General features: G+C 35.4%; 2 protein-coding genes across 5 annotated transcripts; one reads left to right on the top strand and one right to left on the bottom strand.

The window, feature by feature from the left end:
• The first annotated feature begins 19,630 nt into the window (after positions 1-19,630).
• On the top strand, positions 19,631-68,806 carry LOC123537789 (uncharacterized). Of its 3 annotated transcripts, XM_045321593.2 has the most exons (4): positions 19,631-20,056; positions 33,403-33,483; positions 47,565-47,645; positions 59,854-68,806. In XM_045321593.2, exon 4 carries the CDS (start codon positions 59,882-59,884, stop codon positions 63,173-63,175), a length of 3,294 nt encoding a protein of 1,097 aa, XP_045177528.1. In that variant the 5' UTR covers positions 19,631-20,056; positions 33,403-33,483; positions 47,565-47,645; positions 59,854-59,881; the 3' UTR covers positions 63,176-68,806. The 3 variants fall into 3 exon arrangements, with proteins under 3 accessions (XP_045177528.1, XP_045177529.1, XP_045177530.1); XM_045321594.2 differs by lacking the exons at positions 19,631-20,056; positions 33,403-33,483 and adding an exon at positions 39,683-39,972; XM_045321595.2 differs by lacking the exons at positions 19,631-20,056; positions 33,403-33,483 and adding an exon at positions 40,050-41,666.
• A 58,514-nt stretch (positions 68,807-127,320) lies between these two features.
• LOC128550714 (uncharacterized) lies at positions 127,321-131,473 on the bottom strand. 2 transcript variants are annotated; one of them, XR_008368387.1, is made up of 2 exons: positions 131,094-131,473; positions 127,321-128,239 (listed from the first exon to the last, which is right to left on the bottom strand). XR_008368387.1 is itself a non-coding variant. In XM_053530311.1 (2 exons), exons 1-2 carry the CDS (start codon positions 131,352-131,354, stop codon positions 127,478-127,480), a joined length of 966 nt encoding a protein of 321 aa, XP_053386286.1. In that variant the 5' UTR covers positions 131,355-131,473; the 3' UTR covers positions 127,400-127,477. The 2 variants fall into 2 exon arrangements, 1 of the variants encoding a protein (XP_053386286.1); XM_053530311.1 differs by having other exon boundaries at positions 127,400-128,239; positions 131,151-131,473.
• Positions 131,474-132,127: the final 654 nt, after the last annotated feature.

Here is a 132,127-nt window from a genome sequence, read left to right as displayed (position 1 = left end):
TTTCCAGTTTTGATGTTGGAGGAACTCCGTGCATTACTTGATCACGGACAGGCAGACGGGTAGAACCATCGATATTCTTGTAAGCAAGCTGGATGACTCCCTCACGTGAAGAATTCTACATGCCAGGCGAGGTGTCTTACCCATCTAGGCCACTGATGTCCGCCAGTAAGCTCGAAATTTTGCCCACCTGAAATAAAAGGTAAAGGTCTTGTTTATTATAGTGTTATCCCTACTGAAAGGGCCAGCCAATTTGGCTTATGAGACACCTTTATTGTGCATACCAATAACCTCCCAACTCCTACTACTATGCCAGGCGCCAGGCGGATAGAAGTCGGTAACCATTCATTTAACTAGCTCGCGGCTCAAAGTAGGTTTATGGTAAGAATTGAATACTCTTCAAAAGGAGGTATACTATTAGGTGTCTAATACCTTAACATTGGGCTGACCAGGGGCCCGTTTCACAAATGTTAAGTTCTCTCGTTAGGATGAACTATTTTACACATTTATTTTATAGGATATAACTCGTATCTTTATTCATTTTAGGAAAAAAATCTATTTAATTTTCGTTTGTCTCAGAGTCTATGAATAGCCGAATAGTTATGATGAATCTGTTTAAAATGATGTATGTGGAACTCCTTACTTCTAAGTTGTATCAGGCCCCGTGAAATGGGCTGCTGTCCTTGAACTATCCTATGATCCTCTTGGTATTGAGCGCAAAGCGAGGAAACTGTGGTTGACATTCTTTACGTCTTTGGTATGACACTGTCAGAGTGCGAATTCACAATCTCCCCAAACTCGAAGCGGACGCCCTATCACTAGACTACCGAAGTAGTTTCTTTATGCTCAACCATTCGTATATTTACGACCGAGGAATGCGAAAATAACACACAGAAATGGGAAATCACACGAAAATATACGTCTACTACTAGTACCTTGAAGAATGCGAAAATAACAGACAGAAATGGGAAGTCACACGAAAATTTACGTCTACTACCTTGAAGAATGCGAAAATAACAGACAGAAATGGGAAGTCAAACGAAAATGTATGTCTACTACCTTGAAGAAATTACAGACAGAAATGGGAAATCACACGAAAGTTTCTGTCTACTACCTTGAAGAATGCGAAAATAACAGACAGAAATGGGAAGTCACTCTTAGTTGTAACAACTATACAGGACTAAGATCTTGAGTGAGTTTAGGTCTTAAAAGAGTGTTAGTTTTGAAACGTACTCTAGAAATCAAACACGCTTAAGTACTCAATACTTAATTGCAGTTTAGATATTTGAAAATCGTGATGCTGTTTATCCGACAACTATTCCATCATAAACGATCATGCCTAAAATAAAGGAAAAATATAAAAATGTGTTCCAATACCGTCATTATCGTATTATCGTTCTGTCGTCCCTGGGGAGGTGAGGGCGATATCACGATAACACGATGCGGCAGCACGATAATTCGATGCGATGGAACGACAACTTGATGCGACAACACGACAATACAATGCGATCACGCAGTACAAATGTATATTTTAGTACCGTGCTATCTCATCGTATTATTGTGATATCGCATCCAGTTTTTCTAACGTGCGACAGAACGATGGCCCTATCAGAACAGCGTAGAAAAATGAGTCACTTAATTTTCCATTTTTTTTTACCTTTGACGTCAATGACCGAACTTTTGAACAAACTGACGACACATCGGAGTCATAGTGCTAAGTGACTTGTTACTAAATATATATATGCTACCGTACCATTACATAAATAATTCTAGTAGTACTATAGAGCGGACAGCACGGATTATTTTATTGATGCCCACAATAAATAAGTTGAAAAATGGGGTCTATATTCTACATAGCTAAATGCTATACAATATTGTGCCCGAAAGGGCGGATGGACCCTTGGTAAGTTCGAAGAAGCTTGTGTGAAGCAGCAACAGTAACTAAGAGAGGGGAAGGGGGTGGGGGAGGTGGAGGGGGGATTTATTGATTGATTTACAGATCCCTGCATTAATAACTATGATAACCAATAAAATGTATGTAAATGATGTGTAACCAATCAATTTACTTAAATTAATAGATATTGGAATCATAGAACTTTATTGAACATTGACTCATATACGACGCCACATAATCACTTTATCACTTTGTTAATACTTCAAAAAGATACATATTATATTCTATAATAATAATAATACTGATAATAATAATAATAATTATAATAATAATAATATTTTGTTTGGAAATAAGAAAGTTATCGCCGTTTCTTTTTAATATTACTGCTATCGGTTCAGGCATTGACACAACGCGGAAATACACGCAATGAAAATGATAAACAAGGGGTTTATTGATGTGTAACCGGAATCATAGCAGATTGTACTTCAAAAACGTATTGCCGAAGAATTGGTCACAATGTTCATATAATAAAATATTTTGACAGAGACTCTTTGGTAGTGTGGTTAAGGTAATTAGCATCGGATCACTTCCCCGCACTTCTGTGAAATCGAGCCCTGCTCGAGTCGTTCTTTGTGGGAAATTATCCAGTTGGCTAGCGGAAGGCCAGTGGTTCTACCCAGGTACTTGCCCGCCAATGGACCCTAATGGGCATCTGGTATCTTCATTCGCCAATAGACCCTAATGGGCACCTAGTGTCTTCATCCGCCAACGGACCCTAGTGGGCATCTGGTATCTTCATCCGCCAATAGACCCTAATCGGCACCTGGTGGCTTCATCCCCCATTAGAATCTGGAAAGTACATTACCTAAATTGTTTCGTTGTGGCTTAAAGACCCATCACAGAATAACTGTATACGTTTTTGTTTCAATGACGGTAATTATACTTAACATGCATGAACAAGTATCTAGTTGCAGATTACCAGTGGCATATATTAGGCCAAGACACTGTGTTTAATGTCTAAACATGTAGCAGTATGCACAGTACTTGATGTTTTAGTTAAGTCTAGGCCACACTTTGTTACAATGTAAGACAGTAATTCATTTATGTTTCAAAACTATACCGAAAATAATTTAACTGAATATGTAAGTGGAAGAAATTGTCAAAGATTGTTGTAAAGGGCGTATCTTAAGATTTGCCAGATAACAAGCATGTAATAGGATGGATACGAAATGCCAAGTTTAGCCTTTCTGTTAATTTCGCTCTTGTTAAATACCATCCTCCGAGAATATCTTAAGTATTGTTATTTTAAGAAGCGGAACACATTTGTTAAAATTAGTATCGTTCATTTTCAATATTTGCGCAATGGCTATATTTATAAGAACTGAGGCGATCCCCAAGTATAGAAGTTTTAAGTAGGTCTATATTCTATTGTAGATTTAATGCCTTTTTGTAACAATGCTATACGTTGTCATAGGTATGTAAATTTGGCTCTTGGTAATTAATAACTATGATAATCAATAAAATGTATGTATAGGTTAAAAAACACTTGAGGAGACCTGAACCGGGTGTGTAGAGTCTGGGGCGTAGCTGGGCGTTAAAAATAAGTTTAAAACACACGTGCGGAAAGACTTAGGGATGCTGGATGGGAAAGCGGTCGTGGGTATAAACAATTCTGAACTTTTGTAGTATGTCTTTGATTCATATACGTTGCCACGGTACCACTTTGTCAATACTTCAAAAATATACTTATAATATTCTCTGTTTTTAATAATAATAATAATAATAATAATAATAATAATAATATTTTGTTCGGCAATAAGAAAGTTATCGCCTTTCCTTTTTAATATTACTACTATCAGTTCAGGCATTGACACAGTGATGAAATACACGCGCTGAAAATGATAAACGAGGGGTTTATTGATGTGTAATCAATCAATTTGCTTGAATTAGTAGATATTGAAATCATAGCTCATTGAACTTCAAACACGAATTGCCGAAGAATTGGTCACAATGCACATGTTCATATAATATGATATCTTGACGGGGCCTCGATCCTTGGTCGTGTGGTTAGGGTCATTAACATCGGACCACTTACTCCAGATCTTTGCGAATTCGAGCTCTGCTCGGGTCGTTTTTCGTGGAAAGTTATCCAGTTGGCTAGCGGAAGGCCAGTGGTTCTACCCATGTGCTCGCCCGCCAAAAGACCCAAATGGACACCTGGTGTCTTTATCCGCCATTAGAACCGAAAGTATGTTACCTGATTTTTTTCGTTGTGACTTAACGACTCATCACAGAATAACTGTATATGTTTGTATTTCAACGACGGTAATTATACATAACTTGCATGAATCTAGTTACAGCTTGCCAGTGGCATATATTAGGCCAAGACACTGTGTTTAATGTCTAAACATGTAGCAGTATGCACAATACTTGATGTTTGAGTTACGTCTAGACCACACTTTGTTTCTACATTGCAAAATAGTTATTCATTTATGTTTCAAGACTATAATAAAAAGAGATTTACAGAATAAGTTAGCAGATGAAATTGTGAAAGATTGTAGTGGGACTTTAACCCCTACACATAGTGTAATTTAAGGTTTGCCAGATAACAAGCATATAATTGGACGGATACGATATGCCAAGTTTAGCCTTTCTGTTAATTTCGACCTCCTTAATTACCATCCTCCAAGAATATCTAAGTATTGTTATTTTAAGAAGCGGAACACATTTGTTAAAATTAGCGTGGTTCATTGTCAATATTTACGCAATGGCTATATTTATAAGACCTGAGGCGATCCCCAAGTATAGAAGTTTTAGGTAGGTCTATATTCTATTGTACATGTACATGTAATGCCTTTCTGTAATAATGTTGTACGTTGTCGTACGTATGTATATTTGGGTCTTGGTAATTAAAATCTATCATAACCAATAAAATGTAAATATAGGTTAAAAACACTTGAGGAGACCTGAACCGAATGTGTAGAGTCTAGGGCGTAACTGAGCGTTAAAAATAAGTTTAATACACACGAACGGAAAGACTTATGGCTGTCGGATGACAAAGCGGTCGTGGGGTATTAACAATTCTGAACTTTTGTAGTACGTCTTTGATTCATATACGGTGTTACATCATCATTTTGTTTTTGCCACTGACCGTTCCAAGGCGGTGCCCCACTGTGTTCCTTTGTTTGTTCGTTTTGTCCTAATGTGTTGGCTTTGTGTGTGCGCGTGTATGTGTGTGTGTGTTTGTGGTGTATCGGCTTTGTGTATGCGCGCGTGTATGTGTGTGTGTGCGGGTGGTGTGCACGTCTTCGTGCTGTAGGTTTCGTTTTGGGGAGGCTGCGTTTTTGGTGCGTGGCATTCCCTGTTTGATATTTGTCTTTGTTTGTTAATACTTTAAAAATCTGCTTATTTTATACTCTATTCTTAATAAATATTATAATAATAATGATAATACTAATGATGATGATGATGATGATGATGATAATAATAAGAATAATAATGATAATTTTCTTAATAAATATTATAATTATAATGATAATACTAATGATGATGATGATGATGATGATGATAATATTTTGTTCGGCAATAAGAGAGTTATCGCCGTTTCTTTTTAATATTAAAAGAACTGCTATCGGTTCAGGCATTCATTGACACAACGCTGAAATACACGCACTGAAAATGATCAACGAGGGGTTTATTGATGTGTAACCAATCAATTTACTTGAATAAGTAGATATTGGAATCATAGCACATTGAACTTCGAAAACGTATTGCTGAAGAATTGGTCACAATATTCATATCTTATAATGCCTTGACGGGGACTCCGTGGTCGTGTGGTTAAGGTCATTAACATCGGATCACTTGCCCCGCACCTCTCTGAAATCGAGCTCTACTCTGGTCGTTCTTTGTAGAAAGTTATCTAGCTGGCTAGCGGAAGGCCAGTGGTTCTACCCAGGTGCCCGCCCACCAATAGACCGTAATGGGCACCTGGTGTCTTCATCCGCCAATAGACCCTAATGGGCATCTGGTGTCTTCATCCGCCATTAGAATCTACCTGAATTTTGCCGTTTTGACTTAAGGACCCACAACAGAATAACTGTATACTTTTGTGTTTCAGTGACGGTAATTATACTTAAGGTATTAGAAGCGTAATAGAGTACCTCCTTTTTGAAGAGTATTCAATTCCTACCATAAACCTACTTTTACTGCAATTCTCAGGGTGGTGGGGGAGGGTGGTCTTGGGGCATAGGTTCAAGCCCTACTGGAACTATTTTTTCCCCTTGTTTTCCTTTTTCTAGTACGTTTTTACTTCTTTCAAGACTTATAATTGATTTATTGTACAAAAATGGAAAAAAAAAATCGTAAGCGATTTCTTGCTGTTCAAAGTGAATTTACTGCTTGAACAGAAGGGGTAGAGTTAAACATCTTTAAAAATATTGAGTTACTTGCGGTAAAAGTTCTCTATTTTGCTTTCACTCTTTACATTACATATCAAGGAAGAAGTTTAGGTAGGTTTTACATCTGCCCCAAGGTTATTTTTGAATGAAGTAAGCAAAATTCAAAACAGAAACACAGGATTCGACCTTATTTTTTCAATGTTGAAGGTAAAATTTTGTATCATTAAATCCGTTTACTTGAGGAACCCTAGATAAAATGATATTGACATTTTCATTTTGTGTTTTATAATTGTTTAACAATAGTTTGATGTTTCTTTTATTAAAATTAATGGTAACATGAGTTCTCTGCAAACGTTTTGGATAGTGGTCATCACTTTGAAATTTGTCTCTTCTTGAGCTTGAGGAGATACCATAAGTTATACAAAATTTATAAAAAACGGCACGGTAAAAGTTGTTTAGAAATTGCAAAACAGTGCGAAACACAGTCACCTTTAAGAATATACCAAGCAAATGCCATTTTGTAAACATTGCTATTAGGCATCTAATACCTTAACATGCATGTTACAGATTGTCTGTGGCATATATTAGGCCAAGACACTGTGTTTGCACAGTACTTGTTGTTTTTAGTTAAGTGTAGACCACACAGTGTAACAATTTATGTTTCGAGAGATTTAACTGAATAAGTAAGTGGAAGAAATTGTGAAGGATTGTTATGGGTCTGTAACCCCTACACATTACACTATGAGATTGTAAGGGCGTAACTTAAGATTTGCCGGATAACAAGCATATAATAGTACGGATACTAAATGCCAAGTTTAGCCTTTCTCTGTTAATTTCGCCCTCCTTAATTACCATCCTCCAAGAATATCAAAGTATTGTTATTTTAAGCAGCGGAACACATTTGTTAAAATTAGTATGGTTTATTGTCAATATTTACGCAATTGCTATATTTATAAGACCTGAGGCGGTCTCCTTCATTCAAGTTTGTAGAATGAGAGTTTTAAGCTCGACTATTCAAAGAACAGGTAGAGCTATTGGACTCGCCCGTGCGTCGGCGTCGGCGTCCCGATTTGGTTAAGTTTTTGTATGTAAACTGGTATCTCAGTGACCTCTTGTGGGAATGGATTGAAACTTCACACACTTATTTACTGTGATAAGCTGACTTACACTGCACAGGTTCCATAACTCTGTTTTGCTTTTTTACAAAATTATGCCCCTTTTTCAACTTAGAAATTTTTGGGTAAAGTTTTTTATGTAATCTGGTATCTCAGTACCCACTAATGGGAATGGATTGAAATTTCACACACTTGTTCACCGTCACAAGAGTCATCATGAAAGCAGGAGGTAGCATTAGCTGCCCCACTCCCTATCTCCTCTTCACCGCTCCCACAGTTTTTTGTGGATGGTTGTCCAGTTGGCTAGCGGAAAGCCAGTGGTTCTACCCAGGTTTTCGCCCGCCAATAGACCCAAATTGGCACCTAGTGTCTTCATCCGCCAATAGACCATAATGTGCACCTGGTGTCTTCATACGCCAATAGACCCTAATGTGCATCAGGTGTCTTCATCCGCCAATAGACCCTAATGTAATGTACACCAATGGTCTTCATCCGCCAATAGACCCTAATGTGCATCAGGTGTCTTCATCCGCCAATAGACCCTAATGTGCACCTGGTGTCTTCATCCGCCAATAGACCCTAATGTGCACCAGGTGTCTTCATCCGCCAATAGACCCTAATGTACACCGGGTGTCTTCATCCGCCAGTAGACCCTAATGTGCACCGGGTGTCTTCATCCGTCAATAGGCCCTAATGTGCACCGGGTGTCTCCATCCGCCAATAGACCCTAATGTGCACATGGTGTCTTTATCCGCCAGTAGACCCTAATGTGCACCGGGTGTCTTCATCCGCCAGTAGACCCTAATGTGCACCGGGTGTCTTCATCCGCCAATAGACCCTAATGTGCACCGGGTGTCTTCATCCGCCAAAAGACCCTAATGTGCACCGGGTGTCTTCATCCGCCAATAGACCCTAATGTGCACCGGGTGTCTTCATCCGCCAATAGACCCTAATGTGCACCGGGTGTCTCCATCCGCCAATAGACCCTAATGTGCACCGGGTGTCTTTATCCGCCAATAGACCCTAATGTGCACCGGGTGTCTTCATCCGCCAATAGACCCTAATTGGCACCTTTTGTCTTCATCCGCGCCGTTAGAATCTACCTCAAGTTTTGCCGTTGCGACTTAAAGACCCACCGCAGAATAACTGTATGCTTTTGTGTTTTAATGACGGTAATTAAACTTAACATGCATTAACAATTTAGGAAATACTAGTACATACATCTAGTTACAGATTGACAATGGCATATATTAGGCCAAGACATTGTGTCTAAACATTTTATTGAATTAATGTAGTAGTATGCACGGTACTAGATGTTTTGAGTTAAGTCTAGACCACACTTTGTTTCTACATTACAAAATAGTTATTCATATATGTTTCAAGACTATAATAAAAACAGATTTACAGAGTAATTTTGCATATGAAATTGTGAACGATTGTTGTGGGTATTTAACCCCTACAGATAGGTTATTTAAGATTTTGCATAGCAAGCATAATTGTAATAGGATGGATACTAAATGCCAAGATTAGCCTTTCTGTTAATTTCGCCCTCCTTAATTACCATCCTCCAAGAATATCTAAGTATTGTTATTTTAAGAAACGGAACACATTTGTTAAAATTAGCATGGTTTATTGTCAATATTTACGCAATGGCTATATTATATTTATAAGAATTGAGGCGATCCCCAAGTATAGAAGTTTTAAGTAGGTCTATATTTTATTGTAGATGCAATGTTTTTCTGCAACAATGCTATACGTTGTCATAGGTATGTATATTTGGCTTTTTGGTAACTGCCATTAATACTATGATATAATAAATGCAAATAAATGCATTTTATCTGTTTGTTTTCTCTCTTTTGATTTTTATTACTTTTCTTTGTTTACAAAATGAAGATATATTTACTTATATAAATGGTAAAGTTGACATATCACAGGCTTTCTTTTCCTTGTTTCCAGACAATGTTAATAGGTTTCGGCAAGATCTTTGTCCCTCTTGGTTTGTGCCGTTGCTGTGATAGAAAACAAAATTAATAACACTACCAGTTGTTCAAATTTTGGAAGTTGGCACGCATAAATTAGCACTGAAATATACACCAAGCATGGACATGCTTATTTTTAAGACAACTGTGCAGTCCTATGCACAAGGTACAATGTTCCTGAAAATATCTCTTTCCAAGCATTAAATCAGGATTTCAAGGTACTGAGAAGATTATGATAAATCTAATTAATAAGAGACATCCGTTTATTGGTACCACATGATCCATACAGTAGATTATAGACATCAGTTTGCTGACACATCTCATTTCATATCTATATAACATATTGCCGTGCAGTATTGATACTGGAGAAATAGTACATCTGTGGGACATCTTAGAAAATTATTTACATTATATAAGTACACTTGCTATTTTTTAGGCAGTGTACCTTGTGCAAAGGGATATGCGTGGTATTTTACAAATAAAGATTATAATATAATGGGAATAATTAACTTAATTGATTTGATATCACAGCGGTGATCGATAGGTCTGCAATCAGTTGCAACAGCAGCGCGAGCGCAAAACATACTTGTAAAATAAGAACAGTAGAGATTACGCAACGTTAATAAAAAGCTATTGAACCAATTAATAAATTTCTTTATCTGTTGAAAATGTTATCTTGATTTAAGAAATCACTTGTAACACCATATGCGACTGCACATGGTGTTTGATATTTTTATCGCATAAGCCTAGCGTGGAAATACAGTCTCTACGACAGAGGTAGACTTAATTTCACTACCGTCCATGAACAAGCTCAATCAAACCGAGCCTGCAACATTTTCGTATTTGTCGTGTTGAGCGACCTGTGAAGTTTCCACTTTTTCTATTTTAATATTTTAATCAAATAATTTATTCAATAATCTAAGACGTAATTTCTTTTCAAATGTTGCTTAAAAGATAACTAAGATTATAATTATACATACAAAACCATGCATCTGCGTAAGAACACAATAATTTTCCTGCCGGCAACATCTGAGAACGCCAGCATTTGGCGCTAACTTTTACTGTGGTTTCTTCTAAGTCAACCTTAATGTCGTCATGTACATAACCTTTAGTTAAACAATTAAGCCTCTTTGACAGCTAACTTGGTGCATTTTTTTCTTCACGATTTGGTAAGTTTTACACAGAAAAATCATCTGGATTCATTTCTAGCGAGTCCATCGCAAATGTACATTAATACGCCATTTTGAAAGAAACTTGTGTGAAGCAGCTACAGTAACTAAGGGGGTGGGGGGAGGAGTGGATTTATTGATCGGTTTACGGATCCCTGCATTTATAACTATGATAACCAATAAAATGTATGTAAATGGTGTGTAACCAATCAATTTACTTAAATTAGTAGATATTGGAATCATAGAACTTTATTGAACATTGACTCATATACGACGCCACATAATCACTTTATCACTTTGGTAATACATCAAAAATATACATATTATATTCTATAATAATAATAATAATAATAATAATAATAATATTTTGTTTGGAAATAAGAAAGTTATCGCCGTTTCTTTTTAATATTACTGCTATCGGTTCAGGCATTGACATAACGCGGAAATACACGCAATGAAAATGATAAACGAGGGGTTTATTGATGTGTAACCGGAATCATAGCAGATTGTACTTCAAAAACGTATTGCCGAAGAATTGGTCACAATGTTCATCTAATAAAATATTTTGACAGAGACTCTTTAGTTGTGTGGTTAAGGTCATTAACATCGGATCACTTCCCCGCACCTCTGTGAAATCGAGCCCTGCTCGGGCCGTTCTTTGTGGGAAATTATCCAGTTGGCTAGCGGAAGGCCAGTGGTTCTACCCAGGTACTTGCCCGCCAATGGACCATAATGGGCATCTGATATCTTCATTCGCCAATAGACCCTTATGGGCACCTAGTGTCTTCATCCGCCAATGGACCCTAGTGGGCATCTGGTATCTTCATCCGCCAATAGACCCTAATGGGCACCTGGTGGCTTCATCCCCCATTAGAATCTGGAAAGTACATTACCTAAATTGTTTCGTTGTGGCTTAAAGACCCATCACAGAATAACTGTATACTTTTTTGTTTCAATGACGGTAATTATACTTATTAACATGCATGAACAAGTATCTAGTTGCAGATTGCCAGTGGCATATATTAGGCCAAGACACTGTGTTTAATGTCTAAACTTGTAGCAGTATGCACAGTACTTGATGTTTTAGTTAAGTCTAGGCCACACTTTGTTACAATGTAAGACAGTAATTCATTTATGTTTCAAAACTATACCGAAAAGAATTTAACTGAATATGTAAGTGGAAAAAATTGTGAAAGATTGTTGTAAAGGGCGTATCTTAAGATTTGCCAGATAACAAGCATGTAATAGGATGGATACGAAATGCCAAGTTTAGCCTTTCTGTTAATTTCGCTCTCCTTAAATACCATTCTCCGAGAATATCTTAAGTATTATTATTTTAAGAAGCGGAACACATTTGTTAAAATTAGTATCGTTCATTTTCAATATTTGCGCAATGGCTATATTTGTAAGAACTGAGGCGATCCCCAAGTATAGAAGTTTTAAGTAGGTCTATATTCTATTGTAGATTTAATGCCTTTTTGTAACAATGCTATACGTTGTCATAGGTATGTAAATTTGGCTCTTGGTAATTAATAACTATGATAATCAATAAAATGTATGTATAGGTTAAAAAACACTTGAGGAGACCTGAACCGGGTGTGTAGAGTCTGGGGCGTAGCTGGGCGTTAAAAATAAGTTTAAAACACACGTGCGGAAAGACTTAGGGATGCTGGATGGGAAAGCGGTCGTGGGCTATAAACAATTCTGAACTTTTGTAGTATGTCTTTGATTCATATACGGTGCCACATAATCACCTTGTCAATACTTCAAAAATATACTTATAATATTCTCTGTTTTTAATAATAATAATAATAATAATAATAATATTTTGTTCGGCAATAAGAAAGTTATCGCCGTTCCTTTTTAATATAACTACTATCAGTTCAGGCATTGACACAGTGGTGAAATACACGCGCTGAAACAGATAAACGAGGGGTTTATTGATGTGTAACCAATCAATTTGCTTGAATTAGTAGATATTGGAATCATAGCTCATTGAACTTCAAACACGAATTGCCGAAGAATTGGTCACAATGCACATGTTCATGTAATATGATATCTTGACGGGGCCTCGATCCTTGGTCGTGTGGTTAGGGTCATTAACATCGGATCACTTACTCCACATCTTTGCGAATTCGAGCTCTGCTCGGGTCGTTTTTTGTGGAAAGTTATCCAGTTGGCTAGCGGAAGGCCAGTGGTTCTACCCATGTGCTCTCCCGCCAAAAGACCCCAATGGACACCAGGTGTCTTTATCCGCCATTAGAATCGAAAGTATGTTACCTGAATTTTTTCGTTGTGACTTAATGACCCATCACAGAATAACTGTATACGTTTGTATTTCAACGACGGTAATTATACATAACTTGCATGAATCTAGTTACAGCTTGCCAATGGCATATATTAGGCCAAGACACTGTGTTTAATGTCTAAACATGTAGCAGTATGCCCAGTACTTGATGTTTGAGTTACGTCTAGACCACACTTTGTTTCTACATTGCAAAATAGTTATTCATTTATGTTTCAAGACTATAATAAAAAGAGATTCACAGAATAAGTTAGCAGATGAAATTGTGAAAGATTGTAGTGGGACTTTAACCCCTACACATAGTGTAATTTAAGGTTTGCCAGATAACAAGCATATAATTGAACGGATACGATATGCCAAGTTTAGCCTTTCTGTTAATTTCGACCTCCTTAATTACCATCCTCCAAGAATATCTAAGTATTGTTATTTTAAGAAGCGGAACACATTTGTTAAAATTAGCATGGTTCATTGTCAATATTTAGGCAATGGCTATATTTATAAGACCTGAGGCGATCCCCAAGTATAGAAGTTTTAGGTAGGTCTATATTCTATTGTACATGTACATGTAATGCCTTTCTGTAATAATGTTATACGTTGTCGTACGTATGTATATTTGGGTCTTTGTAATTAAAATCTATCATAACCAATAAAATGTAAATATAGGTGAAAACACTTGAGGAGACCTGAACCGAGTGTGTAGAGTCTAGGGCGTAACAGAGCGTTAAAAATAAGTTTAATACACACGAACGGAAAGACTTATGGCTGTCGGATGACAAAGCGGTCGTGGGGTATTAACAATTCTGAACTTTTGTAGTACGTCTTTGATTCATATACGGTGTTACATCATCATTTTGTTTTTGCCACTGACCGTTCCAAGGCGGTGCCCCACTGTGTTCCTTTGTTTGTTCGTTCGTTTTGTCCTAATGTGTTGGCTTTGTGTGTGCGCGTGTATGTGTATGTGTGTGTGTGTTTGTGGTGTATTGGCTTTGTGTATGTGCGCGTGTATGTGTGTGTGTGCGGGTGGTACGTGTGCACGTCTGCGTGCTGTAGGTTTCGTTTTGGGGAGGCTGCGTTTTTGGTGCGTGGCATTCCCTGTTTGATATTTGTCTTTGTTAATACTTTAAAAATCTGCTTATTTTATACTCTATTCCAAATAAATATTATAATAATAATGATAATACTAATGATGATGATGATGATGATAATAATAAGAATAATAATGATAATTTTCTTAATAAATATTATAATTATAATGATAATACTAATGATGATGATGATGATGATGATAATATTTTGTTCGGCAATAAGAGAGTTATCGCCGTTTCTTTTTAATATTACTGCTATCGGTTCAGGCATTCATTGACACAACGCTGAAATACACGCACTGAAAATGATCAACGAGGGGTTTATTGATGTGTAACCAATCAATTTACTTGAATAAGTAGATATTGGAATCATAGCACATTGAACTTCGAAAACGTATTGCTGAAGAATTGGTCACAATATTCATATCTTATAATGCCTTGACGGGGACTCGTGGTCGTGTGGTTAAGGTCATTAACATCGGATCACTTGCCCCGCACCTCTCTGAAATCGAGCTCTACTCTGGTCGTTCTTTGTAGAAAGTTATCTAGCTAGCTAGCGGAAGGCCAGTGGTTCTACCCAGGTGCCCGCCCACCAATAGACCGTAATGGGCACCTGGTGTCTTCATCCGCCAATAGACCCTAATGGGCATCTGGTGTCTTCATCCGCCATTAGAATCTACCTGAATTTTGCCGTTTTGACTTAAGGACCCACCACAGAATAACTGTATACTTTTGTGTTTCAGTGACGGTAATTATACTTAAGGTATTAGAAGCGTAATAGAGTACCTCCTTTTTGAAGAGTATTCAATTCCTACTATAAACCTACTTTTACTGCAATTCTCAGGGTGGTGGGCGAGGGTGGTCTGGGAGCATAGGTTCAAGCACTACTGGAACTATTTTTTTCCCTTGTTTTCCTTTTTCTAGTACGTTTTTACTTCTTTCAAGACTTATAATTGATTTATTGTACAAAAATGGAAAAAAAATCGTAAGCGATTTCTTGCTGTTCAAAGTGATTTACTACTTGAACAGAAGGGGTAGAGTTAAACATCTTTAAAAATATTGAGTTACATGCGGTAAAAGGTCTCTATTTTGCTTTCACTCTTTAGATTACATATCAAGGAAGAAGTTTAGGTAGGTTTTACGTCTGCCCCAAGGTTATTTTTGAATGAAGTAAGCAAAATTCAAAACAGAAACACAGGATTCGACCTTATTTTTTCAATGTTGAAGGTAAAATTTTGTATCATTAAATCCGTTTACTTGAGGAACCCTAGATAAAATGATATTGACATTTTCATTTTGTGTTTTATAATTGTTTAACAATAGTTTGATGTTTAATGGTAACATGAGTTCTCTGCAAACGTTTTGGATAGTGGTCATCACTTTGAAATTTATCTCTTCTTGAGCTTGAGGAGATACCATAAGTTATACAAAATTTATAAAAAACGGCACGGTAAAAGTTGTTTAGAAATTGCAAAACAGTGCGAAACACAGTCACCTTTAAGAATATACCAAGCAAATGCCATTTTGTAAACATTGCTATTAGGCATCTAATACCTTAACATGCATGTTACAGATTGCCTGTGGCATATATTAGGCCAAGACACTGTGTTTGCACAGTACTTGTTGTTTTTAGTGAAGTCTAGACCACACAGTGGAACAATTTATGTTTCGAGAGATTTAACTGAATAAGTAAGTGGAAGAAATTGTGAAAGATTGTTATGGGTCTGTAACCCCTACACATTACACTATGAGATTGTAAGGGTGTAACTTAAGATTTGCCGGATAACAAGCATATAATAGGATGGATACTAAATGCCAAGTTTAGCCTTTCTCTGTTAATTTCGCCCTCCTTAATTACCATCCTCCAAGAATATCAAAGTATTGTTATTTTAAGCAGCGGAACACATTTGTTAAAATTAGCATGGTTTATTGTCAATATTTACGCAATTGCTGTATTTATAAAAACTGAGGCGGTCTCCTTCATTCAAGTTTGTAGAATGAGAGTTTTAAGCTCGACTATTCAAAAAACAGGTAGAGCTATTGGACTCGCCCGTGCGTCGGCGTCGGCGTCCCGATTTGGTTAAGTTTTTGTATGTAAACTGGTATCTCAGTGACCTCTTGTGGGAATGGATTGAAACTTCACACACTTATTTACTGTGATAAGCTGACTTACACTGCACAGGTTCCATAACTCTATTTTGCTTTTTTACAAAATTATGCCCCTTTTTCAACTTAGAAATTTTTGGGTAAAGTTTTTTATGTAATCTGGTATCTCAGTACCCACTAATGGGAATGGATTGAAATTTCACACACTTGTTCACCGTCATGATCTGACATGCAATACGCAGGTCCCATAACTCTATTTTGCATTTTTTTCACAATTATGTCCCTTTTTCCACTTAGCAGTTTTAGGTTCAGTTTTTTTTGTATGTAAGCTTGTATCTCAGTATCCGCTAATTGGAATGGATTGAAAATTAACACACTCATTCACTGTCATGACATGACATGCAGTGCGCAGATCCCATAACTCTATTTTGTATTTTTACAAATTTATTCCCTTTTTTCAAATTAACAGTTTTTGGTTCAGTTTTTGTGTTTAAGCTAGTATCTCAGTATCCACTAATGGTAATGGATTGAAACGTCACACACCGTATCCACTAATGGAAGTGGATTGAAACGTCACACACTTGTCCACTGTCATGAGCTGATAAGCACTGTGCAGGTTCCATAACCCTGTTTTGCATTTTTACAAAATTATGCCCCCTTTTCGACTTCTGCATTCATTCAATTGACAAGGCTGTTGAATAGTCGAGCGTTGCTGTCCTCCGACAGTTCTTGTTTTTAAATCTAGTACATGTACGGAACATATGCGTTAACATTAGCATCATAGTATGGTTTATTGTCAATATTTACGCTAAATATATTGCATCGTCGGATACCCGCGGTTGCTGATTACGCTGATTACATAATGGAGGTAACGGAATGGATCACCCGTGGGTTTCCGACGATGTACGTTGTCGTACGTATTTATATTTGGGTCTTGGTAATTAAAAAACTATCATAACCAATAAAATATAAATATAGGTTAAAAACACTTGAGGAGACCCGAACAGAGTGTGTAGAGTCTGGGGCGTAGCTGGGCGTTAAAAATAAGTTAAAACACACGGACGGAAAGACTTACGGCTGTCGGATGGCAAAGCGGTCGGGGGCTATAAACAATTCTGAACTTTTGTATTACGTCCGCACACTTCAACTGATTTACTTGCACACACTTGAAAGCTCGACTTCTAGAATAAACATTCCAAAAAACAGCTACATGATAACCATACATACACGTTTATGCGATACCCTTCCATTTTATAATAAATACACAAGCTCCGTGGGGACGAAACTTTTGATAGATACGTCCATACAAGTAATATGCCTATATTTTTACTCCATCCACGCCCACACCCCTCCCACTCCGATTATTATTGCATTTTTTGATGTTTAAGTGTTCTTTCTAGTCCTTTTTTTATTATACGCACGTGCGTTCATCTGTACGACTGGCTACGCCGAAGTGTAATACTTCAGGGAACGGTGACCTATTTTACTGAATGGGGCTATTCGCTTTCTACAGATTCGGCAAAATAACAGAAGTATATATCGATCGTTAGCCATAACGTAACACTTTATACTAAAGACAAAATAGATGGATTGCATGCTAAGGGTTCAGGTTGGAGTAGCCCAGTACGTCAGGTCGTTTGTACAGTATTATCTGATTTTATGGTGGAAAGCGTTGTGGACTGGATCGCTACGCTGTATTATTGGCGCAAAAAATTACAGCTATAGATATGCGATCTCCCCTGAAGTATGTAGATACAGTAATATTAAAAAGAAAAGAAAGGTTTTAGTCAAACCGAATTCGAAAAAGATTTAAATAATTTTAAAACATGGCAGTTTTACGGCTGTAACATACAGCTGTACATCTGTTACAGCTGTATTTTGAGACCCGGATGTTTTATTCCCTGTAAATTATGTAATTTTACTTTTCAATTACTAGTCTTATACAGCTGTAAGTGTAATATACAGACGCTCACAGCTTACAGGCACTTGCAGCTTACATGCGCTTACAGACTTTCACAGCTTACAGGCGCTTACACGCGCTCACAGCTTACAGCTTACAGGCGCTTTTACATATTAAAACAGGTCTATTTTCATACAGGTGGTGATTAATTACAGTAAAAATATTCAATATTTCAAAAGTACTGTTTGTCTCAAAAGTACTTTCAAGCTTTCAAACGTAAAGAAAGATCCATGATGCCCCCTTTTGGGCTTTATTCAGATATAAGCGGGTACCTGCACAAAACCATTTCCCACAAGCCATCGCATTAAAAATCTTCATCTCGTGCGGTGTTTCGAACATACAAAGGCAAGTGTTTCAAGTCATTTGAAATCAGCGACCTTCGCCGGTCGCTCAAAATCAAAATCTACTGTAACAGGTAATTTTCAGTGTTGCTGGACTAAAGTTAAATATATGTCAAAATAAAACCGGCGCAACACCTTTACTGCAAGTGTAGATCTATCTGACAGATAACTACCTGAAAAAAAATGTCGTTTTGAGTCTAATTTTTTTTTTCGTTTATATCGATCTACTTTCAATAATGATAAAAACACCTGCTCAGCGTGGTACAATTAATACGCGCGTTTTTTACTTCCTCTTTCTCCTTGGAGAGCAGAGACTATCATGCTCCGATTCTACTGATATGTTGCTTCGTCTGCATTCTGTGTTTACAAAGGACCTTAATATAGACATTTAAGTATATAAAACCTCATCCAGGCGGGTGATAACTCCATCCTAAGTTTTACTTGAAGGACCTTCATGTAGTAGGTTAATGTATATGAGCGTCCTTAATAAGAATACGTATCATTAAATGCAAGATAACATAAAAAGGAAATATTGAAATTACCGGCAATTTGATTGGCTGAATGGAAACATGTCGTAACACACTGAAGTGAATTAAATGAACAAGTTAAAACCGCGATATATGGATCCGTAGAAGTTTTTACCTTCAGTTAACGACCTTTCAGTTGCCTAAATACAAGTCATGATAGGCCTTAATTTTATATAGGGTCTACAGGAATTTGCTTTAAAGAACGTGAGATACAAGTTTGGGAAATTAACACTGGCTCATGAGCTATTTTCTTATGTATAATCATACAAAACAGTGATTAACTAATTAATTAAAACAGCTAATAGGGACTTTTTAAGCATGTCTGGAACAGACAGATCTACTGATATCTATATATGGCAATTAGCCTACAAATAAAATAACATAAAATGCGATCTTCATGAAAACATAACAAACAAGTCTAGATTATCTAATAGATCTACTAAAAATTATATCAATTATCACAAAAAAGACACGAATTTAAGATCTAGATTTACTGCTATTTAACACATGCTAAGAATATGCCCGAAACACAATCGTTTTTAGACATATTTCTTATTCTTATCTAGATCTAATAACTTTTTCGAACTTCCCTTAACTGTCACCTTTGTATAATTGACCGACATGACATTTTGTAGAACAAACGCCTTCGATTTTCTCCTTAGTATATAAAAGAATGACGTCACACTATTGCGTAAATTGGTATTGCCTAGTAACCGAGTAAAAACCCGATCGATGACAATTTCCGAAACGTAGTAAACACCGAAACTTAAGATGTCTGTGCACTTTCATTTGTTTTGCAGGGAAGAAAATTATTTCAATGTTTTAAAATCGTGAAATGATAGATGTATACATGTACACAATGTGATAAATTTAGAACAAAAAATTCGACATTGTGAAATGCACCAATCAAACGCGCACCTGTTTTGAGAATCAAAATGGCCGATCATCTATGCGTGGGAGTGGGATACACAAACATTTTAACAGTTTAATCGACTGATAATATTCCTGTTAATGCTTGAATGATTGGTCTAATTAAAGCAGCGTAGGATTGGTTATCACGTACAGCTCTCATAGACTCTTCTATGAGTTCCAGTCATTCACCAGAAGGATAGATAAAATTTGTTTTTGATTAAAATTGTAAACAGTGCTTAAATTTCCCAGTGCAGGAATATTACAAAAAGGTAAGATTACAGCGATAATTATCCGAAGGAATTTACTTTCTGCAACTACACATGGGTAAAAAATTAATATCGGCGACATCAAAAGACGGATCAAAGGTACCGCTGACTTGCCGCCCCCGATTAAGGTCACGTCAACCGTCAACTCCACCTACAATTTTTCAGATTTCGTGACCTGTTAAGGATAATATCTAGGTCATTGTTAGTGTTATAACTTGTTCTCTGAGGGTTAAGCCAGAAAGAAACACCATAAGTGTTATATTTAGTATTAAATGAAATATGATGCCTGATGGGTTTCAGATTTTTTTTGTAAATGGGCTAATATATCTGAATAATTTTCCCCCTTTTTTGTCCAAGGGTGGAATAGGGCATTTCCCGACAGTTGTCCAGGAAGGGAGGGGTCTGGAACAGTTTGTCCAAGGGGTCTTTTCGGGAAAAGATACTTCCATAGTCTTTTTAGGGGGTGTCTGTCTGAGGGGGTTCTGAGAAATATTTATCCAAGGGAGACTTTTGGGCTAAAAATAAAATGCATTCCATAGTCTTGTCTAGGGGGTCTGTCCGACTCCGAGGAGGTTCTAAGACCAGTTTGTCCAGGGGGATGTTTTCCCTACTTGTATGCTTGTCCCAGGGTAATGTTTTAGGGGTGTGTCCAAGGGGTGTATACTTGGGGGTGAAATGCAATGCCTTCCGTGGGGGTGGGGTGGGGGGTAGAGGGGCTTCAGATATTTTTCTGGAATAGCCAAATAATTTGTACTGTTTCGTTTTAAAAAAAATGTAGCCGTAGAAATGTGCAAGTGCATTTAAATAATAATGCCTATGTATGCAAGTACATAATGCATGGTTTGCACTATTCGATATTCAGTCAGTTAATAATTCAACTTAATTTTCAGAGAACACCCCTTTGAATAATAAGTGGTACTGGCCAAATTGAATGATGGTCTAGTGAATAGATGTCGGCTGCTCAATCCAGGGTTTTTGGGTAAGAGCCCTAATGGGGTCACAACCATGACTTTCCATATAACACCAGTACTGGATCTTCCAGAAAGCGGACTAGAGAGTGGTTAAAAGAAGCTTGAAGCTTTAATGATGAAATTAATCACAATTAAACTAAAACAAATTAGTATAAACTAATTAATTTATTTCTATCTTCGTTGCACAACCAAGATAGGTTACGCAACCAAGATAGACAAAGGGAGGTAATAATAAATATAGAAACTTATATTTCTAATGTATTTTGGTTAAGTGTATAATAGTCATTGCAAATATTTAACAAATTTAATACAACAGTTCTTATAATATTATCATTCTTTAAAGGTAAAGTATAGTTATCAAATTTATACTTGGGCAAAATTAACTCTATTTTGGCTTGGCAATCAGGATACGAAAATCGAATTCCAGAAATACCTCCAGTGAAATCAGCTAGGTAATAAGCACTCAGGGAACATAAATGAGCTGCACCATGAGAAAACCAACATAGTGTATTTGCGACCAGCATGGATCCAGACCAGCTTGCACATCCGCGCAGTCTGGTTCGGATCCATGCTCTTCACTGACGGTTTCTCTAATTGCAGTAGTTTGAAAGTGAAAGTAGAGATTCTGGCCAGACTGCGCGGATGTGCAGGCTGGTCTGGATCCATGCTGGTCGCAAATGCACTATGTTGGTTTTCTCATAATGGACTGGTTCATCTTTCAATCTGGGCAGTACCACTTATTATTCAAAGGGGTGTTCACTGAAAATGTATTGACTAAAGTAAATAGCAAACAGTGCAGACCCTGATTAGGCTGCACTGATGTGCAGACAGATCTTGGTCTGCACTGGTTGCAAAGGCAATATCACTTTCTGCCAGCATGCTAAAGGTTATGTTTCTCAGGGATGTAAACTAGCTATTTTTATTTAGAGGCCCATACTGTCAAAATTAAATGTTAAAAGTTAAACATTAGGTATATGGGCATTTTCTCCAAAAATTCAGGGGCCCACCCAAAATCTAGGGTCCATGGGCTACTGGGCACCTGCTTATTTATATCCCTGTTTCTAACAATTGATCAATATCTGATTAATTAATTACACCATGTGCACGGTGAGAATCAAGGACTTTAAAGTACATCCTTGATGGCATTCATTAAATATTTGCCCGTTTTCAATTGGTTTCTATTCCAGCGTGCCGCTATACCGTTTGACGCTATGACGTAATAATTGTGACGTCAGAACAGTGAATTGCTGTATAATAATTCACTGTTTTTAGCCTTCTTTGTTTAATAGGAAAATGAATCGGATTGTGTTAGAATCAAGAATATTGAATAATCTGAGTTACAGTATAACTAACTACCTTAAAAGCAGGCCCGGTTCCAGGGCTGCTCCCCCCCCCCCCCCCCCCCCCCCCCTCCCCCAAGTTGGCTGAGAAGCGACCTATACTTACCAAAGATGCACTACAACTATTTCGGCAAAGGAATAATATTCTCTAAAAATTTAGACCCAGAAACGCACCAGGGGCTACCACTTCATACCTATATTTCAAAATTTTCCAGGGGGAGAGCCCCCATCCCCCCTCCCACCACCAAGCGGGGTGTAACCCATCCATTACCTACAAATAGTTTAGACTTAAAAATGCACCAGAGGGAGAGCCCCCTAACCCCGCTAAAATGAGCAGAGTACCCAGTAAAATGCCCCAGAGGCCACCATTCCTGTATTTCAAAACTTTCCAGGGTAAGACCTCCCTGACCCCCCTAACATGGACAGAAGTTCTCCTGCCCCGCTCCTGTACCTACCTGCTCTCGATGCTATATATGTATGCGCCTTGGCGGTGACAGCTTCGTTCTAGACAGGTGCCCCCCCCCCACCCCCCCAGTTCAATATTTCTGGATCCGGGCCTGAAAAGTTATGAAGTAACAGAATCGTTTCAATTTTTTCCACTGCCATGAAATTGTAGTACTCAGTATTTGCTTGGCTGGAAAACAACTGACTCTGTGTTAAACAAGTGGCAATGTACTTAGCTGGCTGAGTGGAATTTTACCAAAGTTGCCTGACTACCTATCCTGTAATCGTATGTGAACAAACAGTTTACTTGTTTGGCTACAGTATCATAATTTTCTAGTATAGGATGAAGGGACTGGTTGTTGTTCAACATTGGTAACTTATAGCACCAAACCTATGTGTGAGAATTGGTTATACAGGCGGTAAGTTAGTGAAGAAATTGAATGAGTCTTTCCATCCTTTTAAGAGGGTTTTTCAATAAATGAGCTGCACCATGAGAACACCAACATAGTGCATTTGCGACCAGCATGGATCCAGACCAGCCTGCACATCCACGCAGTCTGGTCAGGATCCGTGCTCAGCGTTCGACACTAACTTTTCTGCCAGGTATCCCGAAGGAATACCTGCTGGGAAATTTAGGAATCCCTGCTGAAAATTAGGAGTCCCAGATAACAAAATGTGGTAAGAACATGAAAAAACTAAAATCTAACAAACACAACTGTTTACAGTACTACATGTATTTTATTTCCACTTTGTTTCCATTTTACATCAATGACAACAATAGCTTGTATGACTTTTGCTGTAAAAGAATAATGACATTTCTTTCCAAGTCCTCTATCGTCATCACATTTTAGCCAACTATACTCAGACTTCCATGAATCTTGAAAATTCTGTTTTCTTTTCGTTTTTTCATAAAGGCGTTGAGTTTCCAACTGTTCGTGCTTAGTTTTTTGGCTTTTTAGCGACTGGTTCGCTCACACCATCCAAAAACCTCCACATAATTAGTTTGAAATGAATTAACCTCGGAATAACGATAGACAAGGCAAAAAACAGTTTGTTTACAAATCGCGAAATTTATGGTGAAAAACTTACCTTAACACCATCCAGATTCTTCATTTGGATACATCGGCTTTATTCGCTTTGGTATTGGCCAAGATATTGCGTTTAACGGTATACTTTGAACACTCGATACACCTCGGTATTTACGCTTATATAGCATATAATAAACAACATAAAATTGCGGTCTCTGTTTACCATTAGCAAAAGACCAATGTTTGAGCAAACTGGACTGGGGAATTCCATTTTTTTTTAGAATCATATTTTATCTGAAAATCAAGAGTCCCGACAGAACACCGAAATTGTGAACTTTCGGATCCCTTGCGGATTTTTGGTGTCCTTGGGATCCTGGGACACCGTTAGTGTCGAACGCTGGTGCTGTTCGCTTTCAAAGCCTATTGCAGTTAGAGAAACCGTTAGCAAACAGCATGGATCCTGACCAGACTGCGCCAATGCGCAGGCTGGTCTGGATCCATGCTGGTCACAAAGCCACTATGTTGGTTTTCTCATGGCATGGCTCAAATGCTAGATATATCTTTTAACTGATGAAAATGTTTGTGGTATGATAGTACTAATTGTGAGGCAGGACTTTTGATGAAGGAAATTGGGAAAAGGCCCTGGCCTTTCAAATTCTGAAGTTTATGCACGATAATTGTCCATTTTGGGAATAAAAGCCTTTTTGTTGAAAGATTGGCAATAGTGTATAAATTTGAATAATGATAAGTATTTTTAACTTAAATTTAATTTTTACAACATTTTATTTGTAAGACTTATTATTACTGGTACCCTCAATTTTACGTTTTTTTACCCCACAGTCAAACAATGACCTCTAATTTTCTTTTCAGTACTGTCATGCTTTTGATAGATTTACTGTAGTATTTCCCATTATGTGACATTTTGGAAAAAAAATCAACCGGAAATAAACACGATGAATTAAACCTATTTTCCCCTGAAACACAGTTACACTGACTAAAATCCAGGCCACGGAACATAACAGATTAGACTGGTAATACGTAACACGCGGTACTAATAGACATTTACGGATTAAGTCTACGTGGACTGTGGAACCTAAGGCAATAGATTTTTCAAGGGGACTGTCTCAACATGGATGGATTTTCAAATAACTTGGCATGAATGTGTACCACAGTAAGACGACGTGCAGTGCGCAAGACAGGTCGTAGCTCAAGGTCAAGGTCAACTTAGGTTAAAGGATAGTGCATTGATGGGCGTGTCGGTCATTTCTTTGTCATCGATGGTGGATTTTAAATAATTGCTTGAATGGTACCACAGTAGATGACGTGCAGTGGCAAGACAGTCCGTAGCTCAAGGTCAAGGTACACTTAGACGTTAAAGGATAGTGCATGTGGGCATGTCCGGTCCATTCTTTGTCATTCATGCATGGATTTTAAATAACTATGCTGATGTGTGACACAATAAGCGACTGTCACACGCAAGACCAGGTCGTAGCTCAAGGTCAAGGTACATTAGACGTTAAGATCATTTTCTGATAGTGCATGATGGGCATGTCCGGTCCATATCTTTGTCATTCATGCATGGATTTTAAAAAACTATGCATGAATGTGTGACACAGTAAGACGAGTGTCATGGCAAGACCGGTCCTAGGTCAAAGTCCTAAACTCTAACATCGCAAATATTCATTCAAAGTGCCATCGGGCATGTGTCATCTACGGGCAGCTTTGTTGGTTATAGTTTTTGATAAAGTCAAATATCTCTGTTACTATCAAAGCTATTGACTTTGAACTTATAATAGTTATTTACTATCGAAGTCTACACCAGGAAAAATAATCCCCATAACTCTGATTGAATATTGATAGAATTATGCCCCTTTTAACTTAGAATTTATGGTTAAAGTTTTTGATAAAGTCAAATATCTCTGTTACTATTAAAGTTATTGACTTGAAACTTAAAACAGTTATTTACTATCGAAGTCTACATCAGGAAAAACAATGTGCGTTACTCTGATTTGAATTTTGATAGAATTATGCCCCTTTTTAACTTAGAATTTTTGGTTAAAATTTTTGATAAAGTCAAATATCTCTGTTACTATCAAAGCTATTGTCTTGAAACTTAAAATACTTATTTACTATAAACGTCTACACCAAGAGAAATAATCCCTATAACTCTGATTTGAATTTTGACAGAATTATGCCCCTTTTTAACTTAGAATTTTTGGTTAAAGTTCTTGATAAAGTCAAATATATCTGTTACTATCAAAGTTATTGACCTGAAACTTAAAATACTTATTTACTATCAAAGTCTACACCGGGAGAAACAATCCCTATAACTCTGATTTAAATTTTGACAGAGTTATGCCCCCTTTTAAATTAGAATTTTGGTTAAAGTTTTTGATAAAGTCAAATGTCTCTGTTACTATCAAAGCTATTGACTTTAAACTTAAAATAGTTATTTACTATCGAAGTCTACACCAGGAAAACAATCCTCATAACTGTGATTTGAATTTTGACAGAGTTATGTACCTTTTTAACTTAGAATTTTTTGTAAAAAGTTTTTGATACTTTTTTTTTATTTAACGACGCACCGAGACATGATAGGTCATATGGCAACTTTCCAGCTTTAATGGTAGAGGAAGACCCCAGGTGCCCCTGCGTGCATTATTTCATCACGAGCGGGCACCTGGGTAGAACCACCGACCTTCCGTAAGCCAGCTGGATGGCTTCCTCACATGAAGAGTTCAATGCCCCGAGTGAGGCTCGAACCTACATCCATGAGGGGCAAGTGATTTGAAGTCAGCAACCTTAACCGCTCGGCCACGGAGGCCCCCAAAGGTTTTGATAAAGTCAAATATCAGAGGATGGGAGCAAAATTTAAAGGAACTTTACTGTTGAAAGTCCTCAGGAAAATGCACACACAAAGGGAAGAATATCCCGAAAGCACTTAGTCCACTAATATTATTAACAGGTACAGATGTGTCAAAATACACTTAACTTTGCAGGTACCATCCATGTTGTACCAAGAAAAGTGTCTCGGTTTTTACCTAGACTAATAATAAAAAAGTTACAAAATACACTATTTCTAGTAACATTAAAAGGGAAAGTAATTCAATAAAAAATATTGTAAGTGAACAAAAAAAGTGAATCTGCCAAAATAAAACAAGAGCACCGCAATGCAAAGCAACATAAACACAAAACAAAGTCATGTGACCTTTAACTCTAAGTGTGACCTTTACCTTGAAGCAAGCTATGTGCTTGCACGTCATCTCAATGTGGTGACACTTGTGCAGTTTTTTTTTTAAATCCTTCAATGCAGTTTAAGAGTTTACAATCGCACTCGAAACAAGTATATGACCTTTGACCCCTAGACGTAACCACAGACAGACCGGTCAGACGAAAACCAAAATTGTTCCTTCGGGCGGGTAAATATACAACAAGGAATGGAGACGCAATGATATTTCGTTTTCTACAGTTTTCACAATGTTTTACTGCTGACTACATTTTGATCCTTAAACCCAGTTATTTAATTTATTTTCATTTCGGACGACGACGAGTGGAATACGGATACATCGCGAACTGATAAGTCACCTTTTCACTTTGTCGCAGATGCGGAATGTTTTCTACACACATAAATTAAATTTCATGTTGAGACGGTCCATGAAAAATCGATGTCTTAGTGTTCATAGTCAACTTAGACTTAATTCGTAAATGTCTATTTGCAGCTAGGCTATAGTGCGACTAAAAATTGATACCAGACAATCCCTTCTCAGGAGTACTTACTGTAACAAGTCCTTAACATCTGTGAGTGATTTTGGGAAAATTTATATTGGGATTTTGGGAGTGTCTCTGCCACAGTTGGGAAAAAATACTATATTTTGGATTGAGAAGTGGCGGTGTATTGGCCTGTGCTATATATGGATGAAAAGCCCTTTGAGGTATGATGGTACTAATAGACGTTAGTTTGCATCTGCCCATATGCCAAAAAATATTTTGTTTTGGAATAAATTTTTGATAAAATGGCGTAAGGAAATACTATATTAGAATGTTGCACTGATACTGTTATAGGTCATACAGTGACTTTTTCAGCTTTGATGGTTGAGGAAGACCTCAGGTGCCCCTTCGTGCATTATTTCATCACGGGCGGGCACCTGGTTAGAACCACCACCCTTCCTGCAAGCCAGCTGGATGGCTTCCTCACATGAACAATTCAATACTCCAAATTGGGCTCAAATCCGTATCGGTGAGGGTCAAATTATTCGAAGTCAGAGACCATAACAGCCCCATCTGAATATTACGAGCTGCTGAGAATTTGCATGCACTTTGCTGTAATTTGTTTTTGTCTTTAATACAGCATTACTCTTAATTTGTCAATTTTAAGTTCAGTGAAAATTGGTATATTCTGCTAGGCCTTATCATAGAATCTTGTACTGTCCGGCAATTAGTAGCCTAGGCAATCGTAATGGAGTATCGTAATAGAACAACATGAAATTTTTGAGTTGTGAACAATAGATCGACTTTAGTTTTTGATACCTGAAATGCTTTAGCTTGGACTTTTCTGCCATTTCTTTCCATAGAATTTTTTTCATTGTTGGTAGAAATCATGTGACCTATAAGACGAGTACTACAGCAGGTCTGACTAGCCCAGAGCCATTATGTACTTGAATGTATTAAATTTTATGAGTGGATTGGGATGTCGAGGCCTGCTCGGGTACCCCAAAGGTCTATGTCATTGGGATAGATGTTACCATTGACGAATAAAGTTTGTTGAAACATTATGTCCATATCTTCTTACACTTACAACTTACATCTTATTTAGTTTCCCCGCCCCCATGGTAAAAAAAAATCAGAATTGTCAAAAAACATGTTTGCAGGCATCTTGATAATGTTGACGATGGATATATATAAGAATCTTTTGAACAACCCTTGATTATCATATGTGATCAAAACAAGAGGAATGACATTTAAAAGTTGCTAATTTAGCTGCTGAAACTGAACCAAGGAGGTATTTAACACTATTTGTGTAAATATATTAAATAAACAATTATCTCTATATACCTGTACAGTGTGAGCTCTGTGAAAGGAGTGAATACTCCAGAAGGCTTCATTTCAAAGGTAATATTACTATAGAATTAATACAAACATTTTTAATTTTAGGTTTAATTGTCTGAATCTTCATGATATGTGTTTATATTATTATATCTGAAACAGGATTACTCTTAATATGTCTGAAACAGTCTCAGTAAGGTATTGTTTTCACTTGGTTTATCATTATTTTACTCAGACTTTATCATAAACTCTTACTTAAACCCTTAGGCTGCAAAAATTCTACAATGAACTTGTCCATATTCTAATTTGGACAATATCATTTACTGATAAAAATGGGTGCTTACCAAAAAAATACTGGCTGAATAGCGAACAGTTCAGATCATGATCAGACTGCACAGATGTGCGGGCTGATCATGATCTACTCTGGTCGCAAAGGCAAAACCAATCATGTCCAGCATGGTAAGGGTTAAAATTCTCAATCAGTATAATTGAGCCGTGCCATGAGAAAACCAACATAGTGGGTTTGCGACCAGCATGGATCCAGACTAGCCTGCGCATCTGCGCAGTCTGGTCAGGATCCATGCTGTTTGCTAACGGTTTCTCTAATTGTTATAGGCTTTGAAAGCGAACAGCATGTATCCTGACCAGACTGTGGGGATGCGCAGGCTGGTCTGGATCCATGCTGGTCGCAAACCCACTATGTTGGTTTTCTCATGGCGCAGCTCATATTGAATCTGTTTAATATTTAAACAAAACTTTGAAGTGTTGTAGTTTGTAGTGTTTTCTAGTACATGACTGTGAGATTAAAAAAATTTGATGTCTTAATCTGTATTATATTTACTTTTTAAGTCACTATATGTACATTGTAAACCGAAGTGGACAAAATTCACGCATACCAAAAGTCTACCATGGTTCCATGGTTAAACCTCTGGCACATTTCGCAGATATTTTTTGTTTTGTTTCAACCAATCAATGATGTGTCGCGACAAATCTTCGCTAACAAATCAAAATCGGCAATGAAAAGTTTGACCGCGTCCTTAAATATGTTATCAACACCAAATTATGAGGGATATATTATATTTCTTGAACATCCGAGTAGAGGGATAATTTGTATTCATTGTTAGCTGCATGTTGATGCACTAATTGCCTAGATGTTGTTGCGAAGTTTCAAGTTGGCATGTCAAATAATGGTGAACATTGATTGGCTGAAACCACTGACTTCTATAGTAGTATAGTAACTAACCTTTAGCCTGCTGACGGCAAGTGATTCTGCCTTTGCGACTGGTGCACGTCTTGTTTTTCTGTTGAAATATGGCATTACACCCCCCACCCACTTCTCCCCCCAAAAAATACAACCCCAAAACATATTTTAGCATTACTTCCGGTATGTCTTTTTTTATGCTATGTACATTTTAAAATACAGAGAAATATTTGTGAATTTATATAATTATATATAGATCCATTAGTTGATAATTTGTTAATACAGGTACACACACTTAAAATTTAAATTGAGAGCAATTTATAGAATCCACAATCATGACAATACAAATTAAGTTTGAATAATATTAACTTCCTAAGGTTTCACAAAATTTCAAAACTGTACACCACCTGTTCACCTTAGTCTTTCAATCACACATTTAAAAATTCCTTCTGGGGAAGATCAGAGATCAGTTGATCTGATTGGCTGAACTTGATCCAAGAGACAAAAATTCCACTTGTACGTTCGTATTGACGTTTTGACGAGTAGAAATGGCTGGAAGTTGAGTGAAATTTTCGGTTAAACTGTCCGGCAGGATGAGTTCTGTTTTACCAGTAGAAATTAGTAATGCAATGAATACATACATGTACAAATTAATCAGTCACCATTCTGGCGAAATAATCGCACAATGCTGCCATAAGTTAATGTCATAGTTTATCAGTTGTTCATTACTGATACCGTGTGTATCACACATTGGAAGCAATTCAGTACCTGCAGGTTCCTGTGTGTTGCTCATGACATCAAACATCGGATTCACCTCTGTCATATGCAAAAATATTTTGGGCATCCAGAAATTTTAGGACTTTTGAGCTTTGTTGCTGGACAAGTAAGAATTGTAAGTCACTATATATATATATATATATATATATATATATATATATATATATATGTGCAGGACGAGTTATCTCCTGAAAAAAAAAATGTCCCCTGTGATCACACGCATTTCCAGTGTCTTAGGGCTAATTGTTTTCTGTTTGTTCAATCCCTCAGAAAATGGCAGAGTTCATTTTAGTATTTTCTAGAGTTACAAATCCAGAAAGTTTTTCTGCAGTGTCAGTGAACAGTAATTATGATAGATAGATTCTCCATACTTTTCTATGGAAAATATCTCTTTTTTTTCCTTCAAGAGCTAAAAACAAGAGAAACCTTCAAACAACTTCCCATGACTATAGCTGCTTGAATGATCCTCATTTAAATTGGTCTTACTGAAGTCCTCCCTCTAATTTGTTCAAAATGGGGGCACTAAATGGCCCCTTTGATGGCTACCAGAGCTAAAAATAGAAAGATCCTACAAACAACTTTGAATAGCCCTTTGGATCTGCATGCAATCTGACTAAAGTACATCTCCTATTACGCTACGCATAGGATCTGAGAACGACCTATTCATAGCTTCGTTCTGACGAACCTTTCCCTAGCCAATCAGAGCTTAACTTACAATATTTTGCAAATTTACCTGTATCCTTGACTTTTGATATTTACAATTCTTATGTCAAAATGTATCCGATAGCCGGTTAGCTTAGTCGGTAGGCTACTTGCTTTGTAAGCGAGGGGTCCCGGGTTCGAGCCCTGGAATGACTGCACATTTTTCTTACTCTTTGAAATTGGAACAAGTCGTCTGATTGGTTAAAATAAAAATAGCAATACTGGAAATCCAAAATATACGGAAGGCGTATGTGAATGGGTCGTTCTCAGATCTTCGTTTAGAAGATCAAGTACTTAAGTCAGATTGGATCTGCATGAAACTTGGTCTGTAGCATCACTTTAGTGTTGTCTCCCAATGTTGTTAAAAGGGGGCACTTTGCCCCTTTTTAAGTCTCTACCATGCTGGACATGATTTATTCTGCCTTTGCGACCAGTGTAGATCATGATCAGCCTGCACATCTGTGCAGTCTGATCATGATCTGCACTGTTTGCTATTCCTTAAGTATCTTTTTGGTAAGCACCCCTTTTGATAGTTAATGATACTGTCCAAATTGGAAAATGGACAAGTCCATTATAGAAATTCAGCAGGGTAAGGGTTAAGAGGCAGCTAGAACTAAAGACAGAAAAAACCCCACTTTTATAGGACTTCTTTTCATGAACTGCTCTATATATCTTCATCCAGAGTTTTTTTTTTTAATTTTTCAAAACAACCTGTTGCTTTCTTTAAATTGCCCAGCTTCATCAAAATCAGTAAGTAATACATTGCCGAGTGGTTAAGGTCACTGACTTCAAATCACTTGCCCCTCACCAATGTAGGTTCAAGCCTGACTTGGGGCGTTGAGTTCTTCATGGAAGACATCCAGCTGGCTTATGGAAGCTCGATGGTTCTACCCAGGTACCCGCTCATGATGAAATAATGCATGGAGGGGCAGCTGGGGTCTTCCTCCGTCATCAAAGCTGGAGGGTCACCATATAACCTAGAATTATGTCGAGGGACGTTAAACCCAACAAAAACAAAAGAGTCAGTAGCATCATTATAAGGTCCTTGCCCAATGTTGTTTAAGAGGGGCACTTTGCCCATTTTTAGGGGCTACTTGAGCTTAAAATAGAAATACCTTGAATTGGATTCTTCTCATGAACTACTAAGTCTTGATTGATCTTTGTCAAACTTGGTTTATTGTATTAAATGTCCTGTCTCAATTTTATTCAAATCATTTTGTTAGGGCCATTTTAGGGGTTGGCAGAGTTAATATTAGGAAACCATTTTAAGCTCGACTGTACAAAGTATTTAAAAAAAAAACTGGTTTGTTATATTTACATTTCTGCACCGGTATCGTGTTGTAATACTTGTTTTGTCCCATTTAAAATTCCATTGTGGAACAGTTTTGTAAGGATGTGAAGTGTTTCAAAACAAATGATTTTTTGAACAGATTATTTTGTATTTTCCTTTTGACTAGTATTTAAAGACCTATATGCTGAACGAAGATGGGTTTTGTATTTTCTAAAATAGAAGCTTGTAATTATCAGAAAGATACATTGTTTGGGACTAAACAGGTTTTTGAAGCTATGGCTACTGTGATTTTAAACACACTAGTAAGTTTCACAGAGGAGGTTGCTGACCATTGTTGTTGCTAGCTGTTGGATTCATTGCAGAAATTGTGGATAAATATGCACAGGTGGCAGTGTTTGAAGTTTTGAGTTTTACTTTTGCTTTTAATTTTTAATTGGAAACATCAAGTGAAGCAGAAGCCAGGAGCCTACGTTATGTTTCCTTCCAGCAACAAATACTTTTTCAGTGCAATTCTGTGCCTATAATTCAAACACTTATTCTTTTTCTTTTCAGAAAGACAAAGGGAGTTAATACAACAAGTCAAATAAAGCTGTGGACAAGGATGAGTTACTAAATTTGATCAGCAATTGAAAGGTTTGCAAAATCTTTGAAATGTTCTTGTGTGTTGAACACTGGGAAGTTTTTAAGCTTCCATCTTGTAGGTGGAAATTATAATACATTTATATGGCTGCAATTCACAAATTCTTCTTCTTTTGGAAGGACTTCCATTGTGAGAGTGGTTGTAGATAGCAAACTTCACTTGCTTCGCAGTCAGTACGTGGTTTTGTAACTGGTTTGAGGTGTAGAACTTTTTCATGTGTGGTGTGAGTGTGTTCGGGTTTAGCGTCCTTTCCAACAATTATTAAGTCATATAAACAGTGGTGTCTACTTTTTGCAGTGATATCGCAAGCATTATGCCCAGTTCTGTAGTGCTACCACACTAGAATATCAAGCCGTTGACACATGACATAACCGCACCCGGTCATATACTGATACCAGGCTGACCAATCCTAGCACTATCCTTTTAATGCTGAGCGCCACCCGAAGAAGCTATTTAAGTACCATTTTTTACTTCTTTGGTATAACGCAGTCAGGGATTGAACCGGTGACCTCCCACACTCTAAGCAGAGGCCCTACCATTAGGCTACCAAGGCAGTATTTTTCATTATGTGGAATTCATCTAGCTGGCTGATAGAGTGCCTGCCTTTACCTTAAATAATGCCCAATGGGGAAGTACTCTACCATATAAAGCTAAAATTGCCATATTAATTATGCTCCCCTTCGAAAAAGGAGGGTATTTTGTTTTGCAGATGTTGGTTGGTCTGTTAGTATGTAGACCAGTCAGCTTCCGGACGATAGCTCAAGAATGGTTGGGCCTAAGATCATAAAGTTCATAGCGAGGTTGATCAGGACCAGCAGATGACCCTTATTAATTTTGAGATTAGTAGGTCAAAGGTCTCAAGGACAGTGACCCGCAACAGGTAAACAGTTTCTGGGTGATATAACTCAAGAACGCTTAGGCCTAGGAGTATGAAAGTCGATAGGTGGTTAACTTAATCATGACCAGCAGAAGACCCCAATTGATTTTGAGGCCAGTAGGTCAAAGGTCAAGGTCACAATGACCTGAAACAAACTGTTTCTGGACGATATCTTGAAAATGTTTGTGCCAAGGATCACCAAACTTTACAGGGAGGTTGATCATGACCAGCAGATGGCCTCTGTTGATTTTGATGTCAGTAGGTCAAAGGTGAATGTAACAGTAATTGGGAACATTCAAACTTTCTTGATGGTATCTCTAGAACGCTTGAGCCTAGGATCATGAAAGTTGATAGGGGGGTTGGTCATTAACTGCAGAAGACACCTATTGATTTTGAGGTCAGTAGGCCAAAGGTGAAGGTCACATTGACCTGGGACAGTTACATCGTTTCCGGACAATAACTTGAGAAAACTTGGACCTAGGATCATGAAACTTAATAGGGAGGATGATCATGACTAGCAGATGACCCCTATTGATTTGAGGTCAATAGGTCAAAGGTCAAGGTCACATTGACCCAGAACAGTAGAACTTTTGTGTACAGTGATCAAATAGTTTCTGTTCCTTGTGCAATTACTGAATGCATCAAGGGGGTCATTTCATGTTCTACAAGCTCTTGTTCTAATTTTGTTGATATGACCTTAAACCCTAACAAAAATAACTAACTCTTCTTCAGAACCTTTGCATAAATTACTTTGTCCAAGGAGTTTGTTTTTTACAAAACAAACATTTTATTTTGCAGATAATTTCCGCACTCTTTGTATTAAGGTAGTGGGTCCATGACAGCTGGCAATTTTCATTCATTTATGTATTTTCAGATCTCCGTATATGATTTTAACTTTCCCAGTTAACCTTTAGCATGCTAGATAAATTGTCGTCTGCTGGAAATGTCGTCTGCTAAAATTGTAAAGTTCATTCAATTTGCTCCAAAATTGGAAGAAATATTGTCAGAGTAGCAAACAGCTTGGAACCTGATCAGACGCCGATTTAATCGGCGTCTGATCTGGTTCCAAGCTGTTTGCAAAGGCTGTTAAATTCGCCTGCAGCAGGCTAAGGGTTAAGTTAAGTCCTCATAAGGGCTACAATAGCTGTCAAAAATTGCTGTTATGGCATTATGAGAATAGGTAAATGCAAATTGTCATTGTCATGGCTTGTGATACCTTAAACAAACTTTTTTGTAGCTTTCATCAATTTTAAGAAAAAAAAAATGATTTGAACTGTTAAATCTTTATGTATGTTTGTCAGGGACCTTTTTATAAGCTTGACTACCGGTAACTGAAATATTTTCGTAATAGCATTTTTAAAAGAAACCACAAAACCTTCTGCCCATGAAATTCAGTGACTTTACGGTAAGCAATTATTACCTTGCGGTTAAGCATGCAACAGTACTAGTGTGCAGTGTGTCACTGAATTCCTTTGTTTATAGCTATTCTTAGAACCAATTAATATTAATTGGTTATAATTAGCCTTTCATGGTTATTCACGATTGTCCATTAGCCTTGCAATAAAACCATCAAGATTTTATTATATCTTTTGCATGCTTATGATGCATTACCTGTTAAAATGAGGCCAAGGAAATAATTTTGATGTTTTCTTGTCCTGCTGTTGTAAGGCCAAGCAAATTATTTCTGATTTTTTTGTGTTGGGGAAAAGTGACATTTTAAAATATTGTCTCCAGGTAAATTTGAGTATAAGCTAGGCCAAGCATTTTATTGTTGTTTTGGAAAGGCAAGCAAAAGTCAAGTTCCATGAAATTATGTTGGATGGAAAATAAGGCTGAGCAAATTTTTGGATTGTATGAATTTAGTTAGTCATTATTTTCCACCAATGAAGTAAGACTGCCACTAGGCAGATTATAAATATGTTCATCTATTTTGTTGTTAAAAACTTAATGGAATGTCTTGGCATAATATTTGTTTATGTAAAAGTGCCAGAGGGCTGTCAAGAATTGGATACACTTTTGAAAATATTTATTATTAAATACCTTACCTTGATTAGTTACCAAAAAGTGCTTGATAAACTTGTCATTATGACCTGAAAGCCGGGATCCGATTATGGCGCAGTGTGCCCAACATGCTCACGTGCAGATAACTGAAATCATAATTATATTATAAGCAACCAAATATTTTAATTTTGCAATCATGATTTGTTAAAAACAGATGAAACAGCAGTCCAGTTAGAGTTTATGAATAATTATAATTATGGTTAGAAAAAACACTACTCTCATTACTGCCTCAGAACTTACACAGAGTTAGGAAATTGTAAAGGGAGGTAATGAAAACTAATAGGTTCAGTAAAACTTTCTGCTATGTTAATTATAATTTGACAAACAACTGTTTAAAGAAGTTGACTAAATGATATATTTTATGTACAGTACAAAAAATGTGCCAGACATTATTACCACATTATGTTTAAATAAATGCATTTTAAGCCTTTAACAGCTGTAGTGTGCCTTAAACTTGCCATGATGGGCATTTCTACTTTTATAATGGCTTTTTGCCATGATGGGCATTTCTACTTTTAAAACTGCGTTTTTTAGCACAGACACTAGGGGGATAGTATATGCACTCACCTCCAACCCTGCCAACATTTAGCCAGTACCTTTTTAGCTCATCTGATTTTTGGTAAAAAAAGTATGAGTTATTGTTATCACTTGAACGGTGTCGGTGTTGGCGTTGGCGTTGCCTGGTAAAGTTTTATGTTTAGGTCAGCTTTTCTCCTAAACTATCAAAGCTATTGCTTTGAAACTTGCAACACTTGTTTGCCATCATAAGCTGACCCTGTACAGCAAAAAACATAACTCCATACTGCTTTTTGCAAGAATTATGGCCCCTTTTGGACTTAGAAAATCAGACTTCTTGGTTAAGTTTTGTGTTTTTGTGCTGACCCTGTACAGCAAGAAACATAACTCTGTCCTGCTTTTTGCAAGAATTATGGCCCCTTTTGGACTTAGAACATATCAGATTTATTGGTTAAGTTTTATGTTAAGGTAAACTTTTCTCCTAAACTATCAAAGCTATTGCTTTGAAACTTTCAAAAGTAGTTCACCATCATAAGCTGACCCAGTACATCAAGAAACATAATTCCATCCTGCTTTTTGCAAGAATTATGGCCCTTTTCGGACTTAGAAAATCATGGGTAGGACAATATTTCTATTATACAGAGACAAAAAAATCAGATGAGCGTCTGCACCCACACTGCGGTGCTCTTGTTTAGACTTTAAAACCATGTTGAAATTGTAACAAAACATGTTTTATGTTAGAGATCTGTTCTAGTACTAATTAGGCTTATAATGATATTAATGCAGAATGTTGGCAAGAGTGGGTGTGGGGACTGAAAGGGACCGTTAAGTGTTTGTGAATTTTATCAATAGGTCAGTAACATACATTATGGCAGCAGAAAGCACACTCCAGTTACTTTTAGAAGGAAGAGCATTGAATCTGCCTGTAATTTTTTCATTTATTAAAAGTAATTTTTCTGAATGAATGTTTGATTATGAAATCAGAAAATATTACTGTACCGGTCTATTAACCTTTAGCCTGCTGGCGGCAATTATTCTGCCTTTGCGACCAGTGCAGACCAAGATCAGCCTGCACATCCGTGCAGTCTGATCATGGTCTGCACTGTTTGCTATTCAGTCAGTAAATTTTCAGTGAACACCCCTTCGAATATTAAATGGTATTGCCCAAATTGAATGATGGACCAGTCCATTTTAGAAATTTAGCAGGGTAAGGGTTAAATAACAATGTTTTGCCTACAATGTGCAACATTTTAATGCATTATGTACATGTAAAACATAAGAATGAGTAATATTTTGAGTCATTCATGCTTTTATTATCTTTAATAGGACATGTACATGACAAGCTGTGTGATGATAAAAGGCTAGAAATGTAAAATATTTTTTGTTTGTTTTGTTTTACATGAAGAACAAAAGTATACCATGAAATCAGATTCTTTGAGGATAAGTTTGGTTGATATCATGTTTGCATCTATCCATGAAATTTAATCCCAAAATACATGTAAACTTCCTATCCCGTGACATTACACATGATAAAATAAAATACATAGGAAACAATAGAATACAGCTAAGCAAATATTTCTGTAGCACACTGTTTGATTGAGTCGCTTCATGAGAGGTAATTTATGAAATGTGCAACCCTTCTAACACCTTATTATGCATCCCCCACCCCCCTTTAAAGAAGGAAGGGTACATTGTTTTGCAGATGTCCGTCCGTCGGTAGTCGATAATGCCGGTTTTTGGATAATAACTCAAGAAGTCTCGGGCCTAGGATCATGAAAGTTGATAGGGAGGTTGGTCATGAGCAGCAGATGACCTGTTTTTGATTTTGAGTTCAAAGGTCAAGGCCACAGTGACCCGGAACAGTTAAACAGCTTCTGGATGATAACTCAAGAACGTTTGGGCCTAGGATCATGAAAATTGATGGGAAGTTTGGTCATGACCAGCAGAATCTGTGTCCCCTATTAATTTTGAGGTCAGTAGGTCTAAGTTCAAGATCACAGTGATCCCGAACTGTTAAACGGTTTCCAGACGATAACTCAAGAACGCTTGGGCACAGAATCATGAGACTTAATAGTGAAGTTAATCATGACCAGCAGATGAGGCCTATTGATTTTGAGGTCAGTAGGTCAAAGGTCAAGGTCACAGTGACCCAGAACAGTTAAATGATTTCCGGATGATAACTCAAGAACACTTGGGCCTAGGATCATAAAAATTGATAGGAAGTTGATCATGACCAGCAAAATTGACTCATATTGATTTTGAGGTCAAAGGTAAATGTCAGTGACCCATAACAGTTAAACGGTTTCCTTATGATAACTCAAGAAAACTTGGGCCTAGGATCATGAAAGTTGAGATTGGTCATGACCAGCAGATGGCCCATATTGTTTTTGAGGTCAGTAGGTCAAAGGTCAAGGTCACAGTAACAGTTAAAACAGTTTCCAGACGATATTTGAGAATGCTTGGCCTAGGATCACGAAACTTAATTAGGGAGGTTGACCATGACCAGCAGATGACCCCTATTGATTTTGGGGTCAAAGGTCAAAGTCACATTGACCCAGAACAGTAGAACTTTTTTTGCCAAATAACTAGAGTATGCTTTTGTATACATACATTTAATAAACTTGTTTATACTATAGGACAAGACTGAGTTGTTAGTAATATTATATATTGTGGGGAACCGTTTACTCATAAACTGTTAAAAGACTATAGATTGTTAAATGTCCAAAATTATTTATGAATAAGTCAGCTTAGTAACCGACCATTTGCTAGATTAAGTACGGTAGTCCAGTTGAAAAAGACGTAGATATATTGTTTAACCAATTGTCACTCACTGGTATGTAGGTTTGGTTATTATTAAATTACAAGGTATGTCATGAGTATGGCAATGTTTGTGGGCGTATGTATGTTACAACCATTCATTAAACCTGGGAAAAATGTTTTTTATGGTAAACGCATTTTGCACTGTACTGTGCCATTAATTAAATTAGAACCATTCAGAAAAGGATTAAACTGTGTCGTTTTAAAAAAGGTTAGAAGTCATATTGTGTAATTATCTTGGAGTAAACGCATGTTAGTAGTTGTATTTTGGTTTTCGTTTTTCTTCTTATTCATAGATAATGCAGTGATCGTAAAAAGTTAACTTTTATTATTAAAAATTTTTTTGCATCTTTTGAAACTAAGTTGATTTTTAAGTTTAAAAATAATTCCTTTTTTTTTCAGCTTAACATTTTTTTTTTGGAATCTTCAGAATGGAAATTGCTTTGTAAAAGATCAAACCTTTATAGACATTGTCAAAAGTTTTGAAGGTTGAGAAACCCATATTTTTCATGTTTTTGTGCAAAGTTAGCTAAAATTCTGACCAGAATAGCCTTTTATTACAGCAGTCATTTGAGCTGCACCATGAGAAAACCAACATAGTGCATTTGCGACCTGAGTATCATGAACCAGACCAGCCTGCGCATCTACATAGTGTGGTCAGGATCCATGCTGTCGCTAACTATTTCTCTTATTGCAATAGGCTAAATCCTGACCAGACTGCACGAATCCTGATAAAGCTTTTACTTTTGTATAATGCGTTTCTTTGATAAAGATAATTTTTATGCCCCTGAAGGGAGGCATATAAGTTTTCAACTGTCTGTACGTTAGTTCGTTTGTTCGTTCGATCGTCACAACGTTAACCTTTTGCATGAAGGCACTTAACTCGTGAACCACAGTACCCAGGACCTTCAAACTTCACATGCTGATAGTACTTATCGAGTACACGACCCCTACTGACTCAGGGTTTACCAGGTCAAAGGTCAGGGTCACCAGGTTAAAGGTCAAGGTCACCAGGTCAAAGGTCAAGGCAGTGTGGGGGCATTTGTCACCATTAGTGACAGCTCTTGTTGTTTTAAAATTTGGCATTTTTCACTAAGAAAATGCTGCCACATTTTTCGTTATGAATATAGAATGTCAGTTTCTTGTTAAATCCCATTTTGGATAATTGTGTTCTCATGTATTAACCAGAGGTTTTATCATTGGATGTAATATATAAATCAACTTGAGCTGCCTCTGGAACTTTTGGCACCAGCAGTATCGTTATTAATAAATTATGTACCTCTTCCAAAGTTGCACGTCTGAAACCTGATTGAACGTTTTAAGGCCATCATAGCCCTCTTGTTGTTTTACATTTAATATTGATGTGCAATGCAATAAGTGCATTTTTGAACTTTCTGCTGAAAGGTGACAGCAAGTGGCAGAACAAGGGAGGTAATTAATTAGACAATAAATGCAATAGCTTTGTCATCTCATAATCAGATTTGATGAAATAATCTGCAAAATTCTTCTGGTGATTCATAGATAATCACCTCTATCAAAAGCATTGAAATTGTTTCAAAAAAATAAAACTTCTGTTTATATCGCTAATAAAGTAACTACCTGTACTTAGTATAGATGTACTCTAGAAAGTCTTGCTTTCCTAGGGTACAGCTTGAACCGATAAGGAAGTAGCTATAATGTGGTACAGTTTTTTGTTGTCAAAAGGATGTTTCCTAATCAAATATTTGCGTTCATGACGTCAGAGCATGATTTATTTAAATAGTCCAGTTAAAATGTATTAATGCACTTTATTTGTTTGATCTATTAAAGAGAGATATCCTTGTTGTTTAATGAGTCATTTGTCAGGGGTGGCACTTGTACAGTTACTTGTGGATGGATTTGTTGCCATTTATAGAACTTCTACAGGTTATTTTAGATATTTATTTTTTTCCCAGCACATTATTGAAAATATTATTTTGTTAATTATATTTTAGTCAGGATAACCAAAATTATGCAAGATATTATGTCTCCCCCCCACATAATGGTGTGGGTGATATATTGATTTACTGCTGTCTGTGTCACACTCGCAGTCTGTCTTCTGTCTGTCATAAATCTTGTCTGCGCTCTAAGTTGAACAGATCTCATCCGATCTTCACCAAACTATTACAAAATGTGTTTTCCAGTAAGTGCTCGGTCAGGTTCGATAACGAGCCAAATAGCCCCAGACACTTAAGAATGATGGCCCTTGAATAACCGAAAATTGGCATTTTTTACTCTTGTCCGCGCTCTAAGTGGAACACTGTACACATCCATTCTTCACCAAACTTAAATAAAATGTGTTTACCAATAAGTCCTGGATGTTCCTTGCATGGTCCTAGCTATTCCAGTTGTTCAAATGGTTCCGCTTGGTTACTCATAGGGGCTGCCAGAGCTAAAATTAGAAAAATTTTCAAACAACATCTCATCCTAAACTGCTGGCCCCGCCTTGCTCAGAGTAAGAGGATGGTCTACAATCGCGGGTGTGAGTTCGATCCAAGGCGGAGCGTATTTCCGTGATCTAATGATAAAACGACATTGTGTCTGACAGGCATAGTCATTCCACTTGATTCATGATAGGAAAGCTTGCATTAAAATTGCTTGATAACAAGGATTTTGTACTTACATGATCCAGAAATGTGGTTAACATGCACGCTTACAACTTATAAAAGGATACGGTGTCTTGAAAAATGGTCGTTTAATCAATCAAACAAATAACATCACATAAACTGCTGGCCTGATTGAAATATCTCACAAAATGGACCTTGTGAGACCTTCTTCCAAAATCAGTCATATTATCCAGATTCATAAAAAAACATGGCCTACAGAGGGCACGGTCAATTTTCCCTATATGTATTTATTAGAAACTTCTAAAAGGTCTAGTTTTAAAACTAATTTTGCATTACCATCGACCAAAATTGTTCAAGCAAGCAGCATAACTGTGAGCGATACAGGGCCATAGTGGTCTGTTATAATAAATACTATCCATAACTTACTGAATCACCTTTTATACTGTTTTAAGTTTTGAAATACAGGTAGACATACAGGTACAAATACAATTAGCCAGTGCTAGGTTTGCTCAGTTACGGGAGAGAGTTGATCTCGGTTTACTAGACCATAGGGTCGTAAATTTGATCCTCATAAATTAAATTTAATTAAATTACAATCATTTGTCCTCCACCTGATTCATGTGGAGAAGTTTGTAGTTACTTGCTGAGAACAAGTTAGTACTGGAACAGAATTCACTCCGAGATTAACTGCCAATCATTAAACAAATTGAGAAGTACTCAAAACCAGCAAAAAACGCAGACAGTTATGAAATTGGACCCTCTCTTGTTAGAATATCGTTGCTACTCCTGTAACTTAAAAAAACATAATAGCGGCTAATGGCCCTTCCAAGCTTCCTATTATACGTGATTTTAAAAAATATGGCAGAAATGTCTTGGTCAGCATCTCTCGGATAAAGTAACATCTGAGATCTGTCAGGTGTATTAACCCTTACCCTGCTATATTTCTATAATGAACTGGTCCATCTTTCAATTTGGACAGTACCACTTATTATTCAAAGGGGTTTTCACTGAAAATTAACTGGCTGAATAGCGAACAGTGCAGACCATGATCAGACTGCACGGATGTGCAGGCTGATCTTGGTCTGCACTGGTCGCAAAGGCAGAATCATCTGCCGCCAGCAGGCTAAGGGTTAATTATACTGACACTTTTAGACAACTTCAGAAAGGGCCTTTAAGAAAGATTTGATGAGGTTCAATTTTAAGATCTCGATTTATACCCTAATGTTCAGTTTTATTAAACAAACCTCTGTGGGATATGTGTTTTTCTGTATGCAAATAATTTTACATAGATAAAGAGCTCACATGTAGTGTTAACCCTAGATGAGTTCTCATTTGCCAAAGGAAAGAAAGAAAAAAAAACAGTGCCAAAAGGAAAACACAAGGCGAACCCTGGATGTAAACCAATAAAAATGTGACATTTGTTTTCAAGTTTTAAGCCTGTTCAATGTTTTTTATTTTCATTACTTCCTGGAAAAGTCTCAATGGTTGACTGATATCATATATTAATTTTTAAGTGTTGACAAACACATACATAATTGAGCCGTCGTACCATGAGAAAACAAACATAGTGCATTTGCGACCAGCATGGATCCAGACCAGCCTGCGCATCCACACAGCTGAACAGGATCCAATTGCTGTTCGCTTTCAAAGTCTATCACAATTAGAGAAACCTTTAGCGAACAGCAAGGATCCTGACCAGACTGCGCGGATGCACTATGTTGGTTTTCTCATGGTGTGGCTCAGTTGTCTTTGTGGAAAAATGTACCCACCTAGGTGGAACACAGTTTTCAGCAATTGTTTATTTTTGTTTCTTTACAAATGGCAATCATTTTCAAAGGGGGACAACTTTTTCAGAATATTTTCAGTACGGGACAGTACGGCAGAACATGTAATGGTGAGGTAAAATATTGGTAACGATGTTGTTCGTTTATAAAATATTTGTGTGTTTTGGTGATATACTCTTAAACCTTAATGATCATTTGATAGAAGATGTCCTCCACCGCTGATTCATGTGGAGAGTTTGTAGTTACTTGCTGAGAACAAGTTAGTACTGGAACAGAATTCACTACGAGATTAACTGCCAATCAATAAACAATTGAAGTACTCAAAACAAGCAAAAAAACATAGACACTTATGAAATTGGAACCTCTCCTGTTAGAATATCGTTGCTACACGTGAAACTTAAAAAAACATAATAGCGGCTAATGGCCCTTCCAGGCTTCTTATTATACGTGATTTTGAAAATATGGCTGAAATGTCTTGGTCAGCATCTCTTGGATAAAGTAACAATTCTGGGATCTGTCAGGTGTATTATACTGACACTTTCAGACAACTTCAGAAAGGGCCTAAATTAAGAAAGATTTGATGAGGTTCAATTTTAAGATCTCTATTTATACCCTAATGTTCAGTTTTATTAAACAAACCTCTGTGGGATATGTGTTTTTTTCTGTATGCAAATAATTTTACATAGATAAAGAGCTCACATGTAGTGTTAACCCTAGATGATTCCTCATTTGCCAAAGGAAAGAAGAAACAAAAACAGTGCCAAAAGGAAAACACAAGGTGAACATACCCTGGGTGTAAACCAATAAAAATGTGACATTCGTTTTCAAGTTTTAAGCCTGTTCAATGTTTTTTATTTTCATTACTTCCTGGAAAAGTCTCAATGGTTGACTGATATCATATATTAATTTTTAAGTGTTGACAAACACATACATAATTGAGCAATGCCATAAGAAAACAAACATAGTGCATTTGTGACCAGCATGGATCCAGACCAGCCTGCACATCCACGCAACTGATCAGGATCCAATTGTTGTTCGCTTTCAAAGTCTATCGCAACTAGAGAAACCTTTAGCGAACAGCAAGGATCCTGACCAGACTGCGTGGATGCACTATGTTGGTTTTCTCATGGTGTGGCTCAATTGTCTTGGTGGAAAAATGTACTCATTGTCTATAAGGATATAAAGTACAAAATAGAAAACGGTAATAGTTCAATATTGTTATAAAAAAGAATTGTAACTGAAGGTGTTGAAATAAAAGTGTTAATTTTTATTCTGTCACTTTCCTAGAAGTGCCAATAGACATTTCGAGGGTTCAACGCAATAAGGGCGTATCTACATATAATACCTATATGTAGATATGCCCTTATTGCGTTGAACCCTCGATTTGTAAATTACGCTAATGGAAAGGGAACCAATGAAGTAGTAATTTTTAGCTCAACAGAGGATGAATTTACTGACTGCTTAAGGTGAGCTGCTGTGACCTTTCATTGTCTGTCGTGCGGCATCCCTCATGCATACATCAACATTTGCCTTGTTAACACTCTAGAGGCCACATTTGTGATCCAATCTTTATGAAACATGGTCAGAATGTTTGTCTTGATGATATTTAGATCAAGTTTGAAACTGGACATTATGCATTAGCAGCATTCTATGCAATTTTGTATAAATGAAGTTTTGAGCTTTTGAAATTGCTTTATATTTCATTTGCTGGGGGTCTACTTGGTCAAGAATCACTTGCCCCTCACTGTTGTGGGTTTGATCCTTGCCCCTCACTGTTGTGGGTTCGATCCTTGCCCGGGGTGTTGAATTCATCATGTAAGGAATCAAGTTATCCAGCTCTGTCTTACAGAAGGTCGATGGTTCTACCCAGGTGCTCCCTCTATGATGAAATAATGCACAGAAGGATACTTGGTTTCTTCCTCCACCATCAAAAGCTAAAAAGTCCACATCATGTGGACCATAATTGTGTAGATGTGATGTTAACCCAATTTCCCCCACCTCCCAAAAAAAACAACAACAACAACAAAAAAAAATGCATACACAATTTCATTTGGTTTTTTTTTCTTTCTTCGTTATATCTAAAACTGACTATTACTGTTTAAATATTGCTATAGTGCAATTACTAAGTTAATCTGATTTCATTTATTAATTTCATTATTCTTCTGATAGAATTCGGTTGACTGATCCATGAATTATATATTAAGAATGTAATATGCCTAAGTAATTATGGTCAGATTTGCCGAATTAGAATCACATATACTTCATTGCCCTGTGAGATGTTGGTTGGAAAACAAAACGAGGGATTTAGTGAAAGCTCTATCAATCCTGAGGTGTCTGGTGCTGTCTGAATATGCTCCAACAAAAACTGAAAGTCCTTAAAAAGCATGAACTAAAGGTTCTTTAGGGGTTTTCTTTTAGTTATTGTAATTTAACCCTTACCTTGCTAAAGGTTTCTAGTATGAACTTGTCCATCTTTCAATTTGGACAATAACATTAACTGTTAAAAGGGTGCTTACCAAAAATATACTGAGCGAATGGTCATGAACAGTGCAGATCTTGATCTGAGACTGCACTGGTGTGCACGCTAATCATGAACTACAGTGCACTGATCGCAAAGGCAGAATCAGTCGTGTTTAGCATGATAAGGGGTAAGTTTTAACTGCCTCAGTAGCCTGTAGTGATAGTGGGTTCGCTTTGAGTGGCAGAGATCATGGGTTTACTCCTTGGCTGTGACATACATGTAGCAGTGACATGAAAAATGGTACTAGTAGCTTCTTCGTTTGGCAGTCAGGATTCTGATTGGCAGGTGGCATTTTCTGTTTGATTAGGTATTTTTAGTTTCGACGTTCTCTGGTTATTATGAAAAATGATTTTCTATTATGGCCGAATGATGCTGAAATTGCGTATACAGGGATTGCATGTTGTCATTATGTGTCTGTAACCTTAACCTTTAGCCTGCTGGCGGAGAGTTATTCTGCCTTTGCGACCATGCAGACAGATCAGCCTGCACATCCGTGCAGTCTGATCATGGTCTGCATGTCGCTATCAGTCAGTAATTTCAGTGATCACCTTCAAATAATAATGGTATTGCCCAATAAATGATGGACCAGTCCATTTAGAAACTTAGCAGGGTAAAGTTAGAAGGTACATAGACGGGTCAACCTGCTGGTGTACGATCATGTGACTGGGTAGGGTATCATGTTACATTTCTTCAGCGTGATATTTCAGTGAGGCAGCTCTATAAAGTTCCGCATTGTGTTCACTGCTGCAAGTTACTGACACCATTGTTTTATGTGACTGATAATTTTGTTTTAAATGCAATTAGCCCGGACCCACAGAAACACAAGACAATATAAAGGCTATAATTATCATGATGTAAAATGCAATTAATTTATATCTCATTGTTATGATTTTTTTATTTTTCATATTTTCAGTGTTGTCGACCTCTGCAAATTGAAGACAAGATGGCCTCAGACAGAACAGAGTGTGTGAAATACAACAAGTATTACTATGAGGTAATCTAACATTTGGCACTTGTTGGTCGTCTATGTCTGTTTATGGGTGTCTTTATGGCCCAGTGGTTAATGTTGATGACCTTGAATCTCTTAACCTTTAGCCTGCTGGCGGCGAGTATTTCTACCTTTGCGACCAGTGCAGTTGGACCAAGATCAGCCTGCACATCCGTGCAGTCTTATCATGGTCTGCACTGTTCGCTGTTCAGTCAGTAAATTTTCAGCAAACACCCCTTCGAATAATACATGGTGTTGCCCAAATTGAAAGATGGACCAGTCCATTATAGAAATTCAGCAGGGTAAAAGTTAAATATGTCAGGTTGTTGGCAGTATATTGGTGGTTCTGTCCAGGACTCTGTCCACACCTTAAGTAATGTCCAAAAGGACACTATGGGTCTGATGCCATCATTAAATCTGTGAAGTCAACAGAATGACTTTACTAGCTACTGGACTATGATATTTATTATATGCCTGAAGGGACGTATTATGTTATGACGCCAGTATCCGTCCATCCGTTGGCCATTTCATGTCTGCTCTGTAACTCTTGAAACCCCTGAAGGATTTTAAAGAATCTTGACACAAAATGTTCATCACATCTGGATGATGTGCAGAGCGCATGTTTCAGATGGCTCGCTTAAAGATCAAAGTCAGACTTTTGGGGTCAAAGGTCATACCTTCGGGCATATATTGGGCGTATATTGCTCTGCATTGCGATGCTCTTGTTTTTTTTGTTTTTTTAATTTTTATTTTTTAATTTTTAAATTATAATAGCCAGTCTATATTTTAGGTCCAATATCAGTTCTCTTGAGAAAATCTGTACAATAGACTGGCATTTGTCATTTTACATGAAATAAAAGAAAAATCACTTAGATCTAAAATTTTGAGACAAATTTTTTATTACAAGTCTAGTGGTTATATATAGTCTGCCAAAGTATGGGTGTGACTATAATATTATGATATATAAAACAAAACATGGCTGATTTGGAATTACAATATTTTTTTTTTTTTACTGATTTGGGAGTGGGGCAGGGGTCTTTAAAGTTGAGAAAAAATGTGTCATAATATGTCTAAAATTGGAAGTATTAAAAAGTCATTATATTTATTTAACTGTTACATTTAAGAAAAAAAATGGTCATAAAATTTAATGCATTAAGTTAGCATACTGTCTTGTGTTTGAAATGTTTAAGGTAGGGACAGTCTTGGTTGAAAAAAGTATATATATACATATATATATATATAAAAAAACTGAAATAAAAAGTGAAAAAAAACTTGAAATTTGGAAAAACATACTAACTGTTACAGTTAGGGCGAAATTTCAGCCCCAAATTGACTTTTGAAAAAACACAACACTGGATAAGGCAAATATAAAATAACTTGATAGAAGCAACTTTTTTAGATTACGAGAAATTTCTTCTATCTAATCCAAAGATGTACTTACAAACCACTAATTTCTGTAATGTACTGTTTTATATCGGTCATTCAAAGTATTACAATATTAATAAATTAACAGTTAATGATATAACACCCTATATTAACATTAATGTTATGCGTTATTCTAATTATTTCCTGACAATATATCTTTCTACCATGTTCTTACTGTGAACAGTTACAATGTATTGGGGCAATAAAAATGTCCAGGTAATAGATGATAACAACTCATTAAATGGTTTGGTCAGGAATTTAGTCCATACCTTAGGGTTAATTAAAGGTGACACTGCGCATAATATATTTTGTAACCTTGGTGTGAAAAACCATGGTTATTAGCTTATTTATTTATATACATGCAGTAAAAGTGGTTTTTCCTGCAATGGGATGACGCTATGTGGTTATTTTATATTTAAATAATGCACTTGTCACAGGCTAGTCCCGCCGTTACATGACTGAAATACTGTTGAAAAAACGTCGTTAAACCCAAAACAAACAGGATATAGTCATTTCCTAATTAAAGGACACTCCTAAAGGTATTTACATCACAATATTAAAAGTCTAAAAATAGAATATCTATAATAAAAAAATAACTATAAATGAGTATTATTAAAAAATAATCTTGTCAATCTTGTATGAGTATGATACACAGGGGAGATCAATCTCCTCTATTTCAAATTTGATATATTTTACTGTGTGACTGGCACAGTAGACAGCTGCGAATTTTCAGATTTAGATCCCACAGAATGAATGAATGTTTTTGCTCACCTGAGCCAATGGCTCAATGTGAGCTTTTGTGACCGGTCAATGTCCATCGTCCGTCTTGCGTCGACTGCGGTGTCCGTCGTCTGTCCGTCAACATTTTCTAAAAATATCTTCTTCTTGAAAACCACTGGGCAGAATTACACCAAACTTCACAGGAATGATCCTTCGGTGGTCCCCGTTCAAAATTGTTAAAAGAATTTTATTCGATGCAGAACTCTGGTTGCCATGGCAACAACCGAAATGAAAAACTTTAAAAATCTTCTTGTTCAAAACTGCAAGGCATAGAGCCTTGATATTTGGCAAGTGACATCATCTAATGGTCCTCTATGAAGATTGTTCAAATTGTGCCCCTCGGATGAAAAGAGGCCCCACCCTGGGGGTCCCAAGTTTTACATAGACTTATATAGGAAAAAACTTTAAAAATCTTCTTGTGTAAAACTACAAGACCTAGGCCTTTGATATTTTGTATGTAGCTTTGCCTTGTGGTCCTCTATGAAAATTGTTCAAATTGTGCCCCTGGAGGCCCCACCCCGGGGTCCCAAGTTTTACATAGACTTATATGTAGGAGAAAACTTTAAAAATCTTTTTGTTTGAAACTAAAAAGCCTAGGCATTTGATATTTGGTATGTAGCATTGCCTAGTGGACCTCTAACAGAATTGTACAAATTATGCCCCTGGGATAAAAAGAGGCCCCACCCTGGGGGTCACTTGTTATATGAGTTATGTAGGGAAAAATACTTAAAAAAATTATCAGATCATATTTCCTAGACTGTTTAATCATATTTACCTGATGTACCCAAGTGATTATGGGTCACCTTACTGTGACCTTGACCTACTGACATACTTTCTTGTTTTCTAAGATACAGCCTTGAAATTTGGATGACATGTGCAGTTTTGCATACTGATCTTAAAACTGACTTTCAGTGACCATGAATTTGACCTACTGACCTACTTTCTAATATTTTAGCATCAGTTTGCCATTTGAAACATGTGACTCCTATTACTCAGGTGAGCGATTCAGGGTCATCATGACCCTCTTGTTACATTTTAGTTTGCATTTGCAATACTGAGAAACCATTTTATTTTGTGGCCAGAAATTTCACCAGTTTGACAAAACGGGTATTTTTTGGGTATTTAAATATATGGATTTAATTTATGGGTTGACTCAGTCAAGAAATCCACAAAAATTAGTCCTCCTTGAAGATAAATGATTTCACCCAGTAAATTCAATGTTCTTATTTCTGACACTCCAGATGCTTAAGTTTATTGAATTGGAAAATGAAATTCTACACAAACAGGCAATTGAGCTGCATTATGACAAACCCAACATAGTGCATTTGCGACTAGCATGGATCCAGACCAGCCTGCGCTTTTCTAATTGCAATAGGCTTTGAAAGTGAACAGCATGGATCCTAAACCAGACTGAGTGGATGCGCAGGCTGGTCTGGATCCAAGGTGGTCGCAAATGCACTATGTTGGTTTTCTCGTGGCGCGGCTCATTATAAGAACAAAGTTGCAACCTTTTCAACCTCGTTGATAAAGAAGTACACAAACTCAACACTACCTGAACTTTTGGGAAGCATCACACTTCTAAACTTCACTGGGAATTAATTAACCTTCAGCCTGCTAAATTTCTAAAATGGACTGGTCCATCATTCATTTTGGGCAATACCATTTATTATTTGAAGGGATGTTCACTGAAAATTTACTGACTGAATAGCGAACAGTGCAGACCAAGATCAGACTGCACGGATGTGCAGGCTGATCTTGGTTTGCACTGGTCGCAAAGGCAGAATCACTTGCCGCCAGCAGGCTAAAGGTTAATACACCAATCCTTATTATTCAGGGAAATGGGGGGGAGGGGAACAGAAAAATGCTTTTATATCATTTAACATGGAAGTACGTGTGACATTAACGGGATCATACTAGCTTACTACAATGAAAACTTTCTGTCATTTTGAAAGCTACTTCATTATATGTTGACACCTTAAGATTTTTTAATGTTCGATAATGTATAAATTTATGTATTTTTGGTATATAGTATCTATTGTTAGTCTGCAGGAAGAGAATGCTGGATTGACATTATGGGTAATAAAAACACTTTTTTTATTTTCCCTATTCTTTAAAATGACCTGCTTTGAAGGAAATCAGTTTACAAATCGGTTGTCACAAGTACTTTTAGCTATATTTAACAGAAGTGAAAAGTACATTTTAATTAACTTCTGTTTTTAATGGCCAATCCACCTGCAATAGGAGACCTTCCCATATCTTCCTGTCATGATGATAATGTTTTGTATGTCCAATTTTTTCCCTAACAAAAAATTGTTTGTTTCTGGTAACATGCTCAAAAATGTAGGTAGGTTGGTAATTTTTTTTTTATTGAGTGGGACTTTTTGGAAATTATTTTTGTGTCAAAAAATGGATACAAATAAGGGGCTTATGCCTTTAGGGCATCAGTAATTTGATTTCTAACATCAGACCATGTTAAGAGCATAAAAAGTGCAGTTTTGCAAGTTTTTGTTACAAAGGTGAAATTTTTTTTTCCAAGGCTTTAAAAACAATTAGCATCTGGCCAAAAATTAGGGTAGGTCGGGGTTAAAATGACTAAGATTTGAATTTTTCATATTATTTTGCAATTTGCCTCATACCACATTATTCTCAGTAACTTATAATTGTATAAGTTTAGCAAAAATTATTATTATTATTTATGGTAAACTGAGTTTATTATAATTATCATAACTTATTTAATACCAAATATATATAGAATTGTTCTTGCATTTTTTCTTCAGTTTAAATGTGACAAGTATATATAATGCATTAGTGGTTAAACTGACTGGGTTAAGTGTGCAATAGCAGCTATGGATAGCTCTATTTACTGTTTGTTCCACCAAACCTGACAGCTTTTTTCCACCCCACCTCATCCCTGCACAAAATTTAAAACTTTTTCTTTGATTTTCTTGCACACTTGAAGGTGGTCGAGTTTCTCCAGTTTGAAGTTTTATGGGAGTTGATTTTAGATAGTTCCGTTAATACAGGGAGTTTACATCTATTTTTAAAAGTACAGTAACTGTTGATCCTCGGAATGTCAAATTCCAAGTGACCATTAGTGTATTATTTTGAGCTACTTTAAAAATAATAATTGGAACAGGTGTATCATTTAAACATGATTGGTATTTCATATTTTAATGGACTTGGTGAGGTAACCTAAAGGTATTAGTAATTAGTTATGCTAACTGATTCTTTCACCATAATAATATTATATAATATACAAAGACCAATCCATGGGTCATGGGTTCAAGCCCCACTGGGGTCACGATCATGACTTCTCATATGACACCAGTACTGGTTTTTCCAGGAAGCAGACTTGAGGGTGGTTCCAATAAGCTTGAAGCTTTCATCACAAATTAGTATAAACTAAAGACCAACGTCCAAGCTATGTTTTATTAAGCATGTTTTCCAGGTATTACATGACATATAATACACATTAATTTTGACATATTTATGTCCGGTCAGGAATAGATTAGTGTTGTGATCACCATTAACTAATGAATGTGTCATCACCTGTGTGCATGCACAATTAAAAGTCAGATTTTTTTTTTCATGAAATGTGTTCTGAAAATCATGTATTTAATTTTAAAAGTGTTCCTTGGTTTAATGGGATGCATCATATTGTTTTCATGAAATAATTATCCCTTATCTAGAATAAGATTTACTTTATTTTTTTTCCCTGATGGTTCAAAGAAAGGTTGTAATAATGCATCCTTGATTTCAAGAAAGATTTCTGAGGAAACGATTTTTTTTCATCATATCACCCTTGATTTAAAGGGAAATTTTCAGCATTTTTATGCCCCCGAAGGGAGGCATATAGTTTTTGAACCGTCTGTCGGTCTGTCTGTCTGTCAGTCTGTCGGTCTGTCAGTCTGTCCGCAATTTTCGTGTCCGGTCCATATCTTTGTCATCGATGGATGGATTTTCAAATAACTTGGCATGAATGTGTACCACAGTAAGACGACGTGTCGCGCGCAAGACCCAGGCCCGTAGCTCAAAGGTCAAGGTCACACTTAGACATTAAAGGATAGTGCATTGATGGGCGTGTCCGGTCCATATCTTTGTCATCGATGGATGGATTTTCAAATAACTTGGCATGAATGTGTACCACAGAAAGACGACGTGTCGCGTGCAAGACCCAGGTCCGTAGCTCAAAGGTCAAGGTCACACTTAGACGTTAAAGGATAGTGCATTGATGGGCGTGTCTGGTCCATATCTTTGTCATCGATGGATGGATTTTCAAATAACTTGGCATGAATGTGTACCACAATAAGACGACGTGTCGCGCGCAAGACCCAGGTCCGTAGCTCAAAGGTCAAGGTCACACTTAGACGTTAAAGGATAGTGCATTGATGGGCATGTCCGGTCCATATCTTTGTCATCGATGGATGGATTTTCAAATAACTTGGCATGAATGTGTACCACAGTAAGACGACATGTCGCGCGCAAGACCCAGATCCGTAGCTCAAAGGTCAAGGTCACACTTAGACATTAAAGGTCATTTTTCATGATAGTGCATTGATGGGCGTGTCCGGTCCATATCATTGTCATTCATGCATGGATTTTAATATAACTACGCATGAATGTGTGACACAGTAAGACGACGTTTCGCGCGCAAGACCCAGCTCCGTAGGTCAAAGGTCCTAAACTCTAACATCGGCCATAACTATTCATTCAAAGTGCCATCGGGGGCATGTGTCATCCTATGGAGACAGCTCTTGTTTTTTCATGAAATGTGACCTTGATTTCAAGGGACTTTTCAGGATTTTTTTTCATAAAATGGGGCAGTTAAATGATGGTATTACATTTTGTGCTAGTTTATGCATTGTATTTAAGTAAAGTAAATAGAAAGGAGTAAACAGACAAAACTTTCCTGTTTACACTTTGACACTATTTAACCTTTAGCCTGCTGGCGGCAAGTGATTCAGCCTTTGCGACCAATGCAGACCAAGATTAGTCTGCACGGATGTGCAGGCTAATCATGGTTCGCACTGTTCACTATTCAGTCAGTAAATTTTCAATGAAACACCCCTTTGAAAAATAAATGGTATAGCCCAAATTGAATAATGGACCAGTTCATTTTAGAAATTTAGCAGGGTAAAGGTTAAAGCCCCTCTCACTTCCCCCCCCCCCCCCCCCCACCCCCCCCCCACCCCACAAAAAAATATTCAGCAGTTACGGCAAAGAAGTGAGAGTGAGTTGAGATGCAATAAAATTGACAAAATCATTAAAAATTCACAATCTTTACAAAAGTCAGGCATTCATACATATATACAGTTATGGCAACAATTTGAGAAATTCTTAAAATGTCTAAAGTAATTAATATCAAAATGTATATTTAATCCAAATTCTGATTTTACTATTTTTAATTTATGAAAGTAGAATTATGTGATAATGAAATATATATTGAATTATTATGATTACATAATGAAAGCATTTTGGTGAAGGCAATACTAATGTTTCACTTATTCAGCCATTACACTTTTTGTGTTAGATCGCTTTGTCAAGTGTATAAATTATTCAGTGTCTCTTATTTTATGTAAATGTAACTTCCCAAACCAAAAAAGGAATAGCTTTAATATTCTCAATAGGAATAAAAATTGTTGATTTTTTCTAACCAAACCATGCATAAATCACCCATATGAGCCGCCCCATGAGAAAACCAACATAGTGGCTTTGCGACCAGCATGGATCCAGACCAACCTGCGCATCCGCGTAGTCTGGTCAGGATCCATGCTGTTCGCTAACAGTATCTCTAATTCCAGTAGGCTTTGAAAGCGAACAGCATGGATGCGCAGGCTGATCTGGATCTATGCTGGTCGCAAAGCCACTATGTCGGTTTTCTCATGGCGCGGCTCATATCAATTTCTTTGTAAATTATCAATTTTTTTTACCAAAACCAAAAAGATGTAGGTTTAATACACCCATCCTAATTCTTCAACCAGGAAGCAGCCAATTGAAGTGTTTTATAACATGGTTCAGCACCCATTCGATCATTGATGTATGATATATAAATATCAAATATAAAGGATTAACTTAATCTAGTGATTTATCAAAGTAGATGTAGGTCATTAAGTTCTTTTTGAACTTAATGACGCGCCCACACTGCATAGCACGCATACACTTTAATGTTTACCATACTGTTTTCAATAGCTGCCACGTAAGAATGTAGTGATATTTAGTTCGACTATTTGAAATTTTTCCAATAGGAGAGCTTTTTAAATCACCCTTTCACCAGTACATGTATCCACGTCACAAAAGTTTTGCATGTAAGCAGGTTTCTCAACAACTATACTTGACCAAATGATTTCAAACTTCACACATGTCTTCAGCATCATAAGATGATGTCCAAGGACTAGTTACATAACTCTAGCTTTGAATTTTGTCAAGATAATGCCCCTCTTTAATTTAGAATTTCAGGTAAAAGTTTTGTTAGCAGGTTTCCCAGAAACTGCTACGCCAAAACTTTCAAATGTAACACATTTCCAGAGGTGACATTCCAGGACAAGTCACATAACTCTGGCTTGTATTGTCAGAAGTCTACAGCTTTTTAACTTAGAATTTCTGGTTAAAGTGCTGCATGTAAGCAGGTCTCTCAAAAACAACTAGGTCAAATGCTTTCAAACTTCACCCATGATTTTGGCAGTTTGAAGTAGCCTGATGTTTAAGCTACATATTGTTGCTTTTTAGCTCAATGTGAGCTTTTGTGAACGCCCTGTGTCCGTCGTCTGCCGTCATTGTTCGTTGTCAAGAATTTGACTGTTAACACTCTAGAAATCACAGTTTTGGCTCAATCGTAATTAAACTTGGTCAGAATGTTACCCTCAAAAAAACCTTGGATGAGTTTGATATTTGGTCATCTTTGGTAAACCAGGTCAAATCAAAGGAAAAGCTTATTAACACTCTAGAGGCCACATTTTTGACTACATCTTCATGAAACTTGGTTGGAATGTTAATCTTGATGATCTTTAGACCAAATTTGAATCTGGGTCATGTAGGGTCAAAAATTAGGTCACCAGGTCAAATCAAAGGAAAAGCTAGTTAACATTCTAGAGGCCACATTTATGACCATATCTTAAATAAACTTGGTCCGAATGATAATCTTATTGGGTCAAAAATTAGGTCACCAGGTCAAATGAAAGGAAAAGCTTAACACTTTAGAGGTCCCAATTTTGGCCAAAATTTAATGAAACTTGGTCAGAATGTTACCCGCTATAAAATCTTGGACAGTTCGATATCGGATCATCTGAGGTCAAAAATTTGGTCACCAGGTCAATTCAAAGGAAAAGCTTGTTAACACTCTAGAGGTCACATTTAAGGTAATATCTCTATGAAACTTTATTAGTGTGTTTATCTTGATGACTTGTAGGTCATATTCGAATCTGGATCTTGTGGGATCAGAAGCTAGGTCACCAGGTCAAAAACTTGTTAACACTCCAGAGGTCACATTTATGACTGTATCTTCATGAGTCTTAGTCAGAATATTAACTTTGATTAACTTTAGGTCAGATTTGAATCTGGACCATGTAGGGTCAAAAACTAGGTCACCAGATCAAATCAAAAGAAAAGCTAGTTAACAGTCTAGAGGCCACATCTATGACCGTATTTTAATGAAATTTGGTCAGAATGTTAATCTTCATGATCTAAAGAATTCCAATCTGGGTCAGGTGGGGTTAAAAACTAGGTCACCAGGTCAAAAGTAAAGCTTGTTAACAATGTAGAGGCCACATTTATCTTCATGAAACTTGGTCAGAATGTTAAACTTTATGATCTTTAGGTCATCTTCGAATCTGGGCCATGTGGGGTCAAAAACTAGGTCAAATTAAAGGGAAAGCTAGTTAACACTCTAGAGGCCACATTTATGACCAGATCTTAATGAAACTTTGTCAGATTATTAATCCTGATGATCTGATCTTTAGGTCAATAGATCAGGTGAGTGGTACAGGGCCTTCAGGGCCCTCTTGTTTATTAAAATTATGTCCCTTTTTCACATAGACATTTTGTGACAGTTTTGCTTGTAAGCTTGTTTCACCAAATATTTTCAGATTCTCCACACATACCATGGGTTGGCCTCACATGGCATTTAGTTTCATAACTCTATGTCCAAGAGGTTATGGTCCCTGACTTTGAATCACTTGCTTCTTGCCGATGTGGGTTCAAGCTGTACTCAGGGCATTGGATTCTTCGGGTGAGGAAGCCATGCAGCTGGCTTAATGAAGGTCGGTGGTTCTGCCAATGTGCCCATCTGTGATGAAATAATGCAGAAAGGTGCACCTGGGGTCTTGAAACCTCCACCATCAAAAGCTAGAAAGCTGCCATTTGACCTATTGTTCTGTTGGTATCAGATGTTAAAACCAACAAAAAAAAAATGAAAACAAAGAAAATTAATTTTATACAGGGAGTCTGATGACTTAAGCATTCTACATGTCCTCTGTTGGGTTTCAGCGCAATGTCTTCTGTAATTTAATTAATTTTTCAAAGTAGACTGACCCACAGTAATTTAGAAATGTTTTGCAGAAAAAAATGTTATTTTAAAAACGAACAACATTTGCCCAAACATCTAAAACAATAGGATCTCTCTTAACCTTGTGAAATGAATATGAATGAAGAGTTTATTCAGCTTAATAATATTTTTTTTTCATTGTGGTTTCGTAATAGATTTTACAGGTTGTTATTAGATGATAACAAGTGATTTATGAATGAAAGATATTAAATATTTAAATTTATGCACTAGAGATGCTAATTGCATAATACACTTTTTGTTTTTTTACGGGAGATCTTACAGTCTTGAATGACATGATGTGATGTTTATGTTTAAGGTTATTGTGTTTAGCGACAATTTGGTTTCTTTAGGTGATTTTTCTGGAGTAAAATACTAGTATTTCCCTTCAGAATATGGAAGTTCACAACATTGTGTGTTTGTTTAAGTCATGCACTTATTTGCATTCAAATTACTTATTAAAAGTATTGTTTTGATAAATTAAACGAGTGGTCCGTTTTCTTACATGACTAAAGGTCAGACATAGTTATACTTATAGATCTCAGAGTCTGAATAACAATTTGTTTTAGTTCTTTTTGGTGTTATATTTAGTTTATGTTAATGAGCATATTTTCACGGTCAGGAACCCACGCAATATATTAGTGTATTGAAAGGTACTGTTTAACCCTTAGCCTGCTACTGTCAAGTGATTCTGCCTTTGCAACCAGTACAGACCAAGATCGGACTGCACATCATGGTCTGCCCTGTTTGCTATTCAGTCAGTGAAATTTCAAGTGAACAGCCCTTCGAATAATAAATGGTATTGCATAAATTGAATGATGGATCAGTCCATTATAGAAATTTAGCAGTGTAAAGGTTAAAGAGTTTATCCTGTAAGTTGTAAAAAATAAAAAGAAGGCAAATGACTTAATCATTGTTGAGATACCTTATTGCAGTTTTGACTGCCGCTGAGCAGGAGACCATAATTTTGTATTTGCTTTCTAGGATTATAGCGGCCAAAAACCCAGTGTGAAATCACAACACTGTTCATGTAGTGTGTAATGTAATAAATTACTTAGGTCCTGTAATAGTCTCTTCATGCGCTACTGACCCTTAAATATGTAAATTAATAAATGATTGTGTAACTGAAGATTTGCAATGTAATGGTGATTTAATGCCTTACTCAAAATTGACAGTTTGTAGCTGCTCTTTTTTCCCAAACCAAATTAAGACTTACCTTAGCAATCAGTGGAAAGAATGCTTGCATGCCTAGTTTTGTTCAAACAAGGTAAAAAAAAAGAATGAAGACAGAAGTCCTTTTGGGAAAAAAATCCATGGACTAGAGCTTGTTTCCTTCTTAGGAACTTTTTACTCTCATGTTTGCACTTGATTTTTTTATGACTGGTTTGATTTGTCATCACATTTTTGTGCCTGTGAGCTAGGAATAATCCTTTGTAGGTTTTAATGTTATGAAAGATTCATCATGTGTTTCAGGTGAGCAAGGCAAGCAACGAATGCTAACATGCGTCGCTTAGATGATGACCAATTTAACAATGAAGGCATAACAGCTGAGAATATAGGTGGGCACACTATCAACCCACAGCAAAGCATGATGGGTGGTCAGGGACAGGAAGGTCACATGACCGGTCCCAGTATGGAGGCTGCGTCAGCGTCGATATCAATAAACGTGTCATTATCAATGTCGCAGGAGAATTTAAGTGCGCATCAGGCACAGACGGAAACGGCAGAGTCAGTGATTCGGACTAGACAGAACTTAGGTAATATGCTAACTGTTGGAACAAAATTTGTTCCGCAAGCAAAGAGTTTCGATAGTGCCTTATCTAGTGATGGGCAACGACAAGGACAATCGCAAGAAAATGCGAGACAATATTTCGCCAATACTGCACATAGTTTTGAGAGTACACTCCCACGTTATCAGAGTTTCGATCAGAGTCTTGATACTCAAAGTGAAAGTGTTTTCTTAGAACCAATGGTGCCGGAAAAATCGGGATTAAGTGCAAATAAATCAAAATATAAATCTGAGTCAGGTAATGTGTTAGAAATACCAATTGGTTTAGACAGACGCAGACATAGTTTCAGTGGAAAGGAGGAAAGGCTGGAAGCAAGTGTGTTTACAATGAGACACTCAAGTTCAGGAGAAGAACCAAGGCGTGTTTTGAGAAAACAAATTGCAATAGATGTTGAAGAGCCGACAAAATTGGATTCTGGGAAATTTTCTCCACGTGCATCCTTAACAGCTGAGGAAGAAAAACGTGTTCTATCACATTATAATATTGATACATATTCATCATCTCGTCAGATATCCCAACATCAGCATGTTACTGTCATAAGAACGCCCCCTGGTGGGGTAGTTAGGGGAAATCATTCAACATCAGTTTGGGATAGAGAACAAGAAATCACATCTCATGAAAGTGAAATTAATCCGGACTATAGTGACATACAGACTAAACCAAAAATCAACATCATATCAAATGAGTCTACAATCTCATCTAAATACAAACGATCTCACTACTTAGAACCTAGAGACACTTTACGCGTGCAACGGGGATTTTCCAGTGGATCAGAGGACTCGCCAGGAACAAGTAGTAGTCGGGAGCCATCCCCATTCAGAAAGGAAACAGTTCGAGCTGTTTCACCTTATAGTAAGGAGAGGTACAAGTTGTCTGCACCAACCCCAGTTATAAAAACCCAAGTGAAAAAGGAGGCATTTGAAATTGGTTATGAATTGGCCAAACAAAGTTCGTCAGGGTCTTCTGATGCTGGTTCAAGTTCCGGTCCTACATTCCCAGAGTATTGTGCTAACATTGTAATTACTAGTGAAACTGGTGAAAGCGTCAAATGCAAAACAGAAGATGTTGAGATTCCAGAAGGAATGCATCGCCGACACTTGCATCCTGGAAATTTCAAAAAGCATTTACATGCTCGTTATTTAAAGAGTTTACGATCACGTTACTCATCTTCATCCACTGACACTTCTCAAGAATATTTATCTCAAGACAGATCTGATTCATTCAATCGTTCTTCGAGCGAAGTATTTGACAGCACGGAGAATGACAGTTTTAACAAAGACGCACATTTAAGACCAGTTTATATAATTCGTAATGGAAGTTCTGATAAAAGTGACGATAGTGATGTGCAAATGGGTTCTGTTATAAAATCACCTCAGCGTGCTCTGTTACATTCGCCAAGCTCGGAACAACAACCGTTAGATCTCTCACAAAGTCTGCCCGAATCATATACCCAGGATATAGGAGAACCACCAGGGCCTGGGCCTGGTCCTGGCTCAACCATGGGTCATTCACTGTCTGTAGAGACCCTTAGACCTCATGGGTCAGTTGGTTTGAGCCCACATGGTTTAGCAGCACGATCTCCATTAGGTCATCATGCACATAGTGACCCAGATTTGCTCAGCCCATCTATGATTCATGCAAGTTCTCCTTCTGTGTTCCAACGGTCGCCACATCTCCAGCAACAATTAGTCCAGTCGCCACAGTCACCATTGTGTTCGGTTCCAGAAGGCGATCGTATATTCCATTTCAACTTTCCTAGTCCGTTTGAAGGGGCACATATTCATTCAGATCCTGAAAATTTTGGAACGCCTAGTCCAATGTCACCTGGTTTACATTTTACATTTCCTCCACGAGCTGCATTGCATAGTGCCAACTCTGAAGTGAACCGTTTGGCAGTTTCTCCAAGAGCATATTATCCAAATCCGACACTACCAGTTCATACAACGCCTCATCGAGTACATTCAATATCATATGGAGAAGGCCATATAAAGGAAGCACGAAGGACGTTTTCAGATTCTGATGCATATTTGTGCCCAGTTTGTGGCCAAGTGTTTCCATCGTATGACAATCTTGCAAAGCACATGGCAAAACATTTACCTACAGAAACTGTTAGAACTGGAGATAACAACAAGATTCATTATTGTAAAGTTTGTAACAGATCTTTCTCTCGAAGTGACATGCTGACCAGACATATGCGATTACATACAGGTTTGAAGCCATACGAGTGTACAGACTGCGGGCAGGTGTTCAGTCGGAGCGATCATCTTAATACACATAAACGTACGCATACAGGAGAGAAACCATATCGTTGCCCGCAATGCCCGTATGCAGCATGCAGACGTGATATGATTACACGTCACATGCGTACACATACCAAAAGATCGGCTAAACGTGGAAAGTATCTTAGTGTTCCTGAACGAGAAAGTCATGAAGTTCGTAAAAGTAGCGTTAGTAGTACTGATACCACTTCCAGTCAAGAAATGACAAGAACATTTTCTGCGTCATCTGGTGATAGTTTAGACTTAGATGTAGGGTTAGGATCATCAACGTCAAAACTACGAACTAAGTCTCTGGCAAGTATGGATAGTACTGAAATGGAATTAACACACACAAAATCTCAGCTCTGGTCAACAGCAAGTACAGAAAGTGGTGTTTTTGAAGAGCAAAGTCAAAGTCATTCAAAAGGTCAAATGTTGACACAGTCAAGATCTTTTGAAATAGGCCAGGTCAAGAATCAAATGACTTCACAATCAAGATCTTTTGAAAGTAGATTTGAGGGAAAGAAATTTCTCTCAGCTCAACATTTCCGACAAATGAGAAACATTTCTTCAACAAGTTTCGAAAGTTTTGAGTCACACGATGATATTCTGTCAAGGACAGACTCTATAGCGGAAGATACGATATCAGAACATGGTGAGTCACTGGGCGATGGCACATCAACATTACCAATAGAACCGGAATCATTAGAGAAATGTTCACTAGCCGAGAAGACTGGCGATAGCTGATTGCAACAGATTTAGCTTGCTTTTTAAGGTTTTTTCTTCTAGAGCATTTTAATTTTATATCTGAGCCAGGTATTGAAGATGAGCAATTTGTATAGGTGGATAATCCACCCCCCCCCCCCCCACCAGTTCTGCATTAACTTTTTAGCTTAAACGTTTTCTTCGCTGAAACTACCTGTCAGAATTATACCGAACTTGATCAGAATCATCCTTGCATTGATGTCCCTGAACTTTTCCAATTTTTTTCTGCTTAAATGCATTCAGAATCTTTCGGAGCTAGCTATTGAAAAAATCCTTTTAAACAATTTATGGCTTTTCACTAAGCTTGGTCTGTAACGTCCTAACACAGATCTTTCAAGTTTGTTTAATGAATTAGCTGGGACCAGGTTTATGTCCTACATCAAGGCCAAGGTCACAAAACTAAATTCTTCATTTTTAATGTCTAGGTTAGGTCAGTTGTTTTGAGATTAATGTTTTTTATACTCGACACAATTGTAATTTATCAAGGTCAATGTCAGGTGAGTGCCTTTTAGTTTCACACATGAAACACCAATACACTAAACTGTCTGTCAAAATTTAATATAGGGAATGGAACTAAAAACATTTTAAGACAAGATGATATAAGAAGCTAACCTTCCATTTCTCAAATCAAACTGCACATTTGTTATGCTATAAATATCTAAAAGTTGGCATCAAAATTTAATTTTCCATAATACAAAAAGAACAAACAATTAGTAAACCAGCAAACGACGTCTACTTCGTTATAAACTTGTTGATTTTTGTAAAAAGAAACTGCTACTTGGGTAAAACCTCTTGCAAAAGTCATCTCAGTTTTTGCGAAGACTATGTGAATCCCAATATTTATGTTTTACATATTTTGTAAATTTTATGTTCTGTTGAACTATAAAAGATGATTTACTTAATGACAGTTTTTATATAGTTCAGTTTTAACAATGCACTTTTTTTTGTGAGGATTTGGTATTAAAATCAAAGTGACAAAATACAAATGAGTGGGAGGCCGACATATGCAAAGCTTTTATGTTGGCCTTGCCTTACCAGATGTGTTGTAACTTACTTGGACACTGTTCAAGTGTTATGTAATCTATAATGTGTTCAACATTTAAAATGTGGATCATCTTCTAATGACCATTTTATTTGGGATAAATATTACTATTAAGGTAGCAGATCCAAAATAACAATCAGCAGTGTCAGCACGATATTGTTTTCTCGCATATTTCAGCCTCTTTCAGCCATAACAGAAAATTTCCTTTTTTATAACAACAAAAGAATGCTGAAATCCTGCGTAATGAAACAGAAAATCCTTAAGACAGACTTCTGTCAGGGGAGACTATCCAGTACAACTTGTTTTTCATTAAAAGAAGCAATTTTAATGTTTAATCTAAATAAAGCGAGTTAAAAAATTATATAAATCTGAAAAATTATGTCTTTTACAAATACAATAAAATCCAGAATTAAAACTATGAACTACAGCATGAATATTCAGTAGCAAACAATAGTCAAAACAATTTTTATTTTAACTTAGACAGCTGTTAAAAAAGCAAACTAGTCCATATTGATTATATAAGTTTTATCTTCAAAGATAGTGATGTAAAAACTTTGGTCTTAAAGCCCTGCTCCGCAGCTATTCAAATTCTATTGTGTGTATGCAACCCATGATTACAATAGGTAACAATTAACGGCCACGCGCCACACTATAGCAGGCAAAGCCACAGTTTATTTTATATAGAATTTTATATAAAATAGATTCTATTTTGACAGGCGTCACTGATCATTGTCAGGATTTTCATGCTTTTTCAGTGACAATTTAAAGTTGAAAGGTAGGACTGGAGCAGGTATTTAAGGCAGAAAATGGCACAGTATGGCTCAAACACTCAAGAGTGTGATTGCTAAAGCCTTGGCAAACATAGTTTGCTGGTAGAAACAGATACAATAACATCCAGAATTGAAACTATGAACTACAGCATGAATATTCAGTAGCAAACAGTCAAAACAATTTTCATTCTAACATAGACAGTTACTAAACAAAAGATGTTGTATAACCTGAAACTAGTCCATTTTTATGACATAACTCTGTTTTTATCTTCAAAAATAATGATTTAAATACTTTGAAGTGAAGGCTGAAAATGGCACAATATGGCTCAGATTGCTATTGCCTTGACAAACATAGTACAGACAGGTTTATTTGTTTTTATTGTTCCAAGTGAAACATTTCAAATGTTAATAAAAAAATTAACTAGGTAGTATTATATATGTGCAGGTAGTAAATTATATAACTGATATGTAAGAATTATGGAACTTGTTAAAGAAATATGATTAATTTTGTTGGAAATGGTACGTTTTTAGGGTTTCATGCAATGTGAATAGAATTATTAGCTAAGGAAGCTGTCATCAGGCTTTGCATGTTACTTATGATTGTAACATCATATTTTTTACATCTGATCATTTTAAAGATGACTTTTGTCTTTCAGAATGTATTTTATTTATTTACACAGTAGATTTATTTAGCTTTTGTTTGTAGTGACATACTTGTTTTGGCCAGATTTTACTTAAAAGCATTTAGTAAAACATTACTATTATATCCTTGCTAATTTGTTTCATATTTTTAATGGAAGACTCATTTCCATCCCTCATTTTGGTTTCATTGTTTGAAATATTTGAAAATCATTTCTGTTTTCATTATTTGTCGGAAATGAAGTAAGTATTTATGTTATTTTTTTATTTGTTTTAATTTTTCCAAGGGAGATCATTGTTGTATTACTATTGCAGCTGATTAAGTTAAGTATTATCTACCTTTTGATTTTCGTTGATAGCAGAAGTTGATATTACTTGTATTTTTGTTTTGCATGAAACAGGGTCATCTCAAAGTAGTCAGCACTTTTTTCTTATGGATCAGTTTTCCTTTTTGAATGCTATGTAAACTAAATCGTGGATGCCTATTATTGTCAACTGTTTTATTACAAAACTGGCATTCATTTACTTTGCAGTACAATGTTAAGATAGTGCAGATTGCCATAATTTTTATTATGTTTGACTAATGCAATTGGTCGCATTTTCTCTTGAAAGTTCTGTAGGCAGCCCTAATCCATATAATGTAATGGACCTTTAGTGAAAATTGGCACATTATGTATTCTCTATATGTAATTTTGGCATTTTCTGGATTTTATAGTATAATGCAGGCATTGAGCTTCGTCTCCGTTCAAAGAATTCTGAATTGCCCATCAAGAATACGTTATTACTGTCATTACAGGACGAGTTCCTTTATGTAGAACATATTTCTCTTTTTTTTTCGTTTAAAGAAAATTGGTCATTTTGAATGGCCATTTCACACTTCCCCATGAACAAGTCTTTAACAGAATTTGAACCAGATAAATAGTAGATCAGTACATCAATTTTTCATTCCTTGTGGGCGTCTTCTGTTAATTTTTGTTTGTTGGGGATGTATGGGGGTAATGTAGGGGAAATTATACCTACTTTGTTAAGGGAAACAAATTGTAGCTTTGATTAGACTTGTGTCTGAGGACAATCACTGAAAAGTATGAGTAAACGGTTTTAATATTTTTTGTCTTTTTTTCACATAAAGCATATTTTGTTGGTTTGTGGCATTATTCACAGTTTTTATACAAAATGACTTTCATGTTTGTAATGATGAGAATACTTTTGTATTGACATTTGAGCCGCACCATGAGAAAACCAACATAGTGGGTGTGCAACCAGCATGGATCCAGACCAGCCTGCGCATCCGCGCAGTCTGGTCAGGCTCCATGCTGTTCGCTTTTAAAGCCTATTAGAATTGGAGAAATTGTTAGCGAACAGCATGGAGCCTGACCAGACTGTGCGGATGCGCAGGCTGGTCTGGATCCATGCTGGTCGCAAAGCCACTATGTTGGTTTTGTCATGGCACGGCTCATTTATAGATTTAGAATAAAGTAGTCAGAAATACACAATGTCAGACATGTTAGGCAAGAAAATTTGAACCTTTAACAAACAAGAACTTTTATCACTTAGTCTAAATTGTTGGAAGGAGTTCGGACAATTGTGCATCTTGGACATAAAAAAAATCGTGTAGCAGTCGGAAGTATGAAAATCAAAATGAGGCTGTTATTGAAATATTATATCTACCTGGATGCAAATGGAAAGATGGTTGCCAAGATAGGTGGTTGCTGAGATTGATAGATGCTGTGAAAGATGGTTATTTTCGGGGACCATTATACTTAGCTCATTGTCATTAAAATTAGGGTTCTGTAACTCGGACTTTTACTTTAATGCTATATTTTCCGATAGTTAAAGAAATGTGACGCCAGATTAATGCCACAAGATTTATTTTTTAATCAGACTGTAACTTCTATGTAATTTCAAAACAGTCATAAATCAGCATTACTTAGTTTGATATTTTATGACTTTGGTAGACACATCACCAAAATTTCTTGTTTTATAGTTCTATTTAAATTGTTATTGCTTGTCTAACAATTTTGAAAGCTTTCATATGTATGATGAAAATATTTTTTAAAATCAACATGTTGGTGTGAAACATTTTGAATTACAAGTAAGTCGAACATTTTATGGGCCTGAATTTTACAAAAAAGATATTTTCAAGTTTGTTTGGTAGCTGCTGCAATAGCCCACCTAAATATACTGACAAATAATTTATATTTAGTAAGTGAAGATCAAGAAAGAAGAAATGTGAAAAAACTTAGCTTAATAGGGAGAACTTAGGTCTATGGATTGGGAGGTCAAGAATATCGTCACCTTAGCGCAAAAAGTAAATAAGTCCTTCTTTAAATGTGGTTATCCACTTCTAGCGTTGAGGTGATGGTATAATCAGTGGGCAGGGCAAATGTTCTGTGTAATGATTTGATAAAAGATATTGTGTCTGAAATCATTCGACCTCCACCTCTGATAATTCGTGTGGGGAAGTTGGCAGGTATTTGCGGAGAACAGGTTTGTACCTGTACAGAATTCAGGAACACTGGTTAGGTTAACTGCCCACCGTTACATGACTGAAATTCTGTTGAAAAACGGCGTTAAACCCAAAACATACATACAAACAAACAAACCTCTGATTCATGTAGAGAAGATGGAAGTTACTTGCAGAGAAGAGATTAGACTCTGCATACACATCGATTTCAAAACTTAGGAGTAGTACAAACTTGCAATCATATAATGTAAAAAATTCATATAAAATGTCGCAAATTCTTAAAGGAATTTTTGTAAACTTGCTAAATGTAAACAGTAATTTGAAGACTTTGAAATCATTTACAGTTTTCTGAAGTGAGAAGACTATTTAACAGAAGTATACAATTTTTTATGTGGCATGTTCATCTTCTGGTACCTTTTCTTTTGAACATCACGTTTTTATCTTCACGTAATAATTGTCTTTTACTATCAGTTACTTAGACAGAGTTACCATTAATAATTTTCTTTTTCATTATGTCAGTGTTAAAAAAGGCATATTGAATTTTGAGTTTGTGATGGAAAAGAGTCTTTTTTTAACACAATCAAGTCTTTGAAACTTAGATTTAAATGGAAAAAAAAGAGTATTTTGAATGTTAGACTTCTTGCTGCAAAAAGGCATTTGAAACATATACTTTGTAATTAAAAGTTGAAAAAACGTCATTTGAATTTGATTTTTAACTGAAGAATTGTCCTTTGAATCCAAGACTGTACGCTGAAGAAGACTTTTAACTGAACATTCAGAAAGGAAGAAAGGAAATTGTTTTGAATCCTATACCTATAAAAGTCTTTTGACTCGTAGACCTTCAACTGAAAATGCCTTTTGGGTATTTATTAGATTTTTAACTGAAAAAAATACCTTTTATGTAATATTTACTGAGACCTATTTGATTGTAGGATAAACTGAGATAAAACTTTCGGAAAAAAAAGTATTCTGAATGGTAAAAACGTTGATGAGAAAACTCACGTTTTGTAGAATAAGATTCAATTTTGTTACATTTTTTTTGTTATGCACAGTACATACATATATGTAATGGGTGTTGTACAGATGTGCTTTAATATCCCGGTTATCACTCGCCCAATCAACGACATTGTTATATAATTGATGTTGTTTTGTTAAAATAGTGACAGTATTATGGTTTTATAATTACACAATGAGTCTTTGTCGTTAGCAAATAATATTATGACCTTAATATATTGTTTGATATTTGTTGTATAAAGGTAGAAGTGACGTTTCGTAAAATTCATATTAGACTGATACTGTTAGGCTTTGCTTTTTAAGTTGTAAATAGAACAAAACTATAATATTTTTTTAAGGGTTTGATTAGTGCGAAATCATAATATTTATCAAGGTGTCATTAAAACGAAACTACAGTTGTTTTCAAGGTGTCATTAAAGCGAAACTACAATTATTCTCAAGATGTCATCAAAACGAAACTACAGTTAATTTCAAGGTGTCTTTAGAAGCATTTTTCTTGCATCAAACATGACACCAACTTTTCTTCTGAATTTTAATCAGCACTGACAATATTCATTACGAAAATGTAAGTGTCTGACCTACATGTGTAATGTACGCTACTGGCATTGGAAGTTTCTTAATTTTATATAGAATAAAGGCCAGCTATTTAGTGTGTTCATGCCTTAAAGGGAAAATATAAATCTATAGCTGTTCTGATGAGTTCTCACATATTGATTAAGGTTAGGTTGACAAAAGGTAAATACAGAGTGATTTTTCAGCAATTATTATTAAACAGAATAGGCTTCTTGTCACATTTAATATCAGGCTCGGTTTGATTGCGCCTGTTCAAGCCTTATTTCAACATATTATGAAATTATAGGTATACTATACCCAGTTTTCATATTTGAAAATAAGAACAGTTACTATATATAATTTTAAGTACACATACGCACTTACAAGTTTTTCCCATTCTGATATGTACAACAGGTGTCCTTAGTTTGCATCATCAAAAGTTTTACAATATTTCATATTTGAAAAGATAGAGTTACTCTCAACTGCATATTTCTGCTGTTCTATTCATTATTATATATCTTGGAAAGAATGTTTATGAGATAGCACATACATGTAACAGTATTGATATATGAAGCCTTTCTGTTCAAGTCTTTGTTATATATCTTCGAAATAATGTTTATGAGATAGCAGATACCGGTAACAATATTGATATATGAAGCCATTCAGTCAATATTTGGAATCGTATTGCTGGTTAGCTGATTGTAATAACAAGAATCACGTTTTATTTTAGTTTATGAGCACCATAGTTGTCCCTTTCTTTTGCGATTTGGATATGAACTCTTTTTGATAAACGTAAAAAGTAATATAAAATAAGGAAACGTTGACCTCAAAGTAGGGATGCAGCCACTGGAAATGAAGGTGTAATACTAAATTACTGCCATTGTGGACACTGTGATGTCTCTGTCATATGTTTATTCAACAATATGGCTGTGGAAATTTTTGTACATGAAACAGAATAAGGTCTTTGTTACAGTCATTTCGTAAATCCCTGTACAATATTTGTGATTATAAAAAGCTTCTTAAATGAAAACTGATGAAGTTTTCAGTAATAGAAAATCGGCTAGTTTGTAAGTTAATCTTTCCCAATATATTTGTAGCAATAGTGCCTTAAAAGTCAGTATTAATAAGTTAGTAGAATAGAAAATATCTTACCATCCATCAATTTGCTTAACTTTGTTTTCTAGGGATAGAAAAAGAAAAAAATAATCTTTTATTTAATCGACTTCCTTAACTTTGTTTAATACTACTAGAAAAAAGAATTACTAATCGAACCATATCTTGCACTTGATTAACTTTGTTTACTTCGGATAAAAAATAATCTTGACATTTTTAGGCTCATGTCATATTTTATGTTCAATTGAAATACTATGGAAATATTTTGCTAAATTTCACAGTAAATAAACAGGAAATTTAACAGTATACATACACTTTACAAACGTTTAAGATCGATTTCATAATTTTTTTCTATGTGAAATAATCATCTGATATCAGAACTGATATACGGATATTACAAATGTAGAATTGTCACGCAACTTAAGGAATAGTTCTAGAAATATTAATGTTAAGTATGTTTCATTTAAAGTTTAGAAATTGTTACCACAGATACAAAATATAAAACCCCATTGAAGAAAAAATATAACTGAAGATATTTTTTACATCGTGGTTGTGTTAGGAAGCAATAGTATTTGTTAATTGTATAATGTTAAAGATATAATTATTGTTTAGTGCATGATATGACCAAAATAATTTTAAAACTTAGAACATGTTTTGTTTACATTTTTAAATTTCATAAAATAATCATTGAAATGAAATTTTTAAAATATTCTTCAGATTTTGTATAAATTGTATGTTCAAGCTATTCTGAAATAGCGGTATGTTGGGGATTATTCAGAAATTATTCTGTATATTATTGGGTTATTTTACTATGTGGAATACTTATTTGATCGAGAGTTCTGTTTTGTAGGGAACAAATTAAGTAATTGTGCTTTAAAGTTTTTAGGGAATGTTTATGCAATATCCAGTCTAATCATTGAATTTTGAAAAGAATAGTAGAGGAAAGATGTATATAAGGTAACAGAGTTGAATTTTAATTTTCATTGAATTCGATTTTACATTCCATTTTCATAACTAAGAAGGCCTTCAAAATAATTTGAACAATTTATTACATAGAGATAGACATAGATTTCACCTACGTGTATGCAAGTATAGTACTTACTACAAGATTTAGGGGATATGTTTCATTCAGTACAAGACCCAGATATCTTATATCAGTTGCAATATGTTCTATTGTAGCCTAAATGAACATGTAAAATATTTATGTTAATGAGGAAAAGATAAACATTTTTGTCACCAATTTACTAATATATGATTGGTAAGTAAAAGCCCCATGAAAAGTGCTAGAATTTTTGGAAGTGCTTTGGGCGCAAATTGTTGTAAAGGTTTACCTTTTTGTGTATTGCGGCCATCTAGTTATTGATGTATTTGTACGTTGTTGCTGGTAAGGTGGGCATAGTTCGGAGCAGTGTATTTAATTTGTAACTTTTGTTTTAGGTGGATGACATGCAAATTTCATATCTTAAATTGATACACAGGTGAAATAATGGATTTAAAGTGTTTTCAAGTTATTGTAGTAAGTTACAACATTTTTTCACATTTAGGTTACATCCGTAGTTAAGAATGCCTATATGCGTGTTGCCCAACTTCCTGATTTTGTTGACCTAATCTGCGTATGCCAGTTTAGGACAGCACCTGAATATTTGCTATAAGATAATCATGTTCGACATATCTTTTTCAACTTAGTTGTGTTGAGTATGATCCGATTCTTTTCGGATAGCCATGCTAATAACAGAGTAACGTTTTAGTACGATAAAGCGATCAATATTGATTCCTTATTGATTACTCTGATTTCCATCCTAATATAACATGCAGTTTTAAGTACGATAAAGCGATCATTATTGATTCCATTTAATTGACAAACTAAAATAAAAGATGATTTTGTCGTGAAAGCATATCTATTGTATTCACTTTGATTGACAAGCTCTAATAACAGGTTACGTTTTAGTACGATAAAGCGATCATTATTGATTCCTTTGATTGACAGCCATGCTAATAACAGAGTGTTTTAGTACGATAAAGCGATCATTATTGATTCCTTTGATTGACAGCCATGCTAATAACAGAGTGTTTTAGTACGATAAAGCGATCATTATTGATTCCTTTGATTGACAGCCATGCTAATAACAGAGTTAACGTTTTAGTACGATAAAGCGATCATTATTGATTCCTTTGATTGACAGCCATGCTAATAACAGAGTGTTTTAGTACGATAAAGCGATCATTATTGATTCCTTTGATTGACAGCCATGCTAATAACAGAGTTAACGTTTTAGTACGATAAAGCGACCATTATTGATTCCTTTAATTGACAAAATTACTCCTGGATCTGTTTCGTGAGAACATATCCTGAATGTCACTAACGTTTATCAGTTTTAGTACGATAAAGCGATCATAATTGATTCATTTAATTGACAAAATAAATTAGTATAAATGACCCCTGGATCTGTTTCGTGAGGGCATATCCTGAATGTCACTAACTTTTATCTGTATCATACTTAAAAGCTTACTGGATGGTGATGATGCCTTTAAAGAATTAAATTGCCAAAATCAAGAGGAAACAAGTCCTAAGTCCATATATTGAACACTAATTTTACCGATGATCATTTAAGTAACAGTTATTTGTTTATTTCCTACTTGGATAACAAGTGGCCGTTTTACGATTTACGGTAGCTTTGCAGGCTTTTAAATTTTCTGGTTTTAAAATACAAAGTAGTATCCCAAGTTTTGGACACGTTTATGCCCACCTTTCTAGTTAACATTTTTTGTTGTTTTTTGTGTGAGTTACTCACAACTGGTGTTTGTTAAAGTATTAAATTCTTGTTGACTATGATTGTTACACTGTATTTGTTATTAGCTTTTGTATAAGGCTATACGTTAAGCAGTTAGTAGTGTTAGTAAAGACGAAGCTTTCATTTGACAGATCAAGGTGTTGTTCTTGTATCATGTCAGATGCCTTATTTGTATTTAAAGATAAAAACTAGATACACAGTAACGTTTTTGTGGTGTTGTACACTATTTGAATTTTTTACTTGAAACTATTTAATAAAACCCGTGATTAAAGTCTGCAAATGTCAAACATCTTAAATTTTCCACGTTTATTTACTTTTATTTTAAATTCTTTTCTAATATTCTTAGTATCATATAAATTTCAACTAGTTGTGTTCAAAAAAGAGATAAATAAGAGTATGATCCGATTCTTTTCAGATAGCCATGCTTATTTAACAGAAATGACTTTTGGTGTACTTACAGGTATTGGTATATACTTAATTGAATATTTTTTCTGATCATAAAAATCGTTACCTCCACAGGAATTGCCAAACTCATTTCAATCGTTCTAGTTGTTAAAGTACATACTGGTTACATTGTAAACGTATATGCAAATTAAAGAGCAGAGCAGAAATACAGTGTTTTGTGCTAGGGTGGGAAGCTCCTTATATGCTGTATGACCTTCAAAAATAGATTTTTTTTTTGCTTACGTTTTGTGATTTATAAGAATTTAACATATTGACAATCGTCAATTTCCGTGTGATTACTATCAACGCATCCTGCGGCCATAACAGAAAATTACTCATCTCACCGAAAATACTGATTTTCGACATCTTGCGGCCATGACAGAAAATAGCTAATCGCACCGAAAATACTGATTGTTGGTACATGTCTATTACATTAATCTAGTTTTCTCTTAAAAACGTTTTAGTTACTGAAGGTGAAAGGCTTAATGCTGTTGAAGATACAGGATATATGCAGGAAAGAACAAGTCATGTGAAAATTAATCAATATGTTTATTTAGGAAAATATTGTAAGCATTTAAATAGATATCAAATGTACGTCTTTGGAATATACCTTGTGACAAAATTGTATAGATTTGAAAGGTTATTACAATTTTCACCCATTGTTCTCCTTTGTAGTAGTTTTGTTAAGTCTATGGAAATCTGTTTTACAGTTACATGCACAATTAAAATTCACAAACACAAAAAAATGTAGTCTAACATTTAAAAAACAGTTAATCTCATAGTATTGAACTTTGTATTAAAAGAAACACACAAAAAACACGAGCTTAAGGTTTGCGCACTGCGCAAAAGTATTGTTAACTTAATTTACAATAAAAAGTAATCCATTTCCTTTTAAAAAAAAATTGACGTCGATGAAACGTCGAACATTTAAAAATTGGTTTGTTCTTCACTGACTTAAAAAAACGGGTATTATTTGAAAGAAAATTATTTCAATTGATATATCGTGTACATATGAAAACTGTACCTCAGAAATGTGAGAAATACGTGCAAGACTGTATGTAAAATCTCTCTGTTAATTTTAATTTCACATGTAACCATAGAACATGATATTATTCTTTTCTTAAATGATATCTGAGAAAATCTGTCGATGCATCGGTATAGTCTGTTTCAAGATTTCTTCGCGATGCATTGGTATAGTCTGTTTCAAGATTTCTTCGTATTGTTGGTTTGAATTGAAATCTGACATATATAAAATGGAATTTTTATTTATACTTCTGCCACAGTACATAGTTATTAAATTCCGAGCATTTTTAACCGGTTCTATACTTAAAATTGTAAATTTTTATGAAATTTTACAGAACACAGTTGTATAAATATCATCATTCATTATTTATATCATGTTATTTTTTAAAAAATCCATACATACATTGTTTTTTAAAATATTTTACAAAAAATATTGTTATTTAGTCATTTTACTTTTCTACTATTACATGTGTGCCTACAGTTTTGACTACCACAAATGTCAGGAGTCTGTTAAAATACAAGCTGCCTGCTCACTGACAAGGGAGAACAAGTTGTAAATTGTCCCTATGAAATCAGTTTATTGCGTTTTTTCGTAAGTTTTCTGTTATGTTCTTTTTCCTCTTCGTTCGCTGTTTTTTTCTCTATTAAATATGAGCTTAACTGAAGGATGACATATCAACCTGGATTTATTTACATAATAGTACTTGGGTTTTTTTTGCAGCGTGAGATTAGCTTCTTTGGTGGATTGCAAAAACTGTTTAAATCGATTGGTCACAACTTTTGTGCCCGGGCTAGGTGAATAATTTGGCAGAAGACATCGGTCTGACGTCTTACGTCCTCTATCTTTTATTGACGTTGGAACTCTGTGGAGAACAAGTTAGTACTGGTACAAAATCAAGGAAGACTGGTTAAATTAACTGTCCGCTTTACATAAGTTAAATACTGTTAATAAACTGTTTTTATGCCCCGAAGGGAGGCATATTAGTTTTCATCTGTCCGTCCGTTCGTTCGTTCGTTAGTTCGTTCGTCACAACGTTAACTTTTTGCATGAAGGCACTTTACTCGCAAACAACTGCACCCAGGACCTTCAAACTTCACATGCTGATTGTACTTATTGAGTACACCACCCCTACTGACTTTGGGGTCACCAGGTCAAAGGTCAAGGTCACAGGGACCAACGTTAACTTTTTGCATGAAGGCACTTTACTCGCGAACGACTTCACCCAGGACCTTCAAACTTCACATGCTGATAGTACTTATTAAGTACACCACCCGTACTAACTTTGGGGTCACCAGGTCAAAGGTCAAGGTCACAGGGGCCAACGTTAACTTTTAGCATGAAGGCACCTTACTCGCGAACCACTTCACCCAGGACATGTAAACTTCACATGCTGATAGTACTTAATGAGTACACCACCCCTACTGACTTTGGGGTCACCAGGTCAAAGGTCAAGGTCACAGGGGCCAAACTTAACTTTTTGCATGACGGCACTTTACTCGCGAACCACTTCACCGAGGACCTTTAAACTTCACATGCTGAAAGTACTTAATGAGTACACCACCCCTACTGACTTTGGGGTCACCAGGTCAAAGGTCAAGGTCACAGGGGCCAAACTTAACTTTTTGCATGAAGGCACTTTACTTGCAAACCACTTCACCCAGGACCTTCAAACTTCACATGCTGATAGTACTTATTGAGTACACCACCCCTACTGACTTTGGGGTCACCAGGTCAAAGGTCAAGGTGCTGCGGGGGGCATTTGTCATCATTAGTGACAGCTCTTGTTCTTTTATCTGTTTAACCTTCAGCCTGCTGCCGGCGAGTGAGTCAGTGCAGACCAAGATCAGCCTGCCCATCCGTGCAGGTTGATCATGGTCTACAATGTTCGCTATTCAGTCAATAAATTTTCAGTGAACACCCCTTCGAATATGAAATGGTATTACCCAAATTGAATGATAGAGCAGTCCATTTTAGAAATTTAGCAGGGTAAGGTTTAAAGATCTGTGAGCAAGCAGCTTTATTCAAATATCTATGCCAAGATGTATACCTAAACAAACAACAAAAGGATGGCAAAATAAATATTTTTTAATAAACTCAGCTTATTCTATTTTTGACTGTGAAGTTCAGTGCAGCATGTTTGCCTTGACAATTAGTGGAGGCTTATGTTATATTACATACGAAGTTTATACTGTTCAAGAAACTTCAATAATATTTTTGACGTGTTTATATGTGTTTGGTTTGCAAAATTGTATTTCCGGGGATATAATGAAATCCATACTAGTCCATGAAGCCAGTATTTTCTGGTTTTTCATGATTATATTACGTTCAAACAGGTTATAGTTATTAACAAAGTACACGAATTAACATATCTGCACGTATTTTATAATCACCAAGATTGAGCTTTTCTTTGCGCTTTTAAGCAGAAAATCCCAGAATATTCTGTCTTAACCACTTATTTTGCCATCCTTTTCACCGCGTGTCACATGATCTCACTCACTTTGATCATGTGACCTTTTGCCAAGACATAGTCACATGATCATCAGTCACGTGACTATCTCAATAAATAATTGTGATTATATTGTTGTTATGGTAACCTCAGTGAAGTCGAATAAATAACTTGAAAAAAATAAAATTGAAATAATTTGAACATCTTGCGTTTGTTTTATTTTACATTCTTAGATAACCAATTTGGTATCTTTGCATTATTCCATCTATAAATGAGCAATAAAAATACGGGTCTTATTAGATATTCTTGCATATAAACTTTTTTTCACTAGATCCGGGCATGATTAACGGGGCAAAAGTCATGTATTACTGTGACGGGATGGTCGAACCGGGGACAGAACTTCTTAGAACAATTTAACACTCGGTACAATATTTACAAGTTTATTGATATGAATGAATATTTACAATGAAAAGTAAATAGATAATTAATAAAAAGAAAGGAAGAAATTGTTGAGCTCGATGTCTAAGCGTTTGCAGTAAAAGATGAACGTTTGAGTCCGAGATCTCTAATAAGTCTTATAGTGACGTTTCACAGATGTTTCAGTTTCCAATTACTAGCACGTAAAAGAATAACGCAACCTAAAATACTGTCCCATCCAATCGCAAAGAAGTTGACCCCATTCTGGCTCCCCGTATCCGGTGTTTGTATCACTGAGCTATCTCAATATTTACAAAGATCGACAGCTTGGCGGTTAAGGCACAACCATGGGACGTAGATCCTCAGCTCTGGGAAATCACATCCAGGCGAGATAAGTTAACCACGGGTATATCACTTCCGGGTCGTGACATCACCAGGAAATGTGTCGTCTGGTGGAAGAAGCTAAATATATAACATATGGTAAGCACCATAGCAAATACAAGTCTTGACACCATACCTCACAAACAACAAAACACTTTTTGCAATGAGCTAAGCGTGAGATAGAACGCAACAAATGTTGGACTAGTGTTTAAGTTATTCAAATTCAAAATTACACTCTGAGAACTTTAAACCTTTTGTTTTTCATACATGTTTAAATGTAAGGTTTTTAACATTACAATTTTAACTGTTTAGTAATGAACAATTTCTTTTCTTTTGAATCTTCAATATAACAGTAGTGATCCTAGTTGTGCATGGTGCATGTTAGATTCTTTCAGAAAAATATTCTGCACAGTTACGCGACTTTGTTTTTTGTTACTATACTATATACATAGAGTCTGCATATGCAGTCTTGTGCGCGCCTAATCTTAATTAATGACCCCTGCACACAATTTAATGAAACTTCACACATGTGATCAGTACCGATGCTAGTTGTGCATGGTGCATGTTACGTTCTTTTAGATAAATATTCTGCAGAGTTCTGGGACTTTGTTTTTGTGACAATGCTATATACATAGAGTCTGCATATGCAATCTTGTGCGCGCCTAATTTCTCGAAACATTGCACACAATTTAATGAATCTTCACACAAGTGATCAGTACCAACCTTACTTATGCATGGTGCGTGTTAGGTTCTTTCAGAAAAATATTTTGAAGAGTTCTGGGACTTTGTTTTCTGTTACTATACTATATGCAATCTTGTGCGCGCATAATCTCCCGAACCATTGCACACAATTAAATGAAACTTCACACAAGTGATCAGTACCAACCTTACTTGTGCATGGCGCATGTTAGGTGCTTTCAGAAAAATATTCTGCAGAGTTATGGGACTTTATTTTTTTGTTTTTTGTTACTATACTATATACATAGAGTTTATATACATACAGTTCACATAATTAGGCAATCTTGTGTGCGTCAAATGGCGATGTACTGTGTCAATGAATGCGTGCGGGGGTACATTATCAACTTCAGCGGTAGCTCTAGTTTGTTAAGTTTTGGATGTAAGTGGTAGCTCTTTACCCGCTAATGGAAATGGATTGAAACTTCACTCACTTGCCGACTGTGATGCATTTTACAGGTTAAATAGCTCTGTTTTGCATTTTTATACGCCCGTTTTGGAAAAACGGGACGTATTTTGTGATTACGCGTGCGTCTGTCTGTCCGTCCGTCAGTGATAACTCGTGTCCGGAGCATAACTTTATAACCATTAAAGGTACTGACTTTAAACTTGGCATATAAGTAAATAGCTATGAGACGATGTGCAGAGCGCTTAAACCGGCTCTGTAGGTCAAAGGTCAAGTTCATTCATTGAGCTAAAGGGTCAAAATTGGCCATCATATTTCGTGTCCGGAGCATAACTAAATAACCATGCAAGGTTTTGACTTAAAACTTGGCACGTATGTAGATTGCGATGAGTCAATGTGCAATGCACACGGACCGGGTTTGTAGGTCAAAGGTCATGGTCACAAATTGAGCTCAAAAATCAAATCTTTCCGTTATACATTTCGTTGCCGGTGCATAACTTATTAACCATTCAAGGTATTGACTTCAAACGTGGGGTGTAGGTAGGTGGTGATGAAACGCTTTGCAGAGTGCATGAACCAGGGTGGTATGTCAAAGGGCAAGGTTACAACAAGATCTAATCTGCCCATCATGTTTTGTGTCCAGAGCATAATTTAAAATTTATTAAAAGGTATTGACTTGAAACATGGAATATAGGCAGGTGTTGATTAGACGATGTGCAGACTGCAACAATCAACATTACAACCTCCTCTCTCCCAACAATAGCACCCCCACCCCCCAAAAAAATATTAAGTGTTTTTTTTTTATTAGTTTCTTAACCTTTAGCATCCTGTCACCACCGCACACACACACCCTGCTCCCCCACGCCCCCGTCCACTCCCCAATTTGTTTTTTATTTAGTTGCTTGCCCTTAAGTTTCCTGCTTATACCCCCCCCCCTCCAAAAAATATAAAATAAAATAAATATATATATATTTATTTCATTTAGTTTCGTGCCCTTTTGTATCTTGGTATCCTGTCACTGCAACAATGTACATATAGCAAGCCCCCCATCCCCACCCCCGAAAAAAAATCTGTTATTATTATTATTATTATATCAGATTTATATAGCGCCCTTTTCATGATCAATTTCACGTTCAAATGCGCTTTACATAGTTCAAATGCAGCCACACAGGGCGCATAATTCATCCTCTACTAGTACAGACACAGAGCGATCTGACCAGAGGGACAGAGTGAGACAAAGCCCCCATGACAGAGAGATCAGAAATCAGATACAGGCTTGTCCGGCTAACTTAACCTAGCTCGTTGCGAATAGACAGCCTGGTTCTTTAACGTGCCCAGTGTATAGCACTGATACACGCAAGGATTGCCTGGGTTCCTGACCAGTACACCTCTAGTTGGGTGGGAAACACTGAAAAGCGGTTCTGAAAATTCTCGAGTAGCTGCCGGGGATCGAATCCCCGACCTCAGGATTGGAAGGCAGTGTGCAAACCACTGAGCTATCCATTTAGTTTCTTGCCCTTCAGTATCCTGTCACCACCACCACATATATTTCCCGCTTGGCGGAGCTCTTGTTACAAAATTGTCCCATGTTCGAATTTTATATTCATTCCATTGACACGGCGGTTTACTCTCTTTTGAATTAAGAGTTGGGGAAAAATAAGTCCTTAACCGTGAATTATTTAATCGCATGTAACTTATGCGATTATTTATTTTAGGAATTATATCAAAGATTTTGGGAATTATTAATCGGTATGTTTTTATTCAATTCAAATCTTACAAGCGTTGAAAACGGCTCGTACTCAAAATAACTCGTATGTAAAATTATTATTCTTGTTACCGAATTTTTAAGTGATATGCAGAAGTATGGTTATTATTATGCTTGTTTTTCTACATGTAGAAATAAAAGTAATCGTTTTAAAACCATGATTACATGCTTTTTATAGTTTTGCTGATTTGTGCGCCCCCTGTGATGGGTATTTAAAACATGTTGACCTTTTTCAAGATCAACAGCATGGCACTTAAAATTGTACCAGAATCATAGTCATCACCCACGAAGACAATGTATTTAGTCTTCGTGTCATGTTTTTGTATGTCCGCTTTGTAAAAACGGACATGTTATGTGATGGCGTGTGCGTCTGTCTGTCCTTTTTGGGCAGGCATTATTTGTTCTTTTTTAATGAATAAGTGGCTTACATCATACACAACAGAACGAAAACATAAAAAATTATTTAGAATAATACTCGGTTTAAGGCAGATTTTTACCAAAAAAAAAAAAAACAAACAAAACAAACAACAACAAACTAATTGCTAGACACAATATTTGTAACAAAAGTTTTTTCTATATACATATATTAACAATATAGACATAAATGTATATTCACTGTGACATGCATACATCTTGCAGAAAATGAACAGTAACAACCATATACATGTATTGCATTTTCATTACTTTCCTGTCAACGCATATCTCTGTTTTTGTTGTGTTTTTTTTTTATTTTTTTATTTTTATTTTTTTATTACATTTGCCTTTCCATTAGCTATTTCCGGCTCTTTAGTTGTTTACCTGCTGAAACATTTTCAATCGGATTTAATCGAATATCTATTTAACTTCATATTTAACCCAAAAGGAGAATCGGTAAGTAACAGAATAATGCCTGGTACGCGTTACACGGGAAGATTATTTTTTCTGGGAATCTATCATATTTCGTGTACTTAGTGTTAAACTGGTATACTGTCTTGCTCAACACTAATTTTGACAATTAAGTAGGTTTAGTTACTTGGTCAATGTTGAAAATTAAGCACACTGACTTGAGTTGAAATCTACTATGAAAAGTTTCATTAAGTTTACATTGTGGAACATTTTTTATACGCGAAAATATCACTAACAGTGCGATATTCCCAAAAAAGCATCTTGTGTTCGGAAACAATGATTCATTGAAGACATATAGTTAAAAAAATTCTACATTGTAGAACAAAATTTGTTTCAAACGTGCCTAACTACCGTACAGAAAACAATCTGGATATGATTATCATCGATAGTGAACGGTGTTCCGTTTGGACAATCGTGACTTTTTATTGAATCCTAAACCGCGATGTACGATGGTACGATGACGAAAACGCGATGGTGCGATGGCACGATGATGAAACAACGATGGTACGATGGTGAAAACGCGATGGCACGATGATGAAATCGCGATGATGCGATGGTACGATAGTGAAATGTCGATGTAATATCGCGTTTTCATCATCGTACCAGCGCGTTTTCACCATCGTATCATCGTACCATCGCGTTTTCGTCATCGTACCATCGCGTTTTTACCATCGTGCCATCGCGTTTTCATCATCGTACCATCGCATTATCACCATCGTACCACCGCATTTTCACCATCGTACCATCGCGTTTTCACCATCGTGTCCTCGCGTTTTCACCATCGTACCATCGCGTTATCACCATCGTACCATCGCATTTTCACCATCGTACCATCGCCTTCCGGTGGTCATGCGCAGTGGTACAGTATATGTGTCAGTAAAATACAATATTGATACAGTCTCATTTTCACATTGCACTATGTACCTTCTACATCCTAACAAGAATAAGCTGAGTTTGAATAATATCATGTGACTATTACACCCAGCTTTTTATTTACTTTCATGCATACATAGAATACAAAGGACGTGGCCTTGAAGATTTTACACAGTTTTAATGAACTGAGCACTGAACATTTTGTAAAACATTTTGCAAAGCAGCAGAATCTAAATGGCAAATTTCTTCTCACAAAATACATTGAGATACATTCATATATTGTTGAAAAAAAAAACAAGTGCACGGAACAACGCATTTCTAACCGGAAGGCGATGCTACGATGGTGAAAACGCGATGGTACGATGGTGAAACCGCGATGGTACGATGGTGATAACGCGATGGCACGATGGTGAAACCGCGATGGTACGATGGTGATAACGCGATGGCACGATGGTACGATGATGTAAACACGATGGTACGATGACGAAAACGCGATATTACATCGACATCTCACCATCGTACCATCGCGATTTCGTCATCGTGCCATCGCGTTTTCACCATCGTACCATCGTTGTTTCATCATCGTGCCATCGCGCCATCGCATTTTCGTCATCGTACCATCATGCATCGCGGTTTAGTATTAAATAAAAAGTCACGATTGTCCAAACGGAACACCGTAATATTGACCTTAGCTTCGCTTTGGCTCGTATGGCATTTTGGTATGATATCCTAGTCCGTAAATACGGTTAAATATATTACTTAAGCGACGAATATATAGATTTTAAATTTCATTCAAAAATACAATAGAAAGTCTATGAAAGACAACCAACTCTTGTTTAAACAACATGTTTATCTAGTTTTGTTTGTATTGCACGCGACAGTGTCGTGGGATAAATGCCTTCGTAAAAAGCTCCTCTTGGTCATATTCTTTGACGCCGGTAAAAATTTATTTATTTACATTGCAAACAACAGGCAAACGGCAAACACTGTATTCCCTGAAATCCCGGAAAGCCGGTTTTAAAAATAAGCCGGTCTTGAAAATAAGCCACCATTTCATTACAGGCAAAAGGGTCTCATAAATCATGGAACTATATCACATGGAGAGAGATCGAAGGTACTACAAAGGTTCTATGTATGGTTATCCTATATCAATTATCTGACAAGTGGGTGTTATAATGCAGTAATTCGATCAAAAATGTGCTTCCGTGGTGTAGTCGAAAGAAGTCCCTAATAAATAGATCCTAATTTTTTCCATTTTTCGCGCATACGCGTAAATCGGGGGCCAAATGGGCATTATTTCACTCGTGGAATGAATTTTACATAAAATAGGACACTTTTCATGCTAATATTCGCATGTTTTGGAGTTGTTTACTTGAAAACGAAAGTGGGGTGTTTATTCTGCTGACTGCTTTCTGAAATGCGGCAGTACCTGACTTCAGTTGACTTGCATTTCACTGCATACTATTCAACACCCCTTTTTCTTTTCGTTTTCTTAAAGCAAATGTATGGATATCTTATGGAAAATAGATCTACGACGGAGTGAAAATCTAGAAACTGTAAAAAAATTGTTCTGAAGTAGCTGAATTTTATATGAAACAAAGAACAATTTCTTTTATTGGTATATAGCCATCTTACATGTTGAGTAGTACGGAGTTTGCCGAAAAGCTATCCGCGTACAACCGAAACATTACGATGCATATATCTAGAGGTTCCGTCAAGTTCCGTACATCGTTGGTTGCATAAAAATTAAATCATTATGTCTTTCTATTAATTGCAACTATTGAATGGCATCGTTATTTGTCAAAATGTCAACTAAAATTATCAAATACACGAACCAAAACTTTTTAAAAATTAATTTGTAATCTACAACGGCAAATCAACGAACTGTGCGAAATGTTTATAAGTGACTAACCCACACATTGTGAATTGTAATTTTTAAAATAATTTATCACCGAAAGGCAAAATACCGCCATTGTTTCGTATGTTTACATGAAACATAATGGTTGACCTGTTTATAGTTTCCAGAATTACGGGAACATTCGAATTTTTGCAGTTTTTTCATGTACATTTATAAAGCGTTACAACGCTTTATTTTGTAAAAACATTGATAAATATAGAACGAGACACGACAGTATATTTATAAGTATAGTGGACGCTACTTGACCCCGATGGTTGACCTTTGTATTATAATACATAATTAGGCACAACCTATTATTGAAAGGGAGTGTACGTATACATACTTTAATACTGCAATGTACACAAACATAACCTAAGACCTATGGCTATTATCACCTAAGGTCAACCATCATTGATTTACTTGAAAGAATGAGAATAATCGCAAAAAGTAATATAATTCGCATCTAAGGGTTCTCAAAACCCTACCGCTCATCAACATTGCGAGTACTATACCGCACAGTATTATGGCGTTTTTATTTTTAGCAACATGTAAATAAACAATCAGTACTTAGCAATCTCTTTTAAAGCAAAATATATTGGAAGTAAGATCAATAGTTGGTTTGATGGCGCAGTAGGTTGAGTGGATAGACATGTAATAATTTTGTAGTGATAGTTTTGATGGTTCGAACCTTGCATCCGTCATTTTTTATTTTATTTTGCATTTGATTTATATACTTTGTGTAAGTTTGTTTGTCTCTAGTTTCTAATTTATTCACGAAAGCCTCAAAAACATTAGATCATATTAAAGATGAAGCTTATTTAAACATGATTACGTGATAACAGTGACATAATATGTATTTTAGTGAACAAGTTAGTATTGGATTAACAAATTTGTGTTGTTTTCATTGAATCGTATTGAAAAAAAAAAAGAAATTAAGTACAGTTTTGAAAATACTTTTATGGGTCCGGAATCGAACTCCCGACGAAAAAGTGTAAAACGGATACCAATACCGCTCGGCCAACGAGGAATTACTATCTGCAGCGTAAACGTTGTGTATTGACTTAAATTTATGCTATTGTTTTGTTTGTTTACATTTCAAAGCGCCTTATTACTGTGCGATACCTATAGACGCTATCATCACGTGGGCAGCAAATCAACAGTGCACATGTAGATTGGTGGGTCAATTTATATACTCGTCTACAGATTAGGGAAGTCAGCACGATTTACTTTGCCTTATTAACTATAGATAGCGCACAGTATTATGGCGTTTAGAAGTGAAAAAAAAAAAAAAAAAAAAACAACAACAAAAAACAACACAATAACAAAATTAAGTCAAAACACTAAATTTACGATTTAGTCAGTGATTCCTTGTTGGCCGAGCGGTTACGGTATTTCTATTATACCTTTTCGTCGGGAGTTCGATCCCCAATTTTGTTTTCAGTTTTCATTACATACTTTGTGTAAGTTTGTTATTCTCTGGTTTCTAATTTATTGTTTTGTTTCTTATTTTCGTGTAAAACTGGAAGTATCTATAAATCTATCAATCCTAAAATTATGGCCGGGCAATGTTTGTATAAAAGTGAAGTGTAAGATTGTTATAAAATTACCCGTAAAGGTTTAAAAATATCACAGGAAAACAAGAGCTCCGCCAAGCGAGGCAATATACGCCCGAAGGGTTACATCAGAGGATGGGAGCAAAATCTAAAGAACTTGACTGTTGAGGCCCAGAGGCCAGGAACAACAAAAAGAATAAATTGAAAAATAAAACGGCTAATAATAAAAAAGTTTCAAAATAAGCTATTTATAGTAACATAAAAGGGAAGTAATTAAAAAATTTATTGTAAGTGAACAAAAAAGGAATCTGCCATTTTGAAATAAAAACAAGAACACCGCAATGCAGAGCAGTATAAAAAAAGCAAAGTCATATATGACCTTTGACTCCTAAGTGTGACCTTGACCTTGAGGCGAGTCATCCGAAACATGCGCTCTGCACGTCGCCTCGGTGTGGTGAACTTTGTGCCAAGTTTCTTTGGAATCCTTAAAGCAGTTCAAGAATTACAGAGCGGACACGAAACAAACTGAAATGACATTTGACCCCTAAATGTGACCTTCACCTTGAAGCGAGACATCCAAAACATGCGCTCTGCACGTCGTCTCGGTGTGGTTAACATTTGTGTCAAGTTTATTTGAAATCCTTTAAGCTACAGTCACACATACGGATATGTCCGTGCGTTGAGGTACGGTGCGGATAGAATTGGTCTGTGGATGTATAACCACGGAGCAGTACGTCTTAGTACGGGAAATATGGTGAAAAACAAGAAACAAACAAAACAATCTAGGACGCGAATAAGTACGGATAGGTACGAGGTTCTACGTTGAATTACGTTTTACTGCGCCTGGCAACTTGCCCAGCGCACGGACGGGTCGGCGGTGAACTACGTTGAACTACGCTAAAGTACGAGCAGCCTCGGACAACTACGTTCAGCTACGGCGAGGTACGTAACAGCACAGATAACTACGTTTTAGTACGTTTAACTACGGATGAATACGTTTCAGCCATGTTGGACTATAGTCACGCTCAAATGGCTACGGTTCGCTCAAACTTTTGTGCATGTTCAAAAGTTGGAGAAACTTGCAAGTTTGGAATAAGTTTTGAATAAGTTTTGACCAAGTTTTGGTACGGATTGATACGGATGACTACTCTGAGGTGCGACTCTGGTACGGAACGATACGGATAACTACGTTTCTATCCGTAGCTAGACGTAGCTATCCGCGCCGTATGTGTGACTGGGGTATTAAGGGGTTCAACAGTTACAGAGCCTACACGAAATTGCTATAGTAGTCGCAACTTGACCGCGATGGTTGACCTTAGGCTGATTATTCATATCGATTATTTCATTATAGAAATCAAGGGTGCTTTGGGTAGCCGTGTATATTTATGTGGAATTAGTTTGTATACAATGCAGTATCAAAGTATATATACTTACATTTGATCAGTTAAAAGCTTCCAATACAATAATTTATATTTACACAAATTTATATTTCCTTTTTCTCGTGCAGCTCGTGTTTTACGTACACTCCTTTTCAATAATAGGTTGTGCCTCATTATGTATTATAATATAAAGGTCAACCATCGGGGTCAAGTTGCGTCCACTATAATGGATAATTAAACAGATACATAATAAAAAGAATGAAAGAAAAATACAAAAGACGATATAAGCAAAATCCTGCGAAAACTGAATAAGTAAAAATCATTTTAAAAAAGAAGGGCTCAAACCTATACCATATAAGTAAGTAAGTAAGTAAGTAAGTTTTATTTGGCACAAGTGTACATGACATGGCAATATAGCGATAAAACAAATGACAAATCAATGCATAATAAATATTACATAGTGACAAACCAACAAATCATAAGATAGTTATATCATATTACTCAGCAAAGCCATGTAATGCTCACCAATACCAGGGATAACACAAAAAAGATGAAATGATTCCTCTTATTTCCATTGTGGTCCCTGTTATTGGCGGCATGACACAGAAAGTCATGTTTAACTGTTATATTTTGAGTAATAAAGCAAAATACATAATCTTAAATACTGAATAATTTATGAAAGCTAATTGAGATCACATATATGTACCACAGTAAAGGATTTATCACATAATATTTCATGAGGAATGATCAGTGATAAGTGATCAAGGATAAGATGATCAAAAAGTTGTCAGCCAAAATAGAAAACTCACTACTTCTGACGAAAATAAAAATATTTATACTTTAAAAATGTAAGTATAGTTACATTTAAATGAAATCAGTACAGCAGCAAAAATAAAAAAAAATATAAATGACAGATAAGAATTATATTGTCTGTTTAAATCAATTAAAAGATTTTAATATGCTACAACTAAAAGACTATTAAAATCAATTAGGCATTAAAAAGGATTTGATGGCATGCTTAAATGAATAGGAAGATTCAATATCCCTAAGATGTTGAGGGAGACCATTCCACAAAACAATCCCATTGTAAGCAAAAGACTTTCTACCAAAGCTACCCATCCTCTCTGGCAAAGAAAACCGACCAGTATCAACAAAGGAATAATTAGAATCAAAAGAATTTGATGATAGAAGTGCAGACACTCTAGATCTGGTAAAATGGTAATGGGCTGGAAAATGGGATGTAAAATGCTCCTTAAGATATTCCGGTGCAGTGCCTGACTTTATTCTATGGACATGACAGAGAGTTATCTGATCTACTCTCTTCGAGACAGGCAACCAATTTAGAGACTTGAATTGCTCTGACCCAACATGAGACCTACTATCCATGTTCAAAACAAATCTGATCATTTTGTTTTGAGTAGTTTGAAGCCTATTTTTCCAATACTTGGTCAAACTTGGATACCAACTAGAGCATACATAATCAAAATGACACTGTATCAGAGACATTACCAAAAGCTTCTTAGTATGAAGATCCAAGAACTGGTTCTTTCTATGAAGGAATTTTAACCAAGCATTAGACTTCGTGACCACTGAACGTGCAATTTCATCACCGGAAAGATTTTGGTCTAATGTAGCACCCAGATACTTCACTGAACTGGTTGCTTGAATGTTTGTACCATTACAAGAAACATTTAAAGCATTTTGTGTCTTTAACCTAGGCTTAGACCCAAAGAGAATAGACTCTGTTTTACCAAGATGGAGTGAAAGCTTGTTGTCAATAAGCCATTCACTTACATTTTCCATTTCCATAGATAAACTAGACTCAATATCTGCTATACTTTTACCATATACAAGAATTCCAGAGTCATCAGCATACAGTAATAACTTATTTTTGACCACAGCTGACATATCATTGACATAGATTAAAAATAAAAGGGGACCAAGGATTGAACCTTGGGGAACCCCGCAGGTTACAGGGGCACGATTGGAATGGACACCTGAAACAGCAACTAACTGGTGTCTATCAGAAAGATATAATTGGAACCAGAGAACAGCATCTGAACTAAGGCCAATTGCATTCAGTTTCATAAACATAAAAAGGATAGATGTCCGCCACGCTATCCACTAAACTACAAATCTGTTATGGAATTACGGATCGTATTTAGAGTTAACAATACTACAATATACAAATAAACACCGCTTATCGGATATTATAATATACCTGCTTTACCTGATTTAGTACCGTTAAGATAAAATTATCGCGATCCATTAATATTGTACTATTTAGTTGACCTGTCAAAACATGTTTCTGGCTTTCATGCTAATCTTATCAAGGCGTGAACAGAATAGAAAGACCACGTACTCGGTCGATATTCTATACATAATGAAAGCCGGGGGTCAAATAAATTGTACAATAGTAGTACACAATCAAGTCAATTCAATTTTCGATTTATTGCATAAAGCATGTAATACAATGTCTATAGCAAATACAAACATAATATAGTACATTCATACCCGTTGGACGATTAATTGTTAGGCCAGACAAAAGCCGTGGCTTATTTTCGGGATTTCAGGGTATTATATATATTGTTAGGAAAATGGAAATCGTGTTTTAAATCTTTATTAAACTCAAACAGTACTGGTATTCTACATACTCCTGAACTTCTAAAAGTAGGCATAGGAAATAGAGATAAATATAATTGCACCTTTACTAATCCTACCAGGTGTTCTGTATTACAAAAGTGGATCTATTGTGACATTTTGATACAAGCAAAACTGTATTATCTGCACTATTATTTACCTACTGGTACTTCGTTTTATTATTGGCTTGTTAAAAGTTAATTTTTTACCATATGTAAGTTGACAGAATCATAGGAACCATGTCTTGAGGGGTAAATCAAACACAAATGGATAAATCCTTAATGATTTTGTTGTGCAAAAAAGTATGATATTGTGTCTTAAACAGTTTTCATTTTCCACTCAATTGTGTAATTGCAAGGGAAGTAAACTAATAGATCTCTACTTATAAGTACTAGCCCAAGGCAAGAGTTGCCATTCTTTGTGGATCACAACTTTAAATTAAAAATTAAAACTTCTGTTATTGATATTAACAAAACTATCATAAACTTCACATTTGTGAAATCATTTTTGGTTATTTCAAGGACTTGGAAATTAATTTCTAGACTTTATTTAATGTAATTCTATCATTGAAAATTTTAGGGCCTATCTCTACTAAAAGATACTTTTATGGCATTTTAATCTTTACTACCGTTGCGATAAAGACGCAGATGTGCCATATATGGATTGTGTTACCCAGTGCATAAATTCTAGTCGGTTATTAATAAGTACATTGCACCTTTTATGCTTAAGAGGAATTTAAAATGACTGTAAGTCATAAATCGTTGTACGTTATTGCTGTAGCATGCTTAATTGTCGTTGTAACTTACAGTGTGTATTACTTTCATTTAAAGTGTTACAAAACAACAAATCAGGGGCGTCCGAAGTGGGGCCGCAGGGGCCGCGGTCGCGGCCCCAATAATTTGCCCCAAAACGAGTTTTTGTAAATTCATAAGTTGGAGTCGCAGAACCGCGGACCCAATATTTTGTATAGCATGCTAAATTTTGCTTCGCGTTAAACAATACACGCTGTCCAGAGTAATGTGTTACCGTGGTGACGGTGACACGGAGTCATACACACGTGTCCGTGATTGGACTTAATTACGCATGAACAGAACAGAACAGAACAGAACAAATCAGCATGTTTTTAATTGGCATGTCTTTAGTTAATGGTACTTTAAGCTTTACCCGTCGCAAAGATCTAAGGTATTAACTTATAAAATTCAGAAAAATAATCATCAAGTTTTTATTTAATTAATGAAAGAGGTAAATGTTAAGATTTATCACACCGCTAAGATGTAAGGCATTAATTATGTCTCCCACCACACAGTGGTGTGGGAGACATATTGATTTACTCCAGTCTGTGTGTGTGTGTCTGTGTGTCTGTCTGTCTGTCTGTCTGTCACAAAGCTTGTCCGCACTCTAAGTCGAACATTTCTCATCCGATTTTCACCAAACTTAAACAAAATGTGTTTGACCATAAGACCTCGGCCAAGTTCGATAACTAGGAGTTATGGCCCTTGAATTACCAGAAATCGGCCTTTTTACTCTTGTCCGCACTCTAAGTCGAACATTTCTCATCCAATCTTCACTAAACTGGACAAAATGTGTTTGACTATAAGACCTCGGCCATGTTCGATAACTAGCCAAACCGGTCCAGGCATTTTGGAGTTATGGGCCTTGAATTACCAAAAAAAAACCGGCCTTTTTACTCTTGCCCGCACTCTAAGTCAAACATTTCTCATCCAATCTTCACCAAACTTGAGCAAAATGTGTTTGACTATAAGACCTCGGCCAAGTTCGATAAATAGCCAAATCGGTCCAGGCATTTTGGAGTTATGGCCCTTGAATTACCAGAAATCGGCCTTTTTACTCTTGTCCGAACTCTAAGTCGAACATTTCTCATCCAATCTTCACCAAACTTGAACAAAATGTGTTTGACTATAGGACCTCGGTCAAGTTCGATAACTAGCCAAATCGGTCAAGGCATTTTGGAGTTACGGCCCTTGATATATCGAAAAATCAGCCTTTTTACTCTTGTCCGCACTCTAAATCGAACAATTCTCATCTGATCTTCACCATACTTGAACAAAATGTGTTTGACCATGAGACCTCGGCCAAGTTCGATAACTAGCCAAATCGGTCCATGCGTTTTGGAGTTACGGCCCTTGAATTACCGAAAAATCTGACATTTTACTTTTATCCGCTCTTATAGTCGAACATTTCCCATCCGATCTTCACCAAACTTGAAGAAAATGTGTTTGGCCATAAGACCTTAGCCAAGTTCGATAACTAGCCAAATCCTTCAAGGCACTTTTGATTTATGGCCCTTGAATTACTGATTGGATCCACTCATCCAGACCATCTAATTGGATCCACTCGTCTAAACCATCTAGAGAAACTAAACATTTTCCATAGGGGCAGTTGTGGGAGACATGCGCTTTTCTCAAAAGCATATCTAGTAACATAAATTGTTTTTACTCGAAAAATTATTGTTCAGTACATAAAATGCAAAAAACATACATGCATTCTTTGTAATGCGTTACACATTATTAATTCTGATAAGAGTTTATTAAACTTTATTTTGCTTATAGTCATGTAAATAGTAAGAACATACTGGAGACTTGAGATGTGATTCACCCTAAAATGCACCAGATCTCGCCATTCATGATCCTGTTTTTTTTTTAATTTTCAGGGGGAGATCCCCCATACCCGCATATGGAAGGGGGTTACCCCCTCCCGTACCTTCTCCCCTCGCGGCCCCAATATCAAACACCTTCCGACGCCCCTGCAAATAGGAGTGGTATGAGTAACATCATGTTAACGGAGCAATATAAGTTTATGTCAGGATTACAAAAAACAGCAGAAATGGAAAACGAGAGTCAGCAATGTAACGTAAGATTTCTGTAAATGAATTTTCTTGTCTTAACCTTTAGCCTGCTGGCGGCAAGTGATTCTGTCTTTGCGACCAGTGCAGACCTGTTCGCTATTCAGTCAGTAAATTTTCGGTGAACACCCCTCCAAATAATAAGTGGTACTGCCCAAAATAGAATGATGGACGAGTCCATTTCAGAAATTTAGCAGGCTAAAGGTTAAAGACATTGTTTTGCAAACTAGTATAGAGTTTTCGTCCTTAAATACGACAATATTTAATGCTTGTTCTAATTTCAAACTTCCGTTTAAGTGGTGTTTATCAATTTATTTACATTATCTTTGCGTATCACTGAACCAGGAATATATAGAGGATATTACATGAGTGTCTTTTCATATTGAAATTTTTAAACGAGTTGAATAAGATATGAAGATGCGGGTCTTTGCCGAGCGTTTTATCAATTTTATTGAACGAGTTCAATAGATTTAATGTGGAAAGGGCCAAAAACAATATACTTTTATCACATGTTTGCTTTTCCTGCCGAAACATCAAAAATTCTACTTTCTTTAACTATTATGAACAAGTCAGTTTGACCAACGTCTCCTATACTTTACCGGTTATGCTATAGTCAGTTTCTATACATATTATGAAAGAACAATGTCTTGCGGATTAGAAAAAGTGGGCATGCAAAACGAAAGCTCTCGCGAATAAGGCTTAAGCTATAAAATAAGGTAGAAAGTATCTGAGGTTCATTTTTAGAAAATGTTGACACTTTGAATAGAAGAGAATAAAATGAAAAATACTAATATTAAAATTCAGTATGAAGAAATAACCTTTGAAAAAGCTCGTGTTACTCAATATCATTTATTATCATCACTGAAAAAAAAAAATCCACAGAAAATTATTTAAATACTCTAGTTCAAGTCTAGCCAAGAAATGTGAAAACTATGGGTATTTTAGTTACCCCACCCTCCATATGTACTCCACAAAATGTGTAATAAAAAGTTCGACCATCAACCAAACAGAAATATTATTTTGATCTCGTATTCAACAGATTCTAGTTTTGTGGCCATTTAAAGATAGATGCGAGGTATTTTAAAGCTTTTAAGGTAAACATAAAATATCTGAAAAACTATTCATTTGGTAGTCAATACTGATTGAGAAAAAACAACAACATTATTTATGAGTTGATAAATATGAGCGACTCCGTCGAAAAGTACTGAAACCTTTATAAACAAACTATTCATTGGTAAAGTAATTTACTTTTAAATTAATACTCTTACATTCAGTTTTTCCAAAAGCACAAAAACTTGGTTTTGTTTTAAAAATACCCAACCCACCCTAATAAAATACAAAAAAAATGGATCAATGATACAACAAATGCTAATTGTAACAGATAATGCTTGTTTATTTCGTATATATTAGATTTACATTTCAAAATTAACAAATAGACAGGGCTGTTTAAGTTTATATATGCGAAGAAAATTACGTGTCTTTGACGAAAAAATGGACTTTTGTAATGTGATTAAATAAAATAATCTGCCCTACAATAAACAAGTAATGAATGTTTCTATAGACTAAACTGTTTTATGATATGGTAATTTATCATGCGCATATCCAGCCAATTTTCTCAGGGGTGGGTGGAGTGGGGGTCCGACTGAACCCTTACTATGACAAACATGTGTCTTTATACACTAAATAATTTGATGTGATTTTTGTGGATGTTAGCCGTTTACAAGTACAGGGTTATCAATAAGTTTTTGTTGAACAGGCTGAAATAGAAAAGTAGCCGACCAGCCAGGAGGGTCCTGGAACATGCACCACCACCCCTGAAAATTTTGAAAAGCGCTTCATTTCCTGCATTCTGGGGGCATTTTATGAGCATTTAAGAACACCTTTTCCACTGCAATATATCCCCTTATTTTCACATTTTTATGAGCTTATCTCTTAAATTTGGGAAAATGATAAAATTAAGTTTTCTTAAAGGTAAAATTCTCTGTTTCTTTGGGATAATTAACATAAATATGAATTACGTCGGGGTCGTATGTAGCAGCAGCCAAACATACACTTTGAATGCGGTCCTAATGTTGCCTTTTCGAAAAACCATTTTCTTTACTTCTTCTGTTCTTCCCTTTTTTAGGATTTTCCGGGGGTGGGGAGGGGTCCTGACCCCCGGACCCCCGTCTGGGTCCGCGCGTGATTTATCATATAAACTCTACAAGAATTTTTGCAAATACTTTGAAAGGAATGAGTTATTTTTCTAGCCCACCACCTTATCGAATAATATACAATGAAATAATAATAAGGACATTAATTTGCTATAAGCATTTTCATTCTCGCCATTTTCGTTTTTTCATTTGGCTTTGATTTTCAGAGGACATTTCCGGTCACTTTTGATTACTTATGCCACAAGACTTGATCAAACATAAAATAAATGTTGTAAAAATATATAAATTCTCACCTTGAAAGAAAAGGGTGAGTAGTATAGAAGATTTTTGCAGATTTTATTGTCAGTTTTCACCGCTTCCATTGGCTTCAGTTAGAGATAAACCCTCAAAATTTTAAAGATAAACACATCAAATGGAGTCTACAGCTTTATTATTAAATCCTTCAAATTAAATAACCAAAACTTTTTTCACAAATGTGCATTTTATAAAAGTTTTGTTTATATTACAAACTGAATGTTTGGGATTTATATATTCACCAGAAAGACAAATAAGAAATATTCGTCTGTGTATGATTTACCTTTGCTTACTGCTTTAGGTGTTTCTGACAGCTTGATTACTGGCAAACATTAACTTACAATACGTTTATTCCGCGAGAAAATTTACATTTTCATATATATCTGGCATGGCTCGATTTATTTTATCAGTTAAAAAAAAGCAGGATGCAAAGCATTATATATTCTGCGATAAACAATGGTTGGCGCGCGGACCAGTAAGAGAACATTATGGCGTCAATTATGACGTAAAGTAGCCACATGCCGCCTGGTTCATTACTTCTTAGATAAATGAAGCACGATTAGCACAATTGCTATTAATATCGTTTAATGAAGATGTTAGAAAAATAAAAAAACAAAACCAAAAAAAAAAAAAAAAAAAACAAACAAACAACAACAACAACAACAAAAAAAAAAAAAAAAAAAAAAAAAAAAAACAAAAAAAAAAAACAAAAAAAAACAATGCATTGTTGTGGTTAATCGTCTTATTTACCACGGTTCATCGTTCATGCTCTTTGATATTCAACAATCTTAATCTCTAATCGTCTGAACTCTTTGTTTTAGGATAAGTTACTATAATTTATTGATTATTGAATAAGTAACATGTCCTCGCATATATTTCATCCTCGGTTATAATGACACCATTTGTACTTTCGACAAGTAAATGACATTCAAACACAAATGAAATATTACCTGGGATAACTTCATTTATAAAATAACACAACAATATAAGCAAAGAATCTCCTGAATGTAGTTATGGTTAAAGAAATTTCCTTGTATAAGTGAGTGGATGGTTATGTTAAATGCAAAGGATTAACAAAGGCGGATTCAAGAGGAAGTTGCAGACCCCCTCCCCCATTTCCCCACCACCGCCCTCCGAAATCCTTTATCTGCTCGAGATTTATTAGAGTTTGCTGCGTTTAGATTTTTTAATAGCTTACTGACATTTAAAGTTATGATTTAGATTTTTACAACATTTCAACTTAAAATTGCAACTTATAATATTATTAAAATAAAAAAAAATATTATAAAGCATATATGTATATACACAAAAACTATCTAATTTAACAAAGATATAATATATTCCTCATTTCTGTTATACCCCCAGGTGCAAAGTGTATGAGTTGCTATATTGGAGGCACGTATGTCCGTTTGTCCGTTAGTCCATCCGCCAGCAACTCGTGCCCGCTCTACATCTCCGCTGGGATGATTTTCATTAAAGTTGCATCAATTATTAATCTTATCAAAACCTATTGCTGAACGCACAACCAAGGTCAGTAGGTCAAATGTCAAGGTCACACTTGATCGAATAGCTTGACTTCATGTCAGCTCAATATTACCTAAATCACATTGAATACTTTCCTTAAACTAGCATCAGGTGTTAACTTCATCAAGACGACGTGCACAACGCAAAAGTAGGTCACTCGGTTCAAGGTCAATATCACACTTTAAGGTCAAAGGTCAAATAGATAACCTTTGTGTGTATTTCGTGTCTTCAAAACTGCTTGGAAGATTTTCGTGATACTACATCAAATATTTAACTCACCAAGACCGTGTGCAGATTACACAATCCGGATAACTTAATCCAAGGTCAAGGTCACTTTGAGGTCAAAGATCAAATAGCTCCGTATCTTTTAAACCACTTGGGAGTTTTTTTTATCAAACTAGCATTAATTATTTACCCTCTCAAGACAACGTGCAGAGCGCATAACCCAGTTCAATAGGTCAAAAATCAATGTCGTTCTGAGAGGTTAAAGATCAAATAGCTCAGATTTGTGTGCGCTCCATATCTTTTTAATTAGATAGGAGGAAATTTCGTAAATCTAGAACCAATTACGAGCCTCATAAAGAGGACATACAAGGTACATAACCTACGCCACTAGGTCCCAGGTCAAGGTCATACTTAGATGTCAAATATTTGTGTCCGCTCCATTTCTTCTTAACAAATGGATCTCCACCAAACTTGGTCTGAAGCATCCTGGTAGGCTCCTTTTTCAAAATTATTATTATAAGTTTTTCTTGGTCCCATTCAGGGGTCGCCAGTAATAAATTAGAAAAAAACTTTAAAGAAGTTCTTCTTTTCAACCATTTTACAGATAAATGCCAAATTCGGTATGTAGCATCCTTGTAATTTCCTCAAGTTTATTGTCGAACTTCGTTATGTCGATCTTGTCGGCACCGACATAATTTGTTCAAAATATCGGTAGTCCGAGCCATCGAACAATACACAGTACACAGGGACTTTGCCGGAACCTGACCATGAGCTCGAGTAAAGGGTGGTGTTTGAATTATCCGAGGTCGAGCGAACGAAATTTGACTGTATTTAGATAATTTGGTTTGGCCCCTTTCAGAGGCAGCTACATCTTTTGATAGAACTAGAATGCCCGTTTTTGTTGGCACACAGCCTCAGTGAACAGTGCAGCCAATACAAAATAAAGGCTCCGTATAAGTCAAAGTTAAAGCAGCAATAACATCTTTCTGACATGACCGTTTACCCTTTTGTGTGACCTTGACCTTAAGGGAAAGGGACCTGAGTCCCGTGGCAATACTCATTGGGGTAATTATTGAGGTAATTATTTCTGCCAAATAAAAGAAAAAAAATGCAAAAGTTTATGTTCTAGTAAAGAACTTATATGACCGACATAGAGGCATGAGTTTAGTGCGCGACATTCTGCATCATTTGGGCAAATATTTATGCTGAATAAAAATAAGATTTTTTATCGCATGTCGATGCCATATTTAGCATTGAGTGTAACTTTAATCTCTAAGATGGAGACTTGGGCTATGCGCGCGGCACTCCGTCTCAATGAGGCAAACATTTATGCCAAATAGATTGCTCCATGCGTGTCAAAGTTATGGATTGAACAAGCTCTTAAATGACCTTTGACCCCTAAGTGTGACCTTGATCTTCGAAATAGGGGCCTGGTGTAACCGTGCGACACTACGTCTTAGTGAGGCAAACATTTATGCCAATTAAAGATAAGATTGTCTCATGCATGTACAGTGACCTTTGATCCCTAAATGTGACCTTGACCTGATGGATCTTCACCAAACTTGTCTGTAGTATCCTTGTAAGGTCCTCTCTCAAATATATACAAACGGTATTTGGTAAACAACATAGAAATTAATAATTTTCTTTGCAAGTTCCTAAAACATGCAAGGTCGAAAGGAAAAAGTATTTAGGTGAGTTACTTAAGCAAAATTCGGCATCTTGTTTTAATTTCGCAATCAGATTTGTTTACAGTCCCAAATGTTTTAATTTCTGGGAACCTTTGCCCGTAATACTAGGAAAGAAACACCGTAAAGTAAATTTCTATGCATTTTTCGCTGTTAGATTCCTATGCTTCAACCTGTTGCTTACTAACGGAGGGTGGGGTAATTTAATTACCCCAGATATTTATATATACTTTTTTTATTATTCTAACTATCAGCTACCAAATACATACTTTTTCCGATCTTTTTTCGCTTAAAAACTCTAAATTATCATCCATCTATCTTTATCTTGCCGAAAAATAGCATAGGTTTTAAATGGAATCAAAAGGATATTTCTTATTGGTCGATAGGCGAAATGTTTATTACACCATTTTTGCATTATTTAAAGTGGGTGGGGGTAACTAAAATACCCCTGATTTTCGTATTTCTCGGCCAGAATTGAACTAGGGTATTTAGATAATGTTCTAGTCCAACGGGCATTTTTGCAGTGGGTATAATGAATGATTTTAAGAAAGGAGAGTTTTTAAAGGTAATTTCTTCATTCTAGAATTTTAACATTAATATTTTTATTTTATTCCCTTGTAATCAAAGTGTCAAATTTAGCTTAAATTGTGTCAGAAACTAGTACATTTTACATAAAGGAAAGATTTGTAATGTTTTTTTTTTCTCAATGAAATGACATTACAAAACTTAAAAAACTGCAACTGTACCGAGTTATCTCCACTAATAATTCATGAATTTCGCAATAGCGTTCATTTTGCAGGCCCAATTTTTCTAATCCGCAAGACATTGTACTTTCATAATATGTATAGAAACTGACTATAGCATGACCAGATTATTAAATTTCATTTCTAGGCACTTTTCGCATTGTTGACTCCCTGGCTACTAGTGTAATATTAAGTAATGGCTTTATTTCACTCTCGCGACGTCAAACATGTGATAAACTAAGAAAATTAATGCTTAAAATATGTTTAGTTCATTTATTGATGATTGCTGTTAAATTTCAGTCAAGATTGAAAATTGTTCCCAATCTTATTAACAGTATGGCAGTTGCATGCATCTGGTTATATAAAACATACGTTTAAATGGTGTATGTCAAATTGTTGGCTTTAGACCAGATGTATACCGAGAAACGAAATGGTTGAAATATGTCTGTCCCTTTTATGGACTGTTATTAAATTTCAGACGTGTTCAGATGGTGTTCCCAATCTTATCATACAGTACGGAGCTCCACGAACAGCGACAACCCTTCAGTTCCAAATATTGTGTTTGATGATGGCTTTTCTACACGAAGATTAAATAAACGATGTTGGTTGTTATTTCAACAAGACACAAACAGTAAAAAAATACCGTGTTATCAAATATCATGATATCTCGAGGTTTCTGACGACCATACCGTCTAGTTCATGGATATTCATGACTTCAAGTGATGCATTGTCGCCTGGGCGAAAACATAAATTAAATTCTACTAGAGGAATAATAAAAGAAAGGAATATTACGATTCCGTATGTTGCCGATGTCAGTCTCGTTTCAAAACGAGGATATTTCATCGTTTATGAATACCAACATATCTTTGGGTTATCTGAGGAAAAGATGAAGCATCTTGTGGAATATTTCCGCTACTGGGATATACTTCGGTTATGCTGTGGAAAACAGATGTCCGCAGATTGGCGAAATCGCCTGTCACCGAAGCCAAGTTATAAGCCACATCATGCTATTAATAGCCCAACATATCCTGCATGTGAAATGTACAATACAAGTCAAGTGGAAATGCTCCTTCTAAACACGTATGTGTTCAAGAAATTTGCTCATACCGATTTACTTCGTGACGTTATTGAGAAGCCATCAGTAGTTGACGGTAAACTGGACGGAAGCTATTGTGAACGTTTTAACGCAAATATTACTCAACGGGATCTGAATTTAAATCAGAAACGCGCTTAAATTGTTCGGAACCATTTTTGTTTCATACATAGAAACATGATGAACAGGCTATTTTATTATCTTTTTCATGACCTAAGCTGTAACGTTTAAATATAGCCATCGATTGGGTTATCATTAGATATTTTGTATGCGTTACTTGTTGTTATTCTTGTTGTTCTAAAAGTCCCTACTGCAGCCTTTGGAGACCTTTCGAAAGATTTAGATTACATTTGGAAGTTTACGAATAATCAAGTTGGTAGATCAAACAGAAAAGCATTTAATGAATGTTATATCACATTAATATAACGCCGGTGACAAGACGTTCGATGATATTTGTATTTTGCGAAACTGTTTATACATGTAACTGAAATCTATATTCAAATGAATCTATATCTTTTGTTGTAGGTTTTTTTGTTGCCTCCAACAACAGATTGATTATAGTTATATAAATAATGCAAAGTAGATTTAGTTTTGAGATAGCGCTATCGTTGGACATATGTTAATCCCGTCTATCTATGATTGGCTGAAGAGGAGAGAGATATTCTAATAGTGAGCAATCAATTTCGGAGATAGAGGAACGTGCGAGACCAAACCGGAATATCAAATCAAAGTACTGATAGTACAGTCCTGATGGAAGGTGATTTATGATAGTACGTGTATGAAAAGAATCCATTCCAAAAAAATGGTACAAGCGCTAAGAGCGCTCTGATAGTTAGAAACCCAATACATATAAGATTTGATTCGGCTAACCATATCATCAATATGATACTGCGATTTGGTGATATATACAGTTATGAATTCAAACCCACTGTAAAGTAAAAAGATGATTAGTAAGACATGCAGCCGATAGTTATTCGTAGTAAATTACTGCGCCATTGGTATATAGTCAAAGTATGTTGAACTACTTTTTACTGGGCATGAGTACTTGTAAGTTTGTGATCAAGTCCACGGCTGCCTTAAAGGTAGTGATAGAGTAGGCCAATTTTTTTCGGTCAGTAACGATAATGACGTCAGAGGTGGTATGTTATTCCGCATTGAACTACATTGTACAGCGGATAGATACGAAATAGTTGTGAGACAGTCTATCCGTGATTAAATACTGCCCGGTTAGATAGAGAAGGTGATTTTGATTAATCACCTTCAAATAAACATGAAAATAGCATCTTCGAAACGAATCAAGTGATATTATATAAATGTTGCATTCCGGAGGCTGATATGAAAAACTGTTCACCTCGAGATTTATAAATATCGACCAATGCGTCATGTTTCATATTACCTTCTCAGGAATGCACCATTTATTTCAATATACCGAAAACATATTAAAAGGTCAAAACATGGATTGGAAAATAAAAAAAAATCAGTTGAATGATAAGTAGAATATTGATACATAATAAAATAAAGACAATAGGACTCTTGACTAGAGAACACTCCAAAGACTGTCGCTAAATTGTTGTAATACTTTATTTTCAAGCCATTTGATTGGTTTAGCGGAGACGTTCAGAAATCTATAAACCCCTTTTTATCATTTTTGTATAAATGTGTGTATTTCAGCGTGGCGTCAATGCCGAACACAACAGCGGTAACATGAGAAAACGGCGATAGTTTTCTTACTTCTGAACGAAACATATAATTGTGCGCACTTATTTTCTAATGGCTGGGTCACTTCGTAACAGATGATCATAGTTTCGATTCAAAATTTGATGAAAAGTTTGTTTTCGAAATTTCAACACGGAGAGCATATCATTAAGAAGGAAATTTCGGTAAATTTAACACATGCATGAACACTAGAAAAACATAATTTAATCCGCCTTTTCAACTTTGATCGTTGCATTCTTTAACTCAATGCGAAAGATTCATATCATCTAACGGAAGATACGAAAAATAATACCAGATGCGCAGAAAAACCAAAATAGCGCTGTTTAAATCATTAGGGAATATGATATATCATTCAAGTTAATCTGATAGAGAATTTGCATTGGACATTCGTGTGGGATTTAATAAATGATTATATCTCAATATTTTCAAAATGGCAATAAGAGCGCTTTAAAAACAGGGTGATGATAAGGCAAATGTCAACAATAATGAAAATGTATTATGACGCGTAAGCAGTTACTTGTAGGCCTATTTTCTATATTCAATATTTTCAATTTTCAATACATGTGTATTCCGAATTATGTCTCAGACCTGACATACTGCATTCGTTAACAAATAATAACTGGAATTGTGGTCCATATGAAAGTTCAAAGACTGGTTATTGGGTTGAAATGGCTTTTAATTCTCACCAAAGCTAAGCATTTTTTGCCCCGCTGCCCAGACCGTTAAATGTATATGGATTGAGTATACGTGTATTAATCCTCAAATCAAGCAGAATAAAAAATCTGTGAAAAACCCTTAAGAAGCATAGAAAGAAACCAGACAATATAATACCACATGATTGAGTCTGTTCATGAAAGATGATGAAATATGCAACACCCCTCACGTTCCCGAACACTAGCATAATTCTACTGAAATTTCTCATTACAGATCTGGCGCAGTCGTTCTGCGCATGTCACAAAATCATTATCATCGCAGCGCACGGCAAAAATATGCAAATGTTTGCATGTCTGCACGCATTTAGTGTATAATATGTATACCATAAAATACTGACTAAAGGTTACGGTTAGGATTAACATGGTTACAAAATGTATACATTAAAGATACTTTTCATTTAAATCGCTTGAATCCAGTATATACCGGAGTCTGTATTATATCACAGGCACTCGAGATCTGTTTTTAATCACAGTCGAAATTGAATGTCCTCAATAATCCGAAAGGAGCAGAAATTCTAAATACAACAACACTGCGTCAAGTCTAAAATGTGTCCAATCTATAAATAGGTATGTTTCCATTACAATATAAATGATATCGAGACAATGTTATGGAAAAAAATGAGCCTGAAAAACTCAACAATGTTATACACAATGGCGCCCATTCAAAATAAAATCTGTGAAAAGATCCTTTGGAAGCATAGAATGCAACCAAGCAAAATAATAGCAGACTCAGTTTGATTGAGTCTGTTCATGAGAGATTATGGAAAGTGCAACACCTCTCTCTCTCTCTCCCCCCCCTCCTAGCACCAGCTTAAGCGGAATTCTATTATATAGACATTGAATGGACTCTATGATCCCAAAGAACTAGAAAATATAACAACACTAAATCCAAGTACGGAGAGACCTTTTACGGCCGCCTCACGGCACATAAAGATTGCTGTTGTGATAGTTAATAAAATCTGTGAAAAGATTAAACCTATTGATTGACATAGAATAAGACAGGAAAAAAAGCAAACAATGTATACTATTACTCATTATTTGGAATTACAAGGAGACTGAAGACGTACACTTCTTTATGTTAAAGAAATTATCGTTGCAGCAGCTCGGCTACAAACAATGTAATGGCATGTTCAACGTAAGTATCACTTAGATAGCGGTGCAGCTGTGTAACATACGGATTTACATGCATCAGTAAAGCATCAGGAACAAAATATTTTTTTTTTCGTTAGTCTACCTGTTTGAAAGGGGAAATTAAAATGACTTTATCTCCTAAACTATTAAATGTTTGTATTTTAGCATACTTACTCGGTGCTATAACTTTCTGTTATTTTAATAAAGTGTATATTACTTTGACACAAATTATTGCAAAAGTCTAAATATGACTGATGTAATAGGACGACTTAATACTGTCAGGATTACACGAAAGAACACTTCTAAAAGAAACCGAAATCAAACACTGTGAGGTAAGATGCTTTCTATCAATAATTTGCTTTTGTCTTAATGAAGTTCTTCTTAAGATTATTATGGTATTATCGTACATACATACAAATATATAAATGCGTGCGTTTATATAAAACATACATTTAAATGGCGTATGTCAAGTTGTTGGCATTAGACCAGATATATACCAAGAAACGTAATGTTTGAAATATGTCTGTTCCTTTTATGAACTGTTATTAAATTTCAGATGTGTTCAGAAGCTGTTCCCAATCTTATCATACAGTACGGAGCTTCAAGAACAGCGACAACCTTTCAGTTCCAAATATTGTGTTTGATGATGGCTTTTCTGCACGAAGATGAAATAGACGATGTTGGATGTTATTTCAACAAGAAACAAATAGTAAAAAAGTACAATGTTATCAAATGCCATGATATATCGAGGTTTTTGAAAGCCATACCGTCTAATTTATGGATATTCATGACTTCGAGTGATTTATTGCCGCCTCAGCATAAACGTAAATTAAACTCCAGTAGAGGAAAAATAAAAGAAAGAAATATAACGATTCCGTTTATTGCGGATGTTGATTTGGTCTCAAGACGAGGCCACTTCATCGTCTATGAATACCAACATCTCTTTGGGGTATCCGATGAAAAAATGCAGCAATTCGTTGAATATTTGCGCTACTGGGATATACTTCGGGTATGTTGTGGCAAACAGATGTCCGCAGATTGGCGAGATCGCCTGTCACCAACAGCAGAATACAAACGACATCATGAATCTCTTAGCCCAACATATCCTGCATGTGAAATGTACAATATAAGTGAAGTCGAACATCTACTTGTAAACACATATGTATTCAAGAAACTGTCTCATATAGGTTCACTTCGTAACGTCATTGGAAAGACGTCAACAGTTGACGGTATATTGAACGGAAACTATTGTGAACGGTGTAACGCAAATATTTCTAAACACCATCTAAAATTCAATCAGAAATGCACATGAAAATATGCCTATGCCAGTTGGTGCATTTAAGAGGAGATGTTGAGAAGAGATTTGCGCATATTGATTTAATATCTTTTCATGACTAATGTTATTGTTTATGCCACATAAAAATATATCTAAAAGTTTAAAATGTTAGTTTGGCCATTTTTGATAGGGATCTTAATTATATCTTTGTTAGCATGAAAACAACCACAACAACAAAAAAATCAAAACAAAAAGCAACAACAACAGTAAAAAAGAAGGGAAAATCATTAAACATTCTGGTGTAAAGGTTTTAAAATTCTGATTACTTGTGAACTCTTCAGGGCCTGGTCCGATGTTCACTAAACATTATTCAGTCTCGTCTGTGTGAAGGATCAAATAAGGCAACAACTTTCTACGAGAAAATGCGACGAATAAAGTAAGACAACAACATTAGTTGGGAAAATATGACGAATCAAATATCTGTTCTCGTCTAAATCCGACTATACATAGTTAGTTGTATTTGGGTTAAAGGCCTGTTTGAAGTATGTTCATTTTAGGTGGGTATTTTCAATGCGTATGTGCGTTTCACACCATGTTAGTACGACAAATCAAATAGGTGGAAGTTTAGTCGGTAGAAGTAACACAAGTTTGAAAATTATTTCGGTAATTGGAGCACTGACCCTGACTTACCGCCGATATAAATTGACCGTGGTGCAGGTTAGACTGTACTTTAACAACCATACATCAGCACTTTGTTTGCAGTTTTTGGGAGAACGATGTGTTTATCGACTTGCTGTGATTTGTTAATGAACTGGTGAATGAGTCCTAATATATGGAATGGGCGTGCAAAGTGGACACTAGAGGCATAAGACACGACTGGTACTACTATCACTGTGCCGAAATTACATATGCGCCGAAAACAAAACTATGGTTTTGTCAAGACTGCTTAGAATAAACAATCATTATATAGAGGATAATTGTTGGGTTCGGTGTAATATCACGTTATAATTTCACCGAGTGGGCACCAAAAGTGATATTTTCACGAGTGGCGCAGCCACGAGTGAAAATAACAACTTTTGGTGATCACGAGTGAAATTACCGTGATATTACATCGATACCAACATTTTTTCTGTTTATTTTATGTCTTAAACTCTACTTTTGTTGTGTTTATTTCAATAAAATGTCGAAATTTGCGGGAAATTTTATCAGGAAGCATCGCAAAGATGACGTCATTTTAACGACGTCATCGTCATATTGTTTCCGGCTTTCAGTACGCTCGGTAAACTTTTTGACGTTAATCCGGGTATCAGATTTGATAATTTCCACTGAGTGGCCAGTGAGTTTATCAGGATATAATTCACCGTTATATTTCGATAAACCACCGAAAAACATAAAATAATATGTACTTAATGCACTTAATGGCACCAACGCTGGATAGTCAACCTTAAATCTCTATTAATTAGAAATATTTATGAGCATTGCCTTTTAATTCCTTTTTACACTGCATTTGTAAATACTTCTTCATGTGTATGAAGAAGTATTTGATCTTAAATCTGTGTTAATTAGAAATTTTTCTGAGCATTGACAATTAATTCTTTGTTTTCACTGTATTTGTAAATACTTCTTCATTAATTTTGTATTTACACGAAATGGAAACGTACACATGATTCTTGTCCAACAGTTGTAATATTTACTTTTAATGACACTGTTCGTTGTCAGATAAAATAAGACAATTGGCATACTTTTACATACACATAGCATTCGGATTACCCATAATTTATTTTGCGTGCAGAGGTCTGAGTACGTTAGTTTTTGTTTAAGCATAATAATTCTGTTTGTGTATGCAACTTTTGTGTTTCTAAATAAATTATTGTGTTTGCATGTACTTCATGCTTCGTGTCGTGTTTTATCCGTAGAGTTTATGTTTGTTAAATGCGAATGTACATATCTTATGCAGATCTATGTTCTTTCATTTAACTACATATACTTACTCATTTTAAAAGCCGTTCATTTCCAACAATTTTACAATTTCCCCAACAGCTGTAATCAAACACCAATACATTTTTGCTGCAGTAAGGAACTGTTTGTATACATAGAAGATCATGTTTAACCTCAATAAATCACTTTAATTAAATTTGGAAATAGGACATGAAAATAATTAACAAGGTAAAGAACTGTTCATAAATTTACAAATATTTAATAAGTATGTTGATGTAAAATTATAGCTCGTATATTTACCGATTATTGTTTTAGATATATTTCCTTGCCTTGCTGTTCTTACAAGAACAAATAGAATACATTCAATGACACTGTATTCACACCCACAAATAAGTACTACGGTCAATCTACGGAAACACTTATTTTATATTAAAGTAACTAACTGATCGTTCTCTTAATAGATACAAATTGTTAATTATAAAAAATTGGGGGCCACCACATGAGCTCGTCTGCAAATAGTCGAATAGTCGAGCACTGGCAGTCTTACCGACAGCTCTTGTAAATATGATAAAAAATTCTTAGTTAAACCAGTTTTTATGGATAACTGATAAATATTTTCTTTCTGTGTTAAAGAAACAGTTTCAGTTTCTTTAACTTTCAAGCCTATACTAGTCACTATATTATTACTAGTTTTCGTTTCGAGTAAGAGTTAAACAAATTGACTAGCAAAAGTTATTTAAAATATATTGCTTTTCTAATTTGCTGACGTAATTGTTATAGTATGTGATATTCTCAGAATTTATAAGAAATAAACGGAGTTAGCTTTTTGTTTGGCGCCTCAAAAAATATGATACTGCGATTTGGTGATATAATGTATGGTTATGCATTCAAACACCCTGCAAACTAAAAAGATGTTAGGTAAAGGCATAAGGCCGATAACTATTAGTAGTAAATTACTGCGCCATTGGTATATAGTCAAAGTATATTGGTTTAAACTGTATTTATTTCCGCAATTATATTTACAAACACGAGTAGTATATTTAAATTAACAAAGTTTGATAAAAAAAACATACATCAATCAAAATAGTACAAACAAACAATGAAAATATTAATCGAATGGATTGAAAACAAGCTACTTAAAACTTATATAAATTCCGCTCCATAAGAAAAACAGAGGTTAAATGAAGAATAATAACTAGGCTATGTAAGTATATGTGTCGTGTTTCTTTTAATCGGAATATGAATGTAAAAAAAATATATGTATAATACGAAGTTGTTTTTTTTGGAATGAGGAGTGAAAGAATTAACGAGCATGTTTATGCTAACGTCTTTCATCGAGGTTTGGGAGTGGGACAGGGGAGGTGTGGGTTGTCGCAACTTAATTATGCATTGAATCTATTTGATGAAATGATAAATCGTTGTAGGTCAGTGGATAGGGAAATATTATGTTGATAAGATATATGTTCCAGGATGTGGGCGTACGTTTCCAGAGATTAGGAGGATTAGAGGCAAAAGTTGAGAAGATATGTATGTTCCAATGAAAGTTCTGACTGTAACAGGTTGTGCATGTATGTGATTGTATAAGGAAGGTGTGACTGGATGGCGCTTTTTATTCAAGAGAGTTTGAAGAGAGTTTATTTTATAAACAATCGGAAGGTCATAAGACCCATGAGGCAAAAGTTACATGATAATATGGCATAAAATTGGTACATGTACATAAAGTGTTCAATATAGTTACAGAGTTGTAATAATATTTCCAAAAAACAAAATAGCAATGACTAATAAAGACAATAGCAGAAGGTAATACCAAAGCAATCACATCTCTGTTTCACTTGCCATTACTACTAAAATCATACATTTACATATATCACGTGCATACATATTATTGTATTTTCATAGAATATGACCATACTAAATATCACAAATCACTAGCGAATCAAGTGATACAATTATTATAACAAGGAAGGGAATGAGCAGACCGAGACTTTAATTTCTGTTCCTTTGTACAACATAATATTCACTTTCATTGCCGGTATGATACACTTACATGGACATATTCTAGCATTTTTATACATCTATCTAATTACACCAACCGATTTAATTTTGAAATGGTTTTATACAACAACAATACGACTTTTGCAGATAAGGGCATTATAAATGTCATTTCCATTAATAAATAGCGATCAACTTGTGCATCCACTGTTGTCTTTCTTGGATAGCTCAAGGTTGACCAATGGTTTATCATAATGTTTTAGAATATTTGCTAGTTTAATATACTATGCTATTGATAAGAATAATGTGTCGTTGTCCACTTTAATGCCTATCTCGTCCGAAAAAAGAAAGTTGACAAGGTTGACAAGGTTGACAAGTGGATTGCGATCACATGCTTGTTGTATAGAAACTTCACATACACATTTACGAGAACATGCATGGGACATTAATACTTAAAACTAAGTTACAAATAGATCAGCATGTAATCGAGTTTTAATATCAGGTACTATATTGCTGCATAGTTTGCTGTATGACATATGAGCCGTGACATGGGAAAACCAACATAGTGGGTATGCGACCAGCATGGATCCAGACCAGCCTGCGCATCCGCGCAGTCTGGCCAGGATCCATGCTGTCCGCTAATAGTTTCTCCAATTCCAATAGGCTTTAAAAGCGAACAGCATGGAGCCTGACCAGACAGCGCGGATGCGCAGGCTGGTCTGGATCCATGCTGGTCGCATACCCACTATGTTGGTTTTCTCATGGCACGGCTCAATATTATATAATTTTATGATATTGCATAACTTGTTATAACGTAATATATTGGAATAAATAAGGTAATAAGGGTAATTTCCATTTACATACATTAATGTGATATAAAATCGGTACGCACCAAATCAAAATGTGTAATAGAAATGTAAACGATGTACTTATATTTAAAGCACTGTCAAGATATTTGGAATGCACACATTATTCAACTAGCCTCATAAATCTATATATCAGTGATACATATCAACATTTTATTATTATTGTCTGACATTATATGATGCATTTGATCTGATTTTAAATGCCTTTTCTATGTAACACGCTAGACGCTTAACCGTTCTTGTATTTTCTGAATTTATCAGTATTGAAACTTAGCAATATGTCCACAGAAGAGTGCTCTAGACGACTCATTCAATCTACCTTGCAATTTTGGACGAATTGGTCTTTAATTCTTTGTTATTACATTATTTGTGTAATGACTTTCCATGTTTAAGGAGGCTGATATGTGGTTAATATCCGTAGTTTAGCCACCAGTCTTGGATTAAAGTACTTTGCTGTAATAGGGCGGATCCGCCTCTCCGACGACGAGAGAATGGAACGTGCATAAATTACAAAATTTAAACTAAGTAATGAAAGACGTGAATATGTACAATAGAGAGTCCATGTTTAATATCCGAATCATTTTTGGTCATCGCCATTGAAAATTAACTGCTTAATATAGGAAATGAGATCCTAATCTTACAGATGCGAATATGTGATACGTTGTCTCAGATAAAGTGTCAGTACCTATGGTTCGTTTGGCTATTTATAGACAGTAAATAGACCCTAGAGGTGTTTGAAAAACAACATGTTATAACGGATATATGGGTATAAAATAGAGAATTACTCCAGCAAACATGATGAGACGGTCGTATGAGTTCTCTCCCTTATATTGTAACGCACCGCGTGTGGTCCATTTACTTACTTGCAACTGTGTATTTAAATCGAGAAAAATTCGTTTGACTAAAGCTACGTAACCGTTCAATATTGATAACTTTTTAATTTAAAAATCGTAGTAATACATGTAAAGGCATTATGCTAGTTATTCCAATCGAAACAATGTTCCAAACACTGCAGTTCTTACACGAAAAGAAATTGCAAGACTGCCGTAGGAGATAATAACGTACTTTGATGAGTAAATATTGGTTTAAATTGGATAGAACATTATCAGTTCAAAGTCCGTTTAAATTTTGCTTTTTTTTTGTGATTTGCGCTATTTTACTTTCGGGCTAATCTTAAGAGACCCTTGCCTGAAATAGGCAAAAGATGTTTATAAGTAAAGGTGGAATGATTTTAAGAAACTTGAAATATTAGCTCGCTAGCATTGCGGCTTTTTAATGCATACTTACTATATATGTATTAGAAGATAAATAAATGTTGATATATTTTCGCGCATGATAATCATGCATGGTTTTGTAGCATGACAGTATTTGTGTAGTATTGATAAAAATTTTGACAATAGAAAGATAATGCAGACGTCGTCCACGTGTTTTATGTGGTATATTGTTGGTAACTTAACAGAGTTGATTTAGAAAAATATTTTGTGTAGTGCAGCTGTTTACAATTTTGTTTTCAGACTGTTAAGACGTTGTTTGTTGTATGTTTGCTAATTTATGTACATTTTGGGTTAGGTTACTGTTATTCATTCAGTATGAGTTACATTGGATTTTATTTGATGGTAAAAAGAAAAATTGGTCAGTGGTCAGTTGTGTTCATGTATCAACAAATTGTATAATGACAAATAGGTAAATAAGTTAAAAAAAATATTGATATACAGATTGATAAATTATATGTATGTAGTACCCAACATATTATATCAATGGAACAGACAGTTTAACAGACCTTTTCATTAACAATAGGTTCAAATGAGTTTGTGTATCAACAAGTTGTTCAGTGGCAAAAGTAAATAGATTTGAACAAGTGGATTTGATATACAAATTGATAAATTTTGTATGTTATACCCAACATAATATGTCAATGATGAAGACTTTTTTTATTTACAACACTGTCAAATGAGTCCATGTATTTATATATACATACATATATATACACGCATACACACATACACACACACACACACACACACATACATATACATAAACACATACACATATACATATATACACACACATATACACACATATATGCAGTGCTCAAAAAATTATATCAATAAAACTAGCGTTTTCATTAAGAACTTTGTCAAATCAATTCAAGTATTAAATAAATTCTATAGTTGCAAAAGTGGTAAATAAATCTGAATGAATAAATTTGAAATGTAAATTGATAATATACGTATGTAGTACTTAGTATGTTATATCAGTACAACAGACATTTTTCATTATCAGCCTGGTCAAATGAATTCATGTATTAACAAAATCTATAGTTGCAAAAATGTAAATAAATCTAAATTATTACATTTGATATATAGATAGATAATTTAGGTATATAATACCACCATGTTATATCAATAAAACAGGTTTTTAAATTAACAACTTGGTCAAATAAGTTCATGTGTTAGACAAATTGTATAGTTGCATGAAAATAAATAAATTAAGATAAATTTAATTGATATACTAATTGGTAATTTGATTGGAGGTCAGATAAATTTGAATGTTTCTGTTATATTTCTTCTATGTCAGACAAACATTTGTTCAGATTTTCAGCTACAGGTGTAACTATGGCTTCTACTATGGTTTTATTTGTTCGGTTATCTGAGGGCTTAATACCACCTATGTAATTATATCAACGATGTTCAGCATCGTGGCACCTGGGGTGGTTGTTGATGTGATCAAGAGGCACAGGTATTTGTTGTGGCGCATGGAGGTGCATGTCAGGAGAAAACATTCTGAAGCGGGTCAGGTCTGGGGCTCCAGCGTGATCATGTATGTTGAACTACTTTTTACTGAACATGAGTACTAGTAAGTTTGTGATCAAGTCTAAGGCTGCCTTAAAGGTTGTGATAGAGTAAACAAACAAAAACAGATTTTAAAAAAATCACAATTTTACACTAAAAATCGAAATGATGAATGAAATTCATCTTGTATATGATCTTTAATTTGAAATCGTACATTGGTCTGCATTTGTTCTGTATATTTTATTCATTTTGCACATTTTGCTGCATTTTCACATTTTAGCGAACACGTGTAGTAAAATGACGATTGACATACATTTTCACAACAGCCAATCAGAATGGTTTTGTAATCTAGAACGGAACTTCACCAGGGAAGTTCAAGCAAGTTTTTTGTGTAATGTTGAAATTACTATAAACTACGCGTTGTTTTTCTAAGATAAGATGTATTGAAAAAATGTGACCGGTACACAATGGAAGATAAATTACTACTTGTTTGATATCCATAGTACACATCAATCTGACTGAAGTACTTGATCTTCTAAACGAAGATCTGAGAACGACCCATTCACATACGTCTTCTGTATATTTTGGATTTCCAGTATTGCTATTTTTATTCTAACCAATCAGACGACTTGTTCGAATGCCAGAGAGTAAGAAAAATATGCAGTTATTTCAGGGTTCGAACCCGGGACCTCTCGCTTACAAAGCAAGTGGCCTACCGACTGAGCTAACCGGTCGTCTGACACAATACGACATAAGAATTGTAAATATTAAAAGTCAAGGCTACAGGTAGATTTGCAAAATGTTGTAAGCTAGGCTCTGATTGGCTAGCGAAAGGGTCGTCAGAACGAGGCCATGAATAAGTCGTTCTCAGATCCTATGCGTAGCGTAATAGGATATGTACTCTAGTCAGATTGTAGTACACATTTACCACACTGCGTGTTTTAGGTATGAAATGTGCGATTGAAACGGGTAAGTATATTTTCCCGTTCACGACCATGGTTCTTATAGAATACCTAGGTGTAGGGTATAACACGTACGGAGGCATTTTCTTACTGATCTGGTGCCAGTGGTTCTCCTCGAGATTTATAAATAAATATCGACACATGCGTCGTTTTACATATCACTCTCTCAGGAATACACCATTTACTTCATTATTTTGAAAACATATTAAAACTGGAAAATCAACAAAATCAGTTGAATAATAACTAGAATATTGATACCTAATAAAACAAAGACAATAGGAGTCTGGACTAGAGAACACTCCAAAAACTATGGATAATTTGCTGTACGACTTTATTCTCAAAATAGAAAAAAAAGTGGAAGCTTCACAGGTCGCCCAACACGACAAAAACGAAAATGTTGCAGTCTTGGTTTGATTGAGACTGTTCATGGGCGGTAGTAGGAGTGCATGCTACCGTCCACGCCCTCTAGCACCGGGTTGAGCAGAACTCAACATTTACACATGCTAAAAGTACAAATATCAATTTAGAGACATCCGCAGATGTATTCAAAGGCCATTTGATTGGTTTAGCCGATACGTTCAGAAATCTATAAACCCCCTTTTATCATTATTGTATTTATGCATGCGTCAATGCCGAACCCTACAGCGGTAACTTGAGAAAACGGCGATAGTTTTCTTACTTCTGAACGAAACATATAATTGTGAGCACTTATTTTCCAATAGTTATGTCACGTCCTAACCGATGATCATAGTTTCGATTCAAAATTTGATGAAAAATTTGTTTACGGAATTTCAAAACAGAGAGCATATCAGAAAGAAAGAGGAAATTTTGGTAAATTTAACACATGTATGAACACTAGAAAACATAACCTAATTCTTTAAATTATAAGTGCCTTTTCAACTTTGATCGTTGCACTCTTTAACTCATTGCAAAAGAATAATATTATCCAACGGGCTATATGAAAAATAATATCACATGCGCAGAAATCCACAGTAGCGCTGCTACGAATGTGATATTAAGTCATTAGAGAATAGGATATATCTTTCAAATTAAACTCATGGAGAATTTGCATTGGACATTCATGTGGGATATAGAAAAATAATTATATCTCAATAACACACTGCATTCGTTAACAAATAATAACTGGAATTGCAGTTCATATAAAAGTTCATAGACTGGTTATCAGGTTGAAATGATTTTTAATTTTCACAAAATCTAAGCATTTTGTCCCGCTGCCTAGACCGTTAAACGTATATTGATTGAGCATACGTGTATTAATCAGAATAAAAATCTGTGAAAAATAATTAAGAAGCAAGGAACGAAACCAGACAAGATAATACCACATGATTATGTCTGTTCGTGAAAGATAATGGAATATGCAACACCCCTCACGTTCCCCAACATTAGCATAATTTTACTGAAATGAAATTGAACAATGTTTCTCATTACAAATCTGGCGCAGTCGTTCTGCGCAAGTCACAAAATCAGTATCATCGCAGCGCTTGGCAAAAAAATACTCAAATATTTGCATGTCTGCACGCATTTAGTGAATAATTATAAGTATTATATACTGACTTAAGGTTAGGGTTAGAATTACCATGGTTACAAAATATATACATTAAAGATACTTTTCTTTCAAATCGCTTTAATCTGGTATATACCGGAGTCTGTATTATATCATAGCCGCTTCAGATCTGTTTTTAATCACAGTCGAAATTGAATGTCCTCAATGATCCGAAATCAGCAGGAAATACAACATCACTGAGTCATGTCTCAAATGTGTCCAGTCTATAAATAGGTATGTTTCCATTAAAATAAAAATGATATCGAGGAAATTGAGCCTGTAAAACTGAACAGTGGAATGGACAATGGCGCCCATTCAAAATAAAATCTGTGAAATGTTCCTTTGGAAGCGTAGAATGCAACGAATCAAAATAACAGAAAACTCGATTTCACTGAGTCTGTTCATGGGAGGTTATGGAAAGCAAAACACCTCTCACGCCCACACCCACCCCCTTGCGCCAGCTTAAGTGGAATTCTATTATATAGACATTGAATGGACTCTATGATCCCAAATGACTAGAAAATATAACAACCCTAAATCCAAGTACGGAGTGATTTTTTACGGCCACCACACGGCACATAGAGATTGCTGTTCTGATAATTAATAAACGATGTGAAAAGATTAAACATATGTATTGACATTGAATAAGACAGGCAATAAGCAAACAATGTATAATGTTACTCATTATTTGGAATTACAAAGACGTTAATTATTATAGACTGAACGTACACTCCTTTATGTTAAAGAAATTATTGCTGCAACAGCTCGGCTACAAACAATGTAATGGCATGTTCAACTTAAGTATAACTTAGATAACGGTGCAGCTGTGTAACATACGGATCTTTCATGCACGAGTAAAGCATCACGAACAAAATGAGTTTTTTTTTCGTTAGTCTGCCTGTTTGAATGGGGAATTTAAAATGACTTTATCTCCTAAACTATTAAATGTTTGTATCTTAGCATACTTACTCGGTGCTATAACATTCTGTACTATTAATAAAAGTGTATATTACTTTGACACAAATTATTGCAATAGTCTAAATATGAATGACGTATTAGGACGACTTAATTCTATGTCAGGATTACGCGAAAGAGCAGCACTAAAAGAAACCAAAAACAAACACTGTGAGGTAAGATGCTTTCTATGAACGCATTATTCGTCTTTTTAAAATAAGTATGGTATCATTGTACGTACATATAAATTTATGAATGCGTCTGTATATATACAACATACGTTTACATGGCGTATGCCAATTTGTTGGCATTAGACCTGATATATACCGAGAAACAAAATGTTTGAAATATGTCTGTCCCTTTTATGAACTATTTTCAAATTTCAGACGTGTTCAGAAGCTGTTCCCAATCTAATCATACAGTACGGTGCTCCACGAACAGCGACAACCCTTCAGTTCCAAATATTGTGTTTGATGATGGCTTTCCTGCACGAAGATGAAATAGACGATGTTGGATGTTATTTCAATAAGAAACAAATAGTAAAAAAGTACAATGTTATCAAATGCCATGATATCTCGAGGTTTCTGAAAGCCATACCGTCTAATTTATGGGTATTCATGACTTCAAGCAATTTATTGCCGCCTCATCAAAAACGTAAATTAAACTCCAGTAGAGGAAAAATAAAAGAAAGAAATATTACGATTCCGTTTATTGCGGATGTTGATTTGGTCTCAAGACGAGGTCACTTCATCGTCTATGAATACCAACATCTCTTTGGGGTATCCGATGAAAAAATGCAGCATATCGTTGAATATTTGCGCTACTGGGATATACTTCGGGTATGTTGTGGCAAACAGATGTCCACAGATTGGCGAAATCGCCTGTCACCAACAGCAAACTACAAACAACATCATGAATCTCTTAGCCCAACATATCCTGCATGTGAAATGTACAATATAAGTGAAGTCGAACATCTACTTCTAAACACATATGTATTCCGGAAACTGTCTCATATAGCTTCAATTCGGAACGTCGTTGGAAAGACGTCAACAGTTGACGGTATATTGAACGGTGACTATTGTGAACGGTGTAACGCAAATATTTCTAAAGATCATCTAAAATTCAATCAGAAATGCGCATGAAGATATGCCTATGCGAACTGGTGCATTTAAGATATGTTGAGAAGAGATTTGCACATATTGATTTAATATCTTTTCATGACTAATGTTATTGTTTATGTCACATAAATATATATATCTAAAAGTTTAAAATGTTAGTTTGGCCATTTTTGATAGGGATCATAATTATATCTTTGTTAGCATGAAAACAACAACAACAACAACAACAACAAAAAAGCAACAAAAACAAATAAAAGAATAACATTAAACATTCTGGTGTAAAAGTTTTAAAATTCTGATTACTTGTGGACTCTTCAGGGCCTAGCCCGATGTTCACAAAACATTATTCAGTCTCGTCTGTGTGAAGGATCAAACAAAGCAACAACTTTCGACGAGAAAATGTGAGGAATCAAGTAAGACAACAACTTGAGTTGAGAAAATATGACGAATCAAATAACTGTTCTCGTCTAAATACGACTATACATGTATGTAGTAATTTCCGAGGTTTTATTTAGTTTAAAGGCCTGTTTGAAGTATTTTCATCTTAGGTGGGTATTTTCAATGCGTATGTGCGTTTCACACCATGTTAGTACGACAAATCAAATAGGTGGAAGTTTAGCCAGTAGAAGTAACACATTTTTGGAAATTATTTCATTAATTGGAGCACTGTCCCTGGCTTACCGCTGATATAAAGTGACAGTGGTGGCAGGTTAGACTGTACTTTAACAACCATAACTCAGCACTTTGTTTGCAGTATTCGGGAGCACGATGTGTTAAGAAACGATTCCTGAAACCACAGTTACGTTACCACGGTTCCTTTAAAGTCTGACAACACAAAAACAAGTTTTATATTTCCTGTCGAGGAATTCAGTGTCAAAAAGTATACACTATTCAAGCTCACCATTTACATAGTATGTAAGTGAGATGACATATATAGCATACTGTGTTACAAACACACTTGTCCGTCAAATGCAATGCTAAATCTAAGTAGTCTAAATCAACTTCATATCAAATATGAACATTTTGATTAATCTTTGTTTTTTTTACCCGCATACTTTTCTAGAGACACTATAAATCTCTATTTTGTTTATATGTTCATTGTTTACTCGTATAACCTGCTCGACGAGACCCAAGATCCAGACGTACGTACTGAATCGTAATCAAACACACCTTTCCTACATCCCTGGTCACTCTCATTGAAGTGGCTTTGTAATTGTTTGAATATATAAATTGCCAAAATGTTTACATATAGTCGGGTAAAGTCGAGAACTTGTGTTAGAAAAATCAAAAAAGGGTTGGATTATATCTTCATAATATGTCTAGAAATTATTATAGGTTACGCGGATCTCGATAAAGTGTGATTGCATATTGTGAAATAGATACAATATCTCAATAATGTTTATCGACTTGTTGTGATTTGCTAATGAATTGGTGAATGGGTTCTAATGAAGGGAATGGGCATGAAAAGTTTGTCTCGATATATTGGACACTAGAGGCATAAGACAAGACTGGTACTACTACCACTGTGCCGAAATTACATGTGCGCCGAAAACAAAACTGTGGTTTTGTCAAGTCTGCTTAGAATAAACAATCATTATCATGTAATCATTGAACATGCAGGCACTTAATGGCACCTACGCTTGGTAGCCGACCTTAAATCTGTGTTAATTAGAAATATTTATGAGCATTGCCAATTAATTCCTTTTTACACTGTATTTGTAAATACTTCTTCATGTGTATGAAGTATTTGACCTTAAATCTGTGTTGATTGGAAATTTTTCTGAGCATTGCCAATTAATTCATTTTTTTTGCAGCGTATTTGTAAATACTTCTTCATTTGTATTTACACGAAAGGGAAACGTACACATGATTCTTGTCCAACAGTTGTAATATTTACCTAATGACACTGTTCGTTGTCAGATAAGATAAGACAATTGGCATACTTTTACATACTCATAGCATTCGGATTACCCATAACCTATTTTGCGTGCAGATGTTTGAGTACGTTTGTTTTTGTTTAAGCATAATAATTCTGTTTGTGTATGCAACTTTTGTGTTTGTAAATTGCGTTTGCATGTACTTCATGTCGTGTCCTGTTTTATCCGTAGAGTTTATGTTTGTTAAATGCGAATGTACATATCTTATGCAGTTCTATGTTCTTTCATTTAACTACCTTTAATTAATTTTAATAAATTTCGTCTGCAGATATTCATTATTATGCTTATACTTATATCGATATATATTTGTTCTAGTATTTATGCATCTGTGACAAGTCAACGGAGATTTGTTTGTAAATTTTTTGAGGGTATTGTACATCAGGAATTTTTAAAATTCTTATTAATTTGACCATTTTTTCTAACATATTTAGAAACTCACACATGTACGCGCAGGTTTTAGTACTTGTGACTTCTTCGGAATTACGTTTACTTATTCATTTTAAAAGCCGTTCATTTCCAGCAACTTTACAATTTTCCCAACAACTGTAATCAAACATCAATACTTTTTGCTCCAGTAAGGAACTGTTTGTATACATAGATCACGTTTAACCTCAATAAATCACTTTAATTAAATTTGGAAATAGGACATGAAAATAATTAGCAAGGTAAAGAACTGTTCATAAATTTACAAATATTTGATAAGTGTGTTGATGTAAAATTATAGCTCGTATATTTACGAGTTATTGTTTTAGATAGTATTTCCTTGCCCTGTTGTACTTACAAGAACAAATAGAATACATTCAATGACACTGTTAAAATGAGATATCAACACTTATTTTATATTAAAGTAACTAACTGATCGTTCCCTTAATAGATACAAAAATGATAAAAAAATTGCGGGGTGTGGGGTGGGAGGGGTGGGGGGGGGGGGGGGGCACATGAGTGCCTCTTCGCGGTGCAGTCTGGATGCATACGGATCAAATGTGATTTTTACGTAACTGAACATTTATTAGATTTTTTTATCATTAGTTAATCACGATAAAAGATAGCATCCTCTCTACAAATATTGTACACAGTATAGATGTATCAATTGTATGCACGGTCCGGACTCCAGACCATTAGTAGCCACTTCCTTATAGGAAACCCCTTTTATCATTTCAAGTCTCTGTGACGATTTGATAAAAGACATTGTGTCTGAAATCACTCGTCCTGCACCTCTGATTCGTTAGGGGAAGTTTGCAGATATTTGCTAAGAACATGTTTTCAGTGGTTCTGTAAAATTGGATATGTTAACTCCCCGTCGTTACCTTACTATGAAACTGTTAAAAACGACAAAAAACCACCACCACCACCAACAACAACAGCAAAAAAAAAAAAAAAAAAAAAAAAAAAAAAAATCCGCGACCAAGAATCGAACCGGAATCGCTGGCATTGTCGTCTAACAAACTAACCACTGCACAACTTTCTCCATTATACATTTCGGTTAATCTATACTTTTGTTTGTAATATTTTTGCTATTTGGTAAATGGTTCTCTTTCATTATTTTGATAGTATGCTGATTATGACGTTGGTTTTGTTGTTGTTGTTGTTGTTAATGATGATGATTATGATGGCAAGGCTGATTTATTTACATTGTTCATTGACCATGCTTTTAAACTCAACTCAACTCAACTCTTCTTTTATTTCAACCCTGGTACATTTACATATACAGTAAGGGCATAAAACAAAACACACTGTCTATAATATACTGACAGTGAAAGTGACGCTTAAGTAAATGTGACTATAATGTTGATGATAATGATAACGATTAGACTATGCATTTTAGTGTCCATTGGATGCCAATTACAGCAATGAATAACTATGTTGACATTTCAAAACTGTTAATTATTCAATTTGAAATTAAAGCATTAAGTATATGACTGTGTTACATTTGTTTTGGTTTACAGCTGCACAATCATTTTGTTTGATTCATATTAAAGCAGTTATTGAAGTGAAATTTCCTTTGCGGCATATGGAAAGAAAAACAAAGCCGTAGACAGTGGAAATTTACGGTATAAGGTAAAGTAGTTAGAATAACCTATTTGGTAGCAATACCTGAAGCATAATATTATCAAACCGTTGTCTTTGTTCCACTGATTTATGACAAATATCTTGATGTTAACGCTTATTACATACCTATATAAATTCTGTAGAAAAATCTTTTTTTTTTCACAATTAGATATGAACAAGCAAAAACAAAACCGTATTGTACCTTTTAAATTCCGTATTATACCTTCCGTATAGCGCACATAAAATCTTCACTTAGTTTCATTTTAATACCCATTAACATTGAAGATTTCGTTATATAACAAAATAAAAACAAAACAAAAGGGTAGAAGTATATAATAAAAGGGTCATTATAACAGTAGCTAGATTTTAACTGGAATTCTGTATTCGTCTCTTGTTGATTTTGAAAGGTCGGATCACACTCGGCGCTTGCGCACCTCGTGAGATCCGATCTGGCAAAAATCCACTCGGACCGAATACAGCATCCCAGATCGAGCTGCTGTTAAAGTAGCCTATTTCATTAACTTATTTGCTTAAACCGTGGCTAATGTAAAAGCGGAGAGGTAAAAGCTTAATGTTATTAAACCGTTGTCTTTGGTCCATTCTATTCTATTATATACGATACAGACTATACACTGGTTTATGACAAAAATATTGATGTTAACGCTTATTAAACTGTGGCTAATGTAAAAGCGGACAGGTAAAAGCTTAATGTTATTAAACCGTTGACTTTAGTGCGTTTAAGGCCCTCTATTTTGTTCTAGACTTTGCATTGCTTTATGACCAGTATATTAATCTTAAATTATTAGTTTTAAACGGTCTTGTTGTTGGATATCTAAGGAGGTGAGATTTCTCGAAACGGAAGAACGACATATGTTATACTAAATAATTTGGTTTTTGAACTGCGAATCTGGCTGTGTTGTCTGTGCTCGATACTTCCTATGGAAACGTGTAATAAGGACGACATGGGAGAGTAACTCCATAATGTACTTTTAATATTTTATTGTGTGTTGCAGATACATTGATTCTTGAGTATCTTATCTACATACATATCTTACTGCCGCCATATAATTAATAATTTTCTGCCACAGTGCCAAACTTACTGCATGTGTTTTGTGACTTTGTCGTAACTGAGTATTTGTATATTTCCTATTCTTTAAACATTTGATGATGAGACGTCAAACCCAACAAAATAAATGCCGGTAAATTAGACATTTGATTTTCTTTGTGTAAGCAGCTTCTACATTCTTCTATCATAGACGTTGCGCTGTTGATATATGTTCTTGCACTGGAGCTGAGGGAGAAGAACTGTCGATTCAAACAATACACTAGGAGTGGCGGAGTGGCATGAGAAGCACTGTCGATTCAAACAATACACTAGGAGTGGCGGAGTGGCATGAGAAGCACTGTCGATTCAAACAATACACTAGGAGTGGCGGAGTGGCATGAGAAGCACTGTCGATTCAAACAATACACTAGGAGTAGCGGAGTTTCATGAGAAGCACTGTCGATTCAAACAATACACTAGGAGTGACGGAGTGGCATGAAAAGCACTGTCGATTCAAACAATACACTAGGAGTGGCGGAGTGGCATGAGAAGCACTGTCGATTGAAACAATACACTGTTTTGTTTCTTTGTTTTGCTACAAAGGTTTAAATTTGATTAATTCACTACTGAATGAAACAACATTATTATCATTAGTTGATTTCTGGTCATCACATATTTTACTTAAATAAAAAAGGGCATAGTTTTAAATTTTTTATGATAGTTCAATTATCATTAACACTCTATATGTAGTGCGCGAAAATACTGCATTTAGTGTAAACTACTGTTTACTTTATAAATAAAAATGTCCTTTAAACCTCTGTCAATTTTAACACGATTTCTACATGTATGTAGTTTTAAAGATCCGGTTCACAGCTCAGTACAGCTTTCATTGATTTTAAAAATGTAAATAAAAGTGATTTTGAATTAACCATTGTAACATAGCATAGAGTTCACGAACAGCTCTTAACAGACTTCAGTATGTTGAGAAAGTAATTGACTGTGATATCATGATCAAAGTGTTAACAGGCAGCTCTTGACAGCCTTCACTGACGTTTAAAAAGTAAATGATTGTGATATCACTATTGCAAGCAATCAAAGAGTACAAAGACGGCTGTTGACCCCCTTCAGTGATGTTGAAAATGTTACTGACAGTTGTATTACCAATCAAAATGTTAATAGGCGGGTCTTAAATGCCTACACTGATGCTAAAATGGAACTGCCTATGAAACCACCATGTCACCAAACAAGCTGAATTTCAACAGATGTGATTACTTTCAATAACCATTTTTTTATCATTTGAATGAGGTATTTACAGGTTCTTAAGCCTTCAGTTTTATTAATACGCTGTCTTAAGGGTTTTTTTTCACTGGAAGAGGGTCTTGGTAGAACTTAGCTATGTTGTGCAGGGATGTGCTGAGATAAATTTCTGTTAAATTGACTTTAGCTTTAGAAAACGATTGGTGGAACATAGTTTAGATTAGTCTTAAGTCCTACACAGCGTTTCATATTATGTGAAAGAAGCAACTGACTAAATAGAGAAAATGTATAATATTATTATAAAATGTTTAGAAAAGCACTACTTTTAATGTTGTACATCAACTAACTTATACAACAAGAGCCATAAAGGGAGGTTATAAAAACAATGTATTGAATTATACTTTCTTCTATGGTAACAAAATATTCAAACCTATGACAAAAATATGACAAAACAGTAATCGAAATAGCTTTTGCACTAACATGTGCTTTATTTATAACACATATTTGTCAACCACTATTTTAATAGAAACATTATTACCTTTCAGTTACTTTTGACTCATTAAACAGCAAAATACAGATGAATTAAGTATGACTGTTATAAAACATATACACTAACACAGGCTTTTAATTTAAGTTTAGGTTTTTGTTTTACATGAATTAAATATGATAATATCTTTGATTTTATTCTATGACATAAATCAATTAGTTTTGATGTTACAAAAAGATATTGAGAAATAGTAAAATAGAGTTAAGCATATCATAAAATAGATGTATCGATAGATAAAAATGATTTCAAAATATACACTTTTTAGGCGCATTTCTGATTAAATTTAAGATTTCGATGAGTAATATTTGCGTTACAACGTTCACAATAGCTTCCGTCTAGTTTACCGTCAACTGTTGATGGCTTCCCAATGACGTCACGAAGTGAATCTATATGAGCAAACGTCTTGAAGGCATACGTATTTAAGAACTGTACTTCGACTTGACTTATATTGTATCTTTCGCATACAGAATGTATTGAGCTATTATGGACATGATGTCTTTTATAGTTTGGATTTGGTGACAGGTGATTTCGCCAATCTGCAGACATCTGTTTTCCACAGCATAACCGAAGTATATCCCAGTAGCGGAAATATTCAGCCATATGCTGCATTTTTGCATCTGTTATCCCAAATATAGGCTGGTATTCATAAACAACCGAATGACCTCGTTTGGAAACAAAATTGATATCAGCAACATATTTAATCGTTATATTTTTTGCTCTTATTACTTTTATATTTTGTCTAGTTAAGCTATACCGCTGCTTTTCCTTAGGCGAAAATTTAACCTTTGAAGTCATGAAAATCCAAGAATGAGACGGTATCTTAGTCAGAAACTTTGCAATTGCATGCGTTTTTATAACGATATATTTCTTTGAGTTCTTCTTGTTGTAATAGCATCCTACAGAGTTTTTCACATCTTCGTGTAGCAGTGCCATACTCAAACACAATATATTGAACTGTAGCGTTGTTGCTGTTCGTGGATGCCCATACTGTAGTATAACATTCGGAACGCTCACGGAACACGACTGAAATATAATTAAAAATGAACTATAATAAATCAACTAGGAATATGTGTACAACACGCCTAAAATAAAATAATCCAATTAGGAATATATTATAACATGTCGGAAATATAATAAATCAATTAGGAATATATCATAACACGTCGGAAATATAATAAATCAATTAGGAATATACCATAACACGTCGGAATTATAATAAATCAATTAGGAATATATCATAACACGTCGGAAATACAATACATCAATTAGGAATATATCAAAACACGTCGGAAATACATTAAATCAATTAGGAATATTTTATAACACGTCGGAAACACAATAAATCAATTAGGAATATATTATAACACGTCGGAAATAAATCATCATTTATCCCGTATTGCATGATCAAATCAATGCACACAAATATGAATTAAAGGCTCATAAGGCCTTTGTTTAAATGTGGCTGCCACATGCCACATTTTCCATTATGAACATAAAATACATAAATTTCTTGTTTTATCCTATTTCTGATAATTACGTTCTTTAATATTTGACAACGGTTTAAATATTGCTGAATATACTAGAATGTTCTGTTGAATCTATTTTTTATTACTTCCCCTTATGTGCAGTATTAAAAGTAATGATTTTCTAACCATGTTAGTACGCACTGCTCTTGTATCTGTTTTTAAGATAAGAATTAAAAGCATTATGGACCTTTAAACAATAACTGAAGTCTACAGGAAATTTTACATAACAGAATATGTGCTTGTAATTTTATTTTCATTCTGTTCAAATCTTAAATGAAACGAACGGCTCATAACAATGCAAGCTAATATTTTACAGGAAAATTTACACAATAGCTCCAAACCAAACAAGAGCTGTCACAGGAGACAGTGTGCTCTACTATTTCGATGCTGGATAGTGAAACTGGACACATTTGACGAAGCTGGAGCTGTCACTGTAGTGTTCAATGACTCCAACGTGGATAAAATATTGGATAATAGCTTGAATCTGTGTCAAAAGTATTAAATAATAAGAGAGATGAGGATCAAGTGTATCAAAACATTAAATATTATTATGTATAATTCTTAGCAAAAGGGGTCATAATTCATGAAATATTGGTGCAAGAGTGATGCACCTTGTGTCATGTTGAATCAAATCCATATAGTAATAACCAGAGATATAGTGAAAATGCATCAAAATTAACCTTTAATTCTAAGTAAAAGGGGCATAATTCATGAAAAAGCCGTGCCAGAGTTATGGACCTTGTGTCATATGATGTTGGTGATAAGGTGGAACATCTATTCTAAGTTTGAATCAACTCCATTTAGTAATAACTGAGTTGGAATGAAAGTGACTTTCGACTCATTAAACAGCAAAATACAGATGAATTAAATATGACTGTAATAAAACATATACACTAACACAGGCATTTAATTTAAGTTTAAGTTTTTGTTTTACATGAATTAAATATGATAATAACTTTGATTTTATTCTATGATATAAATCAATTATTTTTGATGTTACAAAAAGATATCGAGAAATAGTAAAATAGAGTTAAGGATATCACAAAATAGATGTATCGATAGATAAAAATGATTTCAAAATATACACTTTTTAGGCGCATTTCTGATTAAATTTAAGACTTCGATGAGTAATATTTGCGTTACAACGTTCACAATAGCTTCCGTCTAGTTTACCGTCAACTGTTGATGGCTTCCCAATGACGTCACGAAGTGAATCTATATGAGCAAACGTCTTGAAGGCATACGTATTTAAGAACTGTACTTCGACTTGACTTATATTGTATCTTTCGCATACAGAATGTATTGAGCTATTATGGACATGATGTCTTTTATAGTTTGGATTTAGTGACAGGTGATTTCGCCAATCTGCAGACATCTGTTTTCCACAGCATAACCGAAGTATATCCCAGTAGCGGAAATATTCAGCCATATGCTGCATTTTTGCATCTGATATCCCAAATATAGGCTGGTATTCATAAACAACCGAATGACCTCGTTTGGAAACAAAATTGATATCAGCAACATATTTAATCGTTATATTTTTTGCTCTTATTACTTTTATATTTTGTCTAGTTAAGCTATACCGCTGCTTTTCCTTAGGCGAAAATTTAACCTTTGAAGTCATGAAAATCCAAGAATGAGACGGTATCTTAGTCAGAAACTTTGCAATTGCATGCGTTTTTATAACGATATATTTCTTGGATTTCTTCTTGTTGTAATAGCATCCTACAGAGTTTTTCACATCTTCGTGTAGCAGTGCCATACTCAAACACAATATATTGAACTGTAGCGTTGTTGCTGTTCGTGGATGCCCATACTGTAGTATAACATTCGGAACGCTCACGGAACACGACTGAAATATAATTAAAAATGAACTATAATAAATCAACTAGGAATATGTGTACAACACGCCTGAAATAAAATAATCAAATTGGTAATATATTATAACATGACGGAAATATAATAAATCAATTAGGAATATATCATAACACGTCGGAAATATAATAAATCAATTAGGAATATACCATAACACGTCGGAAATATAATAAATCAATTATGAATATATCATAACACGTCGGAAGTACAATAAATCAATTAGGAATATATTAAAACACGTCGGAAATACATTAAATCAATTAGGATTATTTTATAACACGTCGGAAACACAATAAATCAATTAGGAATATATTATAACACGTCGGAAATAAATCATCATTTATCCCGTATTGCATGATCAAATCAATGCACACAAATATGAATTAAAGGCTCATAAGGCCTTTGTTTAAATGTGGCTGCCACATGCCACATTTTACATTATGAACATAAAATACATAAATTTCTTGTTTTATCCTATTTCTGATAATTACGTTCTTTAATATTTGACAACGGTTTAAATATTGCTGAATATACTAGAATGTTCTGTTGAATCTATTTTTTATTACTTCCCCTTATGTGCAGTATATTAAAAGTAATGATTTTCTAACCATGTTAGTACGCACTGCTCTTGTATCTGTTTTTAAGATAAGAATTAAAAGCATTATGGACCTTTAAACAATAACTGAAGTCTACAGGAAATTTTACATAACAGAATATGTGCTTGTAATTTTATTTTCATTCTGTTCAAATCTTAAATGAAACGAACGGCTCATAACGATGCAAGCTAATATTTTACAGGAAAATTTACACAATAGCTCCAAACCAAACAAGAGCTGTCACAGGAGACAGTGTGCTCTACTATTTCGATGCTGGATAGTGAAACTGGACACATTTGACGAAGCTGGAGCTGTCACTGTAGTGTTCAATGACTCCAACGTGGATAAAATATTGGATAATAGCTTCAATCTGTGTCAAAAGTATTAAATAATAAGAGAGATAAGGATCAAGTGTATCAAAACATTAAACATTAAGTATAATTCTTAGCAAAAAGGGGGCATAATTCATGAAATATTGGTGCAAGAGTGATGCACCTTGTGTCATGTTGAATCAAATCCATATAGTAATAACCAGAGATATAGTGAAAATGCATCAAAATTAACCTTTAATTCTAAGTAAAAGGGGCATAATTCATGAAAAAGCGGTGCCAGAGTTATGGACCTTGTGTCATATGATGTTGGTGATAAGGTGGAACATCTATTCTAAGTTTGAATCAAATCCATTTAGTAATAACTGAGTTAGAATGAAAGTGCATCAAAACGTTAACCTGAAATTATAAGTAAAAGGGGGGATAATTCATGAAATAATGGTGCAAGAGTTATGGCCCTTGTGTCATATGATGTGAGTGATGATGTTGAACAACTATCTTAAGTTTGAATCAAATACATTTAATAATAACTGAGATAGAGTGAATGTGCACCAAAACTTTAACCTGAAATTCTAAGTAAAAAGGGGGATAATTCATGAAACACTGATGCAAGAGTAACAGCCCTTGTGTCATATGATGTAAGTGATGATGATGTTGAGCAACTATTTTAAGTCTGAATCAAATCCATTTATTAATAACTGAGATAAAGTTAAAGTGCACCAAAACAGAGTTATGACCCTTGTGCTATTTGATGCAGGCGATGATATTGAACAACTATTTTAAGTTTGAATCAATTTCATTCAGTAATAACTGAGATAAAGTGAAAGTGCACCAAAACTTTAACCTGAAATTCTAAGTAAAAAGGGGAGATAATTCATGAAATATTGGTGCTAGAGTTACGATCCTTGTGCCATATGATGAAGGTGATGATGAGGAACAACTATTTTAAGTTTGAAGTAAATCCATCAAGTAATAACAAAGATAAAGAGAAAGTGCATCAAAACTTTAACCAAAGTGCAGACGCGGAAGGACGCCGACGCCGACGCCGGATCGAGTAGGATAGCTCTCCGTACTTCGTATAGTCGAGCTAAAAATCCAGTAACAAATTGTATCAAAATCGTGAATAAATGGTTTACGAATCGGGATTTGCCGATTTATTAACACCATCATTTGTGGATATTTTTGCAGTACCATTTATTACTGATTCATTAAAAAGTAAAGATGTAACTAAAGATGCAAATCTTAAATGTATTTTGGCGGGATATAACTGAAAAACACAGAGACACCACATAACTTCTAAAATACTGGAATTTTAACCGTTATGGAGTAGGTACAAATGTTTGATTATCTAACAACATCTGATGCATATGTTCTAAACTGTATCCAACTCTTGAGTTTTGCAATTGCTATACTATAAATAGAATCTATGTATTTCATATTGTTCTTTATTTACTAGATCATTTATTTTGCCATTTTCATAGTAAATGCTACCCTTTCTATGGAATTACAATTCATCCTTAAACTTTTTGTACCCATGCTTTCTTCCCTTAAAATAATGCTGATTCATTAGGACGACTTATTACCGATCATTAGCACGATTTCTTACCGATTTATTAGTACCACTGATTTCCAAATTCCTTTCATTTCAACTTCAGCACAACCAATTTCATACCGATTCATGATTTACCAAAACAAAGACATGTTATGTTACCGATTTATTACCGATTCATTAGCTCATTTCCATCGTGATAAAATCGTGAACAAATCACCCGATTTGTTCACCATTTATAACACCGATTCATTCCAATCCTTTTTGTTGTTGTTTGGGAGAATACATGCATGTAATTTTATTTTCATTTTGTTCAAATCTTAAATGAAACAAACTGCTCATATAATGCAAGCATACATTTTACGATGTAGACTACAGTTTAATTTTCTAAATATGGCAATGAAACTTCTGTACTTGACATTCCATGGTATTGTTTGCATCCGATTGTAGTTTTTCATGTCTGAAACTTGGCAAAGGTGGTTCCATTATGTCCGATGAATATTTAGTCTGAGAAATACTTTGATAAAAGTAATATATCATTACAACACCTGTAACAACAGTACACACGCATGAAAGAACACAGCCATTTTTACATTTAGATTTAAAATCTGAATCCATCTTGATATTCCTAAATAACAGAATGTCTCATGTATCCGATTTAAGTAACATATTTAAAGCCACTACAAAAGTCCGGAATAAGATTTATAGTGTCCCCAATACACACCAAATGTTGTCAAATACATACATGAGTATAAATAACTGAAAACTGTGAGCTGATATTTATAGAAGCTGGCGTATATATACATTCATGAATAGCGAGTAAAGTTAAAGTTGTATAAACTGTAAGCAGCCAGGTGTAAGATCATTTTAATATTAAGATATATGAATAGAGTAAAGGTAAGGTGTACACACCAAATCCAATTAGTTTTACATGACAAAGGGTTTGGGTAATAAACAGTCACACATCGCTTTATTTCATATTGGCATAAAATTAGATTTAAATTGTAAGCTTTGTTAAAATGCACTTTTCTATGTGTGAAATTAAGCAAATTTCGGCCACCTTTATGTTTGATATTTGAAGGATGCATGCATAATGTATCGCTACGATACATATAAACCTCTGCATGATACCAAACATCAAATTTATGAAACATCAATGGTAGTTCTAAATAAGCTCTGATTGAATAGAAAAGTATAGATAGATATTTACGCTTGAGAGTTTAGTTTTAAGTTACTAAGTATTCAGAATGGCGAACTGGTTACGCGAGAGTCTGTCTGCCTTGCGGGCGATGTTTAATACTGAATCTACGCTGTCATTTTTTCATAATATTTATTTTCATTCAATGATTTTTAAGTTAAGTTTTACTTATATTTTTTCCCATTATCGCCAT

The sequence above is a fragment of the Mercenaria mercenaria genome, chromosome 18, assembly GCF_021730395.1.
Source record: "Mercenaria mercenaria strain notata chromosome 18, MADL_Memer_1, whole genome shotgun sequence".
NCBI lineage: Eukaryota > Metazoa > Mollusca > Bivalvia > Venerida > Veneridae > Mercenaria > Mercenaria mercenaria.
This window is presented reverse-complemented; position numbering and strand designations above follow the sequence as displayed.

What these genes read in the sequence shown, in the direction of transcription:
- LOC123537789 (XM_045321593.2), top strand. Translation starts at nt 59,882, where the DNA reads ATGCGTCGCTTAGATGATGACCAATTTAACAATGAAGGCATAACAGCT.
- LOC128550714 (XM_053530311.1), bottom strand. Translation starts at nt 131,354, where the DNA reads ATGGATTCAGATTTTAAATCTAAATGTAAAAATGGCTGTGTTCTTTCA. An exon ending in ACAATACCATGGAATGTCAA is followed by an intron (nt 128,240 to 131,150) that starts GTACAGAAGTTT and finishes ATTATATTTCAG; the next exon opens with TCGTGTTCCGTGAGCGTTCC.